At 34.6% G+C, this 144,179-nt stretch overlaps 1 non-coding gene and 1 pseudogene across 1 annotated transcript; both read right to left on the reverse strand.

Moving 5' to 3' along the window:
* Window positions 1-42,120: 42,120 nt before the first annotated feature.
* Window positions 42,121-117,831, reverse strand: LOC107908008 (uncharacterized; annotated as a pseudogene).
* Window positions 81,933-82,038, reverse strand: LOC121215190 (small nucleolar RNA R71). The gene has a single exon (XR_005910919.1). It is a non-coding gene; the product is annotated as a small nucleolar RNA R71 (small nucleolar RNA).
* Window positions 117,832-144,179: the final 26,348 nt, after the last annotated feature.

Here is a 144,179-nt window from a genome sequence, read left to right on the forward strand (position 1 = left end):
TTACTCCTCCTTATGTAAGCATCACTTAAAATCTTTGAAGTGATGCAATCCAATGCTGAAAGTTTACTTCTCAAATGTAGCGATAGGGAGTGCCTAATTGAATTCTTGACTATTTTTTTTTGCATTGGGTGAGGGGTGTTACAACAGTGCATATTTTGCTCCCCTTATTTGAACATCATTTTATAACTCAATATTAAGTCATTCAATATTATTTATCAATAATAAATCATCAACATATACAACAAATTTTGTTAATGCGTATCAATATAGTAATAAAATTAAATTCAATTGCATTCTCACGCTTTAGATGTCACCAACAACTTTATAAAACATGATGTATTGTATCATTCACTATTACCAATATAATGAGTGCATTGGGAACATAAAAAACTGGTACTTCAAGACCATCATTTTATAACATTATTGTTTGATCATTTGTATTCCTTTTCAATATCTCCAATCTACATGAAAAATTAGCCTGATTAGTTTTGATTATATAAACACAATTGGATACTCAATAGTAATTCTTTATAATATTATTGTGTAACAATTTTTTCTTATTAAACACTCCATCTTCACACCGAGACAATTTTCATTTTTAGATATACTTTTAGTATAAACTTTATCTATCGAATAATTATTTCTCTTGGAAATTCTTCAGGAACTCCAATGATATTCAATACATTAATATCAACAATGATGATAATAACCTATATGTATAAATACATTAACTAATAAAAACTGCTAAACAAAATCATATTCACATTTAATGATTTTCTCATGAAACTCGAGTTTTATGCTTTAGGTATTAATACTATCAAATAATTTATATCAGTTGAATACAAATTCACTAGATGTAAATAAATAACTTTATTTGGTATTTGTATCCACCAGAAATTAATCATTTTTATAACGAAAACCAAGTATCTTGTGAATGTTCTTATTACAAGTAAATTCTATATATTATGACTTATATTTTTTTCGCTATTATGCTAACATGTACTCCCTTTGGCTTTACATCTTCCGAGTGTTTCGACTTCTTGTCTGAGATACATTTCATAAGTTATAATAGAAATGTTTATTTATTTTGATGACTTGTTCTCATCTCAATGCTTTCAAGTATATTTTCATTCAAGATCCTCATTTTTCCATAAAATTGAAGTGTTCTACGTATATTATCATTGCAGACAACAATTTCATTTTGTCACCTCCATCATATTTGGTTATAACATAACTGATTGAGATATCCCATTATATTCATAATTTCAGGTACCTGAACCTCTTCTGGGGTTTTATCAAAAGTTATACATTGGGTCTCTTCATGAGTACCCTCCTCCTTTAGAATGTGAAAATCTTCATTTATTTCTCTTTTCTTTCAAGAATTTTTCATTTTATGGAGCATGCCTAAGACTTATTTTTATCACATTATCCTTTTAAGACATATACTTATTTGGAGCATTTTAGCGGTATATGTATAAGTTAACATATGTAATCTCTAAATGTCATCACTAAACATGTCTAACAAAAAAAATTTATCCTTCAAACTTTGGCACATAATATTAGTGAGGATAAGAAAAAATGATGACATAATTATTTAACAAATTCATCCCCCCTTAATGTTGAGAAAAATTTTAAAATTTTAAAATATCTCCCCTTCAACTTTTAACATCTAATGAAAAATTTAAAATTTCTCAACTTCAAACTTGATGATCTACCTTAGTGCATTATGGTGGAATATGAAATAGATATTGCACATCCACATATTCTTAGATGAAATCTATTGGGTTATAAATGAAAGCAGTTCTCACGAGACAAATATTTCTTACATGTTGGCTTGATGCAAATAACATGCTTATTGTAAAGCCATTCTAGTATTAATGGTTAAGCAAATAAATGGAGGCATAGTTTTGCTAACCATTAAGTATAACATATATAGGCATAGACAACTTAATATTATCCCAGTTAAAACTACGAAAATCAAGCTTGGGATATAATGCACCAGCGTTGTTAGCACAAATTGCATACTATAGAGATTATGCACAATCAAATTATTTCAAGAAATAATATTGCAAACTTCAGGTTGCACACATGTGATACATGAGGTCATATATTATTTGGTTATCATCTAAAAATGCAACTGACCTCTAACTTTAGCTGGTGTTAGTTCAATATGTTGTCCAAATAACTAGTATTGATGACAATTATTAAAATATAACTTCTAATTCTTAAATTAAATCATATAAATTTTCATCAAATTATTATGCACCATCATCAGCTTGGGAGGGTCTACCTGATCATACCAACACTATGAACTTTTTTTCACCATATTATACGTCAATTATATATATGTAATGTATTCCTTCGGGAAATATTTATTAAAAACACGAATATCTAATGTCATTTCTATCCATGGTGTTAATGCAAAACATATAAAGATTTCCTTTAACATATATCTTTTTGATCTGAAAAATAATATAATTTTTTACAAAATTTTGCATCACAATAAGTTAAAATATTAACTCTTAAAGAGCTTTTTACATTTTGGTGCAATATTAGCTCTTCAGGAGCATGTAATCGTTTTATTTTATAACCTTAATGAATGCTTAATTTTTTTTAAATAATATACACTTTTGCACTTTTTTCAACATGAATGATAAAAAAAATTTATATTAAAAAACTTTATTTATTCATATAAAAATAAAATGAATAGGTATAAAAAAATATTAAACATAATAAATAATAAATTCATGTTGCTAATAAATCCCTATGGTTAGATAATATATATTTTTATATATAGCAGAACACAACAAAATGCAAAATATTATAAGGTCAAATTAAAGTAACTTTATAGCTATAAAGGTTTAAATATAAACATTTTCTAATCTCCACCTCAATTATGAAACTATCCAGACAGGGTGAATATCCTAGAGTTCATGACAAGTAAGTACTTTTACTCCAATTCCACAATAATCATATAACTTAATCAAAATTAAAATTAAACTAATCAATTCTATTAAAGATGAACCAATAAAAAATAAAAACATTTATCTCTACATAAAAATCCTAATAACTAAATAGGTGAAGAGATCTAAAAAGTCATAGAATTATGGATAGAGAACTATATAAATTAAACTTATTAATAGAAATCAAATCAAATTTCAAAAGAAATTGATTAGACTGACTTAGGTTACGATGGATGAGAAGCAGTGATTATAAACATTCTTTGTAATGAAGAGAAACATTGCATCCCCAAGTAAATATCAAGTAGCCATTGATTCTAATGATTCTTAAACAAAACACTTAAATTTTAATGCTTAGATCCCAATTTTTTTTAACACAAACTAAGAACATATTAATCATCCTTGTATGCATGGTTAACTTTAGCATTATAGTAAAAATTTTCATCTTTTGTCAAAAAATTATCCTTCATTTCATCATTTTGGGATAATGAAATTTATCTCAATATTGTTTCTTTTTTTAATGGATGCTTTGATAAAGTTTTACTAGATGCTTAAACATATGACATGTACGTGACCAATGCATTTTCATACCACATTGGTAGCATGAATTTTCAATAACCTTCGAATATTTTGACCACCATTTTCTTGTTTTTCCTTATTATTATTTTTTCTACTGGTTAGAATTGTCACTTCTATAACCACCACGATAAAAATTATTAGTATGTCTTCAAAAAAAATCCTTAATTACAACGACAACCATGACCTCTATATTTTGGTTTTTCATAATTGTTATGTATTGTTATATTCACTTCAGGGAATGAAGTCTTTTTCACTTGAAGGCATGAGATTGTTTCAAAATACTTTTTAAAGCCTTTTCACAATATTATCATTGCAGGATCACATAAGATATTTTAATCATAACAAACTTTAGAGAGTATTATTGTTTCTTAATAGTGAAGTCATTCTTTCAAATTATTACGCAATTCAAAATTTAAGAGAATATTTCACAATTAGATATTCAACTTTTAAACCTTCATGCAGATGATGTTGGACAAATACAATTGTTTTTTGCTTTGTCTATATAAAAAGTCAAATTTGTTTATACTCACAAATCATGTGTAGCTCTATTAGAAATAATCTAAAATGCAACGTAGTTATCATATCAATGACATATGTTACGAAAGATATACATATTTAAGAAAAAATATTGAAGTTGCTGATACTTCAATCTTATTCAAAGTCTTAGATCATAAACAAACATACCATGAAATATATAAAATATAAATTCATACTTAAATATGATGAAGAAGAATGAGCATCATTTTTAACTTTTTTTTCATCAGGAATATTGAAATCTCAAAATCTTTCAAGCATGTATAAAAAATCACATACCTTAGGGTTGTTGCTTCATCAAGGGTGTTGGTAATCTAGATTGCTTGTTCTCTAACGGAATATGGAATACTATCGAGAAAGATTGTGTTGATAACGTGTTAAAAAATAATAATAACGTAAAGAACATAAGAATAATGGATGAGAATAAAGAGAGATTTCTATTGCATTTCTCTTCTTTTTCATCCTCATTACAAGTAGTATACTCCTACATATATAGGGAGATTAGGCTCCTCATTTTCTAATACATAAATAGGAAATGGATTACAAGGAAATAAAAGGTGAAGAGTTAAGGAAGATGAAAGGTGAAAGGTTGATTATAATGAACATCGACTTAATATATAACACCCCAAACCCGGTCTAAATGTTATGACCGAATCTGGCGATGTCACATTGTAACACCCCTTACCCGTATTTGACGCCGGAATAGGGTACGAGGCATTACTAGAAGACATACATTTGCATACGTATTAAACCGAGTTACAAAATTTCATCTGAATTAAAAATTTCAAATTTTTAATGTGCTTTTATAATTCTTTACAACATATCCTCGAAATATTATATTCATAACAAATAGGGCCTACGAGATCCAATATTTACTCATGTAATTCAAAGCTTCATTTCCATTTCATTCAATTCACAATTTCTCATGTTCACAATTCAAATCAATTTCTCAATCCAATATATATATTTCAATCATCTAAGAATATAATTCAAGTTACACGAACTTACCAGGCTAAATTGCAGAAATACCAAAATTTAGGGACATTTTGGTAATTTTCTATTTTTCTCGAATTTCCACCAAATCTTGAATAAATCAATATTTCATTCAATTTATTAATTTAAATAATAAAACAATTCATTTCATGCCATTTGATCACTTTTTGACATTTTTACAAAATTACCCTAAAAATTTTACTTTTATTCAATTTAGTCCCTGAACCTAAAACATGTAAATTAGCTATTTTAAAATAAAATCATATTAGCTTAATATTCACATATATTTTTCCTCCCCCTCCACTCCATTCCACATCCTTGATATATACATAATACCACTATTAACTTGTTTACTCATAACAAGTTGTTCACTTGAGTCATAATTACTAAATTAATTATATCTTAAGATACAGAACTCCAAATTGACATCCGAAAATTTTATCTGAAACTAGACTCACATATATTCTTACCATAAAATTTTCAGAATTTTTTATTTATCCAATAAGTACAGTTAATTCTTTAAAGTTTCCTCTGTTTCACTGTTTGACAGTCCCGACCCCTCTTCACTAAAAAATAATTATCTCTTTGTACAGAATTCATATGATGTTTCCATTTGTTTCTAATGAAAATAGACTCATTAAGGATTTTAAAAATATAATTTATAACCCATAATTATTTTTTTAAAAATTTTTAATGAATTTTCCAAATTAGAACAGGGGAACCCGAATTCATTTTGACCTTGTCTCAGAAAATGTATTATATCTCATGATTTAAAATTCCATCACTTACACCGTTTCTTCTATGAGAAACTAGACTAAATAATATTTATTTCCATATTTTATTCATACTCTAATTATATTTTCACAATTTATGGTTATTTTTTAAAGTTAACCTACTGCTGCTGTCCAAAACTGTTTTAGTGCAAAATGTTGATTATTAGGTGTATAACTCCCTTATTCCCTTTCTCTATAATATTTCCCATCACTTTCACTTATTTATCTTCACTAATATATCAAGAACATAAGACCTTATATAAGAAAAATCTACTATAACATTATTTCCATGCTTTTTCAATAATATGAAACTTAAAAATATATTGAAATCTTGATGTTCTTATCCTGTGCTATTGATTTCAATCTTTAACTTGATTTTCTCTCTTCTCCAGCTTCTATTTCTTTAATCTAACTTGATATTCTAGCTCCCCATTGTCTCCTTGTTATTCTTCTCTCTTGGAAGCTATGAAAATTCTTTTGCTTTCTAGGTGAAAATGGTAAATTTTTGGTGGAAGGACCAAATTGTAAAGAAAGCAAAACTTTCTTTCTTCTCCTCTCTTCTCACGTTAGTTGCACGGAAATATGGTGGAATGGATGATTCTTCATCTTCCTTTTCTTATATATACTAAATAAAATACTAATAAAATAATACAATATCATTTAAAAATTAAATTAAAATATTAATAAACTAATATTTAATTAATTAATTAATATAAAATATCTCCAACATCATCATTATCTTCTAGATTTCTCTCTCTTCTAATTGACCATTTTACCCTTTATAATCTTTAAAAATTCCATCCTTGAGTCATCACTTAATTTGGTAAAATTGTGATTTAGTCCCTCAAAATTATTCCACACTTAAAATTTGGTCCTAATTCATCCATTTTCCTTAGTTTCTAGATTATTCCACACTTAAAATATTTACAATATTGGTCCTTCAAATTTTTCGTATTTACACTTTAATCCCTAAAATTTTGAGTATTTACTCTTGGACAACAAAACTTTTCTCACTTTTGTGATTTAATCCTTTCTTGAATTAATATGTCATAATATAATTCCCAATGTTGCCATAACTCAAAATTTCCCTTTTTGTCACTTTATTTCCTTATTTTACTATCAAGGATACCTACTTTTTTACTGTAGTAATTTTCGGGGTATTACATAATAGCATTCATAACAAGAGAAAATTTATAAAAAGAATTAATACACCTTTTTTTCTCTCTCACACATTGTCCTAAAAAACAACGGAAGAAAGGGAGAACATGAGAAAGGTTCCTTATACTTCGATAGTAGAAAGTCTCATGTATGCTATGTTATGCACATGCCTAAATATCTATTTGCAGTGGGGTTGGTAAGTTGATATCAGGCAAATCTAGGACCAAGACAGTGGCAAACTATTAAGCATATACTAAAGTATTTACAAAGAAAAAGGAACTGTATGCTTGTGTACTTCGGAGGTCTTACCCCTATCGGATATACTAATTTTGACCTCCAAACATGTCGAGATTTGAGGAAATTGATATCAGGCTGCCTTTTTTGTCCTAAACGACGGGTCCATAGTGTTAATAAGTGTCACGCAGAGTTGCACTGCTAACTACACTATAGAAGGCCAAATATGAGGTATGGAAAAACTATGGCACTGTAACAGTGCAGATATAACTAAAACTCAAAGAAACCATATAAGGACGAAACACATTGATATAAAGTATCATAAGGGAGACGATAGTGTTTGGCAGAATAATGGATGTAGTCAAAAATCGCATCTGAGGACAAATCTTGGGGATTTGTTTTTCTAAGACTCTACTAGCTAGAAAGCTTTTTGGAAAACATATGGAGAGGGTATAGGAATGTGAAACATGACTCATCTACTTCACTAGGGCAGGTGGAAGACTGTTGGATCTCCTAGGGTTGCCAATCCTAGGGTTTAAGCGTACATAATTTAAGCCAACTAATTCTATGGGGAACCCTCATTCTTTTGTTAATTACTCTCACATTCGCTCATTAACCTTCCTAAAGGACTGTAACACCCCAAACCCGGCCTAAACGTTATGGTCATATCCGGAGATGTCACAAGGAAGGGTTTTTGAAAACTGAGTCGTTCGATAAATCATTCAAATTTTGGAACTCTTATTCGTTTGTAACCATTTATCGAAAGCGTTATTTAATTAATTTATTTTCCAAAATATAAATTACAGCGGAGTCATAAAAATGTTATATTTGGCAATCCCGTTCGTATTTTCAGAAAACCTTTGTTTTAGTAAAAATCATGTTTTTAGCTAATCGTCTCAAATAAAGTGTTAAATTGAAAACCCAAAACCAAAATAAAACCAACAGTCTGGAGAGTCCATAAATTACAGAACTCCTAGAAATAATCCTTAATTAAATAAAAATCAAAGTCTTAAATAATTACGAACTCGTAGTCACCATGAGGCTCCGTCACACCAATCCGCCTAAGTCCGTGGATTACCTGAACAAATCAAAAAAACATATGTGAGTTTTCGTAAACTCAGTGTGTAACCCAACAGAATTAGACATGCTATTCATACATACATCACATACACAGTTTGATTTAGATTCAAATAACAAAATCAGATATGCAGAACAAATATACAAAATCCTACCCCCATCCTCTACACACCAACTCCGACCATCCTATTACACCATGTTAGGTTAAAAACATCCACCCATACCTACACACCATATCGTGTCATCACGACACATATCAGATAATATGCAACCAAGATGCCAGAATATAGGCGATGGTTTCACACTGAACACTTCCTCCACATATACAATTCTCACCCAAATCATATATACAAAAATATCATGTTTACATGCTCATATACAGATATCAAATATATTTTTAACACATTAATCAGACATGCATAATAGTGTCATACTCAGAGCAGAATATCAGACTATCAAATCACATAATTTTAGGGTTTAGTTAGCCCTTACCGACCCTACGGTAGGCCCACAGTCGATCGGAGTGATCCGTGTGACCCTAGGGAAATTTTCAAAATTATGGGCCCACATGCCTGTGTGGGCCCACACACCCAAATTGGCCTTGCTCGTGTGGCCCACACGACCTACCCCAAAACCCACACGCCCGTGTGGCATGCCTATGTGGGCCCACGTGCCCAACTTAGCCTAGCCTGTGTGGCTCACACGACCACACCCACATCACCACACAGTCGTGTCTTGCGCACGGCCATGCCCTCGTCAAACACACGGCTGTGTCTCGTACAAGGCCAACCACACGTCCAGGCACGCCCGTGTGGCATCGACAGTATGGTTTTTCAACTTTCACCGAAGCTCAATTTTTTGTGTTTTGGGAACACACTTGGTACGATTTTGATGCAAAAACACTCCCAAGCCAACCAACACCTAAAATCGACACAATAAAACTTCTAAAATTAGTCTATACTCACAGATAAACCGAACTGATGAAACCGACAATGGTGAAAACTCGAGTGTTCAACGCTTACCCAATATCTCGAACGACTCCAATGACGATTCCACGAAAGGAGAGTCTCGTTCTTAACGATTCGCTGCTACCAAAAACAAAATTTCACTAGCAACCGAAAAACAACATCGTTCTAAAAAAATTTAAAAGAAAAACACTTTGACCCGGGCAAAGCATTCCATCACCACTTACCAATCGCACAAGGAGACCAAAAAGCCGAAACACAAATATTGAATAATTAAATTGACAGAAATCAAAGAGCAAGGAAACAGAATTTTCAATTGCCAAAAACCACAAAAAGGAAAACCAACGTCAGAATTATTGAGGGAGAGAGAGAACCAAATTTTTTGAAAACAAAATAAAAATAAAATAAAATCCCTATATCTATCCTAACCACCCACTAACCATCAAATCCCACTAACTCACAAATCCTTCAGACTTTCACTTCCACCGAACCTCTATCACACCACCGAAACAAAAATTAATACCCTTGCTCCTGCAGGGATTCAAACACAAGACCTCCAACACATTAAATCCTTACCACTCGAACCTGTAAGCTCATTCTGATATGAGTTCACTAAAGATAAAATATAACCTCACTCACCAAGGATAAGGATACGATTAGAAAAATAAAGAAATTTGGTAAACGTGGGACTTGAACCCAAAACCTCACACACACACTCAAAACACTTAACCACTGAAGTAGATACTCATATGTGTCAGAATTTACACAAACAAGAATAAATAAGTTAGGGCATTACAAGGACTTAACTAGTCATGAATCTAGAGACCATTTTCTTAAGAATTAATTTAATCATAAACTGGATGCACTCGGTTCTACAAAACCCTTTAACAACTAGTGAGGTATCGGTGTTGGCAAGCAAGAAGTGAAAGAAAAATATAAAATACTTAATAACGAAGTCTTGGACTTAAATTGAATTTAAGTTAGAACAAGAAATAAAAACTGTTTTGAAAAGAAAATAAAAACCTAATTAAAATCCTAATCAAGTTATAACTAAAACCTAATATCTACCCTAAAAACTTGCCTTCTTAGCTTAGCATAAGCTTTACTATTTATAGGCAAAGTTAGCTGCTTAATTAAGTCAATCACAAGCATTAATTACACTAAATATGGATTGTACGGACGAAAACACCATTAATTAGTTTTTCTCTCTGTCAGACTTGTGCCATGACACAAGCTTATGCGTGTCGCGACACACATCTTCAAACTTGACTTTTGGAGTTCGTTCAGCTATGTTGTGACCCTGAAAGCTTGTGTTACGACTCGGTTATCATTCTTAATACTTTTAAGCCTGAAAATAGGTGTCATGCACACTCAATTAACTTGTTAAAACTTGGCCCAAGAGGTCAAGTAACTCAAAATTATGCGTAAAAACACTTAATTTGTAAGAAATTAAATCTGAACTACTAAAACTGATAATGTAATAAAATAACATAAAACGACTTAAAAACAAGTTGATTAAGCGCCGGAAAGTATCTAATTTACCACTACAAATTGTGGTAGGTCAATTTCGATAAAAGGTTTATCTATATAAATATCACAAACCAGCTAGGTTTTCAAAATTTTAATTTTTCACTGTGTAAGAAAATTGTTTTTGAACCGGATTTTTTCCAACAATTGATATCAGAGCTTGGTTGTGCTACATTTATAATATAAATTGATACCAAAATTTTTTCTCTCATCTTCATATGTGATTAATTTTGATAAGATATGACATTCTTGTAATTGTATACATGTTTAGGGGAATGTATGCTTTTATTTTTATTATTTTGTAAGGTAAAGTAAAATTTCCAAAGTTGTAATTCTTAGAAAATTAAATGTAATTTTATTAATTTATCGGGTATGTATATATTAGATCATTGACTATCATCTCCACATAAGATTTTAATTTTATTAATTTAGATTAAATTATGCAATTCAGAAACAAACATAGGACCTATGTAACCTATATTTTTTGACAGAACTCAGAGAATTGAGACACATCCAGGCTGATCGAGACGATGAAAACTAGACCTAAATAAATTGATAGTAAACCAACGTTGGTCTAGCAATGGAAGGCTTTTGGTGGTTCGACTGTGATGTTCGATGACAAGGGACGATGGTAGAGGTCAACAATGGCGGTTAGCAGTGGTCCAACAGTGATTGGTGGTGGTGGTGAAAAGACGACGCCAGTGACAATGTGAACTAATACTGCATCTAAAGTCCATGGTGAGAAAATAAAAGACCCAAAGTTTGGTGTGAATTCCCTAATTTTCACTTTTTTTAGGATGGAATCATGAAAACTTAAGCTAGTCAGGGCCATTTAAAATTTATGCTTTTATATTTGATAGCATGATGGTATTTATTTGATTACGAATGTATGTTCATGCATATGTATGATAAGCATGCCATATAGGTTAGGGAATAATTCCACATATACTTTTCATGCATATATGGATCAGCCATGATTGTAACCGACATTAAAAACCTTGCATGTTTATAAAAGATTGAGTGGGAAAAAGTTCCTAAACATGGCCTACGGTCTCCATCAATGGTGCCTTCTGATGGTGCAACAATTTAACTACCCTACGATAGGATTGTCATGTGTATCTCATTGAGGAGATTTTTTTGAAAGTAAGTAGAACTATCTTGTAATCGTATGATAGTTGACTGACCTACCACTCAAGCTGAGGCTAGAAAACGTTGGGAAGAGTCTGAAGAGATACTTCATTGCTATATGTTGGAAAGTGTGACCAACACCTTTTATAAGCAACTGAAGAGCTATAAGACTGCCAAAGCGATTCTAGAAAAACTAGATGACTAATAACTCTTGTTTATATAGACTTTATTAGCACCTTTTGACTTATAATTTGTGTGAATTCTGAGTATTTTTACATCAAATTTTGCGATTTTATTACAAAATAATTAATATGGACCAAATTAATAACAAATCGCTATTTTTAATTATTTATATACCAAACTTACATATTTTTGCTAAATTTGCAGCAGTTTGGTGCAAAAGGAGAAAAAACAATCTCGAAGCTCACATTTTTTACGGAAAAATGCTACAACTTTCATGTCACATTTTCCATGAAAAAGAGGGCTGATAATTAATCAACTATGGACATCCAAATTAATTTAATTTAATTTGTGGATCATGGGACAAACTTTACCCAGCTTGAAATTTGATCACTGAATAATGCAAGCCTGGTCTTATTTTTGGAAGTCAAACTGTCCATTAAGGGGGCAAAGGCCCAAATTCGATTATGAACGGGCCAAACGTCCAAGGATTAATTAATTGAGGGTCCTTAGGCTTGTTTTAAAACTCACAAAACAATCCAAAGTATTTTCCTAAGTGATCGTTCAGCTCCATCCCTTAAATCAAGCCTTGGATTAGCTATTTTTAGTAATGTCATCCATTCCTTCCTCTTCTCAAGGTGGCCAACAAAATAAGGGGGGATTGGCATGCTATTTTTGGAAAACTCAATCCATCCCATCCTAGTAAAAATACCCCCTTCACCCCCTCACTTCATCATCCCTCATTCATCCATTCATTTCTCTTTTCTCCCCTTTTTATTTTTTCATTTTTCAAGTGAGTTTTGAAAGGCTTAAAAGTAGCCCCATTCAGCCATAGGAAGAGAATTTTTTGGTGATTGCTATAGCAAGGAGTAAATCACAAAGGAGGAGAAAAGTGAGCTATGCCTTAGAGAACCACCAGAAATAACTTTGCATTTCTTTCCCTTTACTCTTTTATTTTCTTGTTGTTCACTTTAAGAAATATGTTTGCAATTGAAGTTTTTGTTTTTAATATAATCATGGTTGCTTAATTCCTTCGGCGTTAGAATATTTTAATTACCATAACTTGGATTATTAATGTTGTTAATGATGTTATGTGCCTTGGTTGTTTATGCATCCAGATAAAATTATGTTTATGTTATTAATGCATTTTAAATGTAGGGATACAATTAAATTAATTATTAAATCCTAACCAAACTGTAATTAATTGACACAATATCTAAATGGTGCATATTTAATCTATATTTGAGAAAATTATGTTAAAGTTCGTAATAGTTCAAGAGAACCTTATTACCTTGCATAATCCTAGGATTCATGTGATTAAATTGTTTCAGTATAGAAATATTACTATTACCTCACATAATCTATTTTTCTGCTTAATAAAATACTAAGTTGTTGACATGACATATGCTATACTTAATAATTTAATAAGTTGATTCCTTAGACAATGCCTAAAAAGGTAACCTTGAAGTCATAACAAACATAGACATATACAGACAAGAGGTTAAACTTCAAACATCGAGAGAAGCTAAAGTACTTGTAATTAAAATAGGATTAATAAATAACCGAGTTGCTGATCTGCTGCAATTCAGTGTAGCAGATTAAACTAGTTTTCATACTTTAAGAGCTTGAATATGAGCATTTTTATTATGTTTTAGTTAAGTTTTCGTATTTTACTATAAATTCAATAAAAAATGTATTTTTTGTATTTTATTGACCTTAGGGGCCAAATGAGGCCTAAAGGTGAGCTAACATACATAGTAAGAGTGCAGGAGATATTTAAACGCACAGGAGCTGAAGGTTGGTCATTGTGTTCCAACATGGGAAGTTCAATGTCATAAAATAGGGAGCTTAATACAAGAATCTCAAGTCTTCCTTTGGTGTCGCGACACACCCTTGAAGCCACCTCTGAACCTAGCATACTACCTTTGATGTCGAGACACAGACACTAGGGTGTTGCGACACCGACCCTATACGAAAATTAAATAGGCTCAGCTAGCACTTGTTTGAGGACAACTTTTTCATATTCTAAGTTTTTCTTTGTAATTTTAGTTTTAGTTTTTCTTTCTCTTAGTTTTAGATTTATTTTACAGTTCTTCTCATTTTGTGTTCTTCAGAAAATGTGATTTGTACACGTATCAAACCCTACTGGATTTTCTACACTTCATCTTTCAAATATAAACATGATTCTCTAAACTCTATTCTTGGTTTACTCTTTATGCATATATTTATTATCAAGTTCATTGTGTTTATGAGATCCATGAGGAACTAATCCTCTTATGGGGGATTAGCGAGTGAAGGTGTGATTAATTAATTTCTATGTAGGGTTCTATTAGTAGATCAGCTGTTTGGGAGAGGAAGAACTTAAACCCTAAGCTTGACAACCCTAGGAAGTCATTTAGGTCTGAATTAACCCAAAATTGGCATGACCTATCTGTGAACACCTTAGCCCTGAACTGGTTTGGACTATGAGGTCGAGAGATAAGTAGTTCTTTCCGACTTATTAGTTTAGTGGGAGATCAAGAGATCTTGCTAGGGTAATGACTAGTTGATTGAATAGAAACCTGAAATAGGAATTAGTTATGACCACCGAAGCGAGCTAATCACCTATGTCTAGATCTGATTAAGTTTTTAAGTTTGTATTGGAAGTCTATTTTATTTATGCTATTTTTATTTTATTTCTTATCAAAACCCAAAATCTTTCCTTTATGTTTTATCGTAATATAATTTTGTAACACCCCTAACCTGTCTTTACCGTCAGATAGGGTTACGAAGTGTTACTATACAAAACAAAACATTAAACTTCAAAACAACACAATAACTCAAATTAAGTATAAATTTCCAATAATTCAATCCAATTATAGCAAGCATACACAATTGGGACTTAAATCGAACTTTTGCGGCCGTAAAAACAATTTAAAATGATTGGGGATCCTTTTGAGTAAATTAGAATATTTAGGAAAAATCTGAAAAATTGGGAAATCAGGGGTCACACGGTCGTGTTACAAGGCTCAGACCGTGTGGATAGTCGAAGTAGGGACACACGATCGTGTCTCAGCCCGTGTTTATATTCGAAATAGGGCCACACGGTCATGTCGCAAGCCGTGTGTTAAATTGTGTGGCAAACTATTTTGAAACACGATCGTGTCTTAAACCGTGTGAAACCTGCACTTAAAATATAAATGATACCCGACCATGATAGGGACACGGCCGTGTGATAGCCAGTGTCTCAGGCTGTGTGCTCCAATTTATCCCCTGAAAATAAGCCATTTCAAAACCTAAACTTGCATACCAAATCACACCTTTCCCATGCACATTCATATGACTAAAACACACCTTAAACACATACAAAACATACCAATTCAACCATCCTATATGTTTTAACCAATATGCCATTCAAAGACACCACTTTTCAAACACTTAACCTAAATCAATTTAACATCATAAGTTCAATCATTTAACACTTCAAATATACCAAATATCCATATCCAAAAACATATCAATCAAACATTTCCTTCCTAATTTCAAAAGGCCATGCACAACCATTAACATCTTATAGATACACTTCAAATACATGCCATCAACAAAAGCATTAAGGCATACCAAGGCTTGGCACAGTCCAACACATACCAAATAGACATACAACCTTATACATGCCACTTATAACCATTTCAATATATTCAAAAGCTACCAAAGTGATTCGGTGGATAGTGTGATCGTGCTTCGACAACGATTCTAACCATGCGAGTGTTCCGATGATCTACAAAACAAAGAAAACAACTATATAAGCAACTAGTGCTTAGTAAGCTCGTATAAAGGAACTTAAACATACCAATTGCATTGAATTAATCAACCCTAAGTAATTCTATTTAGTGATAAACCATATTTCCTTTTCCTATACACCATACCTCATAAGTTTAGTAGGTGAAGCAATGCACATATAAATTCAACCCAATCAATACATATAACATATCAAACATTTCAATTTCACCATTCATCTATAATATGACTACCATATACCTTCATTTTCTTTTAACTATACTTATCATATATTCCATATTCTTACTTTAAATCATAGATCATTTCATATAGTCATATACTCTGTAAAGCTTTAATTACTCGTTCTTATAATGAAAAGAATTTTACTTTACAAATCATTCGTCCACATAATTCAAATGTTACCTTTTCAATCCAAATACATCAAAACAACCTCCATTTCAATGGAATTTTCCATACCATAAATCACATTCACTCAAAGTAACAATCCGTACATGTAACTAAGAAACTCATTATAATATCTTTGACTTACCAATACTATAAATATGCCATAATATATAAACACATAAATAAATTGTAATTCAATTATTTCATAGCTCGATGAACTAGTAACTTGACTTGGATACTCAAGTAACTACACCACACTAGAAGCATCGTAGATGCGTAACAGAGGCACCGAAGTATAGACAGAGGCACAATTATGCAATCAGAGGCACCAAAGTGCAAACAGAGGCACAATTGTGTAATCAGAGGCACCAAAGTGCAATCAGAGGCACCAAAGTGCAATCTCGTGCAAGCGTGCATACTAACCCTATTGGCATGCTAATTGTATCCTAGCAATTATTATGTTCAACAGGGCATTATAAGAAAATCTATTACCTTTATACATATTTATCAACTAGAGGTGCTTCATCGTTTCCGTACACATATTATAAATTCCTTATACTCATGTCAAAAATGTGAAATCACATTGTCACCATCCATTATTCATTTTCATATACATTTATACAAATAACTAGAAACAATATTATAATATCAAGAAACTTACATTTACATATCAAAACACTATGAACTTACCTTAATCACTTTACTAATTGTTCACCTATCCTTTAATTTGGTTAATTTCTCTAATTGATCCATAATAACAATTTATCACACTTCATCAATTTAATTTAAACATAACATAAATATTTATTTACATTCACCCAAAATAGAAAATAATGATTTCAATCCTTCTACGAATTTACCTCAATTAGAACGGTTGTTAAAATGGAGTCAGTAACTATTCCAAAATTTAAGCTTTTCCTCAACTTACCAATTGTAGTGTTTCTTGATCTAAATAATAATTTTCAATCAATTAAACCATTCAGTTAAATTAAAATAATTAATACAACTTATAACCTTTACAATAGGAAATTTACACATTTACCCCCAATGTTTTACCTTTTATACAATTTAGTTCCTAAACTCGAAACTTGCAATGTAATCACAATTAATAAAATATCATGTTAGCCAATTTTCCTAGGGTTCCATATAAACCCACATTTTTCCTCATTTCACACAATTTACCTTGAATATTACTATTTCAACAATTTAACCCCTAAACATTTAAATTATCAAAAATCACTTAACAAAACTTGTTTATTTAGCAACTAAATTTAATAGTTCATCATCTAAATTCAAAACACATCCTAACTCTATCATAGTAAGTCCCTAAATTTTTAAAAACTTTACAAATTAACCCCTAGGTTAGTTAGAATAAGTTAATACGATAACAAAAACATAAAAAAACATTAAAAACTTAAATAGAAAATGCTTACCTGCAAAGTCTCTATGTTGGCCGAACCTTAAAGCCAAGAAATAATGATATTATTTAGTCTTCAAATTCGGTGGAAAAGAACCATTTAGGAAGATGATACATTTTGTCATCTTTTACTTTAATTACTAATTACATATTTACTATTTTAACCTTCAAAATCATCAAATTTTACACGGATACCAAACCACTTCACTAACTTAATATATGGTATTCTTACCACCTAAGTCCTTTCATTTAAGATTCCACATCCATTTAACCCTTTTAACAAAAGAAATCAACTTTTTTACCTTTTCCAATTTAGTTCTTTTTAATTAATTAACTAGGTAAACATTAAAATTTCTTAACCAAACTTTAATATAACCCTAATAATACTCCGTAAATATTTAATAAAATATTTACGAGCTTGGTTTATGAAAACAAGGTCCTGATACCTCATTTTCTAAAACCACTTGACTTTAGAAATTAACCACTTAAACTAGACTATACGTTTAATTAGAAAATTTTATTAAATCAAAAATTCAATAATAATATGCTTGACTCATAAATATTAAATAATTGTAGCACTCCTAACCCGTTTCTGTCTTCGGAATAGGGTTACGGAGCATTACCGTACAATCAGAGCCATTTTAACTTGATAACATTCAATAACTTAATAATATAATAAACCATACATTCACATGCATACTATCCCTAAATCGAGCCCTTGATGCCCTAAAAATATCTTAGAAATAATTCGGGATCAAATGGAAAAAAATTGAAAAGTTGCAAAATAAGGGTCACACGGCCGTGTGCCTCACATGTAAAATTTGCAAAACAGGGGTCACACAACCATCTGCCTCACACGGCTGAGACACATGCCCATGTAACCTTCAAACTAGGGACATACAACCGTGTCCTCACTCGTGTAACTCTCTGAGTAGGGTCACACGCCTGTGTGCCAGGCCGTGTAACTCACTGTCTTGCACCTTTAAGAAATCATCAGATGACACATGGTTGTGTCGCTAGGCCGTGATTGAGCCACACGCCCTTGTCTCAGGCTGTGTGGACCTAAAATATACCTAAAATCAAGTCATTAAAATACCATTTCATGTGTAAAAATTCAACCTATTTCAGCACACATTCAAGGTACATAAACAGCATCCAAACATGCAGAAATATGCCATTACAAACAACCTAATTCACTTCACCAATATGCCATTCAAAGACACCTCAACTTGTATATAAACATTAAGACTTAAACTAGAGCAGTTTAACCATTTCACATTACACAACCTAGTGCATTTAACTGTCACATGCCAACATAAATGATTAATTCCTTGCCATCACAATATCCCAATGGGTCACATAGGCTATCACTTAAAGGTACTAAAATTACATAGTTTAACACGCACTTCCAAGTCTATCATATAAACATAAACTTCAAGACATAAGCATAATAGTTCAACCATTTAATACATCCATGAACCTTCAACACAAAAGACCAATACATGCCATTATAAACCTAAGCCATAATACCCAAAAAATACCGATTTGATTGCTGGATAATGTGATAGATCTCTGACAAGCTTCTAACCAAATTGAGCTTCTAACAACCTATAAAACATAGAAAAGAAAACACATAAGCAACAAATTCTTAGTATGTTCGTAAAAACTTAAACACAACTTACCATATCTATTAAGCAATTCATAGATTAAACATAAATCATCACCAATGCCATAAGCTTAGTATAGGCCTATTGGAACACCATCAAACTCACAAATTACTAAGTTCACTCATCCATAATATAAATGAATTCATCCACAACATAAATAGATTTTCCATATATAAACACATCATTTATTTCATCAATCTTTTTATAATATCATGTTATATATGAGATCACCAATAATATATGAAATTTACAATGTATGAACATAACCTTTAATTTATCAACATCCCATAATCATCAACCTTTACATTTACTTACTTACCATTCCATTCCAAATGCTTAGAATAAACCTAAACAACATCATCAATTCACAAGTTAGTGCACTTGTACATGATTCGAATGCATTCATCCATAAAAGAAGTAGATATATGCACGTAATCACACCATTTGATTCATAAATCCTTTCCATAATTTCATGATTCATTTTATTTGAATACTAACCATTCCGTGTCCTTTTCATGCCCTTTGAACATCTAGAATTACATCGGATACTTGGGAAAGCTCACACATAGTGTGCCTTTACATATAACTGTAACCTTTCCTTTACATCAGTGCTCACACGAGCTATGAAATGGGCCTGCTTACACAAGCTGTGGCTCGGAATGTAAACTACACGATGCTACTCACACGAGCTGCGGAGTATCCGCAACAAATGCAAGACCTCAACCATTGATAGGACATTCAAGACTAGCACCCAAAACATGAAATCCCTAATGACATGTCATTTGTATCCTAAGAATTCCTAAGGTTCAATCGAGACTTATTAGCCGTCAATTCATCATAGCATTCATACATTTATATAGTAATTCGTTAACATTAAAATGACATAATAATTATTAAATATATATAAAACTAAAACAATTATAGTTCATATGAACTTACTTGTCTAAATTACAGCAATGACTAAGTATAAGGGTTATTTGGTAATTTTTTCTTCTCATCGATTTTTCACTTGTTCTTGATCTAAAATAATAATTCCATTAAATTCAATAATTCTAACAGAAACATCAATTAATTTTATGAAATTATGTCCTTTTTGACATTTTACAAAATTACCCCGACATTTTACTTTTATACAATTTAGTCCTTAAGCCCAAAACATGCAATTGCACCATTTCTAATTAAAATTCATGCAAACCAAATTTTACCTATTTTTATAGCAGCCCATATTTATTATCCATTTGCAATATTTTCCTTGAATTTTACCATTTTCATCAATCAGTCCTTAAACATGAAAATCATCAAAAATTACTTAACAAAATACTTATATTTAACAACCAAGCTTAATAATCTAACATAATATTTCAAGAACACCACAAATTCATCCATTGTATAATCTATAACATTTATTAGTTTTAAAAATTAACCCCTGGATTATCTGGATCTAGGTGCAACGATCTCAAAAACATAAAATTTACGAGACATGGATAAGAAAATCACTTACATGCACCCAATTAAAGAATGACCGAAGGTTTTGTTTATTTGGTTATGGAGTTTCGGTTCAAATACAAAGAAAAGGAGGAAGATGATGCTTATGTTTCTTTATTTTGTCTTTATCTTAATAATAATATTAAATAAAACATTTTAATAATATAATTTCATATCTTTCAGTCAACTAGTCGGCCATTATAATAATAAAGGTCTAATTTCATTTTAAAACCTTTATTTCATACTTTTATAACCATGTAATACAAATAACCTATAGTGATCAACTTTTGCAGTTTTTACGATTTAGTCATTTTTACTTAATTAATTATCTAAACGTTCAAATTTCTTAACCAAATTTTAATACAACCTTAATAATACTCTGTAAATATTTAATAAAATATTTATGACTCAATTTATAGAAATGAGATCTCGATACCTCATTTTTCTAAAACCACTTGACTTTAGAGTCATACCACTTGAACCTAATTATTTATTCAAATAGCATAAATTGTCAATTCAAAATTTATTTTAATACCATATTTGACTTTAAAATATTAAATAATAACTTTTACGAACTTACTCGTAATATTTGTGGCCCTAAAACCACTATTTCTGACACCATTAAAAAATTGGCTATTACAATAATAATATTTAAAAACTCGTCGGGTTTTTGGTTCCGAAACCACTGTTTCTGACACCACTAAAAAAGGACCTTTTACAAATTTATTTAAATTACTAATTATTTCAATTTTCATTTATGTTAACATTAATTTAGTACTCGCCTCCCTTAGTTACAATCCTCAAAGAAGTCACCTAATTCATTGTATAAACTATATTACAACTTGATCTGTATACTTGCGGGTACCGCCTCAATTCCACATATTTAGTTGTTACATCCGGAGGCGGTCAAGTTGTTGGCACTGTTGCAGGGGAGGCAACGCTACTAAATTGATTTTAATTTTTACACTTTAATAGGATAATTAAGAAGTATCTAAATTATAGATACGATCGTTATTTTATTTTTACTAACATCTTATATTTTATTTTTAGTTTCAGTGTATGACTCGCAGTAGGGGTACACCTATAGGGCCAGCCATTGACCTACAGAGAATAATTCATAGGAATCATCGACAGCAACAGTAGCAACGAATGATGCAGAATCAACCACCGACTGTAAGTAATCTACCACGTTATAACCCATTGTTTGAGAAGATTAACAAACATAACATCCAAGATCTACCACCACCACATTTACCAGCAAACCCACGAATGGCGCGCAAAGAAAGAACACTAAAGGAATATGCGCTACTAACAACCTCCAGATGCACTAACGTCCAGGGTGTGAATACTGAAGTAATATATATATAAATGAGGTGGTATTCGCAAGCATACGAGTCCAGTTGTAATATAGTTAAAATGAAGTAGGTGAGTACTCCGAGGATCGTACCCAAGGGAAGTAAGTGCTAGATCAATTTTAACCTAAACACTTAAAAATCTAATTAGTACTCTAAATCAGTTATAGTACGAAAACATAATCAAATGATTTTTTAAATATTTCTAAAATAATAAATATAATAACATAAAGAAATAAAATTCAAGAGATCAAAAAGTAAAATAAATCAAATCTGATTATGGGTGATTAGCTCGCTTTGGGTTCCTCGTCAATCAACTAGTCGCTATCCCAACAAGATCTTCCGATCTTCCACTTCAATAATGAGTCAAAAAGGACTACTTATCTTCTGACTTCACTGTCCAGATCGATTTGAGGTAAAGGTGTTCTCGGATAGACTATACCAATTTTGGGTTAATTCCCACCTTGATGACTTCCAAGGGTTGTCAGGCCTAGGTTTTAGGTTCTTCCTTTTCCAAACCACTGATCTGTTGAGTAACCCTACAAAAAAATTAACATATCATACCTCTACTCACTAATCCCCCATAGAAGGATTAGTTCCTCATGGTTTTAATAAACAGTATAAAAACGATATAAAGATAGAACATGAAGAATGAATCAAAGTATAGAGTTTAAGGAAATGCCTGATATGTGTTAAGAATGAATTGAATCCACGAGTTTATTGTCTTCCACAAATCAGATCTCTCGAAATAAACAAAGAACAACCTAAAAATAAATTTGAAACCTAAGAAAAAAACCTAAACTAAAATTAAAAACATAATTCTAAACTAAGTAATTGGTGTCTATAACATGTAAAAAAGGAGCTCATATATAGATTTCAAGTGGTCGTAGTCTTTAACCCTAGGTTAGCTGATGTTCCTTAGCTTTAAGTTTGATTGTGCGGGCTAAAATGCCACATGGCTCATATTTAATTCTCGTCTAGAGTCAATGTCGGGACACACTAGGACCTTTGTCATGACATAGGAGTCAATATACTCCTATTGGGTTATCTTTAGGGGTATGTTGCGACACCCTTAGGCTGTGTCGTGACTTCAAAGGCAGTCTCGTGATTTCTCTATTTTTCTCCCTATGTTGCGACATTAAGCATTCCGTGTTGCGATATAGGGACCGATACCAATTTATTACACCTTCTAATAGTCTTCTACACATTTACAAATGTCATTAGCTAACCTTTAGGCTTCATTCGGCCCCTATGGTCAATAAAAGACTCAATCTACACATTTATTAACTTTAGGAAAACTTCCAAAAACATAATTAAAACCTAATGAAAATGCTTGCTTTCAAGCCCCTAAAGTGCATAAATTATTTTAATCTGTTACAGCGAATTATGGAAGATCAAACTCCCCCACACTTATGTCATTGTTTTTCCTTAAGCAACATGAACAAAGACAAGAAATAAAAGATGTCCCTTGCGCAAATATCATACAAATATTGACTTTGGAGCACATAATTAGGTATTTTATATTCACGAACAACTTTAACATGATGAATAATTGACTTACCACTTCTGACCACAAAAATCTAAGTTCAGTATATTACAAATTATACAAACTCTAGGGGTCTCACATGTAGGGATCCATCAATAAATTATACAATTAATTTGATTATCTGAGCAGAATATAAATAGTAATTTATGTGGTGGTTTAAGATAATGTCCATTCATGCATAAGGATATTTAGGTCATATTGGACTTTTCGGCTTGTAACACTCTGAGGCTTAGGACAAATATGAAATTCAAAAATAGTAAGCATCAAAAGGGTTACAAACACGAAAATAGTTTGGCACATCGTATTGATCTGCTGTAATTCAGTGTAGTAGATTAAACTAGTTCTATCATTTAAGGAGGTTGAATACAAGCATTTTCGTTATATTTTATTTAAGTTTTCTTAGTTCTATTTATATTCAATAAAATGTACAAAGTGATTCTTTTATTGACCTTAGGGGCTGGATGAGGCATAAGGGAGAGCTAACGCACTTTGTGTGTGCGGGAGACCTTTATAAGTTGTACTAAACCGATGCCAGTCACTATGTCACAACATGGGATGTTTGATGTTGCAAGTTAGGGAGCAGAATGGAGAAAGCTCAAGACTAATTTTGATGTCAGGACACAACCTAAGGGTGTCACGACACACCCCTGAAGATATCCCAAGAGGAGTATATTGACTTTTATGTCGCGACATAGGTCTTGGTGTGTCGTGACATTGACTTTGTGATGAAAATTAAACACGAAGTAGGGGCGTTTTTATTTGCACAATCAAACTTAAAGCTCGAGAACGTCAATTAACCTAGGGTTAAGGTTGGCAACCACTTAGAATCTATAAATAGGCTCCTTTAGCACATGTTATCAACATAAATGAATTAGCCTAAATTCTCTCGTTTTCAATTTAGTTTAGTTTTCTTTCTTAGGTTTTAGAATTTATTTTAGCTATTCTTTTTGTTGGTCTCAAGAGATCTGAATTGTAGAAGCATTCAAACCTTTTAGATTCACGAATAAAACTCAATACAATTAGACTCTTTCGTATACTCTATATTGTTGATTTATTTAGCATGCTTTCTCTGTATATTAATTCTATATTGTTTATGAAAACCATGAGGAAATAATCCCTTTATGAGGGATTAGCAAGTGGATGTATGATCTATTAATTGTTTTGTAGGGTTACTCAACGAATCAACTATTTGAGAAAGGAAGAACGTGAAAAAAACCCTAGGCCTGAGAACCACGAGATGTCATGAAGGTGGGAATTAACCCAAAGATGTTATTACTTGTCCGTGAACACCTTCACTCTAAGCCACTTTGAACTGTGAGGTTGAAAGATAAGTAGTTCTTGCTGACTCGTTATGTTAGTGGAAGATCGGAAGATCCTGCTAGGGTAGCGACTAGTTTATTGACGAGGAACCCGAAACAACAGTTGAGGGGAATTACCGAAGCGAGCTAACCATCCATTATCAATATTTGATTCATTCTATTCTTCTATATTTTGAATTTTTAGTTCTTTTATGTTATTTTATTTTATTATCAGAAAAACCCTTTATTTTATGTTCTCGTACTATAACTAATTTAAAGAACTAATTAGGTCTTTTAGTGTTTAGATTAGAATTAACCTAGCACTCGCCTCCCTTGGGTACGATCCTCGGAGTACTCACCTACTCCATTGTAAAAACTATATTACAACTCGACTCGTATACTTACAGATACCGCATTGTATTTCTTTATCTTATTGTAGTATTCGCACTCTAGACCTTAGTACATCCGGAGGCAGTCACGTATCGATCCCTATTCTTCCCTTTAGTGACCCTTACCTGCTCACTGCCTTATTTTTTTCTTCTTCCACCTTCCTTGTTTCTCCATATAGGAAATCATAGCATAACATAGTGTTGATAATATTAATCCTTTTTTCTTGTATATTCCAATAGAAAATTTTACATGGCTATTTATACTAAATGAGTAGACCTAACTAAGGAAACATAATCAGTTCATTAAATCAATAATCCTAATTTAAGATAATATAATCCCTAAAAATTAGTAATGAGATTAGTTGAGATAAGCTATCAACACTTCCCCCAAGTTGGTGCATAGATGTCACACATGCCCAATTTGCAAACCAAATTATGATAGCCTTGGTTTTTAAGTCCTTTAGTGAACACATTAGCTAATTGCTTGTCAAAGGCTACATGACTTAAACCCAAGATGTTGGAAGTCAACTTTTCTTTAATGAAGTGTTGATCAATTGCTGTGTGCTTTATTCGATCATGTTGTATTGGGTTTTGCGCTATACTGATGGCAACCTTGTTGTTGCATATAAGGATAATTTTCCTTTATTTGAAAGCTTTAATTCCTCCATAACTTTTAATAACCACAATAGCTCACAATTCCTTGAGCCATGGTTTTGTATTCTGCCTCAGCACTTGATCGAGCAACCACACTTTACTTCTTGCTTCTCCAAGTGACTAAGTTTCCTCCCACAAGTGTGCAATATCTAGATCTAGACCTCCTATCATCTAGAGATCCAATCCAATCTGTATCTATAGAATCTTTTATCTAGAGATGACCATGTTTAGAAAAGAGGAGACCATTTCCTGGGGTAGACTTTAGGTAGCGTAGAATGCGAAAGATAACCTACATATGAGACTCTCGAGGATCATGCATAAATTGACTTACCAAAATGACTACATATGCTATGCCAAGTCTAGTGTGTGAGAAATAAGTTAGTCTACCAACCAATCTTTGATATCTTTCTTTATCCACTAACTCTCCTATTCCAACTTGCAACTTATGATTGCTTCCTATAGGTGATTCTGTGGGTTTGTATCCCATCATACCTGTCCCAGTCAAGAGGTCTAGGATGTATTTTTTTTGAGATATGAAGATTCCTTTCTTTGATCTGGCAACTTCAATTCTTAAGAAATATTGTAACTTTCCTAGACCTTTTATTTCAAATTCTTGAGCCAAACATTGTTTCAATCGAGCCATTTCTTCCTTATCGTCTCCTGTCATCACCATGTCATCAACATATACAATAAGAAGAGTGATTTTACCCTTGTGATGCTTCATAAAAAGGGTATGATCAACATTTCTTTTTTTTATAACCAAAAGTGATCATAGCTTTGTGGAATTTGTCAAACCATGCTCTGGGAGATTATTGTAATCCATACAAGGCTTTCTTCAATCTGCATACTTTCTCTTGCGTTTTTGCATTATCAAATACATGAGGAATCTCCATATATACTTCCTCTTCTAAGTTTCCATGTAGGAATGCATTCTTCACATCAAATTATTTTAGGTTCCAGTCAACGTTGGCTGTACAAGATAACAAAATTCTGATAGTGTTCATTTTGGCAACAGGGCCAAACGTCTCTTGGTAGTCTACTCCATAAGTTTGAGTGAAGCCTTTAGCAACCAATCTGGCTTTGTACCTTTCAATTGAACCATTAGAATTGTGTTTCACAGTTGCATCCCACCAAATTCTTGTCTACTAGAGGAGTTACTAGCTCCCAAGTCTCATTCTTTGCTAGTGCCTTCATTTCTTCAACCATGGCTTCTTTCTACTAGGGATCTTCAAATGCTTCACGCCAATCCTATAGAATAGACATAGAGGACAAAGACAAGGAAAATACTTTATAGGGAAGGGACAATGTATCATAAGAATAAAGTTAGACGTAGGATGTCTAGTAAAGGATTTAACATCTTTTCTTTTGGAAATTGGTTTATCTAAATCATTAGGAGGTAACTCACTAGAAGAGGAAGATTCGGGTAACTCACCAGAAGAGGAAGATTATTTGCACATAGTAGGTTGCATGATGGCTTTTTTTGTTCTAAGACTTCTTGAATACTTCTTTAAATCTGGTTTGTCCAAACGCCCAACAATCTTATTTTGAATAGTAGTCTCCCCTTGAGCAATAGTTTCCCCTTGAACAATGATGTTTCCTGGAACAATAGTCTCCCCCTAAATAGTAGCTTCATTTTGAACAATGGTGTTTTTTGGAATAAGGTTTTGAATAGTTACTGAGTCAAGTATCGATTCTTCTCTCTCATTGTTCTCCCCTTGGAAAGGTGATTGAGTTGTACCATAATAGGTCTCAGTTTCTCTAAATGTAACATCCATACTAATGAAAGTTCTTTGTAAATAAGGATGATAACACTTGTAACCTTTCTGTGTTGGAGAATACCCAATGAACACGCATTTAAGGGCTTATGGATCTAATTTGCCTGCTTTCTGATCATGGACATAACAGACACATCCAAATATCTTGGGAGGAACTGCATAATTATTTTTAGCTTGTAAAATTTCAAAGGGACTTTTGAAATTAAGGGTTCTGAGTGACATTTTATTAATAAGGTAGGTAACTACAAGAATTGCATCCCCTTAGAATGGTTTTGGAAGGTTCATCAAAAACATAAGAGATCTAGAAACTTCTAGCTAATGCTTATTTTTCCTTTCAACAACCCTATTTTGTGAACTAGTACCATGACAAGTTGTTTGATGAATTATCCCATAAGACTCCAAATAGGTATCAAAATTGTACTATGTACCATTTTCTATTCTAAAAACAATATCTTAGCATCAAATTGAGTACATACAATTTTATGAAAATATTAGAAGCATGTAAACACATCATTTTTTGATTTTAGAAAATACACCAAAGTCATCCTAGTGCAACAATCAATAAAAGTAACAAACCATCGATTACCAGATAATGACGTATGTCGAGTTGGTTCCCAAACATCAGAGTGAATAGTCATAAAAGGAGTATTACTCCTATTATTTCTCAAAGGATAATAATTTTTAGTGTGTTTAACAAACTCACAAGCTTCACAAAACAATGAACCAAACCGAGTCTTTGAAAATAATCTGAGATATAAATTTTCCATAAAAAATGATGGATGTCCTAACCGTTTATGCCAATTCATTATTTCTTGGTTGATAATCTTATTACCTTCAAAAAAGGCTTGAACAGATTCACTACTGCTCTCCAACATATATAAGCCATCATGCAATCTACCACTGCCAATCTTCTTCCCTGTTTAAAGGTCTTGGAATACACAATGATTAGGAAAATATTTAATTTTGAAATTTAAGGTATTTGTGATGGCACTAATAGATAAAAGGTTAACCAGAAAATGAGGAACATGTAGTACAGAGGATAGTTTAATATTCGGTGTATAGTTGACAGAACCTGATCCAGTTATAGGAGTAAAAGACCCATAAGCTATCCTGAAACTTTATTTTGTTCGACTTGGGAAGTAGTTTAAAAAATTTTAGAGGAACCTCTCATGTGTCTACTTGCACTAAAATTAATAATCCATGAGTCAGTATTAATATGAGTATTAAAGGCATTACTTGACTTTACAGAACTGGATGTTGGATTTTTTTTTTAATTTTTCAATTTTTTTCTCTAAAAAAAATACACCACAAGAGCCAATAACAACAAGGAAGACTGAAGAAACACCAAAAGAGACAACGGTGGTGGTTAGGGAATCAAACTCGACGGATGTAAGCAATTACGTCGAAGCTATGGGTGACGCGTGAGAGCCATGCGTAGGGAGTTTGGCCACGAAATTTTGAGGTTTCACTAGAGATAAGACTACAACTTTTTTGAAGGGGGCGGTGAGAATAAAATAGACCGAAAAATTGAGAGTACCAAATTGGATTTTTTAAGGCTTGGGAATTTCGAAAAAATAGGCTCCCTAAATCTAGATAATATGAACCCTTTTTTCTTGTATATTCCAATAGAAAAATTTACATAGCTATTTGTACTAAAAGAGTAGACCTAACTAAGGAAACATAATCAATAATCCTAATTTTAAGCTAATCTAATCCCTAAAAATCAGTAAAGAGATAAGCTGTCAACACATAGCAACTACGGCTAGCCTACGTGTTTTTGTGCACTAATGGACTAGTTTTTCTTAATCTTGTGACTTTGTCATTTTTCTTTTTCAATTTATCTCACTCACGAATGTTTTTCTTTTCTTTTCAAGAACTTTTTCTACTCGTATTGATTTTCTTCTTGAATTTTTCTTTTGTTTTGCATTTTTAAGCTAACCTATAGTTCCTATATCACACCAATCTTTCCTATTTTAGTCTATTTTTACAAAATCAGTCATGATGTATCTAATTAACCCTCAATACATATGGCTAGATGTCTATAGTCACATAGTGCAGGACTAAAGAAAAAGGGCAAATACAAATTAACGTTTTAGGCTCGAGTTTTGTAATAAGGTTCATCAAGAAGTGTTAACAGACTTAAAAATTGATACTAAAGGTAAAAAGAATGTAGATAAGCTTTTGGGCTCTGGGTATGTTCCAAACAATGCCTTAGGTCATTTTTTAAATATCCTATTATGCACAAACTTAATCAACAAAAAAAAACTCAAGTTAAACCATTTATCAGTCATTCTAGCATGCTCATTTCCTTGTATTTTCTATATCATTCAGTATAGTTGATTGGTTAACACTTATTTATAGTGTAATATATAGAACTTAAGAGTTTAGTAATAAAAAAATTAAAATCACTTATCATCATACAAACTTTATTTGTAAACACAAGCAACCTATGTACATGCTCCTAACCAATCACTTGTATTTCTACAAGCTCAAGCACACAAATGAAAAGAAAAATCAAAAGAAAATGTAAAAATTTAAAACAAATTTTCTATGTTACTCCCCAAACTTTAGTTGATACATTGTTTTCAATGTGTAGCCCATAAAAAGATAAGAAAAGAAGTTACCCGATTGATTGTGGTTGTTCCAACTGTTAATTGTGGGTGATTACTCCTTTGATCGTGTAAAGCTTGAATTGTTTGTGTTTCCTTTGTGTTGGGTTCCTACATAGAAAACATAAACAAAATGCAATATTGTGACAACCCAAATTAGACCCTGGTCGGAATGTGGTTTCGAGACCACATTACCGAGCAAAAAATTTATTTTTGTGTTTTAATTACATAAATTTTTGTGTGACAGCGAATATATGAGAAATTAAATGCTTAATATTAGCTTTAGGATTGTGAATTAATTCAAAAAGGACCTAGTTGACGAAGTTAGAAAAGATGATAGATGAATTATAAGGAGTAATTAATAATAGGGAGAGGAAGCATGGCTTTGCATGTCAAATTTCCCATGAAATACATGGTGGCCGGCCAAGGAGTGATGATGCTCCACTCATTCTAATTTAATATGTTTTTTTGGTTAACAAATGATGGGAATAATAATAGGAAAGTGAACAAAAAAAAATGGGTGCTCATACTTGCCATCTCCTAGCCGAAAAACCAAGAAAAAGAAGGGGAGAAAAATTTTGAAGAAGTTCGGCCATTGCTTGTATCTAGGAGAAGTGTTTGATGTTGTGGCATGAAAATGAGGGAGTTTGAATGCTTAATAAGGAGGGAAGAAGGAAAGTTCATGTTTTCTTTCTTTTGCAATTGCCGTAACTAGAGCAAGAAGAGGAAGCAAGATTCGGCCAAGGTGGTCCTTTAGATCAAGGTATGTTCAATGATATTTTTGGAAGTTTACACAACCTTTGGGTGATGAGTCTAAATTCTATCTATCCCATGGTTGGATTTGGGGTTGTTGGAGAGTTAGGATTCGGCTAAGGAGCTTAAAAAAATTTTAGTTGATACCTTGATGCTATTAGCATGCTAGTTATATGGATGTGTTAAGTTGCTTGTTATGTTAGCATGAAAGTTGAAATTGTTAAGCTATTTTGTTGGAGGTGCCGAATTTAGGACTAAGAAGAGAATGAGTATTCGGCTAACATAGTGGAAAGGTGGGTGTTGCCGATTGCTAGATTTAGACTATGGGAGTGGCTATAATGGGCATTAAGATGTGGAACTTAAGAAATGTAGTTATATGTGGATTTACATGATGTTACAAATAGATGTGAAAATATGCTAGATTAGGAAAATTCGATCAAGTGTTCATGAGATGAAATTAGGTGTTTAAATGATGTTATAGTTGACATTGTACATATATACATACATTCGGCCATCTAATTGAGTATGAAGGTGGTGTTAAATCTAATTGTGATGCCCATTCCGAAGTATATATATATACATATATATGTATATATACATAAGTATACCCATTCGTGATGTTACCTTTAATTATGTGTATAATCGACTAAATGGGTAATTAGTGAGGATGGTTGCCGAATATACAAACATACATATGCATGTGTAATTGAATTATGAATGTTTAGCAAGATGGTTAAACTAGTTGATTTATTGAATAAGCTCAAGGAGTTAAAGGAGGAGAATCAAGCAAAGGCAAAGAAAAGATCATCGAGTAGCCGAGTTGGAACCGTCTTACCCAACACAAAGTAAGTCATTAAGCATATAGTTTGTATTAATTTAAATGATCATAACGTCTATGTAATGATGCTGAATGGAATGATAAAATATATATATACATGTATGTATGTGGTGATGAAAGTGTTGGATGAAGAGAAAAGAGGTGAGATGTATTGAGTTGTTGATCTCGGCACTAAGAGTGCGGGTATAAACATTTATGATCATGAGATTGGCGCTAAGTGTGCGGGTTTAAATTGTACAGCACTAAGTGTGCGAGTTTGATTATGTAGCACTAAGTGTGCGAGTTTGATTATATAGCACTAAGTGTGCAAGTTTGATTATGTAGCACTAAGTGTGCGAGTTGATTATATAGCACTGAGTGTGCGGACTTAATATATACTTTTGAATCACTATGGACACTAAGTGTGCGACATTATTAAGTTGATCACGTACAGCGGATCGGGTAAGTACCTTGAGTTCGTGACTAATAGGCGCTATGTTTATATTTGAAGTTGAGCTTGGTAAGTTTGAACCTATGTGACAATTATAATTGAAGTCACGTACATAAGATTTATCGTGGAATAGGTGAAAGGTCGTTTAGTTGTATGATTGTAACGAAAATAAAATGATGTATGAAAATGCCTCAAATATCCTATTGATTAGTACATGGAATGTGAATGCTTGACTTGGTATGAGATTGAACCGATAGGTTTAAGGAACTATGGTATGGTTCGGTATGGATGGAGTAACTAGCCTCGTTCCATTTTGTTTCCTCTTGTGATAATGTTATCAATGGATGGTAGTGCATTGCTTATGACTTACTGAGTTATATACTCACTCGGTGTTTCCTTGTCACCTATTTTAGGTTTCTTGGACTCGTCTCTTTTTGCGTGATCGGGCCGTCATTGGAGTCATCACACCGGCTAGCAAGTTTTGGTACTTTCTTCTTAGTCGGCTTAGGAGAATATTTCGGCATGTATAGGCTATTATGTTGTGTTTGAACTTTGGTATGTAAACTTTTAGCCATGCGAAAATGGCATAAATGTTCGGTTGGGTTTGGTTTCATAACGTTAGGTCGTAAATCTTGATAATTCGACCTTTTTATGCCATATGTCATGGTTGATTATTTTTGGTGTTAAAATTCATGATATGGCAATAGTGTAGTAGGGAGATGTTTGACAATGATTAGCCTTTGGCGTGGCTAGTCATGATCATAATTGGTGATATGTATGATGAATTACTAGTTAGATCAAGGAGAAATCACGAAATAGGCATAGTTGCTTTCGTAACAGATGCTGGCAGCAGCAGTGACGTGAGATTGAAAAATCACTAAAAATATTAGGAGTGGAATTATTTAATGAATAAATTATTTAATTGAATCTTGATGAGTCTATTTTCATATAGAAGTAACGAAATGATCATATGGACAGTATGTTAAGAGATATTCAGGTTCTCGTGAGACAGGGCCAGAACGGTTTCTGGATTCCCTGTTCCGACTTTGGAAATTCATTATAAATTAAACAGAGATAATTAGGAGTCATGCCATATATGTACAGATTCCTATCTGAGTCTAGTTTCTATAGAAACAAACGGCATCAGTATTGAAGCTCTGTGCAGGGAGATATCCAAGTCGTAATGCGCAAAGGTCAGTGTAGTCGATCCCTGTAACATGGGAGACTTTGACTAATAAACTGTACTAATTGGCCCTACTAAAAATTCTACAAAAATTATACCATATAGGTGTATGAGTCTAATTCCAGGGAAAATTTACGGAACTAGATTTCGAGTTTCAGAACTCAAGATATGATTTTTAAAGCGACTAGTACGCAGATTGGCAGCTTGTCTGGGAAATGTCAAATAAGTGGTTTGAAGTCTATTAACACCTCGTGTTCGACTCCGGCGACGGTCTCTGGTTCGGGGTGTTACAATTTAATTGGTATCAGAGCTATGGTTTAGTCGGTTCTAGGACTACCATAGCACGTATGAGTCTAGCTATACATTCCGAATGTTAATGTTTAAATGTGTGATGACTTCTGACGGTTAAAATTTATGTTTTGATTAGTAAATGGATCCCGGTGTAGAGAGAACCTTGGCGGATGACATTGAAAGTGTAGCGGCTGCTCCTACACAAGGGACACCGCCTGTTGAACCTCAGTCATCTGCGAATAATCAAGGTGAGGGGGCTAAATAAGCCTTCTTTACCATGATGAATGAGTGGGTCGCACAATATGCCCGAACCAATCCGGCCGTCCAACAATTCCCGAATTTGAATAATCCACCCCAAGAGCCCGTAATGCCATCAGTCGCTGATCCTGTGAGGCTGAGTAAGCCACCTGTAGACTTGATTAAGAAGCGCGGGGCTGAGGAGTTCAGGGCCATAGTTACTGATGATGCTGAAAGGGCCGAGTTCTGGCTTGATAACACCATTCGGGTGTTTGATGAACTGTCATGCACACCCGATGAATGTCTAAAGTGTGCTATATCCTTGTTGCGGGACTCAGCCTACTATTGGTGGAGGACCCTGATTTCCATAGTCCCAAATGAACGAGTTACTTGGGACTTCTTTCAGACGGAATTTCGAAAGAAATATATTAGTCAACGGTTCATTGATCAAAAGCGTAAGGAATTCTTGGAACTCAAGCAAGGCCGTATGACAGTATCTGAATACGAACATGAATTCGTAAGACTCAGTAGGTATGCCCGGGAGTGTGTAGCTGATGAGGTTGCTATGTGCAAAAGATTCGAAGAAGGATTGAATGAAAATTTAAAGCTACTAGTGGGTATTTTGGAGATAAAAGAATTCGTAACACTAGTCGAACGAGCCTGCAAGGCGGAAGAACTTGGAAAGGAGAAGAAGAAGGCTGAATTTGAAGCTAGAGACTATCGTAAAAGATCGACGGGTAAAGCTCCGTTCTCAGCTGTAAAGAAGTTCAGGGAGGACACTAATAAGTCGAGGACGACTGCGGGAATTTCCATCAGAGCACGACCATCGACGAACTCCCGAGCTACTTCGGTAGCTAGTGTGGGCAATAATCGTCAAGAGAAACCTGAATGTCCCCAATGCGGGAGACGACACCTAGGTGAATGTTGGGGTAAGTCTACTAACAGGGCCTGTTACGGATGCGGTTCGAAGGACCACTTCATTAGAGATTGCACGGAGCTTGATGAGAAGAATAAGATTCAAGGTGCAAGACCTAGTGGAGTGACAACTAGAGGTAGACCACCGAGAATTTTAGGAGGTAGGGGTGGTAGTCAGAGAGGGGCCTCTGATACGGCTGTTCGAGCCGAGAACCGTACTCCTGCTAGAGCATATGCCATTCGCGCACGAGAGGAGGCATCCTCCCCCGACGTCATCACTGGTACTTTCACTCTCTTTGATACTAATGTGATTGCATTGATTGACCCTGGCTCTACTCATTCATATGTATGCGAAACCTTAGCATCCAGTAAGACTCTACCTGTTGAGTCTACTGAGTTCGTAATTCGAGTGTCAAACCCTTTGGGTCAATGCGTACTTGTTGATAAAGTGTGTAAGAGATGCCCTCTAATAATCCGAGAATCCTGTTTTCCGGCCGATTTGATGCTTTTTCCGTTTGACGAATTTGATGTTATTCTTGGTTTGGATTGGTTGACCGCGCATGATGCGGTTGTGAATTGCAAAAGCAAGACTATTGATTTGAGGTGCGCAAATAACGAGATAATCCGAGTTGAGTCTACGGACTTAAGGGGGTTGCCAGCTGTAATATCAGCAATGTTGGCCCAGAAATATGTAAGAAAAGGGTGCGAAGCATACCTTGCGTATGTACTTGATGACAAAGAATTAGAAAAGAAACCCGAATCTGTGCCGGTGGTTTGTGAATACCCGGATGTTTTTCCTGAAGAGTTACCGGGTTTGCCACCTGTTCGGGAGATAGAGTTTGGTATTGAGCTTGTACCTGGAACTACGCCAATTTCGATAGCTCCGTATCGTATGGCACTAACCGAGTTAAAGGAATTGAAAGCTCAATTGCAAGAGTTGACGGATAGAGGTTTCGCTCGACCAAGTTTCTCACCTTGGGGTGCACCAGTATTGTTCGTGAAAAAGAAGGACGGAACCATGAGGTTGTGCATTGACTATCGTCAACTGAATAAAGTGACAATAAAGAATAAATATCCATTACCGCGTATTGATGATTTGTTTGATCAACTAAAGGGAGCCTCAGTGTTTTCAAAGATAGATTTGAGATCGGGTTATTATCAGTTGCGGATCCGAGATTCGGACGTACCCAAAACTGCTTTCAGGATGAGGTACGGTCACTACGAGTTCTTAGTGATGCCGTTTGGGCTCACTAATGCCCCTGCAGTATTTATGGATTTGATGAATCTGATCTTCAGACAGTATTTGGACCGGTTCGTAGTTGTGTTCATTGATGACATCTTAGTCTATTCAGGAGATGAGACCGAACATGCTGAGCACCTGAGATTAGTGTTGCAAATTTTGCGGGATAAGAAGTTATATGCTAAGTTCAGTAAGTGTGAGTTCTGGTTAAGAGAGGTTAGCTTCTTGGGTCATGTGGTATCCGCATCGGGTATTCGAGTTGACCCGAGCAAAATTTCAGCCATACTTAACTGGAAGCCTCCAAGAAATATTACCGAAGTTCAGAGCTTCCTGGGGCTCGCCGGGTATTACCGACGATTTGTAAAAGGTTTCTCGATGATGGCCACACCAATGACGAAGCTACTTCAAAAGGATGTTAAGTTCGAATGGACGGAGAAATGTCAGAAAAGCTTCGATCAACTGAAAACTCATTTGACTGAAGCTCCAATTTTAGTGCAACCCGAATCAGGCAAAGAGTTTGTCATTTATAGTGACGCATCCTTACTCGGGTTGGGTTGCGTATTGATGCAAGAAGGTCGAGTTGTGGCCTATGCGTCGAGACAATTGAAGCCACACGAGAGAAATTATCCAACCCATGATCTCGAGCTAGCCGCCATCGTATTTGCTTTGAAAATATGGCGACATTATTTGTTTGGCGAAAAGTGCCATGTATTTTCGGATCACAAAAGTCTCAAATATTTGATGACTCAAAGAGACTTAAATCTGCGACAAAGACGTTGGCTTGAGTTGTTGAAAGATTACGAGCTTGTCATTGATTACCACCCGGGAAAGGCTAATGTGGTTGCGGACGCCTTAAGCCGGAAATCGCTGTTTGCTTTACGAGCGATGAATGTGCACTTGTCTGTTCTACCCGACAATGTGTTAGTAGCTGAATTAAAGGCCAAACCATCATTGATTCATCAAATTCGTGAAGCTTAGAAAGTCGACGATGAATTGGTTGCAAAACGGGCTGAATGTATTCCGAATATGGAATCCGAATTTCAAATTGATGATGACGATTGTTGGAGGTTTAGAAGTCGGTTGTGTGTTCCAAGAAATTCAGAACTCATTTCGATGATTCTGAACGAAGCTCATCGTAGCCGAATGTCAATTCACCCGGGGAGTACGAAAATGTACAACGATTTGAAACGTCGGTTTTGGTGGCATGGTATGAAATGGGACATCTCCGACTTTGTTTCGAGGTGTTTAATATGTCAACAAGTGAAAGCGGAACATCAAGTGCCTTCAGGATTACTTCAGCCGATCATGATACCCGAGTGGAAATGGGATCGAGTCACAATAGACTTTGTGTCCGGACTGCCATTGTCAGCAAGTAAGAAGGATGCGATTTGGGTTGTTGTTGATAGACTGACTAAGTCGGCTCACTTTATCCCCGTGCGTACGGATTTTTCATTGGATAAACTAGCCGAATTGTATGTTTCTCAGATTGTGAGATTACACGGGGTATCTATTTCTATTGTGTCGGATAGAGATCCGAGATTCACCTCGCGATTTTGGAAGAAATTGCAAGAAGCTTTGGGTACCAAGCTGCATTTTAGCACCGCTTTTCATCCACAAACCGATGGCCAATCGGAGCGGATAATTCAAATACTTGAGGATATGTTGAGATGTTGTGTTTTAGAGTTTTGTGGTTCATGGGAAAGATATCTGCCTTTGATCGAATTCGCTTACAACAATAGTTTTCAGTCAAGCAGATGGCACCTTACGAGGCGTTATACGGTCGTAAATGCCGTACCCCATTATTTTGGACTGAACTTAGTGAAAGTAAGATCCTTGGGGTTGATTTGATTAAGGATGCCGAGCAGAAAGTCCGAGTAATTCGTGAAAGTTTGAGAACCGCTTCGGATCGTCAAAAGTCGTATGCGGATTTGAAAAGAAAAGACATTGAATATCAGGTTGGAGACAAAGTATTTCTCAAAGTTTCACCCTGGAGGAAGGTGCTTAGATTTGGTCGTAAGGGCAAATTGAGTCCGAGGTTCATCGGTCCGTACGAAGTATCCGAACGAGTTGGACCCGTTGCATACCGATTAATTTTGCCCCCTGAGCTCGAAAAGATTCACAACGTTTTTCATGTCTCGATGCTTCGACGATATAGGTCCGATCCATCGCACGTAATTCCTCCATCGGAGATCGAGATTCAATCTAATTTGAGTTACGAAGAAGAACCAGTTCGTATTTTAGCACGTGAAGTAAAAGAACAACGAAACAGGAAAATCTCATTAGTGAAGGTACTGTGGCATAAACACGGAATTGAAGAAGCCACTTGGGAACTTGAGGACTCTATGAAGGATCGATATCCAAAATTATTTACCGGTAAGATTTTCGGGGACGAAAATTTCTTATGTGGGGGAGAGTTGTGACAACCCAAATTAGACCCTGGTCGGAATGTGGTTTCGAGACCACATTACCGAGCCAAAAATTTATTTTTGTGTTTTAATTACATAAATTTTTGTGTGACAGCGAATATATGAGAAATTAAATGCTTAATATTAGCTTTAGGATTGTGAATTAATTCAAAAAAGACCTAGCTGACAAAGTTAGAAAAGATGATAGATGAATTACAAGGAGTAATTAATAATAGGGAGAGGAAGCATGGCTTTGCATGTCAAATTGCCCATAAAATACATGGTGGCCGGCCAAGGAGTGATGATGCTCCACTCATTCTAATTTAATATGTTTTTTTTGGTTAACAAATGATAGGAATAATAATAGGAAAGTGAACAAAAAAATGGGTGTTCATACTTGCCATCTCCTAGCCGAAAAACCAAGAAAAAGAAGGGGAGAAAAATTTTGAAGAAGTTCAGCCATTGCTTGTATCTAGGAGGAGTGTTTGATGTTGTGGCATGAAAATGAGGGAGTTTGAATGCTTAATAAGGAGGGAAGAAGGAGTGTTCATGTTTTCTTTCTTTTGCAATTGTCGTAACTAGAGGAAGAAGAGGCAGCAAGATTCGGCCAAGGTGGTCCTTTAGATCAAGGTATGTTCAATGATATTTTTGGAAGTTTACACAACCTTTGGGTGATGAGTCTAAATTCTATCTATCCCATGGTTGGATTTGGGGTTGTTGGAGAGTTAGGATTCGGCTAAGGAGCTTAAAAAATTTTAGTTGATACCTTGATGCTATTAGCATGCTAGTTATATGGATGTGTTAAGTTGCTTGTTATGTTAGCATGAAAGTTGAAATTGTTAAGCTATTTTGTTGGAGGTGCCGAATTTAGGACTAAGAAGAGAATGAGTATTCGGCTAACATAGTGGAAAGGTGGGTGTTGCCGATTGCTAGATTTAGACTATGGGAGTGGCTATAATGGGCATTAAGATGTGGAACTTAAGAAATGTAGTTATATGTGGATTTACATGATGTTACAAATAGATGTGAAAATATGCTAGATTAGGAAAATTCGATCAAGTGTTCATGAGATGAAATTAGGTGTTTAAATGATGTTATAGTTGACATTGTACATATATACATACATTCGGCCATCTAATTGAGTATGAAGGTGGTGTTAAATCTAATTGTGATGCCCATTCTGAAGTATATATATATACATATATATGTATATATACATAAGTATACCCATTCGTGATGTTACCTTTAATTATGTGTATAATCGACTAAATGGGTAATTAGTGAGGATGGTTGCCGAATATACAAACATACATATGCATGTGTAATTGAATTATGAATGTTTAGCAAGATGGTTAAACTAGTTGATTTATTGAATAAGCTCAAGGAGTTAAAGGAGGAGAATCAAGCAAAGGCAAAGAAAAGATCATCGAGTAGCCGAGTTGGAACCGTCTTACCCAACACAAAGTAAGTCATTAAGCATATAGTTTGTATTAATTTAAATGATCATAACGTCTATGTAATGATGCTGAATGGAATGATAAAATATATATATACATGTATGTATGTGGTGATGAAAGTGTTGGATGAAGAGAAAAGAGGTGAGATGTATTGAGTTGTTGATCTCGGCACTAAGAGTGCGGGTATAAACATTTATGATCATGAGATTGGCGCTAAGTGTGCGGGTTTAAATTGTACAGCACTAAGTGTGCGAGTTTGATTATGTAGCACTAAGTGTGCGAGTTTGATTATATAGCACTAAGTGTGCGAGTTTGATTATATAGCACTAAGTGTGCAAGTTTGATTATGTAGCACTAAGTGTGCGAGTTGATTATATAGCACTGAGTGTGCGGACTTAATATATACTTTTGAATCACTATGGACACTAAGTGTGCGACATTATTAAGTTGATCACGGACAGCGGATCGGGTAAGTACCTTGAGTTCGTGACTAATAGGCGCTATGTTTATATTTGAAGTTGAGCTTGGTAAGTTTGAACCTATGTGACAATTATAATTGAAGTCACGTACATAAGATTTATCGTGGAATAGGTGAAAGGTCGTTTAGTTGTATGATTGTAACGAAAATAAAATGATGTATGAAAATGCCTCAAATATCCTATTGATTAGTACATGGAATGTGAATGCTTGACTTGGTATGAGATTGAACTGATAGGTTTAAGGAACTATGGTATGGTTCGGTATGGATGGAGTAACTAGCCTCGTTCCATTTTGTTTCCTCTTGTGATAATGTTATCAATGGATGGTAGTGCATTGCTTATGACTTACTGAGTTATATACTCACTCGGTGTTTCCTTGTCACCTATTTTAGGTTTCTTGGACTCGTCTCTTTTTGCGTGATCGGGCCGTCATTGGAGTCATCACACCGGCTAGCAAGTTTTGGTACTTTCTTCTTAGTCGGCTTAGGAGAACATTTCGGCATGTATAGGCTATTATGTTGTGTTTGAACTTTGGTATGTAAACTTTTAGCCATGCGAAAATGACACAAATGTTAGGTTGGGTTTGGTTTCATAACGTTAGGTCGTAAATCTTGATAATTCGACCTTTTTATGCCATATGTCATGGTTGATTATTTTTGGTGTTAAAATTCATGATATGGCAATAGTGTAGTAGGGAGATGTTTGACAATGATTAGCCTTTGGCGTGGCTAGTCATGATCATAATTGGTGATATGTATGATGAATTACTAGTTAGATCAAGGAGAAATCACGAAATAGGCATAGTTGCTTTCGTAACAGATGCTGGCAGCAGCAGTGACGTGAGATTGAAAAATCACTAAAAATATTAGGAGTGGAATTAATTAATGAATAAATTATTTAATCGAATCTTGATGAGTCTATTTTCATATAGAAGTAACGAAATGATCATATGGACAGTATGTTAAGAGATATTCAGGTTCTCGTGAGACAGGGCCAGAACGGTTTCTGGATTCCCTGTTCCGACTTTGGAAATTCATTATAAATTAAACAGAGATAATTAGGAGTCATGCCATATATGTACAGATTCCTATCTGAGTCTAGTTTCTATAGAAACAAACGGCATCAGTATTGAAGCTCTGTGCAGGGAGATATCCAAGTCGTAATGCGCAAAGGTCAGTGCAGTCGATCCCTGTAACATGGGAGACTTTGACTAATAAACTGTACTAATTGGCCCTACTAAAAATTATACAAAAATTATACCATATAGCTATATGAGTCTAGTTCCAGGGAAATTTTACGGAACTGGATTTCGAGTTTCAGAACTCAAGATATGATTTTTAAAGCGACTAGTACGCAGATTGGCAGCTTGTCTGGGAAATGTCAAATAAGTGGTTTGAAGTCTATTAACACCTCGTGTTCGACTCTGGCGACGGTCTCGGGTTCGGGGTGTTACAAATATAACTAAGAACACACTATTAATCCTACTCCTACAAAGTTAAATTAAAATTATCCAAAAATTAATACAAGTCTTTAAAATAGAATTTTAACAAATTTCAATCATCCTCCTCCTCATCCCAATGGCGTTCGCCTCATTTCAATCGAGGCTTTTCCCTTTCCTGAGCCATTTCTTGGTGGGAAATCTCACCAATCGAGGGCACTTAGCGAGTTGGGCTCTGGATAATGGGCCCCTTTTGAGTAGAAAATTGTGGCTGAAATGTCGCTACATACTCATCTTCTGTTATTGGGGGATTCTTCGCATCCCCTCCATCTTCGGAGTCCTCCCCTTCGTTACTCCCTCCTTTATCGTGATGGGTTGGTATTGCATCTAATAGATCAGGTCGATAATTCGGGGTTCGCAACCCATTTAGTTTGGCAAACTCCTTAAGTATTCGCCCCGTTTCCTGCATCCACCGGATCATCCTAATAAGTTTATCCTCAATAGTTCTACTTACTCTACTTCTTGTTGATTGCTTCTTTCATTTAAGTGATTCCAGAATATCAATTTTCTCATTCCTTCTCTAGTTTCACTTGGTAATTTTCTTCTTTTGGAGCTTGATATATTGGATATACAACAAATCACCAATTACAATCTTAGTGGGATTCATAAATTGCTCATTTGTGCTCATCTGAACTCTCGCTTTTTGGCACGGTGCCGTGACAAGGTGAGGAAAGAGAAGTCCAATTTTTTGCCCACTTACACAGTGTTTCATCTCTCGGACGATCCATCTTCCTATGCATACCTGTTTCTACTGCAAAATGCTATACAAAAGAATAGCTCAAAAAGTATTAACATTAGAAACATTTAGTGCAGGTAAGATTCTAATACCTATGAATTACATCCACATCTTTCCCATAGGAAACATTATAGCCTGGTTAAAATTCGTTGGAACCCAGTATTTGGTCTATAATTCCAAGTACCCCTACCTTGAATCAAATATTATATGACACTCTCCATATCTATATTCTCAAATTTATGTAAATCAGTACTATTAAGAAAATCGTTTTCATGGTACGGAGCGTCATAAAAATCACATATTTCACTGTGGAATAAGGGAACTTCTACCCTTTAGGCTGTGATGGCAATCACATATACCCCGATTCCATCTAAAATTGTAACACCCCTAACCCGTATTCGTCGTCAGAATAGGGTTACAGAGCATTACCGAAGTTTACATTTCAAAACTATAAAAAATTTTAATCATTTAATGACTCAACATCAATAATAGCAAAGTCAATCAATATCATAAATATTGTCCTTTATACGAGTCCTTGAGGCCCTAAAAACACATTAGAAGCAAGTCGGGACTAAATCGAAAACATATAGAATTTTTTAGAAAAACAGAAATTGCTGAAATTGCAGGGGTCACACGGTCGTGTGACTCACATGACTGAGACACACGACCGTGTCTTAGGCCATGTGGGCATTCGAAATAGGGACTCACGACCGTGTCCCAGCCCGTGTCCGTGCCTGTGTAACTCTCTGACCTGGGTTACACGGCCAAGCCACACGCTCGTGTCCTAGGCCGTGTAACTCTCGAATTGTAACCTTTGAAAACCTATAGGGGACACAAGCCCGTGTGTATGGCTGTGTGGATGAAAATAGGCCATTTCCAAGCCAATTTTCTCACCCAATCATGCATACACTTATAACCAATTTTCCACATATAATCAAGCATTCAAAATCCACCAAATAATGCATCAACATGCTAAATCAATAAGGTATATGTTCACACAACCAATATGCCCAAAAGACACCCCAATAACAAAAACTAAACATGTATTACCATATGCATAGTTTAGCCAAAACTTACCATTTTGTTCACATATCAAATCCACACTCATACTACCAAATTGACCATTTAACATTTAGCACCATTAGCCATATATGTCAACTACATTCTATATACTAAAATGACCACATTTAACCATGTCAAAGAACATACATTTTAAATACCATTTCAACTTCCATCATTTAAGCATAAAAAAGACTACAAAATCAACCATCATAAGTCCACATACAAGAATCAACCTAGCAACCATTTCAACCACTCAAAATACCATAATTACAAGCCAAAACATAATGCCTATAATATCAACCAAAACACCTATACATGTGCATATTTAAACGATTATCACTTAACTTGTTTTCATGCCAAAACATAACATAATTGATACATAACAACCATACAAATTTTGGTCATTTCAAAACATACACCAATTTGACCATATTAACCACAACCAACAAGATATCAATTGTACCTTAAGTACCTCAAAACTAAGGCCACATTTCATGCCATAATTATCAACCAAGATGACATATATATATACCAAACTCATCAATTAAACATTAAACATAGTTCACCTATACATGTCATTATAACCTTAACCAAGACATCAAAATCTACCGATATAATCGCTGGATAGTGTGACAGATCTCCGACAAGCTTTCAATAATCTAAAAAGTAAAGGAAAAATAGCTACGTCAGAACAGAATGCTTAGTAAGATCGTATAAAATTTAGTCATATCAATCCATTTCAAATATGAAATTTATACAAATAAAGAATAATCTTATACCAATATCGCAAGATTCATGAAACCATATTCAACAACTCACAAAGTGAATAAATCCATAACACCACATATACATATCATCCCTAGCATCATGGGATTTTATAAAACTTTAAACCATTTCCAAATTTTCTTACTTTCATATGCATTTCATTACTTTCCATTGCATTTACTTTCTTTAACTTAAATAACAACACCAATTCAACTCATCATTCTTTTCTCATCATTTTACACTTAAAGTATGAACTTACTATTTCATTACCTTTCCACACCCGTTTCATATGCATAACACACAAGACATAAGCATATCATCAACTATAGCCACAAGCTAGTGCATTTAGACATAACTCTTTTGGAATTAACCACATGATAAACCATTTCATAAGAAATTACATAATTTAAACCTTACCACTCTTTCATGAACACAAGCATATTTCCATTTGGGCACTTACCATTTCAATGCATAACTTTATAAGTCAACATAATACAATCCAACCAATAGCTTGGCACATGCCTAAGCATCAAACAACAACACATGTTAGCATACTTGAACATATTTCATATGAATTCAACATGGATAACCATTATACTTGAATATGATTCATTTGGATATAACATCCTTCATAACATAACATACTCTCCATATATCTCATCATTTCAATGTATTTCATATATACATGTATTTGTTCGTATTGAACATTTACCGTTTCCTTTCCAATTAATGCCCGTTGAACCGTTTAGGATACTATTGGATACTCGGGATAGCTCACACAAAGTGTGCTAACTCATATAAATGTAATCTGTCAATTCCTATACATATATGCTCACACGATTTGTGAATAAGTATACTCACACGAGCTGTGAAAATGGGCCTGCTCACACGAGTTGTGGGTCAAAACGTAGCTACATGATGCTGCTCATAATAGTTGTGGCGTATCCGCAACACATGCCGGAACTCAGCCATCAGTAGGACATTCAAGACCAGCACCCAAATCATGTAAACCCTAATGACATATCATTTGTATCCTATGAATTACTAAGGTTCAAACAGGGCTCGGTAGTCGTCGTACGTCGTTGGATTTACATCATTTCATAACATGATAAATTGTATAATAACATATATATTGATTTATTTTCAAACAAATCATATAATAAAATTCAATTTAATCAACATTATACATAGTATAGTTCATACGAGCTTACCTAGTTAAACTGCAAAAATGTCAAAGTATAGGAGCACTTTGGTAATTTTCTATTCTCCTTAATTTTCCACCCGATCTTGATCTAAATTAATAATTTCATTCAATCAATTAATTTAGACAGTAAAATAATGTACTTTATGCAATTTCTCTCAATTTCTCAAATTTGAAATTTTTACAAAATTGCCCCTAAGGTTTTACTTTTATTCAATTTAGTCCCTAATCCCAAAACATGCAAATTAACCATTTTTAATGACAAATTATAACATTCAAAAATTCATGGCACCCATATCAACCCACATTTGCAATAATTTTACCTCAAATCCATGAAATTTTTTATTTTAAGAAATTAGTCCCTAATCGGTAAATTCATCAAAAATCACTTAACAAAATACTTTTAAATACCAACTAATATTTCAAATTTATCATTTAACATGAAAAATCACAATATTCATCAATGGAAACATTCACAATCTTTAACAGTTTCAAAATCGAAGGTACGGGCTAGTTGGACCTCGTTGCAACGATCTCAAAAATAAAAAAATATTGAAAACTAGACTAAAACGGGCTTACATGCATCATCACAAGGTAAGCCGAATCTTCAAGGTTTTCCATGGAGTTTTTATCCAGTCAAAATCGATGAAGAAGACATTAAGATGATGATAAACATTTTGGTTTTATTTTATTTTAATTTAATTATCAAATTACCATTTTAACCTTGATTAATAATTTAATAAAACACCAATCTCATGCCTATAATTGTCCACTAACTTCTTGAATGGTCTAATTACCATTTAATTCCCTTTTCCTTTATTCAATTAACCATTTAATCACTCAAATCAAAACTGAACAAATTTTACATCTTTTACAATTTAGTCCTTTTTAATTAATTAACTATCGAAACGTTAAAATTTTTCAACAAAATTTTAATAACACCTTAATGGCACTCCATAAATATTTATAAAAATATTTACGTCTCAGTTTATAGAAACGAGGTCCCGATACCTTATTTTCTAAAACCACTTGACCTGAGGGTCTTACCACTCGAACTTAATAAATCGCATAAATAATATAAATTATCAAATTAAAAACCTTTTCAAAGTCACAATTAACTCATAAATATTAAATAATAATATTTACAAACTTACTCGTTAGATTTGGTGTCCCCGAAACCACTGTTTCCGACACCAATGAAAAACGGGCTGTTACACGAACTATTTGGTGTTTAAAAGATGCATAAAATTGATGAACTACAGGAATAACTGCATTTTCACTAGGAGTGATACAGAATTGATCCAATGGTGGTATCAAACTAAAGTCCATATTTCTTGGCAATGGACCATAGAAGGTTCGAACCCTCACTCCTATATAAAAGGTCTCCCCTGCGACTCAAGAAAATATTTTGTTAGTCTAGTAACCTTGTCTTTGATCTAACTGTAATATTTTAATGAATTGGCTAGCAGAATATACAATTTTGTACAGTTAGTAATAGTTTTTACATAAAAATGTTAGATCTTGCTACTGGTGATAGCTGTCGTTATGACCACCAGATTAAATCCGTTATTTAACCAACACTAACTGGTAATATAGGGTAAATAGGGAATCGTCCCACGAAGAAGCTCGTTTTAAATCTATTTGAAGGGAATTGTAACTAAGGTAATAAAAAATGCAGACAAGAAAGAAAAATGGGGGGGTTTGCTAATAATGATCTATAGTAACGAATAAATTATAGCTTAAATTGTGATTGCTAAAAAATTATCAAATTAAAGAGAAAGAATGCTTAGTTATTGACGCCTTAATCCACCAAGCACAAGTCCTTCGCGAACTTAAATTATTTTAGCAGTCCAATCTAGCAACAAGGCTGAAAATTCACTTACGAAGTGAATTCCTACCCCAAGTAAATTTAAATTCAATTAGAGAACATTCGTAATTGAAGTCCTACCTTTAATTATTCTTTATTGACTAATTAAAAGTGCATTCAGAAATTTAGAGACTTCACCTTGTGTTAATTAAAGAAAATCCTCCAGCGGCTTCCAAAATTAAATCTGTAGTTGCTTCAATTAGCGGTATGCCAATTAATCATCACCAGTTCTAAATGTAATTAAGAAATTCGATTACTCAATTGCACTTAGATGATTATGAGAAAAGTCCTAAATTAAGTAGGTGATCAATCTAATTGATTTAGAAAAATTCCTTGAACGATAAAACAAGCAACTCAAGAATGCAAAATCCAAAGTTAAACAAAATAAATCTTCAAATACTTTGTGCTAGGTTTCATAAGTGTCTAACTAAGCTTGAATATCCTAACCACTCATAGCAATTGAAGCGAAACAAGAATCACTTGCAAACAGCATAAATTACAAACTGAATCTTGGAGAAGAAAATTCCTCAAATCATCGAGCTTCCCTTCTTTTGATTAGCTGAAATTTTGGGCTACTACTTCAACTGTTTGGTCGGCTTTTGCTGGTTCAATTTGAGGTTTTCCTTTGCTCGAGTGCCACGCCCCTCTGCTGCTGTATATTTTTTTTCTCTCCCCTTTTCAACTGTTGTTCATCTCTATTTATGGAATAATAACCTCCAACAATTCAAAACTAAATTTGATCTTATCCCCCTTTTTCTAGCTGAACCTGTCGCATAAAAATAGCTTCAGCTTAGTAGAGTTTAACTTTAAATTGAACTCTTCAAGGCTGATTTGATTTCCTTGAATCAATTGGAGTCGGCCACCGCTAGCAAGAAGGAAAATTGGAGAATTAAAAATAATTCTCCTTGCCAACCGTTTGTACATTCGGCCTGCTGCTTTTCTATTGGACCGAGTTTTGTCCCAATATTAATTTAATTCCTTTAACCAGCATATGATTGTCATTCAGCAGCTTATTCATGCAGATTAAACTCCAAATTGAGCCCATACGGACATCCAAATGTCCCTCACCTGCATATGACTTAAAAATTTAACATTAAATTATTGAATTGGAGCAAAAATACATTATTACGGCATGGGATGTTCTTGCTGTAATTTAGACTAATTTAAAATTAAATTCCTCAAAATTTAATCAATAATTTAAATAATTTAGTTGGATAAATTAAGCTCAAAATTGAACTTAGCAAACTCCCCCATACTTAAGCTATTGATCGTCCCTGAGCAATCAAGTTGAAAAGAATGAAGAAAAATTTCAAGAAAATCAAGACTAATCAAGAGTTGTTGCATCGCCCATACTTGGGATGAATTTTGAAATCAACAATTTAGATTTTGGTTAATTTAGAAGAGGAAATTAATCATGCGTCTTTGATCAATTCTCACCGGAAGAATAATTATTAACACTCCTCACTCATTGTGTTTAGGCTAGTATAATGCTCTCAAATTGAAATTGATCGTAATTAACCACCATAGGCTTGCTTGTCCATCTTACCTATAACATAACACATAAAATTCCATAAATATAATCGAGGCTAAATAAAGGTTGTAATGGGGCCGAGGTAATGTGCAGTGGACGGGAGGAATTTATTTGAATGGTGGAGCTAGTTCTCTTAGGCTAGTGAAACCATTCGAAAGTCATCAATTCCCTTGTTTCTCTTCTTTTTTTTTGTTTTTTTTTCTTTCAAAACAGATGACTAATCAGCCTTTCATCGTTTCCATCTCCATACCACTTGATTCAACCGATCCATTTCATGCTTCGTTCATAGGAAGGCTGCAACTTATTGATATTAATTTTTTTCCTTCTCTTTTTTTCTTTCAAGAAAATCAGCCCTTAATTTCTAGCTAAAAACCACCCCATATTGGCCAAAATATGTCGAAGATGAACTTCCAAACTGAATTACCTAGCCTAAGAAGGTGAGTTGATTCAGGCTTTGGTTTAATTTCTACAGGTACATAAAAACAAAGTAGGAAATTAAGGCTTCAAATTTGCTAACTAATTGGAATGTCAAGGTTGGCTTTTATGAGTAATCGTGGCTTAATTCCTAATGCCTCTTAAATCATATTAATGTAAATCAAATGTATTACTAAACTTGATAAGATCTAAAGCAAGTTCTAGAGTAATTGATATTCGATAACAAGAATCACACATGAATGAATAATAACCTCTCAAGTTGGCATGGATGTCCCAACTTACGCTCTAGGCTCAAATTCCTCACAAGGACAACATAATTGATCAATTAAGCAGACTAAAAATTTTTATTATTAACCAAAATCAGTCAATTGAAAACAAAATTTACCCGACCAATCGACATACAACCACCCCAATCAACTTGAATTCATGAAATGCATCTTCATTCTTTTATTTTAATATTTTCCTAAAGAAAATCTAACAAGTCTTATTCATGAAAGTTGCTAAAAACAAAACAAGCATCAAATACGTTAGAAAATCAATGAATTGATTCTCCCCCATACTTAATGTTTGCATTGCCCCTAATGCAAAAGAGAATTAAAATTAAAAATTTACTTAATGGAAAGAAACAATAATAACAGAAAAGATAAAAGAAAATTTCCCTGAATATGTGGGTTGCCTCCCACAAGCGCCTTTGTTTTTAAGTCGTTGGCTCGACATTGCAATTCCTCATGGATCCTCAAGATTGATCTCCTCCATCCAAGAAGCTCGCTCCCGTTCATAAAAATGTTTCAACCTGTGACCATTTACTTTGAAAATTTTATTAGTATAGAGGCTCCGAATTTCGACTGCCCCATGATGATGCACCTCGGTTATTATAAACGGTCCAAGCCATCTTGATTTCAACTTACCGAAGAACAGTTTATGCTTAGAATTAAATAATAATACCTTTTCCCCTACCTTGAATTATTTGCGAACCAGCTTTGAGTCATGAAATGCCTTCAACTTACCTTTGTAGATGACCGAATTGTCATAGGCCTCCAAGCACAACTCCTCCAATTCTTGCAGCTTTAACTTGCGCTCTTCCCTTGCCAAACTATAATCCAGATTGCATTACTTAACAGCCCAAAATGTCATATGTTCAAGCTCTACGGGAAGATGACACGCCTTCCCAAAAACAACCCTATAAGGCGACATCCCTATTGGCGTTTTGGAAGCTGTTCGAACAGCCCACAATGCTTCATCTAACCCTTGGCTCCAATCTTTCCTATTAGGCTTCACAATTTTCTCTAAAATTCCCTTAATTTCCTTGTTACTACTCTCGGCTTGCCCATTGGTTTGAGGGTGATAAGCTGTCGACACTTTGTGGGTGACACCAAATTGTGCAAATAAAGCTTTCAAGGTTCTATTATAGAAATGTGTTCCCTTGTCACTGATTATAGCCCTTGGTACCCCATATCAATTTAAAATGTTGGTCTTAAGAAGTTTCACCACAGTTCTAGCATCATCGACCCTCGTTGGAAATGCTTCTACCCATTTCGACAAGTAATCAACACACACAAGAATGTATAGATAACCGAAAGAAGAAGGAAAAGGGCCCATAAAATCAATACCCCATACATCAAATATATCACAAACATAGAAATTATGTAATGGCATTTGATTTCTGCTACTTAAATTGTCAGTTTTTTGACATGATGTGCAATTTTTACAAAATGCATATGAATCTTTATGAATGGTTGGCCAAAATAACCCACACTCAAGTATTTTATGAGCTATTCTCTTAGGCCCAAAATGTCCTCCACCCTCTCGAGAAAGACAAAAATTAAGCACCGAATCTATCTCACTATCATCAACACAACACCTAATTATTTGGTCACTACAAAATCGCCAAAGGTATGGCTCTTCCCATAAGTAAAATCGGGCTTGACTTCTAATTTTTTCTTTTAAATGTCTAGGTGCATTCGTAGGGAACTCTTTAGTCACTAAGTAGTTCACTATGTCGGCATACCATGGTAAAACACTAGACACACTATAAAGTCTCTCATCGGGAAATAAATCACTTGGCTCATTCCTCAAAATTCCAGTTTCTATCCTACTTAAATGATCGGCCACAAGGTTCTCTTTACCTTTCTTATCTTTAATTTCCAGGTCAAATTCCTGCAGCAGCAAAATCCATCTAATCAATCTAGGCTTGGCTTCTTTTTTATGCAACAAATATTTAAGAGCACTATGGTCAGAAAATACAACAACTTTGACTCCTAACAAATATGCTCTAAATTTTTCTAAGGCAAAAACTATGGTATAGAGCTCTTATTCAGTCGTGGTGTAATTGCATTGAGCTGGGTTTAATAGCTCGCTAGCATACCTAATAATATAAGACTCCCTACCATTTCTTTGCCCAAGTGCCGCACCAACAGCCCTATGACTAGCATCACATAAAATCTCGAAGGGTGATGCATAATTCGGTCCTTGAATGATAGGAGCCGTGATTAATTTCAATTTCAATTCATCAAAAGATTTTTTGCAATTCTCATTAAATTCAAATGTGACATTCTTACGTAGCAATGCACACAAAGATGACGATATTTCCAAAAAAATCTTAATGAACCGACGGTAAAAACCTACATGTCCCAAGAAGGATCGAATTCCTTTCACAGTAATTGGATAAGGAAGATTTTTAATTACCTCGAATTTGGCTTGGTCGACTTCTAATCCTTTAACTGAGACGACATGTCCCAACACTACACCTTTCTCAACCATGAAATGGCATTTCTCAAAATTCAATATCAGATTAGTTTCAATGCAACGTCTAAGAACTAACACAAGATGATGCAAACATTGATCAAATGAATCACTATAAACAGTAAAGTCATCCATGAACACCTCCATTAAATGTGAAATAAAATTTGAAAATATGCTCGTTATACCTCTTTGAAAAGTGGCTGGTGCGTTGCACAATCCGAAAGGCATTCTCTTGAAGGAGTAAGTTCCAAACGGGCAAGTGAAGGTGGTCTTCTCTTGATCCTCGGGTGCGATGGGTACCTGTAGATAACCTGAATAGCCATCTAAAAAACATAAATGTGAGCGACCAGCTAGCCTTTCTAACATTTGATCCATGGATGGGAGGGGGTAGTGGTCTGTTTTAGTGGCTTTATTCAGCTTCCTATAATCTATACAAACCCGCCAACCGTTCTGCACCCTTGTAGGAATTTCCAACCCTTCTTCATTGGTAACTATTGTGATTCCTCCCTTCTTAGGTACAACATGAATTGGACTTACCCATTTTGAATCAGCTATAGGATAAATGACATCAGCTTCCAACCATTTTAGAATTTTAGTCTTAACTACCTCCATCATTGGTGGATTCAATCGGCGTTGGGGGTCTCTTTTGGGGATTGAATCTGGTTCTAAGGCTATCTTACGAGTACATAAAGTCGTATTGAGGCCCCGAATATCGGCTAGTGTCCAATCGAAGGCTTCTTTATGCTCCCTAAGAACTCTAAGCAACTTAGATTCTTGCATCTCGGTTAAAGCATTCGACACTATCAATGGTAAAGTTTGATTTTCCCCCAAATAAATGTACTACAAATTTTTGGGCAGCGTTTTTAACTCCAATTTAGGTGGTGAAATCAATGAAGGAACTTGCTTATCAGTCGCCGTAAGGTCAGGGAGGATCGGCTTGAATCGTGTCAATTTGGGCGAGTCTAATGCACAAACTGAGTCAATTAAAGAATCAGAAACGATAAATTCTTGCTCATCAATATAAAAACTGCTCTTAGCCAGAACGCTTTTCAACTCGTCCTCATCCCCTAATTCATAGACATCTTGAACAAAATTGTCAATCACATCAAGAGTAAATACGGAATTAATATCAGTGGGATATCTCATAGCATCAAATATATTAAATTTAATTATCTCACCATCAAATTCCATAGTTAAATTCCCTTTATGCACATCAATTTTCGTTCTAGCTATCTTAAGAAAAGGTCTTCCTAAGAGTAAGGGCACATCAATTGAATTATCATTAGGTCCCATGTCTAAAACATAAAAATCAGCTAGAAAGACTAACTCATTTACTTGCACTAGAACATCTTCTAAAACACCATCAGGGTAGGCATTACTCCTATCTGCAAGTTGAATTATCAGTCCTGTGTCTTTTAATGCACCTAATTGAACCCTATCGTAGATACTCCTAGGCATGACATTTATAGAAGCTCCCAAATCAGGCATAGCTCTATCAAGTTTAAGGTCTCCTATCTTACAAGGTATCGAAAACATTCCCGGATCTTTGCATTTAGTTGGGAGTTTCTTTTGAAATACCGCAGAGACATTTTTGTCTAAGCTAATTTTTTCATTTCCAATTAATTTCCTTTTAGATGTGCATAATTCTTTCAAAAACTTAGCATATCTAGGCACTTGTTTTATTGCATCAATCAATAGAATATTAACTTGTACCTTGCGGAAAGTCTCTAGAATTTCGGCATTGACATCGTCTGACTTTTCCTTCCCCAAACACTGTGGAAATGGTGCCTTTGGCACATAAGACCGAGGTTGATTATTAGTGTTCTGACTTGCCTGTGCTCGAAGCTCGGGAACCCTCGTTTCTTGTTCAAAATTTGCTGCATCGTGCGAAGCAGTGGGCTGTTGTAAACGTGATTTCCCTGCTTCCTTTGGTGCTACTTGCAACGGTTGTAAATCAGCCTTTGGCAAGGCTAAGTTTTCCCCTCCAATATCACTAAATCGAACCTTTTGTACCTCAGTGTCGTCTTCCTTGTCGCTATTTTGGACCTTCTATAGTATCGATATCAACTCCTTCCCACTTCGTAAGGTTATAGCACTGACATTATCCCTCGAATTTGCCACGGGCTGTGATGGTAACCGATTATTTACCTGTGCTTGCAAGTTCCCAAGATTTACGTCGGTCGACGAGGCTCTGGTTAGCAACTGCTTCACTGCCGATTCCAAATACTGAAACCTTCCATCGGTTTCTTTCTTCTGGTCAGCCATCATCTTCATCATTTGTTCAAGCATGGTATGGGTCTTGGCTTCGGCACTCAAGTTTTGATGGGTTGGTTGTGACATATTATATGGTCGGAAATTTTGCTGCTCAAATCCTTGAGGCGTAGCTTGATTTTGATATCTAAGATTAGGGTGATCTCTCCATCCCTCATTATAAGTAGCCGAGTATGGATCATACCTCCTCTGATTTGGAAAGACGACGTTAGCTTCCCCTTCCTGTAATGTCAGACACATATTTGTGGTATGTCCCTCTAAACAACAAATGCCATATAGTGAAGCTTTCGCAGTACCTCCAGTCATCAACTTACTTACCATAGTCGTTAAATTAGCTAATTGAGTCTCCATCATACTCGACTGGCCCTCATCTATTTGTTTACCCAAATCGGACCTCCTGAGACTGAATTGTTGTGTATTTTACGCCATATTAGCGATCAAATTTTGGGCTTGCTCAGGAGTTTTATCAACCAATGCACCTCGACTCGCGGCATCAATCATTCCTCGATCTTGTGGCGTCAGACCTTCATAAAAATATTGCACTAAAAGCTGCTCGCTAAGCTGATGCTGTGGACAAATCGCACATAGCCGTTTAAATCTTTCCCAGTACTTATATAGTGACTCACCTACCAGCTACTTATTCCACAAATTTCTTTCCTAATCGACCCTATCCTTGATGCCGGAAAATAATTCTCAAGGAAAGCCTTATGTAACCCTGTCCAAGTTGTGAATGAACCTGGCGGCATGTAAAATAACCAGTCCTTCGCCAAACCTTGTAACGAGAAAGGGAAGGCTCAAAGCTTGATTTGTTCCTCTTCAATGCCATCTGGTTGCATAATTGAACAAGTAATTAAAAATTCATTAATATGACGGTAAGGGTCCTCACCTGGTAGTCCATTGAATTTCGGTAACAAATTCAGAAATCCCGAATTGAGTTTTAATGGCCTATCAAGGGTGGGATAAGTGATAGATGGTGGTTGTGCAGCCAAGTTAGGCGCGGCCAATTGCTTCAAGGTCTGGTTGGCCATGTTGATATCCTCTGAAACGTTATGCTCAACGTGGAGGTAGGGATATTCAGCTTGCTGATCGGTAATGTTAACAGGGTCTTTCGATGTTTGGCGTCCGCTCCTTAATAACATGTACTATAGGGTCTAATCCACCTGCATAGACAAAAACAAGAAAACAAAATAAGTTCTGCAAATCAAATAGATTTGACTACGTCGCTTCCCCGGCAACGGTGCCAAAATTTGATAGATGTCATTATGACCACCAGATTAAACCCGTTATTTAACCAACATTAACAGGTAATATAGGGTAAATAGGGAATCGTCCCACGAAGAATCTCGCTTTAAATCTATTTGAAGGGAATTGTAACTAAGGTAATGTAAAATGCAGACAAGAAAGAAAAATAGGGGGGTTTGCTAATAATGATCTATAATAACGAATAAATTGTAGCTTAAATTGTGATTGCTGAAAAATTGTCAAATTAAAGAGAAAGAATGCTTAGTTATTGACGCCTTAATCCACCAAGCACAAGTCCTTCGCGAGCTTAAATTATTTTAGCCGTCCAATCTAGCAACAAGGCTGAAAATTCACTTACGAAGTGAATTCCTACCGCAAGTAAATTTAAATTCAATTAGAGAACATTCGTAATTGAAGTCCTACCTTTAATTATTCTTTGTTGACTAATTAAAAGTGCATTCAGAAATTTAGAGACTTCACCTTGTGTTAATTAAAGAAAATCCTCCAGCGGCTTCCAAAATTAAATCCGTAGTTGCTTCAATTAGCGGAATGCCAATTAATCATCACCAGTTCTAAATGTAATTAAGAAATTCAATTACTCAATTGCACTTAGATGATTATGAGAAAAGTCCTAAATTAAGTAGGTGATCAATCTAATTGATTTAGAAAAATTCCTTGAACGATAAAACAAGCAACTCAAGAATGCCAAATCCAAAGTTAAACAAAATAAATCTTCAAATACCTTGTGCTAGGTTTCATAAGTGTCTAACTAAGCTTGAATATCCTAACCACTCATAGCAATTGAAATGAAACAAGAATCACTTGCAAACAGCATAAATTACAAACTGAATCTTGGAGAAGAAAATTCCTCAAATCGTCGAGCTTCCCTTCTTTTGATTAGCTGAAATTTTGGGCTGCTACTTCAACTGCTTGGTCGGCTTTTGCTGGTTCAATTTGAGGTTTTCCTTTGCTCGAGTGCCACGCCCCTCTGCTGCTGTATATTTTTTTTCTCTCCCCTTTTCAACTGCTGGTCATCTCTATTTATGGAATAATAACCTCCAACAATTCAAAATTAAATTTGATCTTATCCCCCTTTTTCTAGCTGAACCCGTCGCATAAAAATAGCTTCAGCTTAGTAGAGTTTAACTTTAAATTGAACTCTTCAAGGCTGATTTCATTTCCTTGAATCAATTGGAGTCGGCCACCACTAGCAAGAAGGAAATTTGGAGAATTAAAAATAATTCTCCTTGCCAACCGTTTGTACATTTGGCCTGCTACTTTTCTATTGGATCGAATTTTGTCCCAATATTAATTTAATTCCTTCAACCAGCATATGATCATCATTCAGCAGCTTATTCATGCAGATTAAACTCCAAATTGAGCCCATACGGACATCCAAATGTCCCTCACCTGCAGATGAGTTAAAAATTTTAACATTAAATTATTGAATTGGAGCAAAAATACATTATTACGACATGGGATGTTCTTGCTGTAATTTAGACTAATGTAAAATTCAATTACTCAAAATTTAATCAATAATTTAAATAGTTTAGTTGGATAAATTAAGCTCAAAATTGAACTTAACAACTGGACTCATTCGTCAGCTCAGTCAATATACACCGCGGTGCTTCCTGTAGGTTATCTCTGTCTGTATTGGTCAAATACTCATCGTGCCATTCTATTCATCTGCAATTGTATATCTCCCTGAACGTGCCTTTTCGGCTTGCCTTAACAGCCGACAATTCTTTCCGCAGATCATAGCTATTAATTTTTTGTAGTACCATGTAACCACACAACCACTTTAATTTTTGCTTAACATTCTTGCTTCATGAGAAGGTTGAGAATTGCGGTTCATACTCATCGCTCATTATGTTTCTGCCCATCTCATCGATCAAGAATAGCTTTTCAGGAGTTCTTAAGGTGATGATTGGCAAAGAATTTTTAACTACCTCACTTGGATTCTAAATTTGCGACATTTTGAATTTTTCCATTTGTTTATAGATAGTTTCATTGAATGGCTCTTGTAATGACTGAACATTCCGAGATGCTTGCAGCTCGATGCCTATGCTCATCAATTGTCCAGCTTTATTGAGGCTTGCTATTTGACGATAGGTCCTATATATATATTTCTAATTATGATAAGCATTTGAAAAATTCCTAGACCATCGAATTCCTGAGGTGCATGGTTTATGACGAAGGACATGCAAAGGATAGTCAATTCAGGTTTATTAGCCGGAACTACTGGTTTCTCTTTATTTTTCTATGTGAATTCTTGAATTGACAGACATTCTTCCACTAGATCAGCCATGACTACTATTGTCTCCATTGGTTGGTCTCTGTTGTGCTACTTTTCTGTTCCAGACTTATTGGAAGAACTCAAAATTCCTGGAATAATGAGTTCTATGCCTATCTGATTCTTCGGTTCACTGGCCATTTCCCCTACTAGATCTATACCTTATTCTGTTGTTGTTTTGTTCATCTTATCTGAATATTCTTTTTTCTGCTCAAACGAATAACAGTTTAGGAACTAGTTTAGGAGTTCCTTTCACTCACAAGCATCTTTAATAACATTCTCTCCTTTGCTCAATTCTAGCCTTGGCACATCTTGATGCATTTATTAGAGTATACTAATGTGATTGTTATCATATTGGGAAAGAGCTAGGGTTTCTCCTCGAACTTGACTTAGTTCTAGAATTAATAATTGTTGGTTCTCCTGTATCTCCCAGTCTTCATAGAATCCCTCTTTGTAAATATTGGCATCGTAATCTAAGTTTTCATCTGACCATATATAATGGAAACTATCCATTCTCCTGTTGACCGGTCTACTTTATCTACTATGTCTGTAATTCTAATTTGGAATGCGCACTAAGGGGTTCCTAAGAAAAATAGATAAGTAATAGTGAAGTTAGTTAGTTGAATAATTTAAAAATCATATCTTTAACCTAAAAATTTCCTAATTAGTCTATTTTGAAGTGCAAAAATTAAAATTAAACTAGTGATGTTGCCTACCAGGTAACGACGCCAACAACTTGATCGCCTCCGGACGTACTAATGTCCAGAGTGTGAATACTACAAGAATATATATATAAATGGGGTGGTATCCAAAAGTATACGAGTCTAGTTGTAATATAGTTACAACGGAGTAGGTGAGTACTCCAAGGATCATACCCAAGGGAGGCAAGTGCTAGATCAAATTTAACCTGAACACTTAAAGATCTAATTAGTACTCCAAATCAATTATAGTACGAAAACATAATAAAATGATTTGTTTTAAAGATTTCTAAAATAATAAATATAATAACATAAAGAAATAAAATTTAAGAGATCGAAGAGTAAAATAAATCAAATCTGATTATGGGTAATTAGCTTGCTTTGGTAATCCCCATCAACTGTTGCTTTGAGTTCCTCCTCAATCAACTAGTCACTATCCCAACAGGATCTTTCAATCTTCCAATTGAATAACAAGTTGATAACGACTACTTATCTTTCGACCTTATAGTCCAGACCAGTTTGAGGTGAAGGTGTTTACGAATAGGCTATACTAATTTTGGGTTATTTCCCACCTTGATGACTTCCTAGGGTTGTCAGACCTAGGGTTTTAGGTTCTTCCTTTCCCAAATAGCTGATCCATTGAGTAACCCTACAAAACAATTAACAGAACATACCACCACTCGCTAATCCCCCATAGAAGGATTAGTTCCTCATGGTTTTCATAAATAATATAAAAACAATATTAATATAGAACATGAAGAATGAATCGAAGTATAGAGTTTAAGGAAATGCTTGATTTGTATTAAGAGTGAATTGAATCCAGGAGTTTGATTGTCTTCCACAAATCAGATCTCTCGAAATAAACAAAGAACAACTTGAAAATAAATCTAAAACCTAAGAAGAAAGAAAAGCTGAACTGAAATTAAAAGTATAAATCTAAACTAAGTAATTGGTGTCTAAAACATGTGACAAAAGAGCCTATTTATAGATTTCAAGTGGTCGTCATCTTTAACCCTAGGTTAGCTGATGTTCCTTAGCTGTAAGTTTGACTGTACGAACCAAAATGCCCCCTAGCTTGTGTTTAATTCTCTTCTAAAGTCAATTTCGTGACACGACTCTTTCGTTATCTTTAGAGGTATGTCGCGACACCCTTAGGTTGTGTCGTAAAATCCTAGGCAGTCTTGTGATTTCTCCATTCTTCTCATTATGTTCCAACATTGAGCATTTTTTCTTGCGACATAGTGACTAATATTAGTTTATTACGCCTTATAATGGTCTCCTAAAGACTTACAAAGTTTATTAGCTCGCCCTTAGGCTTCATTCGGCCCCTAAGGTTAATAAAAGACTTAATTTGCACATTTTATTAACTTTAGGAAAACTTGCAGAAACATAATTAAAACCTAATGAAAATGTTTTCTTTCAAGCTCCTAAAGTGCAGAAATTAGTTTAATCTGTTACACCGAATTATTACAGATCAGCTATCCAATCTAGAAATGGTTGAAAAAAATCACAAGGAAATCCATCACAACAAATAACTTCAATATCAAACCGGCCATGACCCAAGTGATCCAAAATAATCTACAGTTTAAAGGCACAATGGCGGAGGATCTAAACAATAATCTAAAAAGGTTCCTTCAGCTTTGTGACACATTTAAATATAACGGGGTCATCGATGACACTATTCATCTCTGACTTTTCCCTTCTCCTTGATTGATAGCGTGTTTACTTGGTTAGACTCACATGCTCCAGGATTGATCACAACTTGGAATGGTCTTACGGAAAAACATCTGTAGAAGTTCTTTCCTATTAGCAAAATAGTCCAATTGAGGAGAGAGATCGCCACATTTAAACAACTAGAAGGAGAAATCTTTCATGAAGCCTAGGAGCATTTTAAAATGCTGATACAAAGGTGCCCATACCAACATTTACCAAAGTTGTTGAGATTGCACATGTTTGATAATGGATTGGATGCATATGTACGTTCAAAATAAGATAGAACCACAGGAGAAGCGCTGATGAATAGGACATACGAGGATGTGTATGACCTAATTGAAAACATGGCGATGAATTCCTGCACTGGCCAAACAAAAGATTTACTTGCGGTCAGCAGTCTACGGTAAAAGCTATCTAGGAACACAATTGATACTAACAGATTTTGGACAGACTTAATCGTATAGAATCCTCATCCAGTGTGTCATCAATATGTCGAGGAAAAAAACCTCTCCTCCATTCTCTCAATAACCCAACCGAGAATGTGAACTACATTAGGAATAGGGGTGGAAACCTTTCTTCAAATACATAAAATCTGTAACGCCCTAAAATTTGATCTAAGAATTATTGGGCCTTGAGAAAGGGAACAATTAAGAAACTGTGCACAAAAGTATGTCAACTTTAGTGGTTAAGGGTCTTGAGAGGAGTTGAAAAAGTCTTGGGTTCATACCTAGGCTTTAGCAAAAATTTTTGTTTTAAGTGGATGAACCCTGGATGCTTGGATGTTGGCCTTTTAAATTTTTGTGTGAAAAAAATGTCATAAGGAAGCATGTGGTCTAGTGTTTGTAGCGTCATTAAGGTTACAAGGGAGCCTAGGTTCAAGTCTTGGCTCTTGCAATTTATTTTGGTTTTTCTTTTAAGGGAACCTGGACTTTGGCCTTTAGACTGTTTTATTAATTCGGCTAAGGGGGTATTTGGGTATGTATTTTCGAAAATTGGGAGTGAATAGGTGCTGATTTTCCTCTCTGTCATTTAGGGGATTTGTTTTTTTTGGCGATTCTAGTTTCTTTTCTCCCTAAGTGCTGATTCTGTAAGTTACCTTTCGTGCTCTTTTGGGATTTGATTAGTGTAAGTTTTAGTGCCAAAATCCCTATTCTCAACTTCCTTTCTTCTAGTTTTGCCGAATCACACTACTCTTTTACCTCTTACTCCTTTGTGACCAATTCTGCCCTCCTTACCTCTTCACTTAGTTTTGGTTTAGTGGTTCTTCTCTAGTAGTCGTGAGTACAATCATTTCTGGTTAGTGTTTCTTAGATCTTTTTCTTGTTATCTCTGCTTTAAGCTGAATACTTCTCCATTCTCACTTCCCGGGGTTCGTGTCTATTGGGCTTCTAGGCTTTAACAAATGGCCGATTGCTTTGTTGTTCTACCATTCCTATTAGTTGATTTGGTGTGCTCAAATCCTTCTACTGGCATTAAATTATTTTGGGGTTAAGTGATGTTAGTCGAATACTCTATGACTTAATATTGGGACTTTAAGCCATATTCTAGAAAATAGTTTTGCCTAATAAGGTTCGTTGCCTGAGCAGTTAATCATCGAGATCGATCCTTAGTTAGCGTTAAGAGCAATAAATCCTTTTTTGCTCTTTCAGGGCTTTAGAGCACGTGGATGATTCATACATTTTGCAATAAGGTGTGTAAGTGTACACCGAAATCCTTTACTTTCGAAGAGCTGGAAAGGAGAGTATTCACACCCCTGTTTAACTGTAGATCGACAAAAGCCGAAAGGCCGAAATGCCAAAGCCTCGGATTTTGAGGCCTTACGAGTGTGCGAACGCACGTGGGTGAACCGAGTCTATGAGACATAGGTATGAGAAAGTAGAGGCCACCATGAGCGTTTTCGTGCTCTTGGGCCATTATGGGCCTTGTTGGGCTAAAATGGGTCGTGTGGTCTCAATGGGCTCGTGGGCCCAAGATGAATAAAATCTACGTTAAGTGACAAATACTAGACTGGGCTATGTAGTACGCATAGTCGTGACTGAATTTAGGCTAAATGGGCCACACGAGCATGTGGGCCCACTTAGGCTGAATATGGGCCTTGGGCCCATTTGCACCGTTATGACCATTTACGTTATCTGTGTTGCTTGAGGTGACTGTAGCCCTTCTAAAAGGTTATGAAATGATCTAAATACCGTCGAAGGATAAAATAACCAAAATACCCTTAGGGGTAAAATTACCATTTTACCCCTAACTGACGAAATGACATCTACACCCGTAGTGGTAGGTTGACTGATGTATGTAGGAAACTTATATGACTGATACTGAGCATGACATCCTACATTCACGTATGTTACTATGGCATGTCATCCTGCATAGGGTTGGGTTAATATTAACGGAGAAAGTGTATGGCTTATAGCCGTTCTGTTCAAGGCTTACTACCTTTCTGCTTATGGATTTTAGCTTTCTGCTAACTGGAAACGTTGCTGCAATATTTATGGCTTTTAACTGTTCTATCTAAGGTGCCGAGCCATTCTGTTGACTTAGTGCCGCAACCGGTGTTAAGCTTGGTGTGTTGGCTGGGTGGGTCGACTTTATCCCCATATGGTGTGTTGGTTGGTATGGATGGTGTATTGGTTGGATTGGGCTGGATTTCTGTCTACATATCTGCATCTGATACTGATTCTGTAATGGGCTTAGGTCCATCTGGTTCTGTTAATGGGTTAAGGCTCACCTGATACTATGCTTGTGATGGGCTCAGGCCCAGTCTTCTTATGCTTACCGTTTATCTTACTATTTGTATTATAAGGGATTATACACTGAGTTTTTGCAAACTCACCCTTCTATCTAACTGTGTAGGTAATACCCAGCCTTAGGCGATTTAGAGCCGCGAGAGACTCGAACGTGGCCACACGACCGCTGACGCTTTGCTGTAGCCTTTTTATTTGAATTTTATATTTTAGGTTTTAATACTATTGTAAGGTCTTTGAGGGATTAATTTTTTTAAAAGGGCTTTAGATTTCCTTATCTAAAACTGCTAAACACGAATTTTCAAAATTGACAACTATTTTCCAAAAAACACTTAAAAACAGACGTTTTTACATTTCAAACTTTAGTAGCTTCTGCGATTGGAATAACCTAAAGTATCAATGTCAGACATTAAGTAAACGATTTTGACGAAGTGATTTGCTAAACTTGTGCAAATGGATTTAAACATAGAAATGAACTTTTAACGACAAACTCAGTAATTGATCGACACTTTGATGTGACACGCCGAATTCGACCATAATGTTTGGACTGAGTTTGGGGTGTTACATTTAGTGTATAAGAGCCAGGTTACGAAACTCTTCTATGGAATGGTTTTTCAAAATTTTGTATTACAATAGGTTGGTTTCAAATATATGAAGTGTTTTGAGGTATTTTACTGAAAACTGTGGCACACCGAGTCTCCGGTACCAAATCTGTAAGTTCTCTGACTTTTTTTACTGTTATAAACTGAAATGTTATATTGAGAAACTACTATAGATAATAGCACTACATTGAAACTCCATAGATAGAGTAGACTGAAAAACTGTAGTGAGCTTGCGAATGCGAAAACAAACTCTAAACTACTATTTCTCATAAGAAATCTTCTTAATTACTGAAATTGTAACTAAATTGCATAATTTTTTTTAAAATTAGATAATACGCAAAGATAAAATGAGTGCTAGAAGGGGTGCAAGAGGCCACGGTAGAGGCCGTGGTAGTGCTAGGGTTGGGTCTTCGGCGTCAGGCCACATGCCCAATGTTGAGGTGAGGGAAGCACAAGCTTCACCGGTAGCTGAGACTAGGTCGTTTGATCGAGTGGCTGGGGATGACGCATTGTCCCAAGCAATATTAAGGATTTGAGAAAGGGTTGCGGGTCTGCTAGGTCGAATACCATTACTGTGGGCCGCAGGTCAGTTACAGAACGACTCTGGTCAAATGGAGCAGAGATCTTTAGAGGAGTTTTTAGGGTGGCCCCGACTGTGGCAGAATACTGGTTGGAGGCCACCGAAAGAATTATGAATGACCTCGACTATACATCGGAATAAAAGTTGAAGGGTGTTGTGTCCTTGCTGAGAGATAAAGCCTATCAGTGGTGGCCTACAGTAAAAGAAGGTACTCCGTCTAACCGTTTGACCTGGGAATTCTTTAAGTCTACGTTTCTAGGAAAGCATGTGGGATCCAGTTATGTCGATGCTCGTAGGAAAGAATTTTTGAATTTGGTTCAAGGTGACAGATCTGTGGCTGGGTACGAGGCAGAATTTTTGTGACTTAGTTGGTATGGCCGAGGAATAGTACCAACAAAATACGAGTGCTGTGTTCTGTTTGAAGATGGCCTCAGGGACAACCTCTCAGTGTTGATAGCTCCACAGAGGGAGTGGAACGTTGCAGCGTTAGTAGAGGAAGCTAAGATTACTGAGGAGGTAAAGCGCGCCAAGCGTCAGAACCGGGAAAAGGAAAGGAGCAGAGATATGAGGGATTTAGAACCCTCCAATTTGGATTGAAGGCCTAAGAAATAGGCCAGAATGGAAGGGTCAGTTCAGGTTAGAGCCCTTGCTGCTGTTAATGGATTACAGCCTTGTATGGGTTGTTAGAGTTATCATCGGGGTGACTGTCGGAAAAGGACTGGGACGTGTTTCAGGTGCGGACCAGTGGAGCACTTTGTGAGAGATTGTCCATAGAGGCCTAGGTAGATGCAGGCTGTAGGTTAGGGTTTTGCTCAACCAGGGAGAGGTGGACAACAACCGCCAGGTCAGGGGTGGAAACGGTGTGGGCCGTGGAGCACCAGACAGAGCTGCTGGTCACGTTGAGGTGAGGCAACCAACTTTGGTCTATACAGCAAGTCATTGAGAGGTCGGAGAGCTCCAGATGCGGGTACTGGTACGTACTTAAACCACAGTGTACTACATTTAATTTGGAACTAGAGTGCGCAGCGGGAGCGTAGTGGTGTAAATTGAGCTAAGCAGCTGTTTAGATAGTTGGAAATTTTGAGGATGAAATTTCTTTAACGGGGTAGAATTGTAACGGCCCAGAATTTGGGCCTAAAAGTATTGGGCCTTGAGCAAGGGAACGGTTAGGAAACTGTGCACAAAAGTACATTTACTTTAGTGGTTAAGGGTCCTAAGAGGAGTTGGAAATGTCCTGAGTTCAAACCTGGGCTTTAGCAAAAATTTTGGTTTTAAGTGGATGAACCCTGGATGCTTAGATGTTGGCCTTTTAAATTTTTGTGTTAAGAAAATGTCATAAGGAAGCATGTGGTCTAGTGGTTGTAGTGTCATTAAGGTTATAAGGGAGCTTGGGTTCAAGTCTTGGCTCTTGCAATTTATTTTGGTTTTTTTAAGGGAACCTGGACTTTGGCCTTTAGACCTTTTTATTAATTAAAGATAAAATGTGACACAAAAGAGCTTGTGGCAAGGAGGCAGGTGGCGTGTTGAGCTATTGAGGGCGGCTTGGGTTTGAATCCTATTGCAAGCAAAAAGGATAATTATTTTGCTAGTATGAGGCGGCAGGAGTTTGATGTGGTTTTGAACTCTATAATGTGAAGTTTGAATTGGTCTTGGATGGAATTGTGGAGCAAATAAAAGAGGAGATTGGGGAGAAAATCAAGGAATTCAAATTAGGGAGTGTTGTAGCCGATTGGGAGACTTGTTTGTGGAATTCGGCTAAGGGGGTATTTGGGTATGCATTTTCGAAATTTGGAAGTGCATAGGTGCCGATTTTCCTCTCTATCATTTAGGGGTTTTTGTTCTTTTTGGCGATTCTAGCTTCTTTTCTCCCTAAGTGTCGGTTCTGCAAGTTACCTTTCGTGCTCTTTCGGGATTTGATTAGTGTAAGTTTTAGTGCCAAAATCCCTATTCTCAACTTCCTTTCTTCTACTTTCGCCGAATCACACTACTCTTTTACCTCTTACTCCTTTGTGACCAATTCTCCCCTCTTTACCTCTTCACTTAGTCTCAGTTTAGTGGTTCTTCTCTGGTAGTCATGAGTACAATCGTTTCTGGTTAGTGTTTGTTATATCTTTTTCTTGTTATCTCTGCTTTAAGCCGAATACTTTTCTATTCTCACTTCCTGTGGTTCATGTATGTTGGGAATTTAGGCTTTACAAGTGGCCGACTATTTCATTGTTCTACCATTCTTATCAGTTGATTTGGTGTGCTCAAATCCTTCTTTCGGTATTAAATCGTTTTGGGGTAAGTGGTGTTAGCCGAATACTCTATGACTTAATATTGAGACTATAAGCAATATTCTTGAAAATAGTTTTTCCTAATAAGGTTCGTTGCCTAAGAAGTTAATCATTGAGATCGATCCTTAGTCAGTGTTAAGAACAATAAAGCCTTTTTTGATCTTTCAGGGCTTTGGAGCACTTAGGCGATTCGTAGTTTCGTAATCTGGTTTGTAAGTGTACACCGAAATCCTTTACTTTTGAAGAGCTGAAAAGGGGAGTATTCACACCCCTGTTTAACTATGGATCGGCAAAAGCTGAGGGGCCAAAATTCCAAAGCCTCAGCTTTCGAGGCCTTACGAGCGTGCGAAAGTACGTGAGCGAATCGAGTCGATGAGACATAGGTATGAGAATTAGAGGCCACCACGACCATTTTCGTGCTCTTGGGACATTATGGGCCTCGTTGGGCTGAAATGGGTTGTGTGGGTTCAATAGACTTGTAGGCCCCACATTGGATTGGGCTATGTAGTACGCATAGTCATGACTGAATTTAGGCTAAATGGGCCACACGAGCATGTGGGCCCACTTGGTCTGAATATGAGCCTTTGGCCCATTTGCACCGTTATGACCATTTAGGTTATCTGTGTTGCTCGAGGTGACTGTAGGCCTTTAGAAATGTTGTTAAATGACCGAAATACCCTCGACTGGTAAAATGACCAAAATACCTCTGGGAGTAAAACTACCATTTTGCGCCTAACTGATGAAATGACCGCTAACCCCTAGTGGTAGGTTGACTGACCTATGTATGAAAGTTATATGACTGATACTGAGCATGACATCTTGCATTCACGTATGTTACTATGGCATGTCATCCTGCATAGGGTTGGGTTAATATTAACGGAGAAAGTGTATGGCTTATAGCCGTTCTGTTCAAGGCTTACTACCTTTCTGCTTATGGATTTTAGCTTTCTGCTAACTGGAAACGTTGCTGCAATATTTATGGCTTTTAACTGTTCTATCTAAGGTGCCGAGCCATTCTGTTGACTTAGTGCCGTAACCGGTGTTAAGCTTGGTGTGTTGGCTGGGTGGGTCGACTTTATCCCCATATGGTGTGTTGGTTGGTATGGATGGTGTATTGGTTGGATTGGGCTGGATTTCTGTCTACATATCTGCATCTGATACTGATTTTGTAATGGGCTTAGGTCCACCTGGTTCTGTTAATGGGTTAAGGCTCACCTGATACTATGCCTGTGATGGGCTCAGGCCCAGTCTGTTTCTGCTTACCGTTTATCTTACTATTTGTATTATAAGGGATTATACACTGAGCTTTTCAAACTCACCCTTCTATCTAACTGTGCAGGTAATCGCCAGCCTTAGGGATTATACACGACCGCTGACGCTTTACTGTAGCCTTTTTATTTGAATTTTATATTTTAGGTTTTAATACTATTATAAGGCCTTTGAGGTATTAATTTTTTTAAAAGGGCTTTAGATTTCCTTATCTAAAACTGCTAAACACGAATTTTCAAAATTAACAACTATTTTCCAAAAAACACTTAAAAATAGACGTTTTTACATTTCAAACTTTAGTAGCTTCTGCGATTGGAATAACCTAAAGTATCAATGTCAGACATTAAGTAAACGATTTTGACGAAGTGATTTGCTAAACTCGTGCAAATGGATTTAAACATAGAAATGAAATTTTAACGACAAACTCAGTATTTGATCGATGCTTTGATATGACAAACTAGAGTCGACCATTGTGCTTTGAAGAGAAGAAGCAGCTAAAAGCAATTGTTCTTTGCTCGTGTAAAGTATTGGGTAACCCAAAAAACCCAACTAAAGGGAACAAAGAGGATTTCGAAGATCTTCAAGAGAACTCTGAACCAGCTGAAATTAAACCAGAACCAAATGAGGTAGTCAAGCTGGCAGCTGAGCTAGAGAAAGAGCCAATCAAGGAATATGCACTAACAAGGGTACCATTCCTTTCACAGTTAGAAGATAAGCAAAAATGAGATGAAGAGTTCGTAAGTTTCTTAAACTTATTTAAATCTCTAAATGTTAACCTACCTTTAATAAAGTTAATTGAAAAATTTCTAAATACTCCAGGTATTTAAAAGAAATTATGTCTAGGCATAGGAAAATTAAAACAGGAGAATAGGTTAATATAGACGTATCTTGTAGTGTGATGATATCTAAGCAGATTCCCCCAAAATTCACTTTAGAAAGGCTCCATGTGATTTAGGAGCCAATATTAATTTAATGCCCTTAAGTATATATGTGAAACTCGAGTAATAGGAACTTAAAAATACCCAAATCACACTACAATTAGCCGATAGGTCTTCAGCACAACTGAAGGGGGTACTTTGATATGTTGGTGAAAGTGCAAAGTTTTATCATTTCGGTCAATTTCGTAATTCTAGATTTTGAAGAGGACTGTGAGATACCCATTCTATTGGAAAGACCATTTTTAGCAACCTCAAGGTCCACTATTGACCTAGAAAATAATGAGTTAATTATGAGAATCAATGGTGAGATGAGAATTTTTAAATGTTGACATCAGTAGAATAAATAGGGAAACATTAAGGAAACAATGTTATGAAATATTTATACAAAACCCTAATTACCTTAAACTAAAAAAGGTTTTTTCAGTGATTAGTGTAGGGCAAAAAAGTAAATTCAGAGAAAGAGATAAGTAGAAGGAGGTGGAGTGGCACGATGGATGTTGGACCAATACCGATAGAAACAAAACCTAAGGAGCATCCCCGTGTACATTAATAGGACTGGTGGATGAATTTGACAACAAGACTTGACAGTTTTTATTTGAATTTTAACTTTACGTATATTATTATACTTTCAACTAACCAATAATTTAAAACCTAATCTTTATTTAAATTTATGTTTAATATAAACTGAAACACATTGAAATTGAGAATTGAGAATTGGTGATTAAACAATGTCAATGTCACAACATGAAACCTTTGGGTCGCAACACTGATGATAGACTTAAGAAATTGAGCAAATTGGCTCGATGTCACGAGACAACATGCATAATACCCCAGGGCTCAAAAATTACAAGGTGTGTCATGATATCGAACCCTGACGTCGAACGACATCAGCATCCTATTAGGGATGTTGCGACATGGAACCCCTATGTCACGACATCGCTGTAATTTTCTGTAGGGTCGATTCGACCTGTTGCGCAACCTATCGATTTCAATCTTATTTTAACCTAAATTTAAAGCTTAAAAACATCAATTTTTTTAACCTAAACTCATTGCTACTTTGTTTTAAACCCTTAACAACTTCTAAACCTTTTCAAAACCTTAAAATTTCTTAAACCCTAAAAAACCTTTTTCTACTCAAATTCTTATTCTTCAAATCTCTTTCTTTTTTTTGATTCCACGTGGAGCAGGAACGGAAGTGAATCGTGAAAGAGTTACATCAACATGATCTCTATGAATAATTAGAACCAAAAAAATCGAGGTTAAGGGTTCCTATCTCATGTTACTATTTCATTGATTATTGTTTGAAGTTTGTTAGCTGGCCTACATTTAGAAATATAGAATATCCCTCTGACAAAATCTAGGAGAACTAATGAACTTGAACCATCGACGGCTATAATCCCCTCTAATTCCCCAATCAAAATGTTGAAAAATACTTTTTAAAACTTCAAGGGAAAATGTTTATTCAAGAAAAAGGGTTTGAACTGTAACACCTTGCCCGACAAATCCTTAGTAACTAGATATTAATTAAGGAAATACGACGGATAAGACAAGTTCTGGTCGCATATGGTATCAGGAGTTTATGTAAAATTAGAATTTCTTGAGCACGCCTACGACGCCTTAGCATTGTAGAACATTAGGACTGAAGCATAGATCAAAAGGAAATTTATTATGAAGTAGTGTTCGCTCAAAATGTAACACCCCTTACCCTTGTTCCTCGCCGGAACAGAGTATGAGTTATTACTAGACACAAACACTTGTTATCATTCCAATTGAATTTTTTTAATGAAAATTTTGACATAATCCCCGTTATAAATATGTAACCTCACCTGCAAATTTTCAGATCGTAACCCAGCCAATTCCAATGTTTCAACCAACATTTATATTCTCAAATATATTTAAATCATACGTAACATTTTAACTATCATCATTAGCATTGTATAAAATAATTTATCAAATAACATATACTAACATTTAGGCTAAATACTTTGTAACGTATAACTTCAAAATCAAGTCTTCTATACATGCCATAATTTAGAAATATTGATTACAAAATACCAAAAATTGTGGATAGTGTAGATGAGTTCTCGACTATTTTTGAATTTTGACCTGACTAGTAAACTATAAAACAAGGAAAAGGAAAGAGGAGTAAGCATATAGCTTAGTAAGTAAGTATGTAAACAATAAACAAGTCTTTAACATGTTTTCATAGATACATAATTTAAATCACTTATAACTTCACTATACATTCAAATTCCAGCAAGCTGTTTTTCTGCGTCATAGTCACTAAATTATTTTTATCTGAGGCTACGAAACTCTAAATTAAGATCACTAAATTTTCCCTAAAACTAGACTCATATATATTTTTACCATAAAATTTTCAGAATTTTTGGTTTAGCAAATTGGTAAATTTTATTCTTTAAATTTTCCCCCTGTTTCACGACTTGACAACTCTGACCTCTCTTCACTAAAAAATAATTATCTCTTAGTAAAAAATTAAAATGGTTTTATCATTTGTTTCCCCTAAAAATGTACTCATTTAGGAATTTAATAATGTAAGTTAAAAACCATAATTATTTGTTTACGATTTATAGTGATTTTTCAAAGTTGAAACAGGGGATTTCGAAATCATTCTGACACTGTCTTGCTAAAAATTAAATATCTCAAAATTTATAACTCTTTTACTTACTCTATTTCTTTAATATGACAATAGACTCAATAATCTTTAATTTCATATTTTATCCAACATTTCATTCACTTTCCACTATTTTTGGTGATTTTTCAAATCGATACCATTGCATGTTGTCCATACAATTTTTATTGTTAATTTTACTCAATCATGTTTTCTTTGCATTAATTCTCACTTACACTCACATAACACTAAAGTATATTCATAATTAGCCATGCCAATAGCTATTTATCATCAATTATTTACAAATCTTCATTGTAACACTTGTTCCATATCAACTTCATTCAAGTTTGACCACATATCGCGCACATTGCCCACAACGTATTCACATTCTTTTACACTTAATCATTTTCCGGTTGAACACTTAGGAATATTATTGGATACGTCAGAAGTTTACACATAAGTGCCTCACTTGTAGCAAAAGCTACTTCACATCATTTTTCACATAAAATATTATTCTCGAGCTATTCACTTTCACGGGTCTACTCACACAAGCTGTCAGGTATCCGCAACATATACCGATATACCCAGCCACTGATAGAACTTAAGACCAGCACCCGAGTTCACATTAATCACAGTTTTGCATTACGGGCCTGCTCACACAAGCTGTTAGCCATTTGTTACTACTCAGTGTTGCTCACACAAGCTGTTAGGTATCCGAAACATATGCCAGTATAGCCAGCCATTAGTAGAACTTATGACCAGCACCCGAATCCACTTTATTCACAATTTCACATAGGTCTTTAATGACATGCCACTTGCATCCCATTCTATTCCTAAGGTTCAACCGAGAAAATTTCTGACACTTCCTCGGTGCAAAATATAGAAATTTTTGCAGTTTAATCTACAATATTTTCCTTTCCCCATTTGAGATTGATTCCGCGTTCTTCTTGATTATGGAGCTTGGAAGCTTGAAAACCCTAACTATGGCTTCCCCCTTGTAAAATTAGGCCCTAGCTTGAATATGGACAAAAATTGGATTTTAATTTTGTTTTTAATTCATTTTAATAACTAAATGACTAAAATACCCTTCACTAAAAAAATATCCTATTTCACTTATCTCATGTCCATTTTGGTCCACAATTTAACCAATGGTCTAATTGCCATTTAAGGACCTCCAATTTTAAATTTCATAACAATTGGACACCTCTAACATGTAGAACTCAACTTTTGTACTTTTTACAATTTAGTCCATTTGACTAAATTGAGTGCCCAAACATCAAAAATTTTGACCGAAATTTTCACGAAATCTTTTCATGAAATTGTTAGCCATAAAAATATAATGATAATAAATTTTTTTCTCGTCAGATTTGTGGTCCCAACACCACTGTTCCGACTAGGCCCTAAATCGGGATGTTACACAAAAACCCATTTGGCGTACAGAATAAGCTTAACTAAAATGATAAGGGTTCTATTTCAAGTTTCTAGGACAGAATGAGTAGGACTTATGGTTAACTAAAATGACTTCTAATGTACGAGCTTACGACAGTGGTTTAATATAACTTATAACTATGGCTCCGTGTTGGTTAAGCTATAAGGTAACCTGGTTAGGTATTAACTAGAAGTAAACCAGCTTAGTTATAAACAAAGGGAAAGTACTCAATTAAGCTTTTTTGGAGTTGAGGAGCTTGATAAGACAATTCAGTAAAAAGGTGACACTTGTTAGGTTTCAATAAGGCTATAGGTTATATAGATAGATATGCTGGATAGGATAAGGAGGCCTTTCTTCACTCTTCTAACATTACTATTTGGAAGGGTAGGAAGGGAGATTCTTTATGCTAGGACTGGGATCCTAGACGTCACCAGCAATTTCTACACGACAAGGTAAGGTTTATAAACCTCCCAATTAAGAGAACATAGATCTGTAAGAGTACTTGGAGGACAGACGAACCATACAAGTTTATAAGTCAAAGAAAAGTTAGGGGTTAATAAATGAGTCTTAGTGACATCCCTCTATTCCATTAAGAAGTGGTTGTTGCAGTACCAAGTCAACTGATGGAACTAGAGTTTAAGCAGCTACTTGTAACCACAAGGTGAGTCTCTAGACTGACTCTTACATATATGTTGTAGTCTAGATATGTTTATGCTAGTCGACTAAAGTATGAAACTGAAACTAGTAAAGCATGACTCTATGACTTTGAAAAGGAAAGGAATGGTATGTGTACATGTATTAAGTTAGTTAGTCTTTGAAAAAGTCTATTGTGAAAGTGTCTGTCATGAGAAAGTCATTTCCTAAAAAATCTATGCATGAAGTTTAAGGGGAATGTGTTACATGTTTGGAAGTACGAATGCATCTGTTATGAAGAATTTTGAAAGGAATAAGTCTGTCAAGAATGAGTGTACATGTTGAGCATGTCTCTGTGTTTGGAGTTGACTAAAGGGGTCTGTCGAGACTAAAAACATGAAGCTTAAGCTAAAGGGGTCTGTCAGGATTAAAAATATGAATCTCTTATAAGGACAAGTCCATGGCCATGGCACTCTAAAAGCCATATAGTGTAAGACCATGGTTGGGCCATGACCTCATATGGAATATGTAAAGGATGATTGGGTGAGTACTAGTGATGAGTGGTAAACCTCATGAAAATGAGTTTAGGCAAATTGTTATCATCAGAAACACCAATTTCCATATAAATGAGCCTTTGTGGCTATCTCTAAAAGGAAGCTTTTGTGGCAATCTATTTTATAATGAAGGCTTTGTGGTGATCTCTGTTATAAGAACGCCATTGTGGCAATCTCTATTATAAGGATTCCTTTGTGGTGGTCTTTTCTATAAGGAAGCCTATGTGACAAGCTTGGTTATAAGGCAGTCTTTGTGGCAATCTTTGTGAAATGGAAGCCTTTGGGGTGATCTCTATTAAATTGAAGACTTTGTGGTGATCTTTGTTAAATGGAAGCCTTTGTAACGATCTCTATTAAATGGAAGCCTTTATGGTGATCTCTGTTAAATGGAAGCCTTTGTGTAAATCACTATTAAAGGATGCCTTCGTGGCGAGACTACGAAAGGAAAACTTCTGTGGCTATCTTTGGATAGGGATGCTTGATCGCCTCTGGACGTGCCAACGTCCAAAGTGTGAATGCTGCAACTAAATATATAGATTTGAGATAGCTTTTCCAAGTATACGGGTGAGGTTGTAATATAGTTTGTTTACAATGAAAAACTTGGTAAGTATTTCGAGGATCGTACCCAAGGGGTTGCAGTTTGGGGAAAACTATTATCAAGCCAATTATGGGAAATAATTACTAATCTACTCGAGTCATGAATTAGCAGTGTTAATCAAGAAGCAAGATGATAATAATAATAAACTAAATAAATTTAGCTAAACCTAAATCTATTCCTAGGCTCTTGTATCAACTTTTTCTATTCCTTGTTTTGACTATGAGAGTTTCTTTTAGTCTAGATCCAACAGTTTCACCTAATTAATTATTGAAGTAGAGTTTTAATCAATCAGAACGATTCGAGGTTAAGGTGTTCACGGATAGGCCATACCAATTTTGGGTTAATTCCCAACTAAATTACCTCTTAGGGTTGTCAAGCCTAGGGTTTGTTTCACGTTCTTCTTTTCCCAAACAGCTGATCCACTGAGAAACTCAATCATTTAAGCAATTAATTAAGTTAAAGCATCAAAAACATGCAAAATATGTTAAAATCACAAATTGATTCTAGTCTTTACACAAACATTCATCTAACAATGTTAAAGACAGAAATACAAAGAAGAGAATAAGGAAAAGAAATGCTCATGGATTTATCGATGAAATCATGGTTTTGGAATAATCTCCCCTCATAGAAGTCTCATTTCGGGTTAGGATCTTCCAATTACAAGAACCTAAAATAACCTAAGTAAAAACTAAGAATGAAAAAAAGCTACAAATCAAAACCCTAAAATTGTGTGTTTAACTTGATTAGAATGGCCTTTATATAGGCTCAACTTGGAATATTAATGTACTTAAGTTATCCTTGAAGTCCTTAGAGTTCAATTATGATAAATATACCTAATTTCCCTCCAATACGTAGTTAAAACGTGCATGAATTTTGGGCTGTGCATGGGGTATGTCCCGACATCGGAAGGCTATATCACGACATTGAGGGCAGTTTCACTTTAGAACTCGTTTCTAACTTTTTTTCTTCGATGTTGAGACATCAATATCTTGGCGTCATGACATAGGCACCAGTTTTGGCCCAAACTAGTCCTCTGTCGCTTCTGATCCCTCTTAGTAGTGGGTTTCCTAGATAAAGCAGCTGAAGCTCCCTTCTTAACTTAGGGTGTATTCAAAATGCTTTTGATGTCCACGCCTGACTCTGGGTTGGGCAAAGCATGAGACTTGGAAAAAGGCCCTACACCATCAATGTGAGTATTAACTTCACTTGAAGAAGAAGAAGAAGAAGTAGGAGGGAGAGTACTCTAAGTAACGAGCTAGTTTCAGAGATGTATTCCACAATATTCATAAAAGAAAAATGAGGGCTCCCCTTTACACTTGGTTAGAATTCAAGCTAAGATAGAATTTCCATTATGAGGCCAAGCATCTGAAGCCAAAGAAATATTGTAATAATCTAGCCAACTAATGCGATCAATTTCTCTACGACTATTGGGGGCTTTCGTTCGACAAAAAAATTAGAAAAAATTTCTGACAGTTACCAAACCTATCAATTCAAGAGTACGTCCCTTGCTTAGGCACTTAATCTGCTTGTTAGCAATCTTTTAGTCTATAGGCAGACTGCGAGAACAAACAGATTCCGTGGGAATACACCAACATGTGGGGAAACCAAACCCACTCTCTAATTTACAAGTGACTCGTATAAATTTCCCTTTTTCCCAATGCAAGTTGGAAAGACTATTTTGGGTGATAGGTTGAAAGCCAGAACAGACGCTGAAGTAGGAAGAACTAATGCCAACCCCTTGTGTGGTAACTTTCAGTTGGTAAAACCTTTAAAAGACTCTGAGAATTGGAGGCTCGTTTTGTCTACATCAATCTAAGAAATAGGCAATAAGGGTCCACCAGGACAAGGCTGATAGCTGCCCTGGTGCGATGCCATAAACCAATAACATGAAAAAAAATAGATGTAAAGGCAAAAGGAAACCAACCTCTAATAGAATCAAGGGAATGATGAAACCTTGAGAGTTTTCACTCAAGCGGCACCTCAAGGGTATTCCGACATCGTAAGAAAAGTTAGGATGGTGGAAGCCTCGAGCTACTAGGAATCGGTCTACTTCCTTTTGGGTTATACTACATTTGAATTATGGGGTCGATATGTTTGGAGGGGGTACTTTCGAAGTCTTGAGGACCAAAAATGGTGAGATTTGTGGGAGACGAGGAGAGATTTCTTTGGTTACGACCACGAATGTTCATATTGGACATGGTGAATGGGAATAAGAAGAGAAAAGAAAAGCAAGAAGAATTGAGATTTACCTTTGAAGATTCTAAAAATCGAAGGAGACGAAGGCTATGAAAGAGGAAGTTTGGACGACTGCTTGATCTTTCGTAATTCAGTGTAGTAGATTAAACTAATTTCCACACTTTAGGAGCTTGAAAACAAGTATTTTCTCAAGTTTTAATTATGTTTTCTTAAGTTTCTTTTAAGATAATAAAATGGACAAATTGAGTCTTTTATTGACCATAGGGGTTGAATGAGGCCTAAGGGTGAGCCGGTGAACTTTATAAGTGTGCAGGAGGCCATTAGAAGGTGTCATAAACTGATACTAGTCGTTACGTCACAACACAGAATGCTTAATGTCGCAACATAGGGAGCAAAATAGAGAATTCATGAGACTGCCTTCGATGTCGCGACACAGACTAGTGGTGTTACGACATACCCCAGAAGATGTCCAAAGGAGGAGTACACTAAGTACTATGTTGTGCCACCGGTCCTGATGTGTCACGACATCGACTCTGGACAAATTAAAACATGAGTCTGGGGGTGTTTTGGTTTGCACAATCAAATTGAAAGCTCAGAAACGTCAGCTAACCTAGGGTTAAGGATGATGACCACCTAAAATCTACAAATAGGCTCCTTTGTCACATGTAAAAGGTACCAATTACTTACTCTTGAATTTCACTTTTAATTTCAGTTTAGTTTTTCTTCTTCTTAAGTTTTAGATTTATTTTTAGTTTGTTCTTTGTTCAATCTCAAGAGATCTGATTTGTGGAGACAGTCAACTCTGTGGATTCATTGATCATCTTTAATACAAGTCAGATGTAACAACCTATTTTTTAGTGGTGATGGAAACAGTGGTTTCGGGGCCACAAATCTGTCATGTCAATTTGTAAATATTTATTAGTTTAAAATATTTATGAGGTCATTAGTGTAGTATTGAATTTTGGTTGAGAAATTTATCATTTAAATGTTTTAATAAGAAAAAGGACTAAATCGTAAAAATTGTAAAAGTTGAATAGTTAAATTAGAGGGGTTAAAAGGATATTTAAACCATGGAATCTAGTTAGTGGAATGGAATCATGATTTGCATGAGTGGAAATGGTTTTATTAGGCTTAATCTAGGATTAATTAAGGTTTAATTAAGAAAGTTATAATATTTACAAAATTACCAAAGTATATATATTAAACCAAAGAAAGTAAAATTTAAAAATTCTATTCTATTTCATTGTCTTTCCCATGACAATAGAAGAAAAAAAATTAGGGCTTTCATGCTTTTGATTGAAGTTTTGATTTGGTTAGTGTATTGATGCCCATTTTTAAAAATTTTTATGTTTTTTGACTCGTATTAGATTAATCTAGCATGCCCGAGGATTAATTTGTAAACCTGTCAAACTATGTGGATTGTGCCATTTTTGAGTTGAGTTGTTTTCTTGAAACTGTTGAAAGATTTCTAAGCTTTCTTGTTAGATTAGACTATTTTGTAAAGTAGTTTTTGATGATTTTAATGTTTAAGGACTAGATTGCTAAAATTATGAAATAGTTTGTACTTGAAAGGAAATAAATGCATGTAGGGGCTGGTATGAGGCCATGGAAGAATTAGCTAGATTTTGGTGTAAAAGAAATGGGTAAATTGCATGTTTGGGGCTTAGGGATTAAATTGAATAAAGGTAAAAAGTTGAGGGCAATTTTATAAAATGTTAATAAAAGACTAAATTGTATAGAATGATTGATTTTGGTTGTTGATTTCATTAATAGAATGAAACTATTGTTTTAGATCACGAGCGTGTTGACGATTGTGGAAAAGAAAAGATTGTGGAGTAGTTCCTGTGCTTTTGCGATTACTACAAACTAGTCCAGTAAGTTCGTTTTATGTATATGCATGGTTATACTTCATTCCTTATTAATGATTTAAATCTTTTAGTTCTATTATGTATCGTTATTTAAATGTTGAATCGTACTATATACTCAAAGAGGTGTTATTTAGGCTTAGTGCCTAGTAGGGTTAGTTCCGGTGTTATTCAGGCTTAGTGCTGGTGGTATTCAAGCTTAGTGCCTAGCAGCCTTGGTGCCAGTGATATTCAGGCTTAGTGCCTAGTAGGCTTAGTGCCGATTTTATTCAGGCTTAGTGCCTAGTAGGATTAGTATTGGTGTTATCCAAGCTTAGTGCTTAGCAGGCTTTAAGCCACTATAGTAAATGTTAGCGTTCCTTTGAAATTTGGTATTTGATAGCGAATGAGTTAAATTATCAAACTTACTAAGCTTCCTTATGCTTACTCGTTAATTTAATTTTTGTAGGACTTTTGGAATCGTAGCATCGATTGGATCAACTTGGAAGCTCACACACTATGATCTATACCTTGGTAGTCATTTTGTACTTGTTTTGAAGTTGGTTAAAAGTGGCATGTAATAAGAAGAGTCTTGTGGTACTATGATGTTTTGTGATGAAATTAGATGATATAAAGGTCATGTTGATGTTTGTATGATAGGTTTGATATTTTGTGTTTATGTATGTAAATATGATAAGTGATGCATATATATATAATGTCTGAAATAGTTGAGGTTTTTATTGTATTGCTGTTTAGGTTGTAAATGTATGATTTTACAATAATGTTTGGTATAATTGTGGTGCCTCTGAATGACATATTGGTAAGATGAATTAGGATGTTTGAAATGGTATGTTTAGGTGTGTTTGAGTGATGTTTAGACCCCTTGAATTTATTCCCAAATGGTATGGATGGTTAGGTATAAATCGAGTTTTGAAATGGCTTGATTTTAGCTAAGTTTTGGTTCACACAGCCTGGAACACGGGTTGTCACATGACTGTGTGTCATTTGAGAAATTCTATTGTTGCAAGTCAGTGAGTTACACGGCCTAGCACACGGCCTGGCACATGGGCGTGTCTGGCAACTCAGTGAATTACACAGGTGAAGACACGAGCTAGGACATGGTCATGTGTCCCTTGTTCGAAAGTTACACGGCTTGGGGTGATGTCACACGGCCTGGCCACATGACCGTATGACCCCTGTTTTTTCAATTTTTACATTTCTTTCTTAAATATTCTAAATTGTTTCAAATTAGTCCTGAATTTCTCCTAAAACATTTTTAGGGCCTCGAAGGCTCGATTTAAGGACGAAATGCATTTGATTGAATGGATTATAATGGGTTTAAACTATTTAGTGTTATTATGATAAATGTTTTTTGATTAATTGATAATGCTTCGTAACCCTAATCTGGCGACGTATACGGGTTAGGGGTGTTACATTAGGCGTTTTCTTAAACTCTACACTCCAATTCCTTTACCATATTCTCTATTTACATCCATTCCATATTTTTTATGAAAGCCATGAGGAACTAATCCTTCTATGCGGGATTAACGAGTGGAAGTATGATCTATTAATTATTTTGTAGGGTCACTTAATAGATCAGCTGATTTGGAAAGGAAGAACTTAAAACCCTTGGAAGTCATCAGGTGGGAATTAACAAAAAATTGGTATGGCCTATCCGTGAACAACTTCACCGCAAACTGATCTGGACTGTGAGGTCGGAAGATAAGTAGTTCTTGCGGATTCGTTATTCGAGTGGAGGACCAGAAGATCCTGCTGGGATAGCGACTAGTTGATTGACAAAGAACCCGAAGCGAGCTAATCACCCATAATCATATTTGATTTAGTCTATCTTTTGATCTTTTAAATTTGATTTCTTTATGTTATTTTATTTTATTATTATAAAAACCCTAAAAAATCCCTTTAGTTTACTTTCATACTATAACCTAGTTAAAATACTAATTATATCTTTTTGTGTTTAGGTTAGAATTGAGGTAGCACTCACCTCCCTTGGGTACGATCCTCAGAGTATTCACCTACTTCGTTGTAACTATATTACAACTACACTCGTATACTTACAGATACCACCTCTCATATCTATATCTTTTACTGCAGTATTCAGACTCTGCATGTTAGTACGTCTAGAGGTGGTGAAGTTATTGGCATCGTTGCCGAGGAGGCAACATCACTAGCTTGATTTTAATTTTTGTACTCTACAAAAAATAATTAGGAAATCTTTAGGTGACAGATATGATTTTATTTTCTTTATTACCAATCTTCTCTTTTTGGGTTTAGTGTATGTCTCGTAGTAGGGGAACACCCATAACAGAAGCAGCAAACCTAGAGAGAATAATTGGGAGAAATTGCCGACAACAACAGCAACATTAGTAGCAGTAGTAGATGCAAGATCTACCACCACCTGCTACAGGTAATGTACCACATGAGAATCTGCTGTTTGGCGACACTAACGATAACATTTTAAGAGATCCACCAGTACCACAACTACCAGTGAATGAACACATGGCTCGTAACGAGAGAAGCTTAAGAGACTATGCATTACCAAGTTTGGACATGGTTCAAGAGAGTATAACAAGGTCGGCTATCACAACTAATAATTTTGAGATGAAGCCGACAATAATTCTGATGATCCAGAATAATATGTAATTTAGTGGCACAATGACAGCGGATCCAAATCAACACTTAAAACGGTTTCTCCAACTTTGTGATACTTTTAAGTAAAACGGGGTCACCGATGATGCTATTCATCTTCGGTTGTTCCCCTTTTCTTTGATGGATAGCGCCTTTTCTTGGTTAGACTTGTAGGCACTAGGGTCTATCATGACATGGGATGAACTTGCTGGAAAGTTCTTACAGAAGTTTCTCCATTAGTAAAGCAATTCAACTAAGAAGAGAGATTGTTGTGTTTAAATAGCTGGAAGGAGAAAGTTTTCATGAGGCATGGGAACAATTCAAAAGGCTGATTCAGAAATGTCAGCACCACGAATTCCCTGAGTGGATGCGATTACAGGTATTTTACAATGGGTTGGATGTGAATGCAAGATCAAGACTAGACTGAGCAGCAGTAGGAGCACTTATGAATAGGACGTACGAGGGTGCGTACGAAATAATTGAAAATATGACAATAAACTCCTGTCAGTGGCTTAATGAATGATTCACATATGGTCAAAAATCCGCTACGGTAAAAGTGATCCAATAAGATGATAGGTATCAATAGTTAGTGGATAAAGTTAATCATATCAAATTTGCTAATAAACCATCTATGTGTGGAGCAGACAAATTGCTCTTCCACTACATTAATAATCCTACTGAGGATGTGAATTATATCAAAAATAGGGGTGGAAATCCTTATTCAAATACCTACAACCCTGGCTGGAGAGATCACTCGAATTTGAGATGGGGAGGAAACCAATGAGGAGGTAGTAGGAGGAATCAAGCTAAAAATACTAACTATCAACCTCCTTATTTGCATAAACCTCAAGATAGGGTCAACCCAAGTGACCATACTACATGTGGTTAACATCTGGATAGAATCGAGGGAGAGATGCAATGAATGAGAATAGATGTAAAATAGGTGCAGTCTAAATGCACCAACTCAACCAGAATATTGACTAAACTCGAGGATCAAATGAGCCAATTGATGAGCATGATGGGTAACATCAAAAGACAAATTGGCACTAGTATTCCAAGCAATACATAAGATAATCCTCGAATGGAAGGTGAGGACTATTCGAAAGGTAAGGACCACGTGAAAGAAATAGCCCAAAAAACCCTGTTTCGAAGGTAAATACGGAGAATGAGGATGATCCTCTAGAGCAATCCTTAGAGGCTAAAGATGAACTAGGAATCAGATGAGGTAATTGCATCGCCAATGGAGCCAGAAAAAGAAATAACTAAAGATGCTGCCATTACAAAGATCCCATTCCCTTCAAGACTAGAATAAAAGCAAAAACGGGATGAATATGTGTTTGTAAGCTCCTAAACTTGTTCAAAACATTAAATGTAAACCTACCTTTAAATTTTTTAAAGGAAATTATGTCTAGGCGTAGAAAAATTAAAGTAAGAGAATAAGTTAATTTAAGTGCCTCCTATAGTGTTATTATTTCAAGACAAGTTCCTCAAAAATTGAAAGACTCAGGAAGTTTTACTATTCACATAGAGACAAGGAGTATTCATTTTAATATAGTTCTATGTGACTTAGGAGCTAATATTAATTTAATGCCTTTATCCCTTTTTTAAAAACTTGGGTTGGGGGAACTCAAAACTACTCAGATAACACTACAACTGACTGACAGGTCTTTAGTACATCTGAAAGGGTATTGGAAGATGTGTCATGCCCTAGATTTTATTTATTAAATTGTGCATCATTTTATCATAGGGAGTTAGTAGTTATAAACTTAGTAATCAACATCTTGCACTAAAATAGTTTTGGATAGCAGCAGTAGGTTAACTTTGAAAAATCACCATAAATTGTGGAAATTGAATTAGAGAATGAACAAAATATGGAATTAAAGCTTATTAAGCCTAGTTTCTCATAGAAGAAATGGTGTAAGTAATGAAATTGTAAATTATGAGATATAATAAATTTTGTTAGACAAGGTTAGAATGAATTCGGGTTCCCCTATTCTGAATTTGAAAAATCATAAAACATTGAATAAAAATAATTAGAGACTTAAATATATATGTTTAAAATCCTGCATGAGCCTATTTTCAATAGAAACAAATGGAAATATAATCCAAATTCTGTAAAAAGAGATAATTAATTTTTCAAATAGTAAAACAGGGGAAGTTTAAAGAATAAACCATACTTATTGGATAAATAAAAAATTCTAAAAATATTATGGAAAGAATATATGTGAGTCTAGTTTCATAGGAATTTAGCGGATCTTAATTTGGAGTTCCGTAGCTCAAGATATAAATAATTTAGTGACTATGACTCAAGTGAACAGCTTTGAATTAATATATAAATAAATGGTGGAATTATAGATAATGTTACATATAAGCATATTATACATTAAGGATGTGGAATGGAGATGAGGAGGAGGAAAATAAATGATTATTCAACTAGAATGAGTTCTCATTAAAAATGGCCAATTTGCATGTTTTAGGTTCAAGGACTAAATTGAATAAAAGTAATATTTTAAGGGTAAATTGGTAAAGATGTCAAAAAGTGACCAAATTGCATGAAATGAATTTTTTTATTATTTAAATTAATAAATTGAATGAAATATTAATTTATATCAAGATTGGGTGAAAATTCGAGGAAAATAAAAAATTACCAAAATGTCCCTAAATTTTGGTATTTCTATAATTTAGCCTGGTAAGTTTGTGTAACTTGAATTATATTCTTAGATGATTGAAATATATATATTGGATTGAGAAATTGATTTGAATTGTGAACATGAGAAAGTGTGAATTGAATGAAATGGAAATGAAGCTTTGAATTACATGAGTAAATATCGGGTCTCATAGGCCCTATTTGTTATGAATATAATATTTTGAGGATATGTTGTAAAGAATTATAAAAGAACGTTAATAATTTAAAAGTTTTAATTTGGATGAAATTTTGTAACTCGGTTTAATACGTATGCAAATGCATGTCTTCTTGTAATGCCTCGTACCCTATTTCGGCGCCGTCGAATACGGGTAAAGGGTGTTACAATTTGACATCTCCAGATTCAGTTATAACATTTAGACCAGGTTTGGGGTGTTACATTTAGTGGTATCAAAGCTATGGTTTAGTCAGTTCTCGGACTAACATAGCGTATGTGAGTTTAGCTATACATGTCATTTTATTACTCGTGGTAATGTAATATCTTCCGACTCCAATGAAATTGTTTTGTAAGACAGAGATGACTTCTAACCAAGTTGTTTCCAAGAATGCTAAAATAAATTATGTTGAGGTGATTGAAATGTGTTTATGATGAAACGAAATTTAGAAAGGTATGAATAGAAAATTCATGATAAGTATGTGTTAACGTATGAAGTAAGACAACCATGAGTTGAGAAATGTAGAAACGTAGAATAAAATGAAAGTTTATATGGTGATATGCTCATCCGTATTTGCTTGGCGCACATATGATGTTATGTGCTCAACATATTTGATTAAGTAAATATCGTAAGTAAATATACACAAATAGATGGAAGGTATGTTTATCTACACTTGCTTGAATAAGTGTAATCAGTATGTTTATATGATAGAATCTGACGTTTAATTGTTAAATTAGAAACAATATGATGTTTGTTTTATGTCTTTTCTATTGAACCATGAATATTATAATAGTAGGAAAATTGAATTGAAATATCAAATTGAGTAGAACACAGGAATGAGAACTTTCATTCAGTGATATGTGATGAATTGATGGAAAAGACCATGGTTGGGCCATGGCAACATGTGATATGTGATTTCTGTATAAGACCATATCTGAGATATGGCATCGGCGTGCAATCTCGTATAAGACCATGTCTGGGACATGGCATTGACATTGATATGTGAGCCATTGTAAGACCATGTCTGGGACATGGCATTGGCATTATTGAAATTATGAAAGGTCCATGTAAGACCATGTCTGGGACATGGCGTTGGCACTGAGATGAGAGGTCCCATGTAAGACCATGTCTGGGACATGGCGTTGGCACCGAGATGAGAGGTCCCCCGTAAGACCATGTCTGGGACATCGCATGGGCACCAATATGAGAACTCCCATGCAAGACCATATCTGAAATATGGCATTGGCAGTACAGGAAACATCCCATGTAAGACTATGTCTGGGACATAACTTTGGCATGTTATATTCATATAAGAGACCTAAGTATCCTTAGTATTCCAAGTAATTCAACGGGATAGTAAAGAAATTATGTTACATGAAAGTTCAGTTAAAAGTATGATAAATAGATTCAGGTGAGTATAAGGATTCAAAATATTTCAGTTATCAGTTGAGAAAAGAATTTCAATAAGGAAGGAGTAAGTTATAATCATGAGTTATTTAAGCAAGAAAGTAAACAAGTAAGAAAGTAAATAAAGAAGAAGTTAAATTTGATGAGACAAAATATTCAGGTATGATACCTAAAAGAATGTATGTATTAATTGGAAGTTTTTTTTTAGAGAATGGAATAAAGTGAGGTTCGTGATAACAGAATTAGTCAGAGAAATGATAATTAAGTGGTAAAGATGTCTGTGTGTGAAGGTTACAGTCGAAATGAACATGATGATCTTTTCTGGATATTATATATATTCTTTTATTCTCAGAGATATGTATGTGTAATTGTTCAGTTCTAATAGAGTTCTTATGTTGTGAGAATGTTAGCTAATTATAATGTTAGACGAAAGCCCTGTTGGTCTGGTCGGTTTATGACCGGTTATTATTCTGTTTTGCATGCATATTTAGAAAGTGTATTGTTTTGCTACAAGAAATATTGTGTTGATAACTAAATTGCAAAACATGTAAACATGATATGTGAAGTACATGATATGGATTATTAGTAAATTACGGATGAATAATGAATTTTGAAATATAATACATGCACTAAAGGTAGAGAAGATATAAATATACGAATTATTGATACAAGAATTAAATTGTAAATCATGTAAAAGCATTATGAGAAAAGTGTAAAAGTGATATGTATGCATGAAATAACTTACCCAAGTAGATGAGATTAGAACTATTAGGATATTAAGGGAGTTTAGCGTGCTCTCTGATTATTAGCACATTTATGTTCTCTGTATAATACTTTAGAGCTTTTTGTTTAACAGTCCATAATAATGCACCTCTGTATCAGTTCCGTATATCCTAAGTATTTTGTTTAATCTACTGGGCCTTTGCTAAAAAAGATAAATAATTTTCGTTACAAGGTAAATATTTACCTCTGATTCATGTTTGAAATATTGAATTAAAAATAAATTGTGAAATGAAAGGATAGAGAATGAATACAAATACTAAGCTAGGTAAATATGTACAGAAGGGAACTATAGAATGATAGAGATGACTTTAAGAAAAGTAAATGAAGAAAGGACTTCTGGTTATGAAGAAAGAGAGAAAATAAGAACTCGATTAAGTAAAAAGAAGAATATTATTGAAAAGGAAGTACAAAATGATATAAAAACTAGAAATGTTAGTGATAAGAATGGATAGAAAAGGATAATTGAAAAAATATAGAAATGAGGAAGCTCATTATCAAAATAAAACAAGGAAATTTTGAGGACGAAATTTATTTTAAGGGGGAGGGAAATGTAATACCGTGAAAATTACTACAGTAAGAAAGTAAGATAATATCCTTAATATAGTAAAATAAGGAAATAAAGTGATAAAAAGGGTAATATTGAGTTATGTCAACATTGCGAAGTATATTATGACATATTAATTTAAGAAAGGATTAAATTGCAAAAGTGAGAAAAGTTTTGTTTCCCAAGAGTAAATACTCAAAATTTAAGGGGTTAAAGTGTAAATACGAAAAAGTTGAAGGACCAATAGTGTAAATATTTTAAGAGTGGAAAAATCTAGAAACTAAGGAAAATGGATGAATTAGGACCAAATTGAAAAGCTGAATAATTTTGAGGGACTAAATTACAATTTTACCAAATTAAGTGATGACTCAAGGATGAAATTTCAAAAGATTATAAAGGGCAAAATGGTCAAATAGAGAGAGAGAATTCTAGAAGGTAATGATGATGTTTGTGATATTTTTAATGAATTAATTAGACAAATGTTCTTTAATTAATATTTTATTAAGATTTTTAGTATTATTTTATTATTAAATGATTAATATAAAAGGGAGGAAAGATGATGAAAAAAATTATCATCTTTCCATGCAACCAACGTTAGAAGAGAAGAGAAGAAAGAAAGTTTAGCTTTCTTTACAATTTGGTCCTTTCACCAAAAATTCACTATTTTCACGTAGAAATCAAAAGAATTTCTATAGCTTCCAAGAGAGAAAAATAATAAGGAGACAATGGGGAGCTAGAATGTCAAGTTAGATTCAAGAAATAGAAGCTGGAGGAGAGAGAAAATCAAGTTAAAGATTGAAATCAATAGCACAAGGTAAGAACATCAAGATTTCAATATATTTTTACGTTTGTTATTGTTGAAAAAGCATGGAAATGATGTTATAGTAGAGTTTTCTTAAATAAATTCTTATGTTCTTGATATATTAGTGAATAGAAATAAGTGAAAATGGTGGGAAATATTATAGAGAAAGGGAATTAGGGAGTTATAAACATAGTAATCAACATCTTGCACTAAAACAGTTTTGGACAGCAGCAGTAGGTTAACTTGGGAAAATCACCATATATTGTGGAAATCAAATTAAAGGATAAAAAATATATAATTAAAGGTTATTAAGCCTAGTTTCTCATAGAATAAACGGTATAAGTAATGGAATTGTAAATTATGAGATATAATAAATTTTGTGAGACAAGGGCAGAATGAATTCGGGTTCCCCTATCCTGACTTTGGAAAATCATAAAAATTAAATAAAAATAATTAGAGGCTTAAATTTATATTTTTAAAATCCTTAATGAGCCTATTTTCAATAGAAACAAACGGAAACATCATCCAAATTCTGTACAAAGAGATAATTAATTTTTAGTGAAGAGGGGTCGGAACTGTCAAATAGTGAAACAGGAAAAATTTTAAAGAATAAAATGTACTTATTGACTAAAAAAAATTCTGAAAATATTATGGTAAGAGTATATGTTATTCTAATTTCATAGGAATTTAGCGGATCTTAATTTGGAGTTCCGTAGCTCAAGATATAAATAATTTAGTGACTATGACCCAAGTGAACAGCTTTGAATTAATATATAAATAAATGGTGGAATTATAGATAATGTTACATATAAGCATATTATACATTAAGGATGTGGAATGGAGATGAGGAGGAGGAAAATAAATGATTATTCAACTAGCATGAGTTCTTATTAAAAATGGTCAATTTTCATGTTTTAGGTTCAAGGACTAAATTGAATAAAAGTAATATTTTAAGGGTAAATTGGTAAAGATGTCAAAAAGTGACCAAATTGCATGAAATGAATTGTTTTATTATTTAAATTAATAAATTGAATGAAATATTAATTTATATCAGGATTGAGTGAAAATTCGAGGAAAATAAAAAATTACCAAAATGTCCCTGAATTTTAGTATTTCTGCAATTTAGCCTGGTAAGTTCGTGTAACTTGAATTATATTCTTAGATGATTGAAATACATATATTGGATTGAGAAATTGATTTGAATTGTGAACATGAGAAATCGTGAACTGAATGAAATGGAAATGAAGCTTTGAATTACATGAGTAAATATCGGGTCTCGTAGGCCCTATTTGTTATGAATATAATATTTCGAGGATATGTTGTAAAGAATTATAAAAGCACGTTAATAATTTAAAAGTTTTAATTTGGATGAAATTTTGTAACTCAGTTTAATACGTATGCAAATGTATGTCTTCTAGTAATGCCTCGTACCCTATTCCGGCGTCGAATACTAGTAAGGGGTGTTACAATGTGACATCGCCAGATTCGGTCATAACGTTTAGACCAGGTTTGGGGTGTTACACTTTCTGCTAGTGGCAAGCTGTTGCTAGAGGTACCGAACTTGATGGACTGACTTGGGAATATTTTCTTGAGCCTTTCCCGAACAACTATTTAGGGAAGTTTTATGTTGAGACCCATTGACTGGAGTTCATTGAGCTCAAACAAAGGGATAGATATGTGGCTGAGTATAAGACTCGTTTTTTTGTGGTTAAGTCACTATGCCAAAGTATGGTCGCGGCTATGCAAGATAAGTGTGTCAGATTTGAGAACGGGCTGAGGTATGAGTTGATGATGCAAGTGGCCCTTCTACAAGAAAGGGTTTTTGAAGTGTTAGTTGAGAAAACCAAGATTGTGGAGGAAATGAAGCGTTTGGAATGCGAATCGAGGGATAGAGCTAGAATCTGTACTAAGAGAGATGCCAATCCTACTAGTCAGGCTCTACGACCTAATAAGCAAGCCCGAGACAATCGACCTTGGCAAAATATTGTTGCTTCTGCGTATGGCGGGAGAGCCCCATATTGTGCCACTTGTGGTAAGAGGCATCCGAGTGAATGTTGGAGGAGTTTAGGTGCATGCCTAAGATGTGGATCTTTGGAGCACAAGATCAAGGATTTTCCACTTTGTAGCGAGTAGATGGTAGCTGTCGTGTGTGAAATGATATGTAAATTCTGAAAGTATACACGTCGAATCAAGTAATAAAGTGATAAGTGAGATCATTTCCATAGGAATCAGTTTGGTATAAAATGGTCGAGTGATTATAATGAGTATGATTAATGTTATGAAAAAAATAATGATAAGAATGTAGTGGTAATTTGAAGGAATAATGATGTCTGCAATACGTGTAACTGAAAATTAATGGAAAATGCTACGACAAGACAAGAGTAAGAATGCAATGGCAAATTCGAGAAGAATTACGTGAATAATATGAAAACAAACAAGTAAACAACTAAAAACGCTATGGCGAAGATAATACGACAAAGAATAGAGGGTCTACGATGTTTATTTGGAAGGTCGAGATTACTAAGAATATGCCCTTACTGATAATAATGCCTCGACAACACCATACTCAATCTACTTTTTATAAGAGTTCTAAAATGGTTTGTTTCTTTCGAGAACAAGATATCAAGTTACCTCGCCTTAAGCGATATATGTCTATAGGACTTTACCACGGTACCCTACACTATTTTGTTTTCATTTCGTATGAACACTGCTCTATGTTTAGAGGTTGCTACAAGTATTCAATCCAACACTTGCTCATATAATTCAATTTCAATCTCATTAACCTAACCTTGTCATAATTAGATTAATTTAATGAACATGTTGTACATCCATCTATGTCTAGAGTTTGCAACCATGCAATTTTGTAAACAAAACCATTAAATGAAACATTGTTTTAAAGCATATCTATGCTTCAATCATTAAAGAAAATAAAAGTTTCATCAAGTAATCCCAACCCTATGAGATTTAGCTCATGGGTTCGTAATTAAAATTCAAATCCAAAGTATCATTCAACATCATTTTCATCAAATCAATTCACAAAGAGTAATCTCGAAATAATGAAAGAACTTCAGGAAGTTAGCTTCCGCTTATCCTGCCTCCACTCCAGTGATGCAATGTCTTGTGGTGGCTAAGAAGGACTGCCTTCGTCTTCCTTTTCCCGTCTCTACTTAGCCGCTACCCTTTATTTTTCTTTTTTGCCTAAGGATCTCCATTTTTTTCCTCTTTTGTTTTTTCGCCCCCTTTAAGGTTTCCTTTGGCTTTTATAATCATTTTCCCTAAGGTAAATCCAACAACCCATGTTGTTATTTCCTCTTTTTTAGGTAGATATATCTAGTGCAAGTTCAACTGGGCCTAAGACCGATACTCTTTGAGTGCTGACTGGACATCTTTCCAGCATTGCAACAACATTCGTGTTGACAAACTGTCCAACCTTTTACTGGGACAAACCTTCACTCCTTTACTTCTTGTTCCTTATCCTGTACCTACCAATCCACCACCATACAGAACCCTTCCACAAGCAATTTAAAAATAACAAAAATTTAAGTACAGTCCAAGCTTCTAATGTAATGCTAAAACAAGAAAAATACTAATGGCATGTCTTAAAATGAACTAAATGCACCTAAGTACATGCAATTAGCTAAGTCTAAAGGCATGAAATATAGCTATTTTCAAGAGTTATCACACCCCAAACCTAAAGTAATGTTTGTCATCAAGCAAAATATGCACGAATGCAACAATTTTTGCCTACGAACATAACCACCTTGTACTTCCAGTCTATTCAAATAACAATATATACTTTAGTTCTCAGCAATCTTTTATCTCTAAAAACTTGTTCGACTTTCAAATTTTTGCTCAACAAAGGGAGTGCAAAAAATTGCTTCCTAAAACTAAAATTTTCTAAGTACTTGATCGGTTGTTTAACATCACAGCAATAATGTGCAAGTGTACACTGTCGATGCAAGTATAGTAGACAGATGTGAGTTTTTCGGATATCGATCCCACAAGGATGGTTGTCTTTTTTCTTTTAATGTCGGTGCAATAACTAAATAGAAACAAGATAAATTGTGAGGATAATTGTTGGAGCAACAACTTTAAAATAATAAAATAAAATATGATAATGATAAACTGGGATCCCCAACATGAATATTCAGTAGAATACTAAGTGCTCACAAGGTATAAAAGGATAGGTGATTGTCGAGGCAATAAATTTCAATGTATATCTTACCAATCGTCACTCCTCTGTTTGATATTAGACTTAAACATGCACATTAACCCCCACCTTCTGATGATGGCAATATGGCACTATTAAGAAAATGTGGACTAAATTCCTCTAACCCTCACACAACTTCCGTTGTAATGCTTGTTGGCTTGAATTGTCATTGCACTTTCTAGTGTCAATGACTGTAATAACACTTCTATGTTAAGAAACATTCAAACCCCAAGATTAAACAATAAAAGCAAAATTGAATAAGATAAAATTTAACCAAGAATTCATGTGTACTTGCATAGAAACAAAAAAATAGAGAGTAATCACCAGCATTTAGAAAGAAATAAGAAAGAATCGAGTGGAGAATACTATTCTAAGACAATTCGACTGAACCTCTCTATTCCCTCTTGTCTCACACTTAGGTCTCCTTGTCAGAAGCTAATCTATATCAATTTTCATGTTGGCTCACCCGTGAGAGACTTAAGCTGCCATAGCCACAAGCTTTAAGGTAGGATAAAGACGATGATGGTCAAGAAAATGCTTTCCTCTCTTTATTTTTCTTCCCACGTCAATCTTTTATGTCCTCCTCCAACAGTACATGTTTCCTTTCCTAAGAATTATTTTGTCATTGTACGTACAGGTTGGTTATACCAGACTGGACAGCTCACGCATTTTTAGTTCTTATCCGGACAGTTGTCAGGTGCGGCTACAATTCTAGACGCAATCGGGAATTAACTCATGCAACGACATTAATGCAAAAAGATAAAAAAAATTAAGGATAAAATAGGTTAGGATTCACTGAGTTATAAAATGCAATTTACTAAACTGAAAATGCTAAAATATATGCAAAGGATAACTAAATGGGAAAAATTTAACCAATAAGTAAGGAGGAAATCCTATGTTCTTTCTAGTGCTATCACACCCCCAAACTTGAGTTTTTACTTATCCTCAAATAAAACAGAAACTAACAAGGCTACAAAAATTTTACTAAGGCAAATGATTATTCTAGCAACTTGAACCTTCTAAATTCCCAATAATGAATCACATTTAGATGAAAGAATATTGCATCGACAATACATAAGCATGAATGAATAAGGTTGCAACTTCATCAATGCTAGCATCATGCTCCAAACCCTAAGTTCTATCTACCAATACAACATTTATTGTACAATAAAAATTTTTTTATTTTTTTATTTTTTTCGGAATAAGGGATATTGTTGCATTACTATAACCTTGTTCCTAAGAAGTAATGATGGAGTGCAACAAACCCCCAAGAAGTATGTAATTGCGTTGACACACACTCATGCAGCGATAGCCTTTGGCCAGATTGATTTTTCTAACGCTTGTATTGGAGTGTTCCCTCTTTAACATTTCATACTACACCCACTTTGGAGTTTCTTTAATTTATAACTATATATATAAGTAGCTATAAAAAGTAGATTTATTCAAGATTTAAGGAATGATAGTAGTCATCTATTACTAGTCCAACCTAATTCATTCATCAAAGAATTGAAGGTACAACCTTCTGTCAAATTTATCCAACTTATTCATTGATAATTCACATGATTCAAGAATTAAGGATCGAATGTAACAAAAAATTTTGAACAATTTTCATTAACTATAATTAAACCTTGCATGCTTCATTACTGAAAAAAAATTGAAATGTGGGTGCATTTCCAAGCCCCATGTGCATTCCACCAAACTTAAAGGTTGCATTGTCCCCAATGCACAAACATGAAAATGTAATGACAATAAAAATGCAATGCAAATGTGTACTTATCAAAATAAAACTTATAGCTACATGCAATGCATGAATACTACAGCTAAAGCTTAAAATAAACGACGTTAGTTATCCTCAGCCATTGATGTGGATACACGATGTTTCTTCCTCCTCCTTTTCTTCTTTTCATTCTTTCATTTTTTTATCCTTTGAGCATTTTCTCTTCTTTTTTTGGGCTTCGCACGGTCCTCGGATTGGTCCTCATGTTTTGGCTTTTCCCCGGCATCATCACCTACTTCCTGTGTAGGAGAGGCCACCTAGAGTGGTCCAGTGTAGACCACTATTGCCAATGAATTGCATTGCTCCTCACTAGTTACCTCAGCAACTTCCGCTGGTCTCACTCCATCTCGCTCTAAATTATTAATATTTGCACCCATAGACTCAGGTGTAGTGAAAATGTTTACAACAGAATCTTCCTCTTCTTTTTCTTTTTCATCTTCAGCAATTTCTTCTTCTGAAGCAACAAACTCCTTTTTTGCAGTAGCAACTTCCTTCTCAACAACAGTGTCCTCTTGACCAGCAAAAATACCATATTTAAAGCTATCAATCTTTCACAGGAATTCTTCAATGTCCCTAGATTCCTCTTATTTTTCATTATCAGAGACCTGCACAATGGAAGGGGATGCCACCGATTTGTCTCGGTCTTCTAAGTCATCATCCGTGGATGAGAGTTCATAATTTCAAATGATTGGTTGAAACACTGGGAATTTCGGTAGTGGGGATGGGATTAATTGGCTTAATGTGGCTACAATAGAACTGTTTTAGGCTTTGGTATTAGGATAAAACAAATTATAGGATTTCTCCACATCTTTTATTGTAGCAACAAGCCTGGTCTTCCTATTGTTGATGGAATTGACCATTTTTTCAACATATTTCATTTTGCACCATAATGATGTCTCTGCATTCAGGTTTGTTCCTTTGTTATCGGATTTGGTTTTGCCCTTCATTGTCTTACTTGTTTTTGCCTCCTTCATTATCGGTGTATCTTTGCCAAGATTCATTCTTTCTGTAAAAGCTTTATTAATCAGACCCTTACTTTCTAGGACTTCCTCACCATCACAGGGCACAATTCCTTTTGCTGGCACAATAACACCACCAATGGTAGGAAAACCAAGATTCCAGTTTACCTTCCGGCAAAATAAGCAATTTCTTGGAAGAGTATTACGCCGACATCAACCGTTTTGCCCTTGACAATGGAATCGATAAGACACATTCTATCGAAGGTGACTATGGTGTTTTGTGAAGAGGGCTTTAGCCTATAGTTGACAAAATGAAACCAGATTTTGCTTTGCAGCGTCAGGAAGCGATGGTACATCGTATAATTCTATTGATAGGAACCCATCCACAATGCTCCTTCGACACATAAGTCTTTCACCAACAGGTCTCATTTTTCATCTGTGATATCCTCAATGAACTTCAAAAGTTCATCTACATCCACCTCGGTGTTGTACAACTTGTTGATTTTTTTAGCGTCCTATGGAATTAAACCTTCTCGAACAAAAAGGAACTCTAACTCATGATTATAAAGGTTAGCATAAAAATCATGTACCAGTGAAGGAGAATAACTTCCAGGATGGGTGCAAAAAGTTTCCCACTTTAACTTCGAGATGGTTTTGTAGACTTGGTTACCCAAGTCTTGTTGTTGTGAAAGGGAAATGCCTTTTTCAGGGTGGAATTTTCGCTTCAACATGTTGTCTTGAAATAATTCCTTTGCCACTTTATTCAAAAAGATTATTGGCTCCTTTTTCTGCACTGGCCTAGAGGATTTTGATTCATAAACTGTGGTAGCAGAGGACGCATGTTCTTCAGCAGATTTGGTGGCTTTCTTGACCAAGCCTTTTATTTTTGCCATCTTTTGATGTGGGAAAATAGTTTAAATTTGAAAACATATGATCTTGAAAAGAGAAAGAAAATAAAAATGGTTGCTTGAATACGTTATAGTCGATACAGTGGGAGAATATTTATAGTGAGTGAAATAGGAAGAAGAGAGGCATGTTATTTTGTGGAGAGATATAAAGCTGGCAAGAATAGCTGTGTTTAATAGAAATTGTGCCCACTCAGAAGGTTCAAATGGCTGAGTGATTTTTTATCCAACGGTGGAATCTAAATTTCCCTAAATTCTGATGAGTTATAAATGGTAGTATAGAATTACAAAATATGTTGATAGCAAAATTTCAATGCATCGACAAATGTACCTAATTATTCTGGAAAAAGGAAGGAAAACAAAATTTAACAAAACATAAATAAAATAAACTAAAATCACGGAGTAATAATTAAAAGTTAAAACTTTTCGACCAATTTAATGGTCTCTGCCTGCTTTTGACCACTATTGCCAAAATAGTGTTTCAGCCTTTGTCCATTTACTTTGAACTAGTGTCCATGACGTAAATCTCGAATTGTGACTACACCATGAGGAAATATATCGAGAACTTCAAAAGGTCCAGACCATTATGAATGCAATTTACTTGGGTGCAATTTAAGTTGAGAATTGAATAATAAAACTTGTTGACCCGCGATAAATTGTCCCTATAAAATAATCTTGTCATGCCATCGTTTGGTCTTTTCCTTATAAATCATAGTGTTTTTATAGGCATTTCTCCTAATCTCCTTTAGTTCAATGATATCCAACAGCCATTTCTTTCCAGTTGCGTCATAGTCCATGTTCATTTGCTTCATTGCGCACATTGCTTTGTGTTCCAGTTCAACTGGCAAGTGACATGCTTTCCTAAAAACCAATTGATACTACGACATTCATAATGGAGTTTTGTATGTTGTTCGTAATGCCCATAAAGCATCATCCAATCGAAAAGACCAATCTTTCCTCGAAGGGTTTACAACCTTCACAAGAGTGTTCTTAATTTTTTGATTCGATACTTCGGCTTGTCCATTGGTTTACAGATGATAAGTAGTAGTCATTCTATGATTAACTCCATATCTCTTCAATGCGGTTTCCACTTGGTTGCAATGAAAGTGTGTACCCTGATCACTAATCAATGCCTTTGGTGTCCCAAAGCGGGTGAATATATGTTTGTGAAAAAATTTTAGCATATCTTTTCATCATCCTTTGGGACTGCAACAGCTTCAACCCACTTTGAGACATAGTCAACAACTACTAATATATAAATATTTCAAAATGAACTAGAAAATGGTCCCATAAAATCCATACCCCAAACATCGAATAATTCAATCTCCATAATTAGCTGTTGTAATATTTCATTACGTCGGGATATAGAACTGGTGCGTTGACATCTATCGTATTGATTCACAAAATTGTGGGCATCATTAAATAATGACGGCCATTAGAATCCTAATTGGAAAGCTTTAGTAACAGTTCTCATACCACCGAAATGACCTCCATAAGGAGCATAATGGCAATGCTTTAGGATTGAAAGCATCTCCTCTTCCAGAACACAATGTTAAATGATGTTGTCATTACATACCTTGAATAAATACGGCTTGTTCCAATGATACTTCACTACGTCATGAAGAAATCCTTTTTTATGGCCTATAACACCTAATGGGAGTTTTCCACAAACTAGATAATTAACAAAATCTGCATACCAAGCAGTTGCATCTATAGCAAATAACTTCTCATCTGAGAATGGGTCGACAATTTGAAGTATGTTTCAGTATTTGCTGTCAACTTCCAATCGAGATAGATGGTCTGCAACTTGATTCTCTGAACCCTAATGGTTTTTTATCTCAATGTCAAATTCTTGCAATAGTAATATCTAGCGTATCAATCTTGGTTTGGCATCCTTTTTCGCAAAGAGATATATCACCGCCGAGTGATCAGTGAATACAATAACCTTTGCAGTGATAAGATAGGAACGAAACTTATCGAAAGTAAATACTACAGCCAACAATTCTTTCTCTGTGGTGGTATAATTGAATTGAGTCTCTATAAGAGTTTTGTTAGCATAATAGATAGTGTGAAGTATTTTTCCATTTCGTTGTCCTAGAACCGCACCCATAGAAAAGTCGCTTGCATCACACATAACTTCAAAAGGTTGAGACCAATATGGTGAAACGATAATGGGTGCATTCACTAGCTACTTTTTTAACTGAATAAAGGCATCTAGACATGCATCGACAAAGAAGAATTTTTGATTCTGTTCCAGCAATGAGCATAAAGGTTTTACAGTTTTCAAAAAATTTCTAATAAACATTCGATAATACCTTTCACGTTTTTTGGTGGAGGTAAATTCTCAATGATTTCCACCTTAGCTTTGTCTACTTGAATGCCTTGACTAGAGATGCGATGTCCTAACACAATGCCTTCAGTTGCCATGAAATGACATTTTTCCCAATTCAGGACAAGATGCGTGTCCTCACATCACTTCAATACTTTATGCAAATTGTTAGCGCAATGATCAAAATCATTCCCATAGACTAAGAAATCATCCATAAAAACCTTTAAAGAATCTTTGATCATATATGAGAATATTGCCATCATGCACCTTTGAAATGTGGCTGGTGCGTTCCAAAGACCAAAAGACATACTGCGAAAAGTGAAAGTACCAATGGAGAGGTGAAGGTTGTTTTCTCCTGATCCTTCGGTGCAATAGCAATTTGATTGTACCCAGAATAGTTGTCTAAAAAGCAATAAGGCCTTTCCAGCAAGCGGATCCAGTATTTGGTCATTGAATGGAAGTGGGAAGTAATCCTTCTTTGTGGCCGCATTCAATTTGTGATAATCCATTTAAATTCGCCATCCCATGGGAATACGTGTAGGAATTAATTCGTCCTTATCATTCCAAACAACAGTGATGCCACTCTTCTTAGGTATGCATTGGACTGGACTTACCCAATTGCTATCAAAAATTGGGTAAATAATTCCAGCATCAAGCCATTTTATGATTTCCTTCTTGAAAGCTTCTTTCGTCTTCTCTCTTAATCTTCTTTGTTGTTCAGTCGATTGCTTGCCTTCATCTTCCAACTTGATCTTGTGCATGAAAAAAGGACTAAAACCTTGAATATCGGCAATACTGCAAGCAATAGCTCGTTTATGTTGCTTGAGAATATGGACCAATTTCTTGTCTTGAGTTACATCCAGTGTTGTGGAGACAATAATTGGAAGAGTATTGTGGTCACCCAAAAAGAAATATTTAAGATGATGAAGTAGTGGTTTCAATTCCAGAGTAGGAGCTTCTTCAATAGATGGTTTGAAAATTGGGGTTGTTCTGTTGGCTTGGTCTAAGGATTCAATCTGCCATCCATGCTTGAATTCAAGATTATTAGCTTCAACCATGGTATCACAATCGTCTAAGGACTCAGCATCCAATGTCACTACAAATTCTTCAGAAAGTACTATTCCTTGGTCATTGAATTCTTCCTTAATTAGATCATCTAGCACATTGATAGTATGGCATTCTTCTTTGTCCTTGCATTGAATAGATTCAAAAACACTAAAGGTGACTTGCTTATCATTAAGTCACATGGTTAGTTCACCTTTGTAAACATCAATAAGAGTTCGGTAGATGGCTAAAAATGGTCTTCCCAAGATTATGAGAACCTTCTTGTCTACCTCACAGTCAAGTATGATAAAATTAATCGAAAAAATGAATTTATCCACACAAACTAAAAAATATTTGATTTTCCCTTCAGGTTGAGCCAAGGATCGATCGGCTAGTTGTAATGTTACTGCAATAGATTTCATGTGACCTATTCCCAACTTTCTGAAAGTAGATAGTGGCATTAGGTTATTGCTAGCTCCCAAGTCGCATAAAGCCTTGCCTAATTAATGATTGCCAATTGAACATGGGATGGTAAAGCTCCCAGGATATTTCAATTTATGGGGCAACTTGTTTGTCAAAACAACACTACAGCCTTCTGTGAGTGCAATAGTTTCAATATCAGTGAGCTTCTTCTTCTTGGACAAGAGGTCTTTCATAAATTTCCCACAACTCAGAATTTGTACTAGAGCATCTACAAAAGGAATGTTGATCTGCAATTGCTTCAATGCATCTAAGAACTGTTGATATTGCTTGTCATGCTCATTCTTCCTGAATCTTTGTGGGAAAGGTAAAGGGTAGAGATACATCTATTTATGTCGACACCTTTGATTGTGTCAACAGTTTCAAAGGTTGAACAGTGGATGTATCGAAAGATCCTACTAGAAGCAGATATCGACTAGTTGATTGAAGAGGAACCAAAGCTACAGTTGATGAAGAGTACCGAAGCGAGCTAATCACCCATAACAAGATTTGATTAATTTTACTTTTCAATCTCTTGATATTTATTTCTTTCTTATATTTTTATTATAAAAATCCTTAAAAACTCCTTTTATTTATACTTGCATAATATAACCTATTTCAAGTACTAATTAGATATTTTGGTGTTTAGGTTAAAATTGATCTAGCACTAGCCTCCCTTGGGTACGATCCTCGAACTACTCACCTACTCTGTTGTAACTATATTACAACTGAACCTATATACTTGTGAATACCACCTCGTTTATAAATCTTTTACTGAAGTACTCACAGTCTAGACGTTAGTACATCCGGAGGTGGTCAAATCATGAGATGGTTGTAATTACATACTCTTTTTACCTTGTTTATTAGTATAAGGCAATGCCATTGTTATTCCAATTTATTTTTCTATGTATATAAATAAATTGATCAATAATAAACTCCTAAGAATAATATTATTATTCTTAAAAGGTCCTTAGTCAAATTTTATTGCGGGCTTGGACAATAATATTGCATTGAAACTAATGTGTCGTTGATTGATGACAAAGTGTTGCCATTGGCATAGGGATGTTAAAATCAATACATGAGTATGTGTTAGAGAACTACATACTAGACTAACCAGCCCTGACTATGTTTCTTGGATTATTATGTAATAGTCACAAACATTACTTATTGTGATAACTATGTATATGATCCTCAAACTTGAGATTATCATTGTCTCAACATCACGAGTCGTATATTTTAATACAGTCAAACATCTACATAATAGGTTGTACTATAAAGACTGATGTTCCATGTACCACAATCCATGTAGTGGGATAGAAATGATCAAGATAGGATATATCCCTCCTACATAATAAGGTTAATATCTTAGGCCACTTGATAGAGTGAGACTAGAAATGTATGGCCATGCTGAAATAATTTGATATGAGACACCACACTTGGTTTTTTATTGTAGTCTACTCAATATATCAAGAAATATGAGATTGAACTATACAAGTGTGACTATACCATGACTTGTGTCCAATCTAGATATAAAGGATAAAAGGATATAATACATGAAAAAATTATCACAGAGGTTATGTCGAATCATGACTTCTTGTAACCTGGGTAGCAATGATGCATTGCTAGATGTCACTCCTTGCTTGTAACATTAGAAATGTTCTAGTATTACTGCCAATGTTACAAGAACCTACAGGGTCACACCCTATGGTTAAAGCGAACAGACTTCATGCCAATAGAATGGGCATATATCTTAAACCCTATTTCAACCTTACTCTTACCTCGTGCATGGACTTGTGGTTGATGATCGCCAGAATAATTTTTCCACTGCACCAGGGAGCATATCGATGATCCAACACAAATACCCATGGCAAACTGACCTAACCTGGCGGACTCCTCTATTTGGTGATCACTCTATAGGAGAAAGCCCCTATTGTAACCCCTCCAACTGAGCCTAGATGTTACGGCCCAATCTAAGTGATTACATAGGCCTTAGATATTGCAAGAACCTAAGTTGAAGCATATTTGTTCATCTTTGAAAAAAGGTGTTGTTATTTCTTTTAAAATTGATAAGGTTAATTTCAAAAAGCTTTGATAGAAATCCTTCGTCATTATTTGGAAAACAACTTACTGATTTTTAAATTCAAAATTGATAAATTGAGTTTGAAAAAATAGTCTTATTAGGAAAAAGTCCAATTTATTTAATCCATAAATATAATCCATGCATAATGTCCAAATGTCCAAGGTTTAAAATCCCATGCCACAGTATCGTAATTTAACATAAAAAGTCCCAAATAGAAATAAAGTCCTTAAAAATCCAAACCATAAATAACAGTTCATAGTTATTCTAAAAACCATTTTTGAAAGCATCATCGATGACCACATTCGAGCCCTAAGCACAATGATTATCTTAAGCACATAAGTAACATGGGTGAGCTTTCAAGCCCAATGTGAGATTAACACCAATAAAATTATATACTTATCAAACTATCAATCTCGACATACCGATTATCATAATATTCATAAATTTAACAATGATAATTATTCATGAATCATGTCAGTGTATACTTTAGAAATGATCCACATTTTATAAAATTTCCAACCTATCTTCTTTACACACCAATATTGAGTTCCCCAGAACTTGTCCAACCTAAACACCATTTGTGGACAAGCCACCACTAATTTGTAGATAATCTGCCATTGATAATACTTTGTGGACAAGCCACCACAGATATGCAGATGTATTACCACAGAAACATTTTATGGACAAGCCACCACTGACATGCAAATATACTGCCACTTAAAGATTTTGTGGACAAGCCACCACTGATTTGCAAATAAACTTCCACTTACTTCCTCCTTTAATAAAATCCTATCCCGTGCATGTGATACGGAAATTTTACTTTTTAACACATATGAATCACTTTTATTCCTAGGCATGTAGACATGCTCATATAATCACATATCATTTAGTAATCACTTTAACATGTTTAACATGCTTTTCACATTAGATCATGATCTCAATATTAACATACTCATTTGCAGATATGACATGTTTAAATCATCAAACGTATCACATAAGCCATGCATCACATATCATGTGGATAAGATCTACACATACATTATTATCATAGTAATAATTACATCATATACCTTGTAAGACCCCAAATTTTGGGCCTAGAATAAATAGGTTTTGAACAAGGGAACAGTTAGGAGATTGCACATAAATATTTAGTTGTGCAAGGAAGTGACACAAATTGCTTGTTTGCTTTAATGGCTAAGTGATTTGGGTGTGTATGGGAGTGTTTGAGAAGATTGGGTTCAAGTCTTGGCTTTTGAAGAATTTTTAGTTTTGCTTTTAAATGAATCTGGACATTGGCATATAGGCCTTATAAATAATAGTGTTTGTTTTATGACACAAAAAGAGCTTGTGGTCTAGTGGCAAGGTGGTGTGTGGTGTACCTGTGAGTTCTGAAGTTCAAGTCCTGGGTTGTGCAATGGAGTATTTATTTTGCTGCTTGAGCTGTGTAGGAAGTGGAGTTGGACTGAAACACAGCTAAGCAGAGTTTGAATGGAATTTGAATGGAGTTGTTGGAGGAGTTGAGGAGAAATCGGTGGAGGGATTCAAGGAGGGATAAGAGGAGAGATTTTAGCAGAAAATCAAGGGAAGTGAGGGGAGAGGAGAGGTGTGGCGAAATTGGACTTTGTACCCAGGAAAATTCGGCCAGAGGGGAGATTGCTCATTTTTGGTAAACTTTCATTTCGGTTTTGTATGGTGTTCTCACTCTTTTTGCTTGAATGCCGATGTGGTAAGGGGCTTTTGCATATTCTTCTGTCTCTTTTTTTGTTTGGTGTTGGCAACCTCTCTTTGGCCAAATATTTCCTCTCTCAATTGTCTCTTTTTCTTTCTTTTCCAAGTAATTCTACTGGTGGCTAATCTATCTTTTCTCTTTTTCCATTCTTTCTTTCTTTACCCTCTACCGAAACCTCTTCATCTCTTAAACCATTCTCCTCCCTTCTTGCTGATTTGCTCTTTTTTTCTACCCTCTTTGTGCTGACTTTTTCCTTGCTCTCTGTCGATTTTGTAAACAATTCTTATTCTACGGTTTTATACTTTCGGTAAGTTGGTGTTCGTTTTGACTTAAATTGTTTTAATAGATAATTGATATTAAGGGGTTCAACTAGATTACACATAATAACCCCGAGATCTAGTGACCAACGTTGTTTCGGTGAGTGAAGTGCTTACAGATTCGGTTGTTCAATCAAGGTAATTGATTGTCAATCAAGACGTTATGTGTAATGAATATGATTATTTTTAAATTCAATTGATATGTGATTAACTGAGTGTTACAGGTGAACATAGGTTCAGAAGTATTCAAGGATTGTCTCCGCATCTTCTCGTAAACAAGTGTGTAAACACCCCATTGCAATCATAGAATGACAAAAGCTGAAAAACCAAAAATACGGCATTTGAGACCACACGAGCATGTGATCGCTCATGTGGTAAGCCCAACCCACAAAACATGGGCGATAGAATATAGAGGCCTCTACAAGCATTTTTATGGGCTTAGGCCGTAATGGGCAACGTTGGGCCAAAATGGGTCGTGTGGGCTCAATTGGCTTATGGGCCCCACACGAATGAAATCCAAGAATTGTGGTAAGTACTGGACTGGTCTATGTCGATCTCATAGCCGTGGCAAAATCTAGGCTGAACAGGCCGCCCGAGCGTCGCGCTCACTTGGGTCGAGTAATGGGCATTGGGCCCATTTACACTGTTATGACCATTTAAGTTACCTGAGTCGTTCGAGGGGATTGCGGACCTTTTGAGAGGTCGATATCTAGACCAAAATACACCCATAGGGTAAAATGGCTGAAAAACCCCAATTGGATAAAATAACCGAAATACCCGCATAGGGTAAAATGACTGTTATACCCCTAGGAGATGAAATGACTATTATGGCCTTATGTTATGTATGACTGATTTGCTCTATGATATATATGTCTATGATTGAGCATGACACTTTGCATACACGTATGATATTATGTCACGATATATTGCATGGGGATGGGTTGTTATATTTGGTGGAAGTGTACCGTACTGATAAGGTTGCACGAGTTGCCCAAGATGACTGTGGACTGGCTATATGCCTTTTATTTTACTGGCTGCTTTACTGCAATACTGTTTAGTACCGCAACCAGTGCTAATCTTAGTGTGTTTGGCTGGGTGGGTCGATTTTATCCCCACATGGTGTGTTTGGCGGGACGGAGTGGTGTGTAAAGGTTGGATTCGATAGGATTTCTAGGTGCATATTTGCATTGATTAATGATTTTGTACTGTTACTGCATCGATTAATGATATTACATATTGTTCACTGCATGACTGATATCTGTTACTGTAATGGGCCAAGGCCCCACTGATACTATTACTAAAATTGGGCAAAGGCCCAACTGATTACTGTCATTGTGATGGGCTCAAGCCCAATCGTTTACTGTTACAGGAAAGGGATTAGGCCCACACTGAGCTGGACTTTTACTGTATCGGGCTTAGGCTCAAACTGTATTTATCTACTGTTTAATTGACTATTTGCTTGTTAGGGTGTTACACACTGAGTTCTCGTAAACTCACCCCTCTGTTTAACTGTACAGGTAATCCCCAGTTGTAGGCGGGTTGGTGCTACGAGGGACTCGGTGATGGCCACACAACCGCACCAGCTTTCATTTTTAGCCTTTGATTTATAAGTAACTGAATTTGAGTATTTTTATGTAAAAATGCCTCTTTAAAGTTATAAATGAGATTTTGGAAAATTTATAACGTTTTAAAAGTGATTAGCTTTTAATGATGCACACTTGGAAATGAACAACCCGTTTTGGAATCACCGTTTAATAACAAAATGATTAATTGATTTTAAAGATTTCAACGATAATAAGTTTTACGCTAAACACCTCAACGTGACACCGCCAGATTCGGCCATAACTCCTAAGCTAGGTTTGAGGTGTTACATATCTTGCATTTCATAAAATGTACTCGGTTAGAGCCACTTAGTTAGGTACCTTTTGAGGAGTTTTTCAACTCCTCTTTGAATACTTAATGTACTCATAGTTAATTATAATTGAATTATTAATATAACAAAAACAAACACATTATACACAACTTGTAACAGCTCGATTTTTAGTGGTGACGGAACAGTGGTTTTGGGACCACAAATTCCATTGTTTCGACTCATAAATATTATTTTTAGAATATTTATGAAGTCATTAGAGTTTTATTAAAATTTTATTAAGAAATATTAACGTTTACTTAGCTATTTAAAGAAAAAATATTAATTTGTAAAAGGTGCAAAACTTGGTAATTATTACATTTAGTTAATTAAATAGCTTGAAAGTTAAATGAGGAAGGACTTAAGTGGTAAATTGATCCTAACTAACTTAGTTGGACAGCTAAACAAAAGAAAATGATAAAATAATGTGATTTTAATGGTAAAATGGTAATTAGCTTAAAATTAAAATAAAACAATTGGAATAAATTAGTTTTCTTCTTCATTTTTTCTTCTTGATAACCGAATGTTCATGGTTTTCTAAGCTAGGAGAATCGACCCAACTATACTCTTTGCATGTGAGTGATTCCCTTAACTGTTTCTTGTAATTTTTATGTTTTTAAGATCATTGCAACTAAGTCCAGCTATCCCATACCTTTGTTTTTGATTCTGTTAAAAATTTTAAAAGTTTCCATTGATGAATCTTGAATGTTTTTTATGAATACCATGTATTTGGAGCTTTGGTTGTATTTTTTGATGAATTTGTAAAGAGATTTTTGTTAGATTTTGATTTTAGGATTAAATCGTGAAAATATCAAAATTTGAATGGAATATTGACTTGAGAAAAATGGTTAATTTGATGAATTTTGAGTTAAGGGACTAAATTGAAAAAATTATAAAATTTTAGGGTAATTTTGGAAATTTGAAAAAAGGGTATTAATTTTAAAATGGATTGGAATGTGAAATTTAAGCTAATAATTGTGGAATTTTATATTTTAGATCAAGATCCTGTAGATACTTGTGGAAAAGGAAAAATTACGGAATAGTCCCTTAATTTCTGCAACTACTACAATTTAGTCCAAGTAAGTTCATACGGCTTAGCTTCATGAGTTACTTTTGGTTTAAATTGTGACATGATGAGGTACTCGTCAATTTGGTGTATGCTTCATCGTGATTGTCAAGTCAAAAACAGTTTTGTGACATGACTAAATCCACTAATATGGTTTCCATTAAAAAAAAGGAATAAGAAAACAAAAAGAAAGAACAGAAAAAAGGAGAATAAATATATGAAAGTGGGAATAATATATTATGATATGGGCATAAAGCAAGTGACTTCTGTTTAGGTAACGAATGAACTAAGTGAATAAAAAGATATTTGCTATAGAAAGAAAGAAAGAATGCATAAGTACTTAGGAAATTTTGTTTTTATGGAGAAATTTTTGCACTACCTTTGCTAAACAAACCTTTGACATTCGAATAAATTTTAGGATAAGAGAATATTGCTGAGAATGGAGATTAAATGGTTTTTCGAATAGCTAGTACAAGAAGGTTTTTTTTTTTTGGCCAAGGCAAAATAGGTGCAATTATGCATTTAGGTGTATTTTGATTGAGGACAAGCAATAACTTAGGTTTGGGGGTGTGATAACTCTTGAAAAGAGTTATATTTCATGCCTTTAGACCTAGCTAATTTCTTGTACTTAAGTACATTTTGTTGCATTTTAGGGCATTTTAGTTAGCATTTTTAATATTGCATTAGAACTTGGACTGTGTTGGAATTAGGTTATTTTAATCACTTGCGGTGCAGCTTTTTGCGTGGCACGAACAGGTTTTGGAACAAGGAAATAAAGGAGTAAAGTTTTGTTAAGGCAAAGTGTAGATAGTTTGCCAGCACAGATGTCGTGGCAATATCGGGAAGACCAAATCAACAATTTTTTGCACAGCAGTCCCAGTTTAAATTCAAACTTGTACCAGATAAATCCCCCTAAAAGAGGAGAAGATAATCATGAGCTGTTAGCCGACTCTAGTCTAATCTATCTATAAAAGCCAAAGGAAGAAATCCTAAACGAAGGAACAAAAAAAGTGAAAAAATAAAAGTGGGAGAGATCCTTAAGTGTGAATAAAGGTTAAGCTGTGCAAAGGAAAGGAAGTCACAAGCATTATTTCTTAGCCATCACAGGACACTGTGCTGCTGAAGTGTGGACTGGGCAAGCGAAAGTTGTTTCCCAAAGTTCTTCTGTTATTTCCATTAGTGTTCCTTTGAAAGATTGAATTGAAGTAGTTGAACACAATGTTAGATAATATTTTTGTTTTGAATTTTATTTCCCAACTCATGAGTTAAATCTCATAGGGTTGGGATTACTTTCGATGAAATCTTAAACTGATTTTATGGATGTAGTATATACCTAATACACTTCACTATTTCATTTGATTATTCTTATTTCTTAATTACAATGCAAATGATATCTAGACATAGAAGACTATTCACATACTTATAAACTGATTCTAATTCCGAAAGGGTTGGATTGGTTGGATTATAATTAAATGAAATGAGCAAGTATTCGATAGACACTTGTACTTGAGATTTTTCTGTCGTGAGAGGCAAACCATTTTAGAACTCTTTTGTGCAGTAAAGTAGATATGACTTTGCCAAGGCATTATTAACTGTAAGGGTCGATTCTGGGTAATCCCGACCTTCCGAATCAACATCACTCTACCTTATTCTTTGTCGTAGTATCTTTGGCACAACATCTTTAGTTGTTTATTTCTTTGTTTACAATCTATTCGGATAGTCACTCTCAATATTACCATTACATTTATGCTCCCACTTTTTCCATAGCATTTCCAATAATTCATCATTTCCATCTATTGTATACATTATCATTCCTTTGAATTATCACTGCATACTTACCTTAATTTACCAAAGCATCTTATTCATCAGTCTTGCCATATCATTAACCATATTACAATAACTAGAACAATTTTGATCCTCAATCTGATCCTTGTGGGAACGATACTCACTCATCACTTTATTACTTGAACCGATATATATACTCGCACAATTCGCACATCATTTTGCATGCGACAGTAGTCCACACACATCCTCATAGTACCATATTTCTTTTTCATAAACAGGACTGGTGCTCCCGACGAAGACACACTAGGTCTGATGAACCCTCGATCGAGAAGTTCTTGATGATAATCTTTCAATTCTATAAGCTCTTTTGGTGCCATGCGGTAGGTAGCAATAAACACTGGAGTTGTACTTCGCAAAATCTCAGTACCGTGCCCAACCTTCCTATCCGAAAGTAACCCCGATAATTTCTTGGGAAATGTATCCAAAAATTCTCTAACTGTCTGAATATCCCCACTAGAAGATTCCACGAAACTTAAATCTTACAGATAAGTCAAAATTTACTCACACCCTTTCCAGACTAACTTTTCGACTGCAAAAGTGGAGATTACATTGGAGAGGTAATCTCAATACTCGAAGATCATGATAATCTCCATATCATGCTCAGATATCAAAGTTACTCTCTTAGTAGCATATTTTCAGCTAACTCGATACTCCACGAGTCAATCCACTCCCATTATCAAATCAAACTCTCTAAATAGTAACTCCATCAGATTAGCTAGAAACACAACATGATGTATCTCCAACGAACACCTCCATAAATCTTGTTACCCATACCGACTGACCGAGTGAAATAATTACAGAAACCTCACCAAAAGTACTCTCAATTGGAATTCCAAAATTTACAAAAATAGAACTAGATATATAATAGTGTGTTGAGCCAATATCTATCAGTGCAAAAATATAGAACATAATTAATAAAGAACGTACCAACTATCACATAAGCGGCGTTTCTGTCCTTGTGGCACCATGCCACATTTACACCTTTGCTCGGTGCTCTCTAACCCCTACCTAAACCATTACCACCTCTAGCCTACCACGACTCCTAGGTGGTTGCTGAACTGCGTTCTGAGGCTGAACCAAACCCAGATTTGGAGCTTGCACCTAATCAAAATGGAGCGAAAAATCCCTAATGCAGTGCTCCAAAGACCCGCATCACAGACAAGCTCCCAACCTCCTCCAACATTCGTCTGGATGGCACCTACCACAGTCCCCACATAATTGAATCCCAGTAGCTGCAATCGGTACCTCAACTCATGGAGGCCTATCAAATTTGGCCCATTTCTTAGGCCACTGAAAAGAGCTAGAAGGACCCAAATCCTTGTTATTCCTACTGTGGACACTCTTTTTCTCTCTTTTCGTGCTCCGCGCACTTTATGTCCTTAGTAATCTTAGCCTTCTCTACCAGAGTTTCGAAGACTCACTCCCTCTGAGGAGCCACCAATACTTTAATGTCATAATGCAAGCCCTCCACAAACCGAATACTCTTATCGTAGTTAGTCACTCAACCTAAAAAATTTGACCTCAATTCAGCCATAGTCCTATGAATTAGCCCCACAAACTCGCATCTACTGGCATCCACATAACTTGCCCCCATATACTTGTTCTAGAAGGCGTTCCAAAAATCATCCCAAGTAATCCTTTTAGGTTGAGTACCCTCCTCAATGGTCAGCCACCACTGGTAAGCTTCATCGTGAAGCAAGGACATTGCACCCTTTAATTTCTGCTTAGGAGTACAGTCTATGTCATTCATAATCCTTTCTATGGTCACCAACCAATACTCAGCCACAGTCAAGGCAACTCTAGTGATGCCCCTGAATACCCTTACTCCATTGGACCAGAGTCGTTCAATTACCGACCCTTAGCTCCCAGATCTAGAATGGGTCCCAATGATCCTCTCAAGAACTCTTAACATGGCTTGGGACAATGCGTTGTCCCCAATCATCTAAATTTGAGACCCTATCTCAGTAATAGGCGTACCCATAGTCTCGCTCGTATCTAGATTAGGCATACTGCCCATCGAGGACGGATCAGCTCCAACTCCTTTTTGGCGCCCGCCGCACCCTCGGGTGCCTCGTCCACGAGCACTTACTGTATGTTATCTACATTACCAGAATTTTATGTGACAGTTTTGAAGTTTATTATTGAATATTTTATGTCCAGATTTTTATCAGAAGAGTTTACAAAGTTGTTATAGTCTCTAATTATCGCATATTGATTCTAATATCATATTGTTTTTATAAACTAAAAGTTTAGCTAAGGTAGAAAAACTTATAGGATCAGTGCCAGAGACCTGACTCTGATACCACCAAATGTAACACCCCAAACCCAGCCTAGACGTTACGACCAAATCTTGAGAAGCTACCATGACACACTTTGAAATTCAGAATTCATTAGGGCTTGTAGAAATATGGAAAACTTGTGATGAAAACAGCTCCAATTTATTTTTAGTTAAAATATCTTTCTGATTTAATTTGTTAATTCTGTCGACTAAATTTATATTTACAAAATGTTCTTATTTGCAGTGAAACTTTTAATTAAATTCAGTTCGGAAAACACGATATATATTTTAAAAATCCAGCGTTTTGCTTATAGTGAAGTTTTCACTTAAAAACGATAAAAGATTTAAAATAGTGAATAGAAGTCTAAAAAAACAGTCCAAAATGTTCAAAATAGTCCAACAATACCAAAACAGAACTAACTAGATTTTTAATTAACACAAATAAAAGTGTTTAACTGAGCTCGTATTGCACCGAACTACCCTATGTCTAAGGATTACCTGAGAATCAAACAAACAGAGAATGAGCTTACAAGCTCAATGTGTAACTTAAAACATATCAAAAACATATCAGTTACGATTTTAGACATTCTTTCGAATTTCAGTTAGACATATTTCATATACAGAAATGAAATCAAAACATACCAAATACAAATTTATAATCCTACCCCATCCGCTACATACCATCTGTGACCATCCTTACCCACTGTATAGGGTATTAAATACCCATCCAATCCTACACACCACTTAATAATTGTATGTCACTTTTTAGAACATTTGTAGTCTAGATCATTAGGCAATAATTTGCCAGTAACAGAAATATATGTGGCTGAGCCACCAGATATGACAGATAGATTAAACTGCCCAAACCTCCTCCACAAAGACATTTCCCACCCCAATACACATGCAGAACTAACAGATATCATAAATGTATATGACATACATGTCTTTTAATAACAGATTTAGACCATATTTACCATAATAAAGATCATACTTAACATATAAATTATTACTCATGCGAACATAAATCGTATTTAACGCAACAAAAAATCATAAATCATGATTTATAGTCTAATCTATATCATACGAACCCTACAGGAGGCCCACATTCGACTCGTGTACGACCCTAGAAAATAATTTAAAATTTTGGGCCCACACCGTCTGGGACATAGTCTCACACACACCCGTGTGGCCCATGCGACCTAGTTGGCCCAGACAATGTGGCTCACATGGTCTAGCACACGGACGTGTGGCGTCAACAGTCCCAAATTTTAGATTTCTTCATTCATTATTTTCTTGGGTTCTAGTTATACACTTGAATATTTCCTGACGACAACTCCAAAAAGAAGTAATCCCACACCTATATTGACAGCTAACACAACCAATTTTAGTAAAGATTCGTAAACCTTAATCAAGAATTTATCACAAGCGACCTCATTTGACCCCAGAAAACACATTTGTACACTTACCGTTAAACAAACAGTAACTACATCAAGCTTAAGTCGCTGGAGGAACACCATATGCCTCTCGATCTTTCCCTAAAATGTATTGATTTAATTAGATAACACAAAATATAGATTTTAGCACCACAACCTCAAAATTTCAAAATCCTCAAATGCCAACAAACAATCTCAACTAAAGAACAGAGTAGGAAACAATGAAACCTTACCCCTAAGGATTGAAACCAACCAAACAAAGCAATAGGATCAAGAACAGATTTAAGAAGATAGCAAAAATGAAGGAAGGAATGCAAGAATGAAAAAATAAACAAATTAAAAGAAAGAGAACAAAACATGAAAAAAAACAAATGGGGAAACGTGAGAGTAGGAGGAATTTGGGAAAAAATTAAATTAATAATACTTTTAAAAAAATCACAATCCCAAACTAACTAAATATTCTGATAATTTATTAGATTTTCCCCACAGACAGAATTCGATTAGACCACAACAACTACATGGTCAGCTCAAACGGAAATAGCAAAAATATTGTCAATTCGCTCACGCTATGATTTGAACACAAGGCCAAGGGATAAGCTAAAACCTCACCTCTAAACCAACAAACTCATTCTATCACAAGTTGAACGAAAATAATATTAAAGCTGAATAAATAGAGATAAGGCTAGGAATAAAAATAACTAAATTTTCCCAAAAAAGTGATTTGAACCCATGACCTCCAACACACAATCAAGGCTCTTAACCACTAAAACAAATACTTACTTATGACAAAATTTAACAAATTAGGTATTCAAATTTTAAAGCGTTACACAAACTTGAAAACAAGGTCTTTTAATGTTAGATTCCCAAGATGATTCCATTCATATTGGAACTGAGACCATAAATAAACAAGTTCTTTTTGCACAACTCCACTAAGATGGGTCTCAAGAGAAATTTGAATATTTCTAAAATTATCCTTACACAATTTGTCCTTAATGAATTTTATCTTATCTTTTCGATTTATAGATTTCATCCCAATAGATTGAAATTGACCATTACAGGTCCATCTAACAAACTTGTGACAAATCACTCCAAGGCGTTTTGCTATTCGTTTTCTTGCATAACTGCTCCTACCTGCACTAGGTAAATGTAAAAAATGAGGATATTCCTCAAATCATACCTTTCCTTCGATGGTCACTCGTATGTCTGTAGGCATTCCCTTATGTATGAGCATCCTTAATCTTTTGCACCTAACCTTGTAAAGTTTCCCTAACATATTTCTGCGGAGACAATAAAATCATTTGTGCAACTCTGAAACAACGTTATCTCTTTTGAAAACAAAGAAGGCTTGAGAAAAAGATTAGAGTACCTTGGAACAAAGAAAACGAGATAGGAGAGAAGAGTAAAAGGTTTTAAATTGGAGAAAATTTAAAAGTAAGAATATACAGTATCATTTTTATGGGTAGTTGATAGGACCGACTGTAAAGTCACGGAGTACCGTTATCTACATTTAACCAAGGTAAAAAAATAAAGAATTGAAATAAATAGTAACAATAACAATGATAGTAATATTTATAATAATATGAACTCCTAATTAGTAAAATATATATTTACACCTAAATATTCTCGTAACAAGGATCAGAAAGACAAAGAATTTCATCTTGAGCAAATTGATTTTCTAGGAATAATTTGAGTTTTTGTCCATTTACCTTGAATACATTATCGTTTTTTAAATTCTCAATGTCGATGGCCCCATGAGGGTATACATGCTTTATAAGAAGTGGATCACTCAACCATGACCTTCAGTTTCCAGGAAATAAGTGAAGTTAGGAGTTATAGAGCAAAACCTTTTTTCCAATATAAAATGTCCTTTTTAACACCATCTTGTCATGAAAAGCTTTGGTTCTTTCTTTATTTATTTTTGAATTCTTATAAGCATCATTTCTAATTTCTTCAAGGTCATTAATTTTCAACTTTCTTCAAGTTCATTTTAGTTGCCCAATATGCCTTATTTCAGGTTCCACAGGTAAATCACAAGGTTTTCCATAAACTTATCGATAAGGAGACATGCCCAATGATGTTCTGAAAGCAGTTCGGTAAGCCCATAATGCATGATTAAGTCTTACAAGCCAATCTTTACGATTTGGATTAACCATTTTTTTCCAAAATATTCTTAATCCCCCTATCTGCATGTTTTGCATGTCCATTTGTCTAAGGATGATAAGGGATTGCAACTTTGTGTGTAATGGTATATTTCTTCATTAATGGTTCAAAAATTTTGTTGCAAAATGTGTGCCCCTATCACTTATAATAGATTGAGGAATCCCAAATCGACTTAAAATATTTTCTTTAAAAAAATTAATAATTGCTTTGTGATCATTATTTTGACATGGAATTGCCTCTATCCATTTTGAAACATAATCTATTGCAACCAAACGAAGATGGAAAAGGTCTCATGAAGTGAATACCTCAACAATAAAAAAATTCAATCACCAAAATTTGATTCAAAGGCATCATGTTTTGTTTTGAAATGGATCAATATTTTTGGAAATTTTCACATGATTTGAAAAAATTATAAGCATCATTAAATAAGGTTGGCCAATAAAATCCACATTGTAAAATTTTTGCAGCAATTTTCTTGGATGAAAAATGACCACCACATACCTCAGAATGAAAAAACTAATTACACCATGTATCTCATTGTCAAGTATGCACCTTCAAAAAATTTGATCAGAGCAGTATTTGAACAAATGCAGATTATCCCAATAATTTTCTTTTTTACTTTAGAAAAGAATTTCCTTTTATCTTGTAAACTCCACTGAGAAGGAATTTTTCCTATGGAAAGAAAATTAGCAATGTCACAAGCCACGATATAACAAAGATATTTAGATGTTGTTCATCAAGAAAACTATCATTAATTGGGGATGTTTCAAAAGATTCATTACAAAAAAGTCTTGACAAATGGTCAGCTACAACATTTTCTACTCCTTTATTATCTCGAATGGTGATGTCGAATTCTTGAAGAAGAAGAATCCACTTATTCAACTTGGGTTTGGCATCCTTTTTGGAGAGAAAATATTTTAAAGTTGCATGATCACTAAAGACAACAATAGATTATCCAACAAGGTAATATATTAATATTTTTCAATGCAAAAACTAATGCAAGTAATTCTTTTTCAGTAGTAGAATAATTCATTTGATAACTATTTAAAGTTTTACTTGCCTAATAAATGACATATGGTTTCTTATCTTTCCTTTGTCCTAACACAGCATCAACAATGTAATCACTAGCATTACACATTTGCTGTTAGATATAGGGTAAATGATTCCATCCAATAGTTTAATAACTTTATTTCTCACCACTTCTTTCATATTAGGATTAAACCTTCATTGTATTTTTTAGAGGGTTTAGAATTTTCCTTTAAATAAATGTTATGTGTTCTAATCAATGGGTTAATTCCTTTTATGTTAGTTATGGTCCATCCTAATGCATTTTTATGCATTTTCAAAAATTTTAGTAGCTTACCTTCTTGGTGTCAGAAAGCTTTGAGGAAATTATGACTAGAAAAGTTTCGTTCTCACCGAAAAATGAATATTTCATATCACATAGTAGTTTTTTCAAATCAAGCTTGGGTGGTTGATCAGCTGATGGTACTAAAACATCTGTAGTTGTTGTTCTTCAAACTTTTATTTCAAATAAAAGTTCTTATCTTGTGTTTGAAAAGAATTTAACACAAAATCAATGCATGAATTTTTTGTTTCATCATCAATTTCAAATTTAGTTAAATAATTTGCAAAAGAATTGAATAATTTCAAATTGATGAACTATTCATGGACAAGCTATTCAATCAAGTCTACTACATGTATAACAGAATCTTCAGCAGGTTGCTTACAAATATTAAACACATTTAATTCTAATGTCATGTTTCTAAAATACAAGTTTAGAATACCATTCCTAAAATTAATCAAAGCATTAGAAGTTACAAGGAATGGATGACCTAAAATAACAGGTATTTGTACAATAGAATCTTACACAGGATGCATGTCCAAAATAATAAAATCAACTGGAAAGTAAAAAATTTTCAATTTGAACCAACACATCTTCTACTATCCCTTGAGGAATTTTGACAAATCGATCAGCTAATTGAAGTGTGACAAATGTTGACATAAGATCTCCTAAACCAAACTGATGATAAATAGAGAAAGGAAAAAGATTAACAGTAGTACCAAGATCAAGCAAAGCACGGTCTATTTGGAGTTCCCCACTATGCATGAAATTGTAGGGCAACTAGGATCTTTATATTTACGTGGAGTGATATGCTCAATGATTGAACAAACATGTTTAGTTAAAAAGGCTTTCTTTTACATATTATGTTTCCTTTTAATTGTGCAGATATCTTTCAAAAACTTAGCATATGACAGAACTTGTTTAATCACATCCAATAAAGGAATATTAATCTTTCATTGTTTGAAAATTTCTATAATTTTAGCATTTTGATTCAAATTCCTTAGTGGTTGTAATATTTGAGGGAAAGGAGTAGAAATCCCATTTTTTTTCTTTGTATAGATTGTCAAACCTTTTAAGCTTACCATCATCCTTACCATTACTTTGCAGAGCAAGAGGGGGCACTTGGGCTTTGGAAAGAATGCACTTGTCAATGGCTTTCCCACTTCGAAGAGTTGCGATAGAATTAACGTCCTCTTTTTAGATTTCTTTAAGACAAGAAACATGACATTGAGTAGAATGATTAGGTTGTAGTTGAGCAAGAAACTTACCTTCTTCTTGAATACGCAATAAGGATGACAGCATAGAAAGTGTGCTCTTGATTTCATTAATATATTGTGAAGTCTGATTGTTGACATTTGTTTGTGTCTGCACGAAGTCTTGGAATGTCTCCTATAAACTTTTAACATGCGGAGATAGCTGGTCAGAGTGTTGGGAGGTTTTGGAGGATGGGGGAAGTGAGCACAATTATTATCCTAGCAGTTGAAGTTAAGGTGGTTTCTCCATTAAGGGTTGTAAGTGCTTGAGTTTGGAGAACGAAAGGGCTTTTTGAATGTTCCCACAACATTTGCTTGATCATAGAACATTTCTTTGAAAACTGAAATGTTTGGACATTCCACAGTAGAATGTCCAATCATTTCACAAATACCACTAATTTCTTCAGTTTTTACTGGTTTAACTTTTTGTACTTTCCTAAGCTTCATGGCTTCAACCTTTCTTGTTAAACTAGCCATCCTAGCACTTAGATCATCTTCTTAACTAAGGTGATATTTTCCTTTACCATTAGTAAAAGTTGATCTAATAGAACCTTCAAAAGGGTTAACTACATGCCAAGATTGTGAATTTTCTGCCAAATGATCTAGGTAGTCAAATACCTTTTCAAGTTCTTTATCAAGGAACTCAATGTTATACATTGTGTCAACAAATTGTTTAGTTTAGGGAGTTAAAACTTCATAAAAGAAACTTAAAGTCCACCAATTTTCAAAACCATGATGTCTCCTATAAACTTAACAAATCGTTGAGACATTCCCAACATTAAAAAAATGGTTCATTTGAATTTTGCAAGAAAATTTTAATCTGCCTTTTAAAAGCATTGCTCTTTTGTGTTGGAAAAAATTCTTTAAAAATTCAATTTTCATTTCTTACCAAGTACTAATTGGTATTGGTTTAAATTTCTAAACCAAATTTTTGCCTTATCTTTTAAAGAAAAAGGAAATAATTTAAGTTTATCAATTTCATTAGCACAAGGTGGATCATTAAAGGTTGTACACACTTCATCAAAATCTTTAAGATGTAAGTAAGGACTTTCAGACTCTAAGCCATGAAAATTAGGAAGTAAAGTTATCATACTCGGTTTGAACTAAAAGTTATTTGCATTCAAAGGTAAAACAAAGAAACTAGGTGTTGAGTTTCGAGGAGGTTGCAAGTAATCACGCATGATGTGCACTTGTCGAATCTCATTTTCATCAAAAGATCTTTCAATTTCATCCATGATTGGTGAATGTGGAGGTGTCTCAATCAAATTGTCAACAAAAGTTTCACAATTCTTTCTAACTAAATGAAGATAATTAAAATCACAATGTCAAATATGCATAAACAAATTAGATGATAGAACCAGCCAAATATATATATGTAAATAAAAAGAATATTTATAAACTTATAATCTAATTCTTACCTTCCTCGACAATGGCGCCAAAAACTTGATAGGGACTTTCTAGGTCTACAACCCAAGTGTAGGTTATATTCAAGTAATAACATCTTTGGAGTCTGAGGTCGATCAATCGGGAAGTTCATTAAAACTTACAAGATTACAAGTATTATGCTAGAACAAAATTTTAACACTTAACTTTGGAATGAGTATCGATAATGAAAGTAGTAGAAAGAAACACTAGAAAAAAAATAAAATTCAACTCAAGAAATTAACTAAAAATAATAAAAAAACAAATACCTGGAAGAAAATATGCTGAGGTTAGAGGATCAATTTTTGGTGTCATATTAAGATTTAAATTTTAGTACTCAATGTCGTTACTCAATCAGAATCCAAACAAAAATGCAGGTCCCAATCGAATAATCTAGCAATGTACGTCCAATAATTAATCATATGAATCCATGAACAAAGGTATGTCAATCAAAGGACTCCAAAATAATTGTCCAGTAAGTCCAATAGTTTAGCAAATGATCCATTGTTGGGACCGCCAATACGCCTCGTGGAGCAACGGAAAAAAAAATTATTCTGGCGATCCACGACCAAGGATCCATGTACGAGGAACAAATCGAGTTGAAAATATACCTTATTTATTGAAAACATTGAAAGGATGTTGCTGATTCGATGTTAATTCCAAGCCACAACGAAAACGTCCCACCCTCTATGTAGTCCATGACGTAAAAAACGAACAACCACTTTTTCCTGAACTTTTTCAACAGAATTAAAAATGGTTGCTAGATCTTTATTTTATTAATTTGGTAACCTTCACACACTAAGGGATTATCATCATTTTATCCTCTTTGATATCACATATTAAAAAGGAAAATCAGGACTATTCTCTTATTAATAGAGAAGGCAAATGGAAAGTTACAAAAAGGAATTATATTCTTTCCAAATGAAAAATAATTTCAATGTCTTTTATATTTTGATCAAAATTACTTAATATAACTATTTATATTAATAAATTTGGTAAAATATATACAATTAATATTTTGTATGAATTAAATTAATATATTAATTATATTATTTCCAAAATAAAATTAATTTTCATGTCTTTTATATTTTGAACGAAATTAATTAATATAATTGTTTATATTAATAAATTCGGTAAAATATATACAATTAATATTTTGTATGAATCAAATTCATATATTCATTATATTTTTTCCAAAAAAAATATTAATTTCAATTTCTTTTATATTTTGACCAAAATTAATTAATATAACAGTTTATATTAATAAATTCATTAAAATATATACAATTAATATTTTGTATGAATCAAATTCATATATTAATTATATCTATGTTCTCTATTTGTGTACAACAATTTTGTACATATAATGTGTTTAATATTTAACTATCAACTTAAATTAATTCAACAATTAATTTAATTCATGTGACGACTAGAAAAAAAACAAATGCATTTGGATTCTATTCGTTTCAACTATAGGGTGTGACCTTATAGACTCTTGTAACGTTGGTAGTAATACTTGAATGTTTCTAACATTACAAGCAATGAGTGGCACCTAGCAATGCATCATTGTCACCCAAGTTAGAAGAAGTCATGATTCGGCATAACCTATCTATGATACTCTTTTCATGTATTATCCTTTTATCCTTAATATCTAGATTGGACATAAGTCATGTAATACTCACACTTGTATAGTCCAATCTCATATTTCTTGATTCCCTGAGCAGACTTCAATAAAACAAATAAGTGTGATATCTCATATCAACTTATTTGAGTATGGCCATGCATTTCTAGTCTTACCCCATCAAGAGGCCTAAGATATTGCTCCCATTATGTAGGACGGATAAATCCTATCTTGACAAATCATATCCCACTACATGGATTATGGCATATCTAACATCAGCTTTTATAATACAACCTGTTAGGGTAGACATTTTGACTGTATCAAAATATATGACTCACGATGTTGGGACAATGATGATATCAAGTCTGAGGATCATATACACAGTTATCACTATGAGTAATATTGTGACTATTACATAATAATCCAAGAAACAAACCCACAATAATGGCAATATTGTTGTTCTCTAACACATACTCATGTATTGATTTTAACATCCTTATGTCAATGACAATTCTTTGTTATTAATCAACTACACATTAGTCTCAATGCATTATTGTTGTGCAAGCCCACAAGAATACTTGACTAAGGACCTTTTTTAAGAATAATCATATTTTCTTCAGACTTTGATTACAATTCAGTTTATTTATATACACAGAAAAAGAAACTGAAATAATAATGGAAATGTATTATATTAATAAACAAGGTAAAATGAGTATGTGATTACAATCATCTCATGATTGGTCTTTAGGCATACTCTAACAATCTCCCGCTAGCACTAAGACCAATCAACCATATATCTAATATCGAGTGACTTAGTGTGATGATCATGCTTCTATTGTGTCAGAGGCTATGTTAGTGGATCAACGATGTTGTCATATGTTAGTACTCTGCATATTTTCATATCTCCTCGATTAATTATTTCTCGAATGAGATGATAGTGCCTAAGTATATGTTTAGATAGCTAGTGAGATCTGGGTTTCTATGCTTGCGCAATAGCTCCTTTGTTGTCACAATGAAGTTCTATAGCATCTGATATGCTAGGTACAACACCTAGTTTAGATATGAACTTCTTGATCCAAATAGCCTTTTTTGTAACCCCACTAGCTAGAATATACTTGGCCTCAGTTTTAGAATCAACAATTATATCTTGCTTTGAACTTTTCCAACTCATAGCGCCATCATTAAGGCAAAACACAAAACTCGATTGCGGTCGTGAACCATCCTTGTCGATTTGGAAACTAGCATCATGTAACCTTTTACACTCAACTCTTCCTCACCTCCATATATAAGGAATGTATCCTTAGTCCTTCTCAATTACTTAAGGATATTTTTAACTACAACCCAATGACTTTCACCAGGATCTACTTGGTACAGACTCGTCATGCTTAAATCATACGATACATTTGGATGAGTACGTAGCATGACATACATGATAGATCCAATAGCCAAAGCATATTGAATCTTACTCATACGTTCTCTTTCTTGTGAAGTTGAAGAACATATTTCCTTTAAAAGTGATGTAACATGTGCCATAGGTAGAAATCCTCTCTTAGATTCATCCATAATCTATGTCTGTACTTTGGCTTAGACCTAGGAATCGTCTTGATCTATATCTATAGATTTTGATTCCTAATATGTATGTAACCTCACCCCCAAGTACTTCATAGAAAAACAACTTCTTAACCAAATCTTAATAGACTATAGGGTAAGTATGTCATTTCCTATGATAAGTATGTCATCTACAAATAGTACCAAGAATACAATAGTGCTCCCACTAATTTTCTCAAAAACACAAGGCTCATCTTCATTTTTGATAAAATCAAACCCTTTGGTCGCATCATTAAAATGAAGATTCTAACTTTGACAAGCTTGCTTTAATCCATAAATGGATATTTGTAGCTTGCACATCTTACCAACATCTTTTGGATCGACAAAACTTTTAGGTTGTGTCATGTACACATACTCTTCTAGTTTCCCATTAAGGAAAGCTATTTTGACGTTCATCTACCAGATTTCATAATCAATGAAATGCAGCTATTGCAAGTAAGATCCGAATGGATTTAAACATAGCAACAAGAGAAAAGATTTCATCATAACTAATACCATGAACTTGGTGAAAACCTTTAGTGACTAACCGCGCTTTGTATGTTTATACATTACCATCCATGTCGGTTTTCTTTTTGAAAACCCACTTGCACCCTATGGGTTTAACCCCTTCAAGTGGGTCAACCAATATCCATACTTGGTTTTTTGACATGGAATCCATCTCAAACCTCATGGCCTCAAGCATTTTTCAAAATCTTGGCTCGCCACAACTTCTTGATAAGTCTTAGGCTCATATTGCTCCATAACTAGAATATCACCATGCGTTGTAATGAGAAATCCATATCTTTCAGGCACATGGTGTTCTTTTAAATATCTTCGCGATAGCTGTGTTTCCAAAACAAATGATTGTTTCACAACAACTTGTGGAACCTATTGTTGTTTAATCTCTGGTTCAATGATCTGTTGTTATTTTTGAATTTCTCCAACTTCTATTATTTTCACCACTTCCTTTTCTAGGGACAAATTCTCTTTCAAGGAAGACTCTTGTCCGAGCAACAAACACTTTATTCTCGGTAGGATTGAAGAAATAATATCCTTTAGTTTCCTTAGGATATCCCATAAAGATGTACTTTTGAGATTTGGGTTCAAGCTTAATAGAAGTCTAACGTTTAACATAAGCTTCACAACCCCAAATCTTCATGAAAGACATATTAGGACACTTCCTAGTCCACATCTCATATGGTGTATTTTGATTAAATTTAAATGGAACACGATTTAGTGTGAAAGTAATTGTTTCAAGTACATGTCCCCAAAAGGAAGTAAAAAGATCAACATGACTCATCATTGATCAAACCATGTCTAACAATGTTTGATTTCTCCTTTCAGAAACTCCATTCCATTGTGGAGTACTAGGAGGTGTAAGTTGTGAGACAATCCTACATTCCATCAAAAAATCATCAAACTCTAAGCTTAATTATTCTCCTACTCGATTTAATCAAATTGCCTTAATAATTTTACCTAGTTGGTTTTTGATAACTGTTCAAAAGAGTTATAATTCATGCCTTTGGACTGGGTCAATTGTTTGTACTTAAGTGAACTTAGTTTCATTTGAGGATATTATTTTAGCATTTTTAGAGCATTCCATAATGAGCTTGGACGGTGCTTAAAATTTATTATTTGTTACTTTTAATTGTCTACGGAAAGTATTTATTTGGTAGTAATTGGCAGGTGCAAGATATGAAGAAAGGAGTAGAGGAGTGAAGGTTTCCCGTGGCAATTCCAGGAAGAAGACCAAGTCAGCACTCAACACATACCATTTTCAGCCTAATTGTACTTGCACAAAAAAATCTGCCTGGAAAAGGGGGAAGAAAATCATGAGCTATTGGATTTACCTTAGGGAAAATTATTATAAAAAGCCAAATGAGGAAACATAAAAAGGGGGAAAACAAAAAAAAATGGGAGATCCTTAGGCAAAAATAGTGGGTAGCGGCTAAGCAGAGTTGGGAAGAAGAAGACAGAGGCAGTCCCTCTTCGACACCAAAGGGCACTGTATCGCTGGAGTGCAGGCTGGATAAGCGAAAGCTATCCTTCCATAGTTCTTACATTATTTCTTGATTGCTCTTCATGAATTGATTTGTTGAAACGATGTTGAATGATATTTTGGATTTGAGTTTTGACGACCAACCCATGAGCTAAATCTCATTAGGTTGGGATTACTAGATGAAACCTTTATTTTCTTTAATGACTGAAGTATGAATTTATTCAAAATATATTGTTCCATTCAATGGTTCTTTAAAAAATTACATGTTTTCAAACTCTAGACATAGATGGATGTACAAAGAGTTCATTAAATTAATTTAATTCTGACAAGGTTAGGTTAATGAGATTTAAAAAATTACTTGTAGCAGCCTCTAGACATAGAGCAGAATTCATATGGAAAGAAAACAAATAAGTGCAGGGTACCAAGCTAAAAGCCTATAGACATATATCACTTAAGGTAAGGTAACTTAAGGTCTTGTTCTCGAAATAAGCAGACCATTTTAGAACTCTTATGAATAGTAGATTGTGTAACAACCCATTTTAAGTGGAATCAAAATAGTGGTTTCGAGACCACAAATCTGACGTAAAAATATTTATTTTTTTATTTTATATTTTTATTATTACTTTAATGTCTACAGCATGATAGCATTACCATATAAAAATTTCGCTAAGAAATTTTACCGTTTACATGCTTAATTTGATGAAAATGACTAAATTGCATAAAGTGCAAAAGTTGAGTTCTAGTAGCTAAAGGTATTAAATGACTATAGAACTTTAAAGTATGAGTCTTTATGTTACAATTAGACCATATAAATTACTAGTGGGCTTTTATGGTCATTAAAATGATATTATAAAGGTTAATTAATAAGGCTAATATTGTAATTAGACAATTAAAAGATAATAAAATATAGAAATCAAAAGAAAAGCTTTAGTGTTCATCTTTTTCAACTGAATATGGAAGGAGGAGAAGCCATGAAAGCTTGAAACTTTTGGCCATCACTCATTTTCTTGCATGTGAGTAAATTTTGTCTCGTTCTTATTGATTTCTATGTTTTCAGGATTGTTGTAGCTTAATCTAACTAGCCCGGGGACTAATTTGTGAAAATTTTAAAATATTAGAGTTTTTCCATGAATTAACATGTATGTCTTTTGATGTTTTATGGAAGAAAATGGTTAATTGTTGGTAGATAACAACTTTTGTTAAGTGATTTTTTATGAAATTGTCAAATAAGGATTTAATTGAAAAATAGCAAATTATACATGGTGAAAATTGTGAAATAAATGAAATATAGGGCTTGCTAGGGACCTAATTGATATTTGGCTATGCTGGGTTATGGTTGGATTACATGAATTTTCATTTTTATGAGCTAGGGACTAAATTGAAAAGAAATCAAAAGTTTAGGTTAAAGTGTAATTTTGTAAACATGTGAATTTGGATTGAATTGAATAGAATAGTTAATAAATTGGTTGATTTTATTTATTTAGATTAACATAAATCTCAACCGGATCTAAATCGAGGGAAGGCGAAAGTCGCAGATTAACCGATCGTACTCCTACGCAATAGTTGTCGAAGTAAGTTCATTGTAATAAATTATATAATTTAATTTCCTTATGTATTTGTATTTTATAATCAAGTAGTTAATTGTTATATAATTATATCCTGATTGCACGTACGTGCCCTTATTGTACTTCGGTAGTCCTAATTGCATATACGTGCCCCTGCCGTACTTCGGTACTCCTGATCGCACATACGTGCCCCTGTTGTACTCCGGTATCCCTGATCCCACATACGTGCCCCTGTAGTACTTCAATACTCCTGATCATACATATGTGCCCCTGTCCTACTTCGGTACCCTTAATCTCACATACGTGCCCTTATTGTACTTTGGTACTCTTGATCGCACATATGTGCCCCTGTTGTACTTCGGTACCCCTGACTGCACTTACGTGCCTTGTTTACATTTTGGTAACATTAGTCAACTAAAATAATGGCTTCATTCAATTAATGTTAAGTTAAATAATTTTTTATGTTCTTATTGAGCTTTATAAGCTTATACGTGTTTGTGTGTTATTTTGTAGATTACTCTTACTTGCATTAGGACAGATCGAAAACTCGGCTCACACTATCTATCGATGTTGTAGCTTTTGAACTCTTTAGGGTTGTGGCATGTATATGTGGCTATATAAGTATATATATGTGTGTGTCTAGTTCACTTTGGTATATTAATGAACTACTAAGTTATGTGTTTAGATACTTTGTTTTCTTGGTTGTATATATGTATCTTTTGACTTGATAAAATGATAAGGATGGAATCACTTGTGAATGGTTTAATGTTGATGAATTAAGTTGTTATGCTAAAATTTATATATTGGTTTGGTGTTTGAAGTGTGGTGATATGGTACCTTTTTGCTGTGTGGTTGTTTGGTAAATCAAATGGCATATGTTGGTGTAAACTTAGTTTGAAGTTAGTGAATATTTTGGAAATTTAAGTATATGATTGTATATGTATTGATGTTGTGATTGAGGTGGTCTTTGGGCATATTGGTTGGATGTATACATATCTTATTGAGATTGCTTATATATGCATGGATTTGGTGCTATTTGAGTGCTTATTCATAGGTACAAAAGTGATTGTAGGTTTATGCTTGAATAGGTGAGAAAAATGGCTTGGAAATGGTCTATTTTCATCCACACGGGTAGAGACATGGGTATGTGTCTCAGTAGTGTGTCCCCTAAAGCTTTCAAACAGTTGCTAGTCAGGCTATTACACAGCCTAGCACACGGGCGTGTGAGGTCATTTCGAGGGGTACACGGCCAGACACACAAACGTGTGGCTTGGCCGTGTAACCCAAGTCAGAGAGTTACACAAGCACAAACACGGGCTAGGACACGGTCGTGTGTCCCTATTTTGAATGCCCATAGGGCCTACGATACGGGTGTGTCTATTGGTCGTGTGACCCTTGCAGTTTGAAAAGTTTTTCCTTTTTTTTGAAAAATTTCATATGTTTCTAATTTAGTTCCAATTTGTTTCCAATGTCTTTTAAGGCCTCAAGGGCTCATTCGCCTCTTCCACCCCCTGTTATGCCTCCTCCGGCACCCTTGAATACTACCACCCCTGTACCGGTGATGGTTACTCGGGTATTAGCAAATAAGGTTCAAAAATGTGGAGTGAAAGATTTTAGAGGTACGGTAAATAATGATCCCTCAAAAGTCAAATATTGGCTTTTAAATACAAAGAGAGTTTTTGCAGAATTATTGTGCACCCCTAAAGATAGTTTGAGATGCGTGGTGTCTTTGCTGAAAGACGAGGCATATTTGTGGTAGGATACCTTGAGCATAATGGTATCGGATGATCGAATTAATTTGGATTTCTTCCAGAATGAATTCAAGAAAAAGTATGTTAGCCTATTATTTATCGATCGAGAAAAGAAAGAATTTCTCGAATTAAAGCAAGAAAACCGGACTGTAGCCGAGTATGAACAAGAATTTGTGCAATCAAGCAAGTATGCTCATAACATTGTATCGACCGAGGAGGAAATGTGTATTAGATTTGAAGAAGGGTTGAACGATGAGATCCAATTGGCTATAGCAGCATTAAAGTTACGGTAATTTAAAGAACTACCCGAGCAAGCACAAAAGGTTGAAGAGATTTGTAAAAGTGAACAACAATCGAATTCAAGATTTAGATACTATAAAAAGAGAGGGTCATTCAAGCCTGCTCAGTCGTCTCCCTCAAAGAAATTTCAAAATGACACAAGTCGGCCAGCTGCTCCTTCAGAGTTTGTTAACCAAAAGAAACCAAGAAAAAGTAATTTCTAGTCAGTCAATGCTCCAGCAGCGAGTAATGGAAGTGTAAGAAATGTGAAGAGAGCCATTCCGTGTGATGACTATAATAAAAGACACTTTGTTGAGTGCCGATCAAAATTGGGAGCTTGTTTTCGTTGTGTAGCTACCGATCACTTTCTCCGTAACTGTCCCAAGAACCAAAACGATTTTGGGAATCAACCAAATAAGCTCAAAAAAACCTCTCATAGGGGTAGAAGGTCTAGAAATGCAAGAAATACTACTCCCAGTCGAGGAAAGAATAGCGAGATGAGTGAATGGTCAAAAGTAAGAACATCGGCTAGAGCGTATGCAATCCGGGGTCGAGAACAAGCTACTGCTCCAAATGTTATTGTGGGTACTTTTTCTCTCTTTAATATTAATTTATATGCATTGATTGATCCTGGATCAACTCATTCATATATATGCACTACATTAGTAGATAAAAAGAAAATACTTATTGAATTCACTAAATATGTTGTTAAAGTTACAAATCCATTGGGTCGGCATGTTTTAGTTAATCAATTATGTAGGTCTTGCCCACTAAAAATTAGGGGTTAGAACTTTCCCGCTAGTTTGATGTTGTTACCTTTTGATGAATTCGATATGATTCTGAGAATGGACTGGTTAACACAGCAAGATTCTATTGTGAATTGTAGGAGAAAATATATCATGCTAAGATGTTAGGATGGTAGGTAGGTTCGAATTGATTTAGAAAAATTGGACGATACATCTATTATAATCTCCATTATGATGGCACTGAAATATGTTTAAAAGTGTTGTGAAGCATATCTCGCTTATATAGTTGACTCTAAAACTTTAGAAACGAAACTAGCATCGATTCTAGTGGTATGTGAATTCTCGGATGTATTTCCAAACGAATTTCCAGGGCTACCTCCAACTTGGGAGGTTGATTTTAGAATTGAGTTCATGCTGGGAACATTTCCGATATCTATAGCACCATACAGTATGGCACCTAGAGAATTGAAAGAGTTGAAAGCCCAGCTTCAAGAGTTGACAGATAGAGCCTTTGCTTGACCTAGTTTTTCTCCTTGGTGTGGTCCTATTTTATTCATTAGGAAGAAAGATGGAACTATGTGGTTATGTATCAATGATCGACAACTCAACAAAGTGACGATAAAGAACAAATATCCCTTGTCGCGTATTGATGATCTGTTTGACCAGTTGAAAGGTGCAACAGTATTTTCAAAGATTGAACTTCGTTCTGGCTACTATCAGTTGTGAGTTAAAAATTCGGGTGTGCCAAAAACTGCATTTAGAATGAGGTACGGACATTATGAATTTTTAGTGATGCCGTTTGGTTTAACCAATGTGCTTGCAGTATTTATGGATTTGATGGACAGAATTTTTAGGCCGTATCTTGATCGATTTGTTGTGGTTTTCATCGATGATATTTTGGTTTATTCACGGGAAGAATCCGAGCATGCTGAAAATCTGCAAATAGTTTTGCAAACTTTATGCGAAAAATAATTATTTGCTAAGTTTAGCAAATGTGAATTCTGGCTACGAGAAGTTTGTTTTCTGGGACATGTGGTGTCGGCAGATGGCATCAGAGTAGATCTAAGAAAAATTTCAGCTATTGTTGATTGGAAGCCTTCAAGAATATATCTGAGATTAGAAGTTTTATGGGACTAGTTGGATATTACAGAAGATTCGTCAAAGGATTCTCGATCATAGCTACACAGATGAAGCGACTATTACAAAAAGATTTGAAATATGAATGGTCCGAGAAATCTCAACAAATTTTATATCAATTGAAAGCATTGTTGATCGAGGACCTATTCTAGTTCAGCCTGAATTGCGTAAGGAATTTGTGATTTTTAGTGATGCATCTTTAAATGGGCTAGGCTGTGTTTTAATGTAAGAAGGCAAAGTAATAGCTTATGCTTCCCCACAATTAAAGTCGCACAAAAAGAATTATTTGACACATGACTTAGAGTTCGCAGCTATTGTGTTTGCATTGAAAATTTGGCGACACTATTTTTTTGGCGAAAAATGTTACATTTTTACCGATCATAAGAGTTTGAATTATTTAGTGTCGTAGAAAGATTTGTACCTGGGACAACGCAGATGGCTAGAGTTGTTGAGAGGCTATGATTTAATTATTGATAATCATCCAGGAAAAGCAAATGTAGTGGTTGATGCTCTGAGTAGTAAATCTGTGTTTGCTTTACGAGTGTTGAATACGAGATTGTCATTGTCTGTTGATGGTTCAATTTTAGCTAAGTTAAAAGCTAAATCGTTGTTCTTACAATAGATTTGTGAGGCCTAGAAATGCGATGATGTGTTGGTTGCTAAATGAAATTTTTGCGAGTCGACTCCTGATTCAAATATTCAAATTAGTTCTGATGATTGTTTACTTTTTAGAGGAAGATTTTGTGTACCGAGGGATTTAGAGTTAATTAAGAAGATTTTGTATGAAGCTCATTGTGGTAGTTTGTCTATTCACCCTGGTAGCAGTAAAAATGTACAATGATTTGAAATAGATGTACTGGTGGTTGAGTATGAAGTGAGAGATTTTAGACTTCGTATCAAGATGTTTAGTATGACAACAAGTTAAAGCTGAACATCAGGTACCTTTTGGATTATTACAGCCAGAAATGATACCGAAATGGAAATGGGATCGAGTTACAATGGACTTCGTATCAGGTTTACCCCCATCTCTGAGGAAGAAAGATGCAATTTGGGTTGTTGTTAATTGTCTGATGAAGTCTACACACTTTATTCCGGTACGCATATTACTCTCTTGAGAGATTAGTTGAGTTATATGTTTTCGAGATCGTTAGATTACACAGGGTGTCAATTTCTATTATTTTTTATAGAGACCCACAGTTTACATTGTGATTTTGGAGAAAGTTACAAGAAGCTCTTGGTACATGGTTGCGTTTTAGCACCGCATTTCATCCTCAGAACGGTGGTCAGTCCGAGCGAGTAATCCAGATACTCATGGATATGTTTCCTTGTTGCGTATTAAAGTTTGAAAGCAACTGGGAGAATTACTTACCGTTGGTTGAATTCACGTATAATAACAGTTATCAATTGAGCATAAAAATGGCACCGTATAAATCTTTGTATGGTCGAAAATGCCGGACTCCGTTATACTGGACTGAGCTTAGTGAGAAAAAGATTCACGGGGTTGATTTGGTTCGTGAGATTGAAGAAAAAGTGAAAGTGATTTGGGATAGTTTGAAAGTATCTTCGGATCGATAAAAATCATATACGGATCTTAAATGTAAAGACATTGAATTTCAAGTCAGGGATAGAGTGTTCCTGAAAGTATCACCCTGGACAAAAAGTTCTTTGGTTCGGGAGCAAAAGGAAGATAAGTCCGCGATTTATCGGGCCGTATAAGATTATTGAAAGAATCAGACCTGTAGCATATCGATTAGCCTTACCGTTCGAATTAGAAAAGATTCATAATGTCTTTCACAAATTAGAAAAGATTCATAATATCAATTAGCCTTCACATGTTATCTCTCAGATGGATGTCGAGATTTAGCTTGATATGTCATAAATTGAGGAATCAATCAAAATTCTGGTTCAAGAAGTTAAAGAATTGAGAAATAAGAACATGGATATAGTAAAGGTTCTTTGGCAATGTCACTGGATAAAAGAAGTCTAGTTTGTTAGCAAGTTAAAGTCAAGCATCAGGTACCATCTAGTTTGTTAAAACCTATGATGATTCCAGAGTGGAAATGGGAACGTGTCACGATGGACTTCGTATCAGGATTGCATTTATCCCCAAGAAAGAAAGATAATGTGTAGGTTATTGTAGATCGATTGACGAAATCCGCACATTTCATTCCAGTGCATATAGAATATTCACTTGAGAAATTGGCAGATTTGTATGTTTCTGAGATTGTTAGATTGCATGGTGTGCCAATTTCTATTATCTCTAACAGAGATCCACGACTTATACCTCGATTCTGGAGCAAGTTACATGAAGCTCTAGGCACTCGACTAAATTTTAGTACAACATTAAATCCATAGACCGATGGTCGGCCAGAGCGAGTAATTTAGGTACTCGAAGATATGCTTCGCTGATGTGTTTTAGAGTTCGAAGATAGTTGAATTTGCGTATAAAAACAGTTATCAACCGAGCATTAAAATGGCACCGTACGAAGAATTGTATGGCCGAAAGTGTCGAACTCCGTTATACTGGACTAAGCATTGTATGGCACATTTCATTCGTTGTTGATTTGATTCGAGAAACCGAAGAAAAGGTTAAAGTGATAGTGACAGTTTGAAAGTGGCTTCGGATCGATAGAAATCTTATGCAGATTTGAAAGGAAAAGATATTGAATTCCAAGTCGAAAACAAAGGATTTCTAAAAGTATCACCTTGGAAGAAAGTTCTTTGATTTGGTCAAAAAGGAAAGCTTAGTCCGAGGTTTATTGGGCCGTATGAGATCATTGAGAGAATTGTGCTAGTAGCTTACTGATTGGTTTTACCATCAGAGTTAGAAAAGATTCACAACGTATTCCACGTATCGATGTTACGATGGTATCGATCAAATCCTTCACACGTGATTTCACCTGTTGATGTTGAGATTGTTAGAGTATGCCCAAAGATCAATCATGAGATGGTTGTAATAACATACTTGATTTATCATGTTTATTAATATAAGGCATTACCATTATTATTTCAGTTTCTTTTCTGTATGTATAAATAAATTGTTTTATAATAATGTCCTGAGAGTAATATGATTATTCTTAAAAGGTCATTAGTCAAGTATTATTGTTGGATAGGACAACAATAATGCATTAAGACTAACATGTAGTTGATTGATGATAAAGAGTTGTCATTGATATGGAATGTCAAAATCGATGCATGAATATGTGTGTTAGAGAACAACATATTGGACTGACCGGTTATGAGATTATTTCTTGGATTATTATGTAATTGTCACAACATTACTCATAGTGATTAATATGTATATGATCCTCAGACTTGAGATCATCATAATTCCAACATCTGAGTTGTATATTTTGATACAGTCAAACGTACACCGTAATTGGTTGTTCTATAAAGGTTGATGTTGGATATACCACTATCTATGTAGAGGGATATGGTTGATCAATATAGGATAAGTCCCTCCTACATAATAGGAGTAATATCTTAGGCCACTTAATTGAGTGAGACTAGAAATGCATGGCCATACTCAAATAAACTGATATGAGATGTCATACTTATTTGTATATCATAGTCTACTTAAGATATCAAGGAACATGGAATGGACTATGCAAGTGTGACTATTCCATGACTTATGTCCAATCCAGAGATAAAGGACTTAAGGATTATTGCATGAAAGGTTAATCATAAAAATGTTAGGTCGAATCATGATTTCTTGTGACTTAGGTAGCAATGATGCATTGCTAGGTGCCACTCATTGTTTGTAACATTGGAATCGTTCTAGTATTACTGCTAACGTTACAAGAACCTACAGGGTCACACCCTATAGTTGAAATGAGCGGAATAAAACATAGTTGGTATTGTGTTTGGTTGTCGCTTGAATTAAATTAATTATAGAATTAATTTAATTGGATAATAAAATATCGAACACATTATGTACAAGGTTGTTGTACGCATAATGAGAACATGAATTTGGTTAGTATATAAATTCAAATAAATATATAGTTTACAGAAATCATTATTATAATTAATGTAATTATAATTTTCGGTTTAAAACATAGTTATATTTATTTAATTTCTAGAAACCCTAAAAATAGATATAAAAATCCCATTTTTTTCTTTGCTTGGGGTCTAGCAGCCGTCAAAGAAAAGTTTTCAAGAACAGTTTTGGGGATTCCTTTCGTTCATTGTCAACTGGGTGGATTACATAGAGGCCGGAGTCATGATAGATTGTGGCTTGGTTCGATAGTAGATCAGATTACTAGTTGCTGAGGCGTTGCTGTCTACTCAGAATAAAGATTCGATAATTTGGAAACCTTTATGTCACCCTGTTTCATTCCTCACACAGGGATCCATGGTTAGGATCACCGAATGTTTTAATTTTCTGTTGCACCGTAGGGGTGTCGGCGTTCCAACAGAGATATATCCAGATATGACATACACTGAAGAACCAATTAGAATTCTAGCTCGGGAAGTTAAAGAATTGAAAAATAAAAATATAGCTTTAGTTAAAGTTCTCTGGAAATGACACGGAATAGAATAGGCTACCTGGGAACTGAAAAAAGCTATGAAAGTGATATACCCGAACTAATTTTCTTGTAAGATTTTCCAGGACAAAAATTTCTTTAGGAGGAGAGTGTAACAGCCCTATTTTAATGAAATCAGAATAGTGGTTTTGAGACCATAAATCTGGTGAATACATTTTTATTTTATTATTACTTTAATGTTTATGGGATGTTAGTAAGGTCGTATTAAAATTTTGTTCAAAAATTTAGATGTTTGCATGATTAATTAAGTAAAAAGGACTAAATCGTAAAAATAATAAAAGTAGAGTTTCATTAGTTAAAAGAGTCAAATAGCTATAAAAATTTAAATTAAATGGAATTAGATGGTAATTATACCATTCCTAAAGCTAGTGGACATAAAATTAAGTGACTTTAATGTTAATAGGCAAGGTTAATAAAGTAATTTAATTATTAGGTAAAGTAAAATAACGTAAAAAGATGGTATCGTCTTCTTAATTGAAAGTCACCACCTAAATTAAGAAACAAAAATACCATCTTTAGGGTTTGGAGCATTCAGCCAAGTTGTTTTTCTTGCGTGTAAGTGTTTTCAACCTCGTTTTTAATGATTTCTTTATTTTTGAAGTCGTTTTAGCTTCCTCTAGCTAGCTCGGGCATCAATTCGTAAAACTGTTAAAGATTGAGAGTTTTTTCATAAATGCTTTTGTGTGATTCTTGATGTTTAATGATAGATTATGAGTCCTTATTGATAAATAAACATGTTTTGTAAAGTAATTTTTTATGAAAATTTCATTTAAGGACTCGCTTGTAAAAATAGTAAAATTTCATGTTAAATTTATGAACTTATTATTTTTATGGTTGGTTTAATTCCCTAAAGAAATTAGGTAGCTTGAGAAGAGGATTAAAATGTTTAAATTTCAATTTATGAGCTTAAGGACTAAATTGTTAAAAGTTAAAATGTTAAGGGAAAAATAGTATTTTTGCAAAAATATGAAATGTGGACTAAATTGAATGCTAGGGATATTAAATGGATTCAATTGTTCTATTTAGATCAGGATAGACCACGTACGTTCTAGATCAGGGAAAAGCTAAAGCCTCGGATTAGTCGATTATGAATCTATGCCCTAGTCGTCAAGGTAAGTTCGTAAGTATGGATTACTATGTTTATGTTTTTCAATTGTATGTTATTATGTATTTATAATTCTATTAATCAACGTATATCCAAAGATATGCCATGACAGTTATCGAGTCCTAGTTGAACCTTAGGAATTCGTAAGATACAAATAACATATCATTAGGGATTTCATGTTTCGGGTGCTGGTCTTGAATGTCCTACCTATGGCTAAGGTCCTACATTTGTTGTGGATACTCCATATCTCGTGTGAGCAGCATTGTGTAGCTTACATTCCAACCCACAGCTCGTGTGAGCTGGCCCATTTCACAGCTTATTTGAGCAATGATGTAAAGGAAAGGTTACGGTTATATGTTTAAGCACACTTAGTGTAAGCTTTTCCGAGTATCCGATGATATTCTAGATGGTTCAACGGGCATGAAAAGTAAAGGAATTGGTAAGTGTTCAAATGAAATATATCATGTACTTAGGAAAAGGAAATGGTGATTTAAATGGTATGAACAAAGATGTAAGTTACTTGTTATGGATGAACACATTTGAACCATGTATAAATGCACTAACTTGTGTATTTGTTGATGTTGTATAGGCATTGTGCCAAGTTTATGGTATTGGTTGATGCTTTAATTATGCTATTTACATTATGCAAATGAATGGTAAGTTGTGTTTATGTTATACGAACTTACTAACCATTATGTGCTTACATAGTTTTCTTTCCTATGTTTTATAAATTATCAGAAGCTCGACCGGTTTGGAAGTCGTCAGAGATTTATCACACTATCCAGCATAAATTTCAGTAGTTTTTTATTTTGGCCAAGGTCATAATGGCATGTATAGGTGGAATTATAATGATGTTTAGTTGAATGTCTGGTTGATGATTTGGTTTGTATAAGTTACTTGGTTTGGTACTTTTGATGCCTTATTAGTATATGTTAATGTGGCTATGTTGTTTCATGTTTGAATGGCTAAAATGGTATGTGTTGAATTGGTTTCAATATGGTCAAGATATGGTATGTTTTGGGAAGGTATTGAGCTATATGTGTATGATTGAAATGTGGTAAAGTATACATGTTTACGTAAGATTTGATTAAATGTATTTGAGGTGCCTTGAATGGCATATTGGTTGGTTGCTTTAGGACTATTGAATTAGTCACTTTATGCAAGTTTTGGTAAGTTTTTGAGGTCTCGAGTATGTGCACAAAATACCAATAGGTGTCTGTATGAGTTGGGGTTGGAAATGGCTTGATTTTGGGCAATTCATGTACACACAGCCTGAGGCACGAATGTGTGACTCAGTCGTGTATCTCTTGTAGGTTCCTTTGTATGCAAGACGGTTAATTACATGGCCTAGTACACGGCCTGGCACATAGGCATGTGGGGCTATTTCGAGAGATACACGGCCTGGCACACGGGCGTGTGACACGGCCATGTGACCCTACTCAGAGCGTTACACGGGTGAGGACACGGGCTGGGACATGGTCGTGTGTCCCTTGTTCGAATGTTACACAGCCTGAGACACAGGTATGTGTATCAACCGTGTGAGGCACACAGCTTGGCCACACAGCCGTGTGACCCCTGTAGTCAAATTTTTCTAACTTTTTTCTTAGACTTTCCAAATGTTTCCAATTTAATTCCGAATTGTTTCTAAGGTGTTTCTAGGGCCTCGAGGGCTCGATTTTGGGAAAATATGTATGCTAATGAATGTTTTATAATATGTTTTTTATGATGTATGAAATATATGTTTTAATGTTCCATTTGTACGGTAATGCTTTGTAACCCTATTCCAGTGACGGATACGGGTTAGGGGTATTACACCACCTAGAGCCATATGCTCATAATGTCACAAGTAAAGGTGAGTACCCACAATTCGTATGGCATGGCAACTATGTCTGATGGATCCACCATGCATGTTGCCAATATATTCAGTCAAACATAGTATATAAATTAGTCATTATTGTGCTCAATTTAATATGACAAGATGCCTATGTGTGACTTGTAACATAGCCATTTAACATTCAATTAAATCAACCAATTCATTTGTCAATTTCCCATATTCAATTACTAATTGCAACTCCAACATATCATGATAAAAAATTCCAGTACACATGCTTTTGACCATCCTTAAGATTAATCTAATTAAATAACACAACACTACCCAAAAGCTTACATACAATTTTTTTCCAATACAAAATCATTTTTTTCACATTTAATACCAGTATTGTAAAATCAACCATTCAACCATAATTAATTAATTTAAATCATTAATTAAGCTATTAGTTAAACATAATTGATAGTCAATTTATGAAATCGCCCTTAGAAACACTCACCACACAATTTTATTCTATCACAACAAGTGATCAACTAAGCAATTCCAAGCTTCAATTCGGGTTATCTCGGTCTTCTTCAAGATTCAGAGCTTCAACAGAGGTAAAGTAGACATTACCACATTTCTAATGTTATAATAAACACAAATTTTAATTAACTATACTAATCAAAATTCTCTCACAAAGAACCTTACTAGATTAGTAACATCAAGTTGAAAACTCGATTCCTCAAAAAAATCGATCTCTCTAGCCCTCTTTATCTCTTCCAAACATCAATATTAGACCAAATACACATATACTAAGCATCAATTTCACAGAATTCTAGAAAATTGATTCATGAAGATGATGAAATTCGTGTTTCTTCAAATTACCTCACAAATCATGTTTAATCTTGATAAATAAGACCAAAAACCTTTTAGTAGATCCATTTTGAGTTGGAACATCCAGTGATTTGTGGATTTCCTCTCAAAATTCAAGATCCACCATTAAAGAACCATGTGTTCTTGGAAGAAGATGACACTGATAAAAATCCTTTAATTGACTCTCAAAGCATGCAAAAATGTTTCTAATATTCATAAAAACAAGTTTAGGATTCAATATTACCTTTGTTTTGCTCTAAATTCGTTGATTGAAAATCTTGATTTAATAAGCTTGAGAAATTTCAGAAAAATTTTTGCTACTTTTGAGAATAATTTCGGGTGAATTGAGAGAGTATTTTGAGAAGAAAATTGGTTGGATTTATTCTCTGGTGATAGATCTTTAAAACCATGCAAAGAATCGAATTTTATAGCTCTCTAATCTGATGTAAATGGTGTGAAAAGTAGGCTAGATGCATTGTGTTTAAAATTGAAACAACCCACTAGAAATTTAAAAATTGGGAAATTTGCACAATTGATCCTTTACTTTATTTACCAATTGATCTTTTCCCTCCAAAATTCTGAATTTTAAGGTTTATTTTCCAAATAAGTACTCCAAAATTTCTCTTATTTTATAATTAAATCGAATTTAATTAATATTTAAATTTAACTTAAATTAACCCCCAAAAAATTATTTTAAAATTCTTTTTCGACCCAAATTAATTATTCTCACTAATAATTATTTAATTACTTTAAAATTAATTTTCCAAAAATATTTTATTTTTCTAGATTATTGTTTAATCGATTTTAGATGAAATTAACTTCCTAAATTAAATTAAAAATTACTAGAAACCCCATAAATTCCTAGTTTCACACTCGGAACCCAAAAAATATACCTGAAACTACTAGACCCAGTTTAGTGATATTACATTCCTTTTTTCTTTGGTCCTGCACTGCACGAATATATTTGTTTGGCTATAAATATTGAGGGTTGAGTAGATACATCACGACGAAGTTTGTAAAAATAGAGTGAAATAGGAAAGATTAGTGTGATATGGGAACTATAGCTTAGCCTGAAAGTGCAAAACAAAAGAAAATTTCAAAAAGCAACAGTAATGCGAGTAGAAAAAGTTATCGAAAAATAAAAAGCATTCTTGACTGAGCTGAGCTGAAAAAGAAAGTGACAAAGTCAGAAAAGAAAGAGAAACTCGTTCATTAGTGCATAGAAACTCGTAGGCTAGCCATAGTTACTATGCCATGTTATGATTTCCTATATATATTGAGAGACAAGGAAGATGAGAGAATGAGAAATAAGGCGGTGAGCGGGTAAGGGTCAATAAGGGGGAAAATAAGGATCAATATGATATGCCAAACTATTTTTGTGTTTGTAAACTTCTTAATGCTTACTATCTTTGAATTTCATACCTATCCTAAGCCTCAGAATGTTACAAGTCGAAAAATCCTATGTTACCTAAATATCCTTATACAAGAATGGACATCATACTAAGCATACGCAAAAATGACTATTTGTATTATGCTCGGATAATCAAATTACTTGTATGATTTATTGATGGATCCCTACAGGTGAGACCCTTAATGCTTGTATACTTTGTAGCATACTGAACTTAGATGTTTGAAGTCAAAAGTGGTAAATCAGTTATCTGTCATGTTAAAGTTGTTAGGGAATGTGCAATGCCTAAGTCATGGGCTCCGAAGTCAATACTTGTATCATATTTGCTCAAGGGTCACTACTTTTATTTCTTTCTTATGTTTATGTTGCTTGAGGACAAGCAATGACTTAAGTGTAGAGGAGTTTGATCTGCCGTAATTCGGTGTAGCATATTAAACTAATTATCGCACTTTAGGAGCTTAAAAATAAGCATTTTAAATAGGTTTAAATTATGTTTTCTTAAGTTTTTAATAAGTGAATAAAATTTGTAAATTGAGTATTTTATTGACCTTAGGGGCCAAATGAGGCCTAAGGGTGAGCTAACGCACTTTGTGAGTGTGCAGAAGACCTTTAGAAGGCATACTAATTTGATATTGGTCACTACGTAGCAAAAGGGGATGTCCAATGTTGCAACATAGGGAACAAAATGAAGAAATATCAAGACTGCCTTCAATGTCACGACACAGTCATAAGGTGTCGCGACATACCCCTGAAGTTAGTTTAGGAGGAGTATACTGACTACCATGTCATGACACAGGTCCTAGTGTGTCACGATATCAACTCTGGAATGGAAATTAAATACGAAACAAAGGCATTTTGGTCTGCACAATCAAAGTTAAAGCTCGAGAATGTCACCTAACCTAGGATTAAGGAAAACGACCACCTAGAATCTATAAATAGGCTCCTTTGGCACATGTTATGGACATCATTCAATTAACCTAGATTCTCTCTTTCAAATTTAGTTTAGTTTTCTTTCTATTTTAGGTTTTTAAAATTTATTTTTAGTTGTTCTTTGTTTTTAAGAGCTTTGATTTATGGAGATCATAAAACTCTATGTATTCGTTTCAATCTTTAATACACAGCAAGCGTTTTCTTAAACTCTACACTTTAATCCAATCATTATGTTCTCTACTTACATCAACTTCATATTGTTTGTGGAAGCCATGAGGAACTAATCCTTCTTTGGGGGATTAGCAAGTAGAGGTATGATCTATTAACTGTTTTGTAGGGTTACTCAACGGATTAGCTATTTGGGAAAGGAGGACCGTGAAACAAACCCTAGGCTTGACAACCCCGAGAAGTCATCAAGGTGGGGATTAGCCCAAAATTGGTATTGTCCATCTATGAACACCTTCACCCCAATATAGTTTGGACTGTGAGGTTGGAAGATAAGTAGTCCATACTAACTCATTATGTTACTGGAATATCGAAAGATCCTGCTAGGATAGCGACTAGTTGATTGCTGAGGAACCCGAAATGATAGTTGATGGGGATTACCGAAGCTAGCCAATCACCCATAACCAATATTTTATTCATTCTACTATTCTATCTTTTGAATTTTATTTCTTTTATGGTATTTTATTTTATCATTATAGAAACCTTAAAAAACCACCCTTTTCTTATGTTCTCATACTATAACTGATTTAAATTACTAATTAGATCTTTTAGTGTTTAGGTTAGAATTGATCTAGAACTCGCCTCCCTTGGGTACGATCCTCGGAGTACTTACCTACTTTATTCTTAAACTATATTACAACTCGACCCGTATACTTACGGATACCGCCTTATATTTCTACATTTTATTGTAGTATCAACATTCTAAACATTAGTACATCCGGAGGCGATCAATTACACTATAAGCATCAGTTTTCCCAATGAAAAGAGAATGTAAAAAAGAGATCGTGTGATGTTAGGGACCTACATTTACAAAAGTCATTAAAAATTCAAAGGCTAAATTTTGAATAGTTGGATCTCAATTTTGGTTCGGTTAGGATGGAACTAGCTGGTTTTATAATGGGAGAAAAAATTATTAAGAATGATTGGTTGTGGCGATCAGTGGAAATCGTGCCAAAGGAGTGTATATATAGGTGTGAGTGTGTGTAGAGACAAAATTTCTTAATTCTATTTACACATGATTATTTCCATACCATCATATTCTTCAATTACTCTGAAAAAGAAAAGGATTTAACTAAAAGATGCTTTCCATGATAGCAGCCGAGTGAGTTGACGTTTGGTAGTAGAGAAGTTGAGGAACTGGTTAGTTTCCTTACCTCTCAGTACTTATGGATTAAAGAAAGAGATAGAGTAAAAATTCTTAAAAGCTTCCCGCAATGATGGATTTTGGGTTTTAAGAGTTGGAAATCTTTAGCTTCCCCAATAAATAGTTGTCATGCTTAGCTTCTAGAACAAAGGAGGCTTTGGTGATGAAGACGAGCTAAACTGAAAAGGATAAGGAAGCGAGGTGAGTTTCTATACTCCATCCCGAGAATGTTGAGTTGTTGGCATGATTCTATGATGATTTATGAAATTTGTTGATTTTGAATGCCAAGCATGCCTAAGATTGTTTCATATATGGTATCCACCATGTAGTTAAGTGTGCATGATCATAACAATAGGAGAATAATTGATGGGATAGATGAAGTTAGGATCTAGAATGCAAATTTTCTATTAGATACCGTCATACGGTACTGTTGAATGCAACTGTGATGTACAAAGATCCAGGCCTTGCAGAGGGGAGACTACGGTGTTCGAGGGTCAAGGTTGGGACAACAAATGGAGGAATAGGCGGAGGAACAGGGAAATTGGAATTCCATTAATATTTCACCATCCAGGATTGTTGGGACCAAATTATGATGTGCTAAGCTCCGGGACTTATGTAGAGGACATTTCGGTGTTAGAGCATCAAGGTGAAATTTGAAATAGGTTCTTCAGGATGACACTATGATGATGGTTATTAGGTTACATAGAGCAACATTACAATGGTGATCAGTAGTATCTATGGGGCGACACTGCGGCGATGGTAAGGTCCTATGGGGCGATACCTTTAAAGAGGTCTAACTTGTAAGACCATAGCTCAGATATGGCAACCAGCATTGTATGTCATGACACTAAACATGGGGTAGTCTGTCAGGGTAGTAAACATTGGATTACACTGGGAAAGTCCACAAATCAGTATACCAATATAGAATCCGCCAAAGGCGATGATAAGAGTTGCCACAGAAATGTCTCAAACTAAAAAGTGTGAAAAGATGAAGTGACTCTTTAGATAAGGTGGTATACAAATTATGTTCGATCCGAGTCTGCTGAAGAAGGTGTGGATCCCACGCTGATTGATTGGATGCAGAATTAGACTAAACCGTACACTAACTTCAAAGGTAGGCGAACCATGAAGTAGTCACAAGTTTGGGAAAACCTATCAAAGTCTTCTGAGAAGAAAGTTTCAGCTTAAGGCTAAATGACTAATAAAGTTCGCCAAGGCTAGTGAAGGGCGAAAGTCCATCAGGACTATGAAAAGTGATAATGATCCAGTTAATCTACCCCAGATAGGAGTCATAGGTCCAATGAAACCCTTTAAAATATGGATTGAAAGAGTGGGTGCTATGAAGGTTACAACATAAACATAATTTTTCTCAAGGAGAAGAGAATATTGAGAAGAGATCGTGTTTTTTTCGGGACGTGCATTTACGATGGTCATTGAAAAACGCTAAATAATGCCAGTCCAGAGCAATAAATATGAGTATCAAGGATCTTGTCTGCCAATGAATGACTCGGAGTAATTAAGGCACTGGTCTTACCAACTAAGTTGGCAAATTTTTCCTATGAAATCCAAGGAGTTAAATTCTCAGTAAGATACTTTAATTTCTCAACATTTATGCAGATATACACACGTTATGTGCAGTTCTCACTAAGTTCTTCTGAACTTATAAAATTGTGGCGTTGGAGCAAGTGGTGCACTGTAGTTGTTCACATATAATTAAGCTTAGTTTTTAGTTCATATTAATGTTTAGTTGATTGAGAAAGTATTGATTTGTGGTATTTGGTAAGTTTTGATTTGGTTTTGTGCAGGTTTGTAGGGTATTTTAAGCACCATTTTAGTTTATTCCTATTTTGGCATGAAAAGGGGTCAAAATGGAAGATTTTGACATATTTGGAATTGAAGTATCGATACCTCGAGTGAAGGTATTGGTACATAGTATTTTTCAATTAATTTTTTGAACATCAAATTTCAAAACGATATTGATACCAGACTAAAGTAATGATACTCTACATCAGTGTACCGATACCTTACAAGGGTATTGATACACTTGGCCTTTGATCAATTTTTACAAAAGAAACAAAATCACCGAACGGTATCGATAGTAGAATTTGGAATCAATACTTATAAGAAGAGTATCTATACCATAATTCCAGTATCAATACATGTTAATTTAAGGGTGAACTTTCCAAACTTTGAAACTAAATTTGCTATCAGTACGTTTCATGGGGTATCGGTACTTATTTTGAAATTTTAAATTTTTGAAAATTTTCAATTTGGCCCTATTTCATGTATAGATTAACAATTAAGTTTTTGTATGTTCAATTGAGTTTCTAGATATTTTATTGATCATGTAATGACTAAAATTTTGAAATGTTTATAATATTTTTGTTGGTAGTTGCTCCGATAACAGCTATAGCATCCCATAACTCAAACTCGATGGTCAGTGTCGGGGGAGGGGTGTTACATCCACAATGATCTGAATTTGAGAGTTCTGCAAGCTAGAGATCTACAATTGAGGAAAACAACCATAGGTAAGCATTCAATGCTTAGTAAGTTTAAATGGAAATTACAACACTTACCTTGCTCCTAGGCGAGATTGTTACTACCAAATATTAGGCACAAATTTGGCTAGAACATATCACATAGTCACAACAAAATAAGCATAATTGGCAAAGATACATATAAGATTTACTAATTATAACTTATCCAAACATCACCAAATTATACCAAACCACATAAGATCATTACAATTTCATATACTATCATCAATGTACAAGTTCATACCATTTCAATTTGAGTCACATATCATTGTAACACATCAAATTTGATTTTTTTCCCTTTTCCAATTTCAAGATCCACTTT

This window comes from Gossypium hirsutum, chromosome D02, assembly GCF_007990345.1.
Source record: "Gossypium hirsutum isolate 1008001.06 chromosome D02, Gossypium_hirsutum_v2.1, whole genome shotgun sequence".
NCBI classification, from domain to species: Eukaryota; Viridiplantae; Streptophyta; class Magnoliopsida; order Malvales; family Malvaceae; genus Gossypium; species Gossypium hirsutum.